The sequence below is a fragment of the Manis pentadactyla genome, chromosome 6, assembly GCF_030020395.1.
Source record: "Manis pentadactyla isolate mManPen7 chromosome 6, mManPen7.hap1, whole genome shotgun sequence".
NCBI lineage: Eukaryota > Metazoa > Chordata > Mammalia > Pholidota > Manidae > Manis > Manis pentadactyla.
In genome coordinates this window covers 20,706,651-20,850,829 of record NC_080024.1, presented here as the reverse complement: position 1 = coordinate 20,850,829, position 144,179 = coordinate 20,706,651, and the positions used below count along the sequence as shown (strand labels likewise).

Genomic DNA, 144,179 nt, shown 5'->3' with positions numbered 1-144,179 from the left:
CCACTGTTTACTTGACACCATAACCTCATCAAGTTATCTCAATATTGTTTTCCATAGTTTTCACAGCAGCAAACATGCTGCTGATATTCTATAAATGTTAAATAATAACAATGGTCTGCTGTCAGTTTTTTCCTTTATAATTGTTATTACTGTAGAGCTGGATATCAAGGGAGAGGTTTTATTCAGCAAATTCCAGTTACTTGAACCTTTCAGTGCTGCTCAAACCAGAGTTTACCACATACCCTAAGGCAAAGAGGTATAAGGGGAGTGTCAATAGAAGCAGTTCCTGGAGTGTCACCTTTTTCCCACAGCTACATGGTTTCTCTAGCATTCCAGAAAATCTGGGTCTCTATCTCTCCTCCCGCCTCTTGAAGCCATCCTAAATCCTTCCTCATTGCTAAGAGGTGCTTTGACCTGACTCAGAATCCAGCGCACTGTCTCCCAGAGAACTGGTCCTCTGGTGCTTCTTCCTCTTAACAAGACATTTCTATGATCACCTGCTGAATGTTTTGGGTATTCTTATGAAATACTATGCAAATTCTGGAGAACCCTCAGGTGTTGATAAGGGAGAAGCAATAAGGACCAAAGCCTTAATAAAATTACATTTCCAATGTCATATCAAATGACCTTTAATTGTGAGCAGTTAAGAATTATTCCACGTCCAGGCTCTCATGTGTCTGTCTACTGTCTTTACATTACAAAATTTAAGCTTCTGTTTTGTTTTAATAATGTCTTTAGGCTTCCACTGGGAATTTCTTCAATACACAGAGATGTTAATTGGAGAACAAGAAAAGTATTTGGAGGACTTGATGACCTACAACTATTCTTTGGGAGAGTTAGAAATATTTATTTAGCATATGAAAGAATTCTTGTGCCTCATCTTCTCAGGGAAAACCTGTAGCCATAATTCTATCTGCACAAGGCTATTGTGTGTTTCAGAATTGAAAACAAGAGTTTCCTCTATCAGAGGTAGCATTCCAAGACAACTTAATGAGAAAATAAAGCAGGAGAAATGCAATTCTCTTGTGAAGGCAAACAGCTAATTTAATGAATTGCACAGTAGACAAAAAATAAAGAAAAGGCAAACAAGATTGGGGCTCTTCATTTATGTGAGGCACATCTTTCTCTCTCTTTTTCTTTTTTTGTTCTTTGCACACACACACAAAAGGCTCAAAGTTTCAAGTTTTCTTCTTTCTAATCCAGATGCCAAAAAAATGCAAGAATATAGTTTATTTTCTTAGTAAAAATGACTTTTACTATAGTAATATCACATATTATTACGCAAAGCCCTTTGAGAAGAGGCCGGGGTGCATTATAAAGCAGTGTTAATGTTTTGGCATAATTTGTGTGCCTGAAGTCCCTTATTATAATAATTTGAACTGGGGAGGTGCAATTATTATGCAGCAATAAAGGACTATTGTGTTGAAGGCTTACTTGTTCATGACCTGGTTTGGATATGTTTATAGCTGCTCTGTGCAACTGAATGATGGAAACTGTGGCACACGAAAGCACAATGACATATATACAAGGCTTTTGATTATAGCATTCTTTGTAACTGCAAATAACTGGGGAAATACTAAACACCCATCAACAGGAAATATTTTAAATAAATTGTGAAATATCTATTTGATGAAATACTAGGCAGTTGTTAGAACAATGAGGTGATTTATGAAACTCTCCTTAACAGAGTCATTTAAAAGTAGAAAGGTGCAATTTAGCATATATAATATACAATCATTCATATGACAGAGGGGGAATAGACATGTATATATAATGTATAAATGAATAGGCCAAGAATTAAAAAAATTGTTATTACAGAGAAAAAAAATTGAGAGAGTAAGAATTAGGGGCAGGAAGGAGAATTTTTATCTTTTTGCTCTCTGGTGTATGTTCTGTATACTTTTCTTTTTAAAAACTTGAACAAAAATAGTGTGGAATATATGTGCACATTCATCATTTTTAACTTACCTCTGTACCCTTAGAGGTTATTCAATATTTGAAGTTCCTTAATCAAGAATACACACTTTGATAATTATTAGTAATAATTAGCATTTAAAAGTGTTAATCAAAACCCACATCCCACAAAAAGGCTAGTCTAATCACATCGTCAGTTGGTCATGTTAGTGTAAAAAAAAAGATTTTATTGACTTATGCGTGTATTTTTAAATATTTATAGAGAAACTACATGATAACAAGCATTTTTAGCACTTGGTCTATATTAGTGAACAAATCAATGATTCGTATTCTTGTAGTGATCTAATGCACTTCTTTAAAAGATTTTTAAATTGATAAGTGGGTCTTGTGCTTCTAATCATGATTGATTAAGTAGTATCTGACTTTCCCCCAACACAATTATAAAATTAAACATAATATGAAATGAATGTTTATAGACACAGAAAAGACAGTGAACCCTAAGAGAAGGTAAACAAATAAGGTGAACCCTACTTGTTGCCTTGGCTTTCTGTCTAGAGGCACTTTCCAGACAGTAGCAGAGAAATAGGAGCCCCAAACCAACCACAGAGTTCTTGCTCACTTGAAGAGACAAAGATCAGAGCCATGGAGGCCGCTGAAATTGTCAGGGAAGAATACTGGAAAGCAGGGTGCTGCACAAAGGAAGAGAAATATGCATAGGCATACCCCCTGAGTTAGAAAAATACAAGATGACAGTAGACTGAATAATTCTCAGTGTTCACACAGGGCTGGGAGACACCCAGCTGCTAATGAGCCAAAGTGCAGTCTTCACTGAAGTACAGCTCATTCAATAGAGACCCCAGAAGGGCCACAGTAATGGGGCTAAATTAGTCCTACAATAAAGACTTATTACTCTAACAGAGCTTAAGAACAAGCCTCTAAGTTATCATACTATCTCAATTGCCTGACAAAATAAAATGAAACATTCTTTCAAAAAAAAGACAACAAAATCTAAATTCTCAATAATGTAATATTACAATGCCTGACATTTGATCAAAAATTACTAGACATGTAAAGAAGCAGAAAAAATCTTTGAAGATAATGATGAAAGAAACCATCCACACTGAGTTGTAGAAAGGAAAAAAGAACTGAACAAAATCAGCAGACAGTTACTTACGGGGCTTATCAAGAGTTCTAGTACATGTGGAATTAAAGTATTGAAATTCAAGAATGCAGGGGGTAGAGGAAAATAAGTTAAAGAATTAATGACCAAAATCTTTAAAAATTTGTTGAAAACTATAAGCCAATCAAGAGCCAATACACTCAACAAATTCCAAGCAGACCCACTGTAATCAAATTGCTGAAAACTAGTGATACAAAGACAGCCTTAAGAGCAAGCAGAGAAAAAAGACACATTATGTAATGGGAAACAAAAGGGGAATGTCATTCATTTCTCATCAGAAATAATTCAAGTCAAAAGATATTAGAATGACATCTTTAGAGTGATGGGTAAGAAAAAAATTATCAACCTCAACTTCAATATCCAGTGAAATTATACTTTAGAAATTAAGGGAAAATAAAGGCTTTATTAAACAACAACAACAATAAAAATACAGAGAGAAAAAAATTGTTACTACTGGACCTGTATAAAGAAATATTAAAGGAAGTTCTTCAGATTGAAATAAAAGGATACTTCATAAAAATTAAGATCTGCAAAATGGATTCAGGATGTGGTTAATATGTAGACAATTTATGACTTGTATTTTCTAGTTTCTTAGCTTACAGAAAATAATGTATTGTGGGGTTAACATATGAATATAAGGATAACAATGATGACAAAAGGGACAGAAGGGAGAGATGGAAGTACACTGTAAAGTGCTCATATACGAAGTGGCATAACATTATTTTAAAGTAGACCCTGATAAGTTAAAAATAGGTATCATATCAAAACCAAAAGCTTCTGTGATATGACTGCCCTTGCACTGTTCACCATGTAAGAACTTATTCACTATGTAAGAACTTGTTCACCATGTAAGAACTTGTTCGTTATGCTTCAGAAGATCGGAGACTGTTAACAACCATTTGATCAATAAATATGAGAGATGCTCTCTCAAAAAAAAAAAAAATAGGTATCATAAACTTTGCAACAGCCCATAAAAAATTCAACAAAAAGGTAAATCTAAGGAGCTAAATACTGGTGGCAAAATGAAATAGCAAACGAAGTATAATTTATATATTTATATAGCATATGAATTTATATAAATCTGAAGAAAAGTCCAAAGAGTTAGGCAGAATATTATACTATTTCTCTGAAATTTCTGTTGTTTGTGGTATCTGCCAGCTCCACAAAAATGTGTGATTTTTTGTGTGTGATTTCTTTTCTTTTTCTAAATACTCATTTTTATCTTTAGTTTTATATTTGGAATTCTGTTTTGGGGGGTCTTTTTCTTAAAGAGAGCTCTCAGAATTATTTAAGCTTTAGGCCACACAAGACCTTCAGGCAATGTTCTGTCAGAGAGCCTGTAAGAACAAAAAGATAGTTCTTCATCAAGTTTTCATAATAGGCTGTATAACTGTTTTTGCGCCTGCTTGCTAATTAAAGTTTTTACATGTGACAAAATTGGGTCTAAGACTTTATCCAAATGTAATGTACTACTGGGTAAGGAAGTTGTCAGTTAAGACACAAAGCAAGGTAACCATATAATTTATCATCCAACTGGGGTACTTTTAAGAGTGCTAAACTAGTAAACTGAATGGGACACAAGAATAACAGGCACTAATGGAGTCTGGTCCACAAACTGAACGATACCTTCACCTCCCTCTCACTACTAGATGCTACAGTTAGCTTCCAAAAAAGAAATTTTGACAGACCAAAAGGGCTTAGGTCAGTCTGCAACAGTTTGAATTTATATGTGTACATATTATACATAAATGCATATATACACATATTTCTATATATATATAAGCATACATATGCACATATATGTGTATATTTGTACATGCACATATACATGTGTATATACATGTTCAAATACACATGTACAAAACATGTATATGTCTGCATGTATGTATATTGTGTATACATGCACACGCATATACATGTATATGTGTTTTAATTTTTCAAAAATAAGAACGAGATCTGCTTTCAGGTTATGTTTATAGTTTCATCATTATTTTAGATACACAGTCTCTTTGGTAACAGTTTAAGATGTGTTTTTTTAATGTTTCTTTCTTTTAAGAGGCAGATACCCAAGAAAAAAATGAGAGACTTTTTCAGGTAGAATAATTCTACTACTTGCATTATTTGTATTTTTAGGGAATCAAGTTCTCCATTATTAAGCACAGTAAGAAAACTACAGATGTCACTGCTTTCTCAGAAATGAGAGTGGGCATATTATGAATCTATCAATGTCTCCTCACATCTATGAAGTGAGGAAACATCATTGAAAGGGCTCTGAAAGCAGGAGCTACATTAAGTGTTTCTGGGTATTTGCTGTTTACATGTCCAGTCCCCGAACCTCCCTCCGTATATGTAACTATCCCCAAAAGGAAAATGCTTCAGGAGCAGTATCAAGTTCCCTTCATTATACTCTCATGAAATAAGTAAATAGGACTAGAATCCTCACAATCTGCTATTTTGGGATGATTTCCTTTGACTGTAGAATTTGAAGCCAAGCAAGGCCATAAAAATATCATCAGAATTTTGTCATGTCGTTTTAAAGTTTTTGAAAATCTCAAATATTACTGACTGATGCTGTGTGTCTATTTTTTATTTGGAAATAAATCTATCATCTCACATTTCCCAAAACAAAGCCAAAGGGCTTTCATAAGAAAAGGTCCGGGCACACATGCCAGTCTACACCCAAATTACAAAATGCAAGGTGGCGGCAGAGTCATTAGGAGAAAATATACACAGTGTGGCTTCGCATTTGAGTGGCTTTTCAGTTTTCCATTTGACAATATGTTAAAGGCAGTGAAAAGTGAAGATGTGCAACACAGAGAAAATAAATCTGCTCAATCCTTAGTGTCTGTGATTAAATCACATTTAGATCAAGAATAATTTTAGACTATGGGCTCTTCTGCCTATGACGGTAATGAAAAAAATGTTATCAAATGGAATTGTATGATTTTTTTCTGGAAGCTTTAGTAAAAGGGGTATTGGGTTTATTTCCTCTTCTATCAATATTTCTAAAATTATTTGTACCAGGTGTACCTGTAATTGTCCCCATTATCATCATCAACCACCACCACCCAGAAGGGATATTTCCTATGGAATGAATGAATAAAGGACTATAGACATTTAGGGAATTATAAACTGGTTATTTGCTCTGCTGGTCAGTGCTGGGCCTGGATTTTGACTCAGGCTCCATTCCCTCCACAAGGTCCCTTCATGATGCTTCGTTCTTCTGCTCCACTTGTTCTTCTTACTTTCCTCTTTTTTTTTTTTTTTGTCTCTATTTCCTTAATCTTAGGTAGGCAGAAGAAGAAGAAATGATACTCTCACCATATCACACACGATCATCACTAGTTTATTCACTTTGGTTTAGTTATTTCATTATTTATCCTCTTTGACTCTCTGTCCTCATTGTATTCCCTTTCTCCACGTCTAACACCTATTTTAGCATATTTAAACCATGTCCTCTAACATACCATCTGTTTGTGTATTAGATAAGTTAGCATCCTTAAAATATTTTTACTTTATAATATTTTGTGATATTTGATTTAAATCTTATTACTTATTAACTTCTCTTTTTTTACTTACACTGTTCTTGAGTTTTAGCCATACTGTTTTTGTTACTCTAGTTGATTAATTCTAATAGCAGTAGAGGATTACACCATGTGGTTATATCGCAATTTTAGTCTGATTCCCCTGGAGACCATCATCCATGAAGAAGCAAATTTTGCCCAATAAAAATGCTACTGTGAACTTCCTCAAACATGTCTTTTCATGGGTCTGTGCCAGAGTTTCTCTGAGCTATATACACTGGGATGGGGTTGTGAGGCCCATGGGTACATCCATATTGAATGCCATTAGGCATTGTCTGGTTATTCCCCATGTGACCATATATGAGGATTCCTGCCTCCATGGCCTCCCCATCCTCACCATGACTTTCTCATTTTTGATGTTTGACAAAATTAATGGTATTGATAAGTGTAACTCCAGGGGAAAATCTGTCTCCCAGCCCAGGGCAAATCACCTTTGAAACGAAAATCAGTCAAAGGGAGAAATAAAGTGGGAGAAACCCATTTACTGCTTACAAGCAGCCATCCCCTTCTGCTCACCCATGTCTCTTACAACCCAGGCAATAAGGGACCCCACTCAACCTCTCTGGTCCAGATATGCCCTCCTCCCCTTGTTACTATTTATTGATATGGAGATGGACTCCTCTCCACCCCTTGGAAACACCTACTGATATGGAGATGCACTAAGGCCAGGTGAGAGATTCTGGAAATATTGCATTGTACCCACAAGTAAGTATAATTTGCATTTCTCTTTTTAATAAAAACATGAACATTTCTTCATATACTTCTTAGCCATTTGGTTTCCTTTCCTCTGAATTACCTATTCACTGTTTTTGTCCATTTTCCTACTGAGTTTTCTTCCTTTTTCTTGTTAATTTGAAGACATTCCTCTAAGATCTAGGTACTTTAGAAATTGCAAGTATCTTCTCTCTACCTATCATCACATTTTGACTTTGTTATGGTGAACTTTGTTAAACAAAGAAAGTTGTAATAAAAGTCAAATACATGAAGCCTCTACCTGATGCTTTGGGGAATCTGATTTAAAAAATCCTTCCACAATCCAATGTCATAAAGATTTCTCATGTGTTTTATTTTATTGAGTTTTATAATTTTGTCTTTACCAGTTTAAATTGTTAATTAATCTGGAGTCTATATGGTATTAAGTAGTAATTCCATTTTATTTTTCCTCTCCTAGAGGAGCAGTTTCTCCAATATCATTTATTAATAATCCATCCTATAACTACTGATTTATAATTCCATGACTATCATATAACAAATTCCCATATATGCAGATTTATTTTATGGGTTCTTTATACTCTTCCATTAGCCAATTCTCTTTTTTATGTCAGTACCATCTTGTTTTTATTTCTTTGTAATAGATCCCAAGGGTTGATAAGACATCCTTCAATTGTAGCCTTAAAAAGAATTTGTTTATTTATGGACTTTTTTTTTTCCATATAAATTTTAGAAATCCATTTCAAAAATTCCATAATAGAATCTTCCAGGAATTCTAACTGGAATTACACTAAATTTAATTAAGATTCATCTGGGGGAGAAATTAAGCCTGTACTATGTTACATGATATCATATTTGAATATGCTATATTGAAGTCTACTTTTACTGACTGAAATAATATTTAAAAATTTTTTCTACTTAAAGATCTTGCACACTCTGTTAGGTTTATTACTAAACATTTTAGAGTTTCTGTTATTATTATGAAAGCTATCTTATTTTCTTATATTTTCTAAATAGTTCTTATCAAGTTTTGCAGAAGAATGCTATTGAGTTTTGTATGTGAAACATGTATCATCATTATTTACTTAGATATTTTCTCCTCCCATGAACTCCTTTTTCTCTTTCTGGGATTAATATTAAAGAGTCATTGACATTTCTACCTCTAGCTTAATATTTCTTAATTTTTCTTTTGTTCTCTCTTTTTCCATACCCTTTTCTGATGCCTTTGCAGAGAGACCCTCAATCTAATTCTAGTTGGCTAGTCTTATCAGTTGCATTCATTTTTCATGTCAATCCCCCCATTTATTTCAATAGCCCAAATGTTAACTGAACCACTGAGTCATCCCAATTAACACCACATGATGTAAAAGAATCATCCCAATGGGCTTTGCCCAAATTTCTGATGCACAAAATTGTGAGATGTAGTAATTTTTTTTTCTTAAACATATCACTAAGTTTGGAACAGTTTGTTACACAACTGATAACCAGATAATCATGAAATATGGTACATGAAGTTGCTACTTTGGGAGACAGATGAATCAATCCCAGTATAGATTTTGAAAAGAAAATAAGATTTAACCCAAGCCTGGTTTAATCTAGACTTTGAAAAGAAAATAAGACCAGCCCAGATTATCCAAATGCAGATGATCTTTTCCATGCTCTTCCCTCTCAGTGGTGTCATAGGAGTCAGAACATTATAGAAAAGTTGAGCTCCCAGGGGCCTTCCACGTCACTATACTCATCCGTGTGGACCATTTGGGGGGCATTTCTGTTCATAGTGCTATGGCCTGTTTATTAACTGAAGTAGCTAGCTTCATTATGAATACATCAAAATGTGCTTGTGTTTGCTCTTTAGATTCTCAAAGTGCTTTTTAAAACACCTTTTTGATATGCTAAGAGCCTCTAATGAGGACAGAAACCATCAATTCAAAAAAACATTAGGCTGCAACAAGAACAGCTAACCATCATTTTTGCTGTTAGTTGACAGTCCACATATGGGGTCAAAAAATAGATTGTCATTCATCGGCACGCCTCACTAAACAAGACAATGTACAACTGACCTTGAAAAAAATAAACACATATTTGCCCCTAATTTGCCTCAGTTATGTAAACTTCAAAAACCAGTTGCCCAGGAGAGAGCACTGAGTAGCAATGTGAGGAGAGAAGGGGCTCGGAGGTGGTAGACAGGCCGAGTCCAGGGCACCATGAGGAAAGACTAGTGGTCCTTGGGAAAGCTGCTTTATTTCCCTACTTAATCTGTTTCCTCATCCACAAAGGTTAGACAATAACACCCATTCTAAGAACCAAGGAGAGGATTTAGTGAGAATTTATGTCTGAATTGCCTGAGAAGCATTCAGTAAATGGTCGCACAGAAGTACTCCGTGGGAGCTGTCACTCTCATTACTACCACCACCATTATTCTTACTTAGTAGGGAGGATGAATCTCAGTAGTTCATAACAGGGTTAAAACCTAGAGAGAGCATGGAAAAAAAACCATTTTGTCAGAATGCCACTCCAAACCCAGGGAAACTATCACTAAACTAGAAAAGCACCAGCAATACCACAACTAAGTCACTTGGAGGCACCAGACCAGAATCCAAGAAGTCAGTTTTAGCTAAGTATTCGAATTTCCATTATAATATTCAAGAGCAGGAAAACCTTTTTGGTGAAGGGGCATTAAAAATAAGATGGGAGGGAGAGATGCTGTCAGTAAGAATTCCTTTGGGGAGGGCACAATTTAGAAAGAAAACTTTGACAAGGGCAGTAGATACTGTTACTATTCAGCAACCACTTCTTAGATCCCTCTTCCTGTTTCTTCCTGTTGCTTCTCTGCAGCTTCAATGTGCATTTGCCTTTCAGGTCCCACAGCAGTACCTTTCCTTTGAGGGGTGGCCCTCAGGCAACTGGAGTCCTTTGCCTGAACGAAGAGCCTCAAGTACGAGTGTCGATTGCCCTTCGTTGGCTCTGGGCCAGTGATTGACAGGTGTCAGAGCATGGAAGTCCAGCCTTCTGTAACAAGTTGTGAGGTGAATTTATACTCAGGATCAGGTCAAGTCTAGGACCGGACCTCCCCAGAGGCTATACCTTTGCTTGGCTTCTTCCCCTTCTGTAATCTACTTCCCTCACCCATTTATAATTCCTCTATTTCTAGATTTATTTAAGGGAATACCTTAAATAAGTCATTTGCACTAGAATTCTCATCTCAGGGTTTGCTTATGGGAACCTGGTCTAAGACAATGAGCCGCTTAGGTATCAGCCACAACAACCCCATTAGGATGCACAAGTAACAAAAGGTGATTCCTATCTGCCTTCTAAAATTGGTGGGTCCTATAAATTGGAGGACCTTAGTTTCACTGGGGTGGGAATATAATCTTGGTCACAGATGCTGAGACAGAACTGGTGATATGTGTGATAAAAGCACTTCCCCACCACCACTATCATACACACACACAGAGAAATCATCTCTTCTGTGAAATAGCAAGTCATGTCCATATTACACTCTAAGATTATGATTCACAACCTTTGAATCCACAATTACAAGTGAATTCTTTAGAAGAATTAGACCAAGTGCTGACTTCTTCACTGGGATGGGCAAGAAGCAAAAAATAGAAATTGCTCTTGCGCACCTAGGTAGGGCCAGAGAATCAGGGCACATTTTATTCTGGTGACACACATAAAAGATAAGATTTTAAGTTGGGATCAGCCAGATGGAATGGAAAAACAACAGTAATACTATTAGCCTAATCCTCATCTACTTGTTCTCTTTCATTAGCCCTTTAGTTATATATAAAATGCTTAACCCATTTGTGCCAAGTTTCACACATTCTGCTACCAAAAGTCTAATATAATTAAAACATTTATGTCCCCCCTTCCTTCCATGATCAAACACTATCCTCTACCCTCCCAAGTCCTCAGCAGCTCTTTTCCCATCTTTCCCTATCTCCTTCCTCTGAGTGTACTCCTTCCTTCCTATAATTGAAAGATGATGTCATCTTGAAAGAACACACACTATTTTCAGAGGCTCTGTCATCAATGCAGCTGCCTGCCATCCTGTCATTGCCCATCACTGTCAGTTAATATAGGAATACAAACCTTCGGGGACATTATGCAAATGTGTAACCTTCCCTGGAGACTTTCTGCCTGGATGCCAATGTCTAGGTTGAACTGAAATAACACATTGCCCATTTAGACAGCTGTAACCTACTCTAATGTGTGTCAGAAAAGCAAAGGAAAATTATTTCGACTTACCTGTAAAGGGAATCTATAATTTCTCAAGTAGAGTAGCATTCTAGACCAAAAGTCCCACAAGGAAAACTGCCTTTAGAACACCATAACCCATGTCAAATAGCAGGAGCCCTGAATAGAAGTAGAATTTAAAAATCACTGAGCAAAATTGCCTCTCCTGGTACTCCAACAGGCAATGGAGGCTTTTCATAATCTATACTATATGGAAACTAAAGGGGACATAGGAAATCCACTCTTCCCATTTTAATCAATTCCCCTCTGCTTCCTTCTCTATTGTCCTCTCCTTCAAGTAGTCTGGATGCACTAACATTTCAAGGTCTACACACTATTGTTCTCCCCTACAATTGTGCCTCATGGTCATTTTAGCCACCCATATCCCTAGTCTTCCCTCTCATTGATTTTTTTCCTTTCACTCAACTAATATTTCTGCATTATTCATTGTTTTCAAGCACTTAATAAATCCTAGGAAAAACATAACATTGATTTGCCAAAGGCCTGTTCTCAACTAGCAACCTAGCAGGGGAATTAAGACACATAAAATCAGTGAGAAATGGTGCATTGTTTTGATGACCATAAGCGTTTCAAGGAGAAGGTAACATTTATGAGCAAAGATAGAGAAGGAAGGTGATAATAATTTTCTTGTTGCAGCTGTAACAAACTGCCACAAACTTAGTGGCTTAAAACAACACAGATATACTTTCTTACAGTTCTGGAGGTCAGAAGTCTAAGATACAGCTTTAGAAGCTAAAATCAAGGTGTCGGTAGGGCCAGTACCTTCTGGAGGCTCCAGAGGAGAATCCAGTTCTTGCCTCTCCCAGCTTCTAACATCCACCTTGGCATTCCTCGACTTGTAACCACGTCACTCCGACCTCTGCTTCTGCCTTCATTTCACCTTCTCCCAGTCTGATCTCCTGTGTTTCTTTTAAGGATCTTTGTGATTACATTGGACCCAGCTGGGCAATACAAAATAATTTCCCCGACTCATGATCCTTTAGTAAATAATATCTGTGAAGTCCCTTTTCACCACGTAAAGTAACATATTCAGAGGATCCAGGAATTAGGACATAGACATCTGTGGGAGAGAAGGGACATTATTCAGCCTACCACAAAGATGTTCTGGGCCATCTGTTTTCTGACGAAAGGCATGAAAGTGAGTGGGATTCCCCATTTGAGGAAAGGCAAGGTGAAGGGTTTACGCAGCAAAATAGGAAGCTCCATGTAAGTGGTAGGACAAAACACTATTGAGGAGACTGAAAACTTCACTTAAAGACAATGAAAAGTAATCAAAAGTGCGCAGTAGAAGAGTGTTTTTAAAATTAACATGTCAGCAGTGTACAGAATGATTTAGAATAGAAATCTCAAATGTAAATGCTACAGGGGCCAACCAGGTACCTTAATGAATGAAATGCCTATAGTGTAAAGAGAACATGGTCCTGGGAGAACCATGAAGGACAGGAGAACACAGGCTCCATACTAAAGAGGCCAGCACTGGGCAGCCCAAGCCCATTGCTGCCCCCAGGGAATGGACATCATAGCATCACAATATGATATAACAGCTGCCAATTTTTAAATATTAATAACTATTCATAAAGTATTTTGTAAAATTGTAACATTGAAAGAATGCATGTCTATGGACTCAACATAGCCTCTGAATTAAGGGAAGGCAAGACCAGCCAGCGGGCTACAACTAGTCCTCAGGGCCAGTCTCTTCTCTTTACGTGTCACTTTGACTACATTTTGTTTTGTTGTCTTTCATATTTTTACAATTTTAATTATAACAATACCTGTGTTATTTAGTTGTAAAGGAATTCAGCTTGACTACATTTTTACACAATTCTCAGTAAAAATATACAGTAATTCTCTGTTCCTGTTTATTGATAAATGGATATATAAATTATTTGTATTAGCAATGTATAATTTCTGAGTAATTATATTTTCTGAGGGTACTGATATTGTTTAAAAGTCCAATATAGTTTTAAGAAACTATACATATTTAGGAGGAAGCACAGCAAACTAACTGCTGAAAACTTTTACAAATTCCCAGATAAACTTAACGTTATGAATACTTCATAGGTTTTCACAGGTTAAAATGCAATCTATTTAATGACTACTTTGCAGAAGTTCTACCCTAGCAGGAGTTAATGAATTACACCCTTAGGGAATTTGACCAGTAGAAGGTAGTTGTACTTTCCTAAATACCAGTTCTTCCAATGTCTTATAAAATGCAGTCATATATGTTTTTTATAATGTAAAAATTATATTATACAGTTGACCCTTGAACAATGCTGGGATTTAGGGGTGTTAACCCCATGCCATTGAAAATCGGCCTATAACTTTTGACTCCCTAAAACCTTAACTACAAATAGCCTATGGTTGGCTATTTGTAAGCCTATGGTCTTACAGATAACAGTCAATTAAAACATATTTTGTATGTTATATGTGTTATACACTGTATTCTTACAACGAAGTATGTTAGAGGAAGGAAATTTTATTAATAAAATCATGAAAGAAAATACATTTACAGTACTGTCCTGTATTTATTGGAAAAAAATCTGCATCCAGGTGAACTCACAATCCCATGCTGTTCAAGAGTCAACTGTATTTGTATTCCCAGATATGTATTATCCTAATTGCCTACACTAGTGGTTCTCAATGTTTTTTTTTTCACCTTTAACATAGGTAATGAATGATGTTCACATGTCCACATTCTCATGGTCATGCAGATTTTGCTGAAACAAACACAGAAATAGCTGGGACCCAAAGCATTTTTTTAAAATCCCATAGATGTAATATAGAGTTAAGATTCACATTCTTATTCACACCTTATTCTTAATTTTCTTCCTTATTATAAATATAGCCATTTGGTAAAATTGAAAAAAAAAATTAAGTTGTAACTTACAAGTATTTAAATGATTCATAATCCCTCATGTATTATCAGTATATTAATAACAGGTACATTCCAAGGACAAGGCTGTGAATTATGTACAATTTCGATTTCTATGCAGCTAATGAATTACAGCACAACACTTTGTCCCTCATACCAGAAAGCATGTGAGAGAGACAGGCTTGGCCCACCTTAATTTTTAACAGAAAGTAACTCATTTATAAACTTTGGTACCCTTGTTAGTAACAAATGACCTACACAGCAGGGTTCACAACCAATTTTGTCACAAATATATACATATGGCTTGACATTTTTGAGAACTGCTAGCCTGTTAAATGCAAACTAATGTTGTGTTTGCAAAGAAAAAAATTCAACTTCATATGTTTGTGCTTTAGGAGAAAAACAAAACCAAAAAGGCACGCTCAGCATAGTAATTCTAAATGATTATAGAACATGCATTTGGAGGGCAAGGTCAGTGGATATAAATAATTTGTATTATTTTCTATCTCCCAAAGTCCTTGCATTCATTCTACCTATGGACCAGAGTTTAATGAAAATATGAAATGTTATAATAGAAGAAATTGCATAAGAAAATTCATCCATCATGTAGATCATGTGCAGATTTTTAAAATCTCATTATGACCTTAATATGCAATTTCTAATGCTCCTTGTGCCTGATGATACACAATGCGGGGAGGTGGAGGAAGGGCAAGAGGAAGAAGTGGCTTAAAAGATTTAGAGTTTGGGTTGATAGTAAAGCTCACTATGAGTCAACAGCGGCAGGAGACAATAAAAAATGTCACATATTCTTTATCAGAAATGTAATATTCAGAATGAATTCTGTTCCCTGACTGTCAGACTACGTGTGGATTAATAAGTGCTATCAGGACCTCACCTTCTTGAATGGGATATTTAGGAGGGAATTCAGAGAAGTGACTGGGAATCCTGTTATGTAAGAACTGCTTGAGGACAATATGCTAGCTGAGATAAACCAGCCCAAAAGACAAACATTGTAGGACTCTATTTATACGAGGTATGTAGAGCAGTCAAATTCATTGATACAGAAAGTAGAAAGGTTGCCAGGGGCTTGGGGGAGAGGGCAACAGGAGTGGTTGCTTAACACGCCTAGAGTTTCAGTTTTGCAAGCTGAAAAGAATTCTGGAGGTTGGTTACACAACAATGTGAATGTACTTATCACTACACTGTTCACTTAAAATTGTTTAAGGTAGTAAATTTTATGTTATATGTATTTTATCATAATTAAAAATTCAAAAGGACTGCTGAAAGAACTAAGATTGTTTCATCAGGGAGACTCATGGAGCATAAGATAGAAGAAAGAGGGCAAATCTGTTAATGAAGAGTCACTACATGGAAAAGAAATAACTTACACTTGTGGCCCCAAGAAAAATCCAGAAAAAAAATAGTATTCATTACTGAGCTACAAATTTTAGCTTAACATAAATATCAATAATTCACAGTTGGAATTTAAGACACAAGGATACAGTAAGTGATTGATACCTGTGGTCCACAGTATTAAACCCAAGGTATTAGTTACCTTGGAATAACTGATGCCCCAAGAATCTGTTAGTAGCAAGGAGCCAGTTGGCAGCAGTGATGAGTAAAAAGAGCATTGAGGAAGGTGCTGGAGGATCTAAGTGTAAGTCCCCTTTCTTTACTTATTAGCTATGCTACTATCTTAACATACTTTGATATACTTTAACACCCTTATCTGTAAATCAAGAGCTTGGAAAGGATTTACAGGTTAAATAGCAACCGAGGTGGGCATTCAACTCCATTCCACACAGATTTCTACTTAGATAATGCAAAGGGGAAAAAATAATGTAGCAAATCAGAAACTAGGAAATTTGGGGGCAGATAATAGCAAACATGGGTCAGAGCAAAGGAAGACATTGCAATGCTCCCTGTAGCCATTATGCCAGTGAGATCTTCTCAAGAGTAGAAGGATCTTGGAGCATCGCATTATCAAGTTAATTATCTATATAATTTAGAGGAGTCAGACCTGAATTTACAGCTGAACCTGGAGAGAGATAGAAAATGACACTTGGAACATCTTTGAGCAACAAAGGAAAAACAGATCAACTACCCAAGACTGTGGTGTGACTGGGAATGTGCTTTGTCTCTTTTCTTTATCAAATCCCACCCAAAATAAATAAAGGATAAAAGGCCTCTAAGACTTGATGAGGCCTTCTGCAGAGGAGCTGTTTCAACATATTTCTAGAAGAGAAACGCACAGAGATGAGTGCTGACAAATGAGAAAAAATTGTGGAAGCTGCAGTCTAGAAATTAAATAAAGTGGGGTGCAGGGCAGTAGAAAGCTAATCAAGTCTCTGGACTTAAGAGAAAGAGAAGGGGAGAAAGTGTTAAGCAGAAAGACAGAAATGAGGGGGATGAAAAGGAGAAAGGGTCCCCCAAATGCAGAGTGTGTTAAAACTGACTTTGCTTTCTTGACTTTGGTCTCTCATCTCACTGTATCTTACTGCCCTGCGACACTGAGCCAAGTCCTTTCCTTCCCAACAAAAGGACAGGAGGGGTAAGGGAGGCAGCAACCAGTGACTGTAAGGCTATGTGCACTATTGGGAAGACCATTCCCTTACCACTCTTTCCCACAGCCCCGCACTGGCATGTAGAGTATAGATAACTGTGATTTGTCTCCAAGGGAAAAAGGAAAAAGTAAAGAGATCATTTCCAAACTCTCTTTTAAGATGGTGGAATAACTAGGAGAACTAGTGGGTATGTTAGTGCCCTTGAGTATAGGCCTTCCGATTCTGACACAGAAATAATAGCTTACTCTCTCAGTCTAGTACTTGAACTCATTTTTTTCACTCTGGAAAAAAAAAAAGCCTAGAGTTATTAACCTTGCCTGTATCCATAGAGCTCCCACTATCAGTCCTTCTTTCAAGAATTTGGCTCAGTATTCAAGGTTAATATCCAGAAGCTGAGAAAAACCTGTAACATTAAAGATGAAAACCAAAACCAGATAAACAGAAGCTATTCTATATCTTTAAAGATATTCAAGAGGCTATTGCATGCAGAAAACAAGAACAAAATTAGAATGATGCTTTTTAAAAGTCTTGGCATTTTTAGTAATAAAACTGCAAGGAAATTTTTCACTATAATTTTTAAGTCAGCAATAATCTCTGGGATTCCAAATAAATGAATGTTTTCCTCATTATTGTTTTAAATATCCTATAGCTTCTAGGAAATATTCCTAGATCTAAATAAATCTGTCACCCTGTTAATTCTAAATAAGTCTATTGTTCTTCTGCCTGAGGAGACATCAATAAAAAGACAAAACCAAACCAAGAACATAAATTTGTAATTAAGAAAACAAGAGCATCTAAAAATTATATTCTTTAAGGAATATTTTCAATAGATATGTTGGAAAAAAGGCAAGAAAATCTCCCAGAAAGTTGGCTAAAACACAAAGGCATGAAAATTTACAGAAAACAAAAAGTAAAGAATAAATCCAGAAGTTCAAAGTTGGACAGATAGGCAAATCAAGAAGAAAAAATAGAATACAGAAAATGTATATATTCCAGCAGCTATTTAAAAACATTTTTTGTACAACCATATACTCACAGGATTTGATTCAGGAGCTTGAAAGTCAGACCCTCACAATTATAATTCTTAAAGTGCCTCAGATGATTTTGACTGTAGTGTAACTGATGAAGAAAGCTATTACTATTTGGAATTATCCTCATCTGGAAGGTTGGATAGAAGTAAATGTAGAGCACAGAAGGAATAAACCAGAAAAGCTAATGAGTACCCTTCCCAAAAGCAGTTCTCCTACCCTCCATTCTTAAATGCTAAAATGTTGTATCCATAGCGAAACATAAAGGCTTATGTTAAAGAGGCCTATTAGAGAAGATGCAGCATTACAAAAAAGGGTTCCAATATAATAATGAGAAGATCAACATTTTGTGAAAAAATTGGTCTATGGAAAGACAGAAGAACTGGTCCCTCCTAGAACTATACCAGGATGCATCCCTTCCATTAAACATGATCCAGAATCTTCTACAAAACCATTGATTGCCCTGTACTGGACAGACAAGGAGAAATTGACCCTATTAAGTTTATAAATTTCTTTTCAAGACCAAAAGACTACCTACTTCTGTTATGGCATGTGGCCACCTGGAAGAAACCCAGATTAAGTTTTTTTTTAAGTTTCTTCAAAAAAAGCTATTAATACAATAGTGAAAAAGTGAAGTAATTACAGGAAGTTAATGGCTAATCATGTGACTTTATGCAAAATTACCTTATTTTCCTGAGTCTCATATGAAAAATGGGAACAATTTTCCTTACCACATGGTATTGCAATAATTAATCAAAATAACATAAAAAAGTAACAGGCAGAGGATTAAAGATGGCAGTGTGAGAGACAGGCTTCCTCCTAAAACTGGATACAAATAGAAAATTTAACTGGTGCAGCTAATCCTGAGAGAGCAACAGGAAAGAGGGCAGTGTCAGACTGCACACACCTGGAGAAAAGAGCAGACTTCAGCAAACGGGGTAAGGTACCGGAGCTGTGGCTCCGCGGGACCCGAGCCCCTCCCCCACCCCAGCTCACCGGCGGGAGGAAGACAAACGGAGCAGGGAGGGAGTGGAAGGCTTGGGACTGCTGAATACCTAGCTCCAGAGATCTGCGCTGGGAGCACAAACCTACATTTCATGATGCTTTTATGAGACTCGCATGACTACTGGGTTGGAAAGTTAATACAGGCAGAGTTCCTGGGGAGACTGGGATTCCGGCTGCTTGTGGAAAGCAGGGATCCATATCTGGCTGCTCTGGGACAAAAACTTATACCTGTGTGACCGGCCCACTGGCTCAGGCAGTGGAGACAGGCACAGCAGCCAGGAGGCAGGGAACAGCTCTTTCCTACCCCCAGAAACCAGTACCGCTCCCCTGCGACCCCTGACATTGTTTCAGGGCCTCAGCAGTCCCAAAATAGAGCTTCTGGACACTAGAGGGCGCCATACACAAACATGAAACACCAAAGGAACCTCATCCACAGTAAAATTGTTAATACAACTCCCAAGAAAGATTTAAATGATATGGACCTCGTGACTCTTCCTGAAAGGGAGTTCAAAATAAAAATCATCAACATCCTAATGGAGGTATGGAAAGACATCCAAGAACTCAGGAATGAATTCAGGTCAGAGAGCCAATCGTTAAAGAACAGGATGGAGGGTATTAAAAGCAGGTGGGATATGGTGGAGGAGACAATAAATGAAATAGAAACTAGAGAAGAGGAATACAAAGAAGCTGAGGCACAGAGAGAAAAAAGGATCTCTAAAAATGAAAGAATATTGAGATAACTGTGTGACCAATCCAAGCAGAACAATATTCGCGTTATAGGGATACCAGAAGAAGAAGAGAGAGAGAAAGGCATAGAAAGTGTCTTTGAGGAGGTAATTGCTGAAAACTTCCCCAAGCTGGGGAAGGACATAGTCTCTCAGGCCATGGAGGTGCACAGATCTCCCAACACAAGGGACCCAAGGAAGACAACACCAAGACACATAGTAATTAAAATGGGAAAGATCAAGGATAAGGACAGACTGTTAACAGCAGCCAGAGGCAGAAATAAGATCACATACAAAGGAAAACCCATCAGACTAACAACAGACTTCTCAGCAGAAACCTTAAAGGCCAGAAGGGAATGGCATGATGTATTTAATGCCATGAAGCAGAAGGGCCTGGAACCAAGATTACTTTATCCAGCGAGATTATCATTTAAATTTGAAGGAGGGATTAAACAATTTCCAGATAAGCAAAAGCTGAGAGAGTTTACCTCCCACAAAACATCTCTGCAGTCTATTTTTGAGGGACTGCTGTAGATGGAAGTGTTCCTAGGGTTGGATAGCTGTCACCAGAGGCAGTAAAATCATTGTAGGGAGAGTGGAGCAGCTGATTGCAAGGTAAATGCAAAATAAAATTGACTACCCCCAAAGTCAGTCAAGGGATAGAGAAAAAGTACAGATTTGGTACCTAATATATAAAGAATGAAAGAGGAGGAAAAAGGAGGAGAAATAGAAAAGAACCTGTAGATTGTGTTTGTAACAGCATACTAAGTAAGTTAACTTAGACTCTTAGATAGTAAGGAAAGTAACCTGGAACCTTTGGTAACCACGAATCTGAAGCTTGATATGGCAATAAGTACATACTTATCGATAATCACCCTAAATGTAAATGGACTGAATGCACCAATCAAAAGACATAGAGTCACTGAAAGGATAAAAAACAAGACCCATCTATATGCTGCTTATAAAGAGACTCACCTCAAACCCAAAGACATACACAGATTAAAAGTCAAGGGATGGGAAAAGATATTTCATGCAAAAAACAGGGAGAAAAAAGCAGGTGTAGCAGTACTAGTATCAGACAAAATAGACTTCAAAACAAAGAAAGTAACAAGAGATAAAGAAGGATATTACATAATGATAAAAGCCTCAGTCCAACAAGAGGATATAACCATTATAAATATATATGCACCCAACACAGGAGCACCAGCATATGTGAAACAAATACTAACAGAACTAAAGGAGGAAATAGAGTGCAATGCATTCATTTTAGGAGACTTCAACACACCATTCACTCCAAAGGACAGATCCACCAGACAGAAAATAAGTAAGGACACAGAGGCACTGAACAACACACCAGAGCAGATAAACCTAATAGACATCTATAGAACTCTACACCCAAAAGCAACAGGATACACATTCTTCTCAAGTGCACATGGAACATTCTCCAGAATAGACCACATACTAGGCCACAAAAAGAGCCTCAGTAAATTCAAAAAGATTGAAATTCTACCAACCAACTTTTCAGACCACAAAGGTACAAAACTAGAAATAAATTGTACAAAGAAAGCAAAAAAGCTCACAAACACATGGAGGCTTAACAACACGCTTCTAAATAGTCAATGGATCAAAGAACAAATTAAAATGGAGATCCAGGAATATATGGAAATAAATGACAACAACACAAGGTCCCAACTTCTGTGGGATGCAGCGAAAGCAGTCTTAAGAGGAAAGTATTTAGCAATCCAGGCATTTTTAAAGAAGGAAGAACAAACCCAAATGAATAGTCTAATGTCACAATTATCAAAATTGGAAAAAGAAGAACAAATGAGGCCTAAAGTCAGCAGAAGGAGGGACATAATAAAGATCAGAGAAGAAATAAACAAAATTGAGAAGAATAAAACAATAGAAAAAATCAATGAAACCAAGAGCTCGTGCTTTGAGAAAATAAACAAAATAGATAAGCCTCTCTAGCCAGACTTATTAAGAGAAAAAGAGAATCAACACACATCAACAGAATCAGACATGAGAAACGAAACATCACGATGGACCCAACAGAAATACAAAGAATTATTAGAGACTACTATGAAAACCTATATGCTAAGAAGCTGGAAAACCTAGAAGAAATGAACAACTTCCTAGAAAAATACAACCTTCCAAGACTGACCAAGGAAGAAACACAAAATCTAAACAAACCACTTACCAGCAAAGAAATGAAGCAGTAATCAAAAAACTACCCAAGAAAAAACCCCCGGGCCAGATGGATTCACCTCGGAATTTTCTCAGACATACAGAGAAGATATAATACCCATTCTCCTTAAAGTTTTCCAAAAAATAGAAGAGGAGGGAATACTCCCAAACTCATTCTATGAAGCCAACATCACCCTAATACCAAAACCAGGCAAAGACCCCACCAAAAAAGAAAATTACAGACCAATATCCCTGAAGAACATAGATGTAAAAATACTCACCAAAATATTAGCAAACTGAATTCAAAAACATATCAAAAGGATCATACACAACCAAGTGGGATTCATCCCAGGGATGCAAGGATGGTACAACATTCGAAAATCCATCAACATCATCCACCACATCAACAAAAAGAAAGACAAAAACCACATGATCATCTCCATAGATGCTGAAAAAGCATTCAACAAAATTCAACATCCATTCATGATAAAAACTCTCAGCAGATGGGTAAGATTCCTTAAGGGAGGAACAACCTAAGACAGGCACAGTCACAGGGGGGCCATCAGGTGATAAATTGGGGATCAACAGAGGTGAGGCTTAGAACCTCACCCCCCCTGTTTTGAGAGAAATCTACTACTGCATCCGTGGATGTTTTGTTGCCCTTGTCTAGCTTGGATTAATACTTAGTCTATAGGCACACACCTGATCACCTACATTTGTCCTCTTACAGCACTAAACTATGTTTTCTACCTTTATCTCACATCTACCTAACACTTCAGCATTTTATTAAAAATAATAATAATAATAAGGGAGAAATGTGGGATTCACATATAAATCCAGTATAAAAATCAAACGAATATTCATATTTGACCTGATTGTTTATAGTTCATAATGCATGATCAAAACTGAAAGTTTCTGTGATGACTGCCCTGGCACTATTCAGCATGTAAGAACTTATTCACTATGTAAGAGTTTGTTCACCATGTAAGAACTTGTTCGTTATGCTTCAGAAGATTGGAGACTGTTGAGAATTAGGCTTGGGGTTGATTAATGATTGTGCATTGAGTGCCCTATACAGAATTTTATTGTTGTTAACAACCATTTGATCAATAAATGAGAGATGCCCTCTCAAAAAAAAAAAAAACTCTCAGCAAAATGGGTATAGAGGGCAAGTACCTCAACATAATAAAGGCCATATACGATAAACCCACAGCCAACATCATACTGAACAGCGAGAAGCTGAAAGATTTTCCTCTGAGATTAGGAACAAGACAGGGATGCCCACTCTCCCCACTGTTATTTAACATAGTACTGGAGGTCCTAGCCATGGCAATTAGACAAAACAAAGAAATACAAGGAATCCAGATTGGTAAAGAAGTTGTTAAACCATCAATATTTGCAGATGACATGATATTGTACATAAAAAACCCTAAAGACTCCACTCCAAAACTATTAGAACTAATATCAGAATTCAGCAAAGTTGCAGGATACAAAATTAACACACAGAAATCTGTGGCTTTCCTATACACTAACAATGAACCAACAGAAAGAGAAATCAGGAAAACAACTCCATTCACAATTGCATCAAAAAGAATAAAATACCTAGGAATAAACCTAACCAAAGAAGTGAAAGACCTGTACCCTGAAAACTATAAGACACTCTTAAGAGAAATTAAAGAAGACACTAACAAATGGAAACTCACCCTATGCTCTTGCCTAGGAAGAATTAATATCATCAAAATGGCCATCCTGCCCAAAGCAATATACAGATTTGATGCAATCCCTATCAAATTACCAACAACTTCCTTCAACAAACTGGAACAAATAGTTCAAAAATTCATATAGAAACACCAAAGACCCCGAAGAGCCAAAGCAATCCTGAGAAAGAAGAATAAAGTGGCGGGGATCTCACTCCCCAACTTCAAGCTCTACTACAAAGCCATAGTAATCAAGACAATTTGGTACTGGCACAAGAACAGAGCCACAAACCAGTGGAACAGATTAGAGACTCCAGATATTAACCCAAACATATATGGTCAATTAATATTTGATAAAGGAGCCATGGACATAAAATGGGGAGATGACAGTATCTTCAACAGATGGTGCTGGCAAAACTGGACAGCTACATGTAGGAGAATGAAACTGGATCACTGTCTAACCCCATACACAAAAGTAAATTCAAAATGGATCAAAGACCTGAATGTAAGTCATGAAACCATAAAACTCTTAGAAAAAAATATAGGCAAAAATCTCTTGGACATAAACATTAGCAACTTCTTCATGAATATATCTCCCCAGGTTAGGAAAACAAAAGCAAAAATGAACAAGTGGGACTATATCAAGCTGAAAAGCTTCTGTACAGCAAAGGACACCATCAATACAACAAAAAGGTACCCTGCAGTATGGGAGAATATATTCGTAAATGACAGATCCAATAAAGGCTTGACATCCAAAATATATAAAGAGCTCTCACACCTCAACAAACAAAAAGCAAATAATCCAATTTAAAAATGGGCAGAGGAGCTGAACAGACAGTTCTCCAAAGAAATTCAGATGGCCAACAGACAAATGAAAAGATGCTCCACATCGTTAGTTATCAGAGAAATGCAAATTAAAACTACAATGAGATATCACCTCACACCAGTAAGGATGGCTACCATCCAAAAGACAAACAACAACAAATGTTGGCAAAGTTGTGGAGAAAGGGGAACCCTCCTACACTGCTGGTGGGAATGTAAATTAGTTCAACCATTGTGGAAAGCAATATGGAGGTTCCTCAAAATGCTCAAAATAGACTTACCATTTGACCCAGGAATTCCACTTCTAGGAATTTACCCTAAGGATGCAGCACTCCAGTTTGAAAAAGACAGATGCACCCCTATGTTTACCACAGCACTATTTACAATAGCCAAGAAATGAAAGCAACCTAAGTGCCCATCAGTAAATGAATGGGTAAAGAAGATGTGGTACATATACACAATGGAATATTATTCAGCCATAAGAAGAAAACAAATCCTACAATTTGCAACAACATGGATGGAGCTAGAGGGTATTATGATCAGTGAAATAAGCCAAGAGGAGAAAGACAAATACCAAATGATTTCACTCATCTGTGGAGTAGAAGAACAACAGAAAAACTGAAGGAACAAAACAGCAGCAGAATCACAGAACCCAAGAATGGACTAATAGTTACCAAAGGGAAAGAGGCTGGGGAGAATGGGAGGGTAGGGAGGGATAAGGGTGGGGAAGAAGAAAGGGGGTATTATGATTAGCATGTATAATGTGGGGGGTGGGGGAAAGGGGAGGGCTTTGCAACACAGAGAAGACAAGTAGTGATTCTACAACATCTTACTATGCTGATGGACAGTGACTGTAATGGGGTTTGTGGGGGGGACTTGGGGTAGGGGAGAGCCTAGTAAACATAATGTTCTTCATGTAATTGTAGATTAATGATAACAAAAAAAAGGAAAGATGTTACGAGAATAAATTCTAAGAGTTCTCATCAAAAAAACAAAACAAAACAAAACAAAAAACAGCAACACCAAAGAGATCAATAAGGAGATTATTTCTTTTAATAGGTCATATGCCAATAGATCAAAATGACTGGTAGAAGACTCTGCAGAACCTCTATTTCATTCAATAAACATAAATAAACTGGAAAAACAAAGTAACAGGCACATTAAATTTCAGTTTTCTGCTAGAACTCATTATGCTGAAATTAAAATGTACAATAAATATTTGCTGTCCCCATAACTCCCTCAAGATGAAGAAGGAGAAAAATAGCTCTTTTCACTGATTTTTGAACAATCAGGATAATTAAGATCAAATTTGGAGAAATTTAGAGTAGAGTATTATAGGTGGTGAAAACATGATAAAACCTTGGGAATACCTATCCATACCATGTTTGGATATGTAATAATAAAGGAACACAGATAAGATGAAATGAGCAATGGCATGTTCTATTAAATGCAAATAATGTGTTTTTAGAATAGGATCCACTTCATATTATAAATTATAAGAATTTTTATTCTGTATTGCTTTTCTCCTGATCCCATAATTTTGACATCAAGAATAAATATTCTCCCTAAAACAATAGGTCAATGAGGAAATCACAAGGGAAATTAGAAAATGCTTTGATATTAATGAAAATGAATATACAATATACTAAATGTATGGGATGCAACTACAGCAGTGCTTAGAGGGAAATTTATGACTGTAAATTTCTATATTTAAAAATGAAAGATTTTGAATTAATAACCTAGCCTTACCCCACAAGGAATTAGAAAAAGAAGGGCAAACTAAACAAAAATCAATCATAAGGAAAGAAATAATAAAAACTAGAGTGGGTGTATGTAAAAGAGAAAATAGAAAAATAAAAGCAAATCAATGATATCAAAAGTTGCTTCTTTGAAAAAGATAAACAAAAGGCAAATCTTTGCTGAGACTGACCAAGAAAAGACTGAAATTATTAAAATCAAGAATGAGAGAGGACACATTACTCCTGTGTTTACAGAAATAAAAAGAATTTTAAGACAATATTAGGTACAAATAATTATATACCCCAAAATTGATAACTCAAATGAAATGTGTAAATTTCTAGAAAAATACAATGACTGAAACTAACTCAATAAGACATTTTTTAAAATGTAAACAGACCCATAAAGAGAAGAGACTGAATTAATAATCAGAAAGTATTCCACAAAGAAAAATCCTGGACCAGATGGCTTAACTGGTGAATTCTACCAAATATTTAAAGAAGAATTAACACAAATCTTTAACCAATCCTTTCCAAAAGATATAGAAGAGGGGGGAAATTTTTCCAACTCATTCTATTAGGTCAGAATTACCCTGATACCAAAACCATACAAAGATATCACAAGATAAGGAAATTATAGACAAATATCCCTTGTGAATATAATTGGAAAATTTATCAATACAATACTCACAACCAGAATGCAGCAATATATAAAAAGGATTATTTACCATGACTAAGTGGATTTATTGAAAGGCTCTTGCAATATATTAAATTCTACCAATGTAATACATACTATTAATGGAATAAAGGATAAAAATCACACAACCTTCTCTATAGATGGAAAAAAACATTTGACAAAATCCAAAACATTTCATTACAAAAACACTCAGAAAATAGGAATAGATGAGAATTTCTTCAACTTAATTTTTTAAATATCTTTAAAAATCCTACAACTAATATCACAATTAATGGTGAAAGACTGAATGCTTTTCCTCCAAGATCAGACAAGGATGTCCACTCTTGCCACTTCAATTCAACACTGCACCGGAGGTTCTAGTCTGGGTAATTAGGCAAGAAAAGAAAAAAGAAAGAAAAAAAGAAATTAAAAGCATCCACATGGAAAGGAATCAGTAAAACTGTCCCTAGTCACAGATTCACAGATGAATCAAGTGGGATTATGCTTGGCTCTTTAAAACAACAACAAATACCCAAAATAGAAGTAGCTTAAACAAGACAGTTTATCATCCTCAGATAAAAGAAATCCTGAGGTTGGCAGTCCCAGGCTGGTACTGGCTCTCCACAATATCATCAGAAAACTGACTCTTCTGCTTCCCACTCCATGATATCTGGGTGTGATCCTTGTCCAGTGTTTCTATCTACTTTGAACAATAAAATGAAAGAACACAAGAAGGGTTCATCCAACACATTTTGTGACTGCTCATTGGCACTTAATCTCACAACTAGCTTCAGTGGACACTTGGAAATGTAGTCTTGTAGTTAGACTCCAAGATTATAAATCTGTATCAATTTATAGACCTAAATCAGGTAAAAATAAGGAGGGGAGAGGAGCAATAGGAGCCAACAACTAGAAATCTCTACTATGAAGAGTATGTGTAACAATGGCCAAACAATGAGCACAAACAATTTAAGTTTTTTCTTCTATTTTTATGTGCTGACAGTAATTATTTTGCAGCCATTTACAAACATATTTTTCCATAGTTGTGCACTAGATCAAAAATGTTCTATATACACAGTGAACTCTGTTTTGAATCATTAAGCAATGAGGAAGGATGTTTAGAAGAAGCAGGTAATCATTTAAGCAATGGCAGAATCTGAAACAATTTTTAAGATGCCAATTCTTCACTAAACACAGACACCTTTCCCCTGCTTTGGATTGAATATGGCTGCAAACTCTTCATTCTCTCCTTCCATCGAGATGTGGGTGGGCCCTCTTTCCCCTGCCCTGGACCTGGCTGCCCCTGTGATACACTTCAGCCAATGGAATGCGGCAGGGTGGTGCTGTGTAAACCTGAGGCCAGCCTCAAAAGATTTGCAGTTTCTTCCTTCTCTCCTTGAAATACTACTCACTTTTGGCATATTGTTAGATATCTAAGCCAAATCTAAGTTGAGATCATATGGAGAAAAACCAGAACACAAGGGGGCCGTGTAAGCAACACCAAATGCCAGTCTTGTGAGTGACACGTATCGAAAGACCCAACCCAGTGAGATGTACAGATGTGTGAGGTCCCAGCCGCTACCATGCAGAGCAGAACCAACCAGGTGAATCCAACCCACCACATTTTCAGGAAATACGATATATTTTTGAAGTCCCTAAATTTTGTTTTATGGTAATATGTGACTGACAAACACATGGTGATAAAATACAATTTATTTTCACCTGATTTAGGTCTAACATAGCTGTTGTGTCTTTAAAATGGTTCTTAAACTTGTTAAATTATTTGAAAAACGCCAATTTATCCTCATGAATCAAAAACTATGTTTTCTGTTCAAATCTACACTGCCTTGATTAGTAGTAGTCATGGTCATCGTAAATATTTATTTAAGAAATTATGCTTTTCAAGAGTATACATACAATAATGTTAAAAGCAAATAGGGTGTAAAGAGCAAAGACTTTTTCATAAGCAGCATAAAACTCTCTATAAAAGAACTAGTGTTTTGGAAGTGATTTTGAGCATTTTAAGGAGAATGACATTTACAGATGGAATGCTTTCCTTCAATAAAAAACAACCAAAAAAAAAAGGAGGAAAGAAAAAAAAAATCACTTTGGTAATCTCTCATTTTGTTAGTCATATTGAATTGACCTTTGATTTCTGACTACTTTTCAGAACATTTTTCCTGTACTATAATGTAGAGTTTTGCAAGTTTATAAATTCAAAGACAAATTTCAATTTCATGTATTTTTCCTACACTGTAAAGAACAAAACTTTGGACTACAGACATTTTTAGATCCTTCTTCTGGGATTACCTTGTGAATTTAATAGTCTATGCCATTTAAAGTCCCCCTTTCTAATTCTTGAAGGTGATACTGAATCTATGCATGACTGAGAATCTAATGTAAAGATAAATCTTGATTGAAATGTATGATTCTTCTATACCACTAAGAGTATGTAATTATGAAGAATAGCTCAAGAAAATATTCTTTTTATTCTATGAGGTTAGAAAATTATGAGATTTAGGAGTAAAACATTTGTATCAAAGGGTACCTTCTTAGTTAAGAAGGTAAATAACCTCTTTCAAGAAATAATGCACTTAAAATCAGATGAAGGGAAAATAACAAATAATCTAAAGATTCTAATAGTTGAATCATGGTGTACAACAAAAATATTCCATGATTTTAAAAGAGTGTAAGGCCTTTATCAAAGATACTTTTCTTTTATTTACCTTTGATTACATGACATCTATAAAATATTTCAAATTTAGATAGGTTGCTAATAATCAGACATTACAATTATTGTAGTTGTGTACCTTGAAGCTGGATAGCTTCTGGAGGTGCTATCCATCTCTAGAATATCAGACCTATTTGATGTCAAAAATTCTGCCTATTTCTCCTGACAGCCAATAATTTTGTCTGCCTTGGTTAAATACATCTACCAGCTATTGTTTTTCCCCTTGACAGAATAAACCCTGAATTTGGAAAGGCTAGTATGGTGTCAAAAGCATCATAAATTATAATCCCTCATATCTATGAAGGGCCTAACGATTTATACCTGCATGATTACTTGATATTCAAAGCAACTCCATGGTATAGTCAAAGATGATTATTTTTTTGTTACAGGTCAGGAAAACAAGACCCTGAAAGGCCTTGCCCTGGTTGACAGTAAATAGCCCAGTGAGAACTCAATCCAGAACTTCTAACTCCTGGTCTAATGTCCTTGTTGCTATATCATTTTACTTCAGACCACACAATACACTTTCTCTTGAGGGATTGATAGTAGAACCAACAACTGATGACTTAAAAAGGAAAGTATAAATTTACTTTATGCTGTATTAGGAATTACAGAATATGGTAAAGGACAGGGCCATAAAGTGTGGTTATTGGCAAAAGGAGCCTTTGCAAAAACAGTGCCTCAGAAGAACATATATTTCCTTCCTGTGTGCCTTCAGATTCACATCTGCTTAGTTTACTCAGAATAAAATAAATTTTTTACTACCACCTCCTCTGCAGAACCAATATTGCTACAGAAGAGCAAAATGCATGCTATTCTGCCTCATGAATCAAAAATATTGCCGACTGGATTCTGATTTCAGAGCAAGTATTGTTGGCGATGATATACAAGGCAGAAGGAATACCTCCTTGTTAAGAAAAAGAATGTTTTCAATGCCATGTCCTTAATATATAAAATAAACATAAATATTTGGCGAAATGTTATGTGTGAACCCTATATCAGAAACACTTCAATTTGTTCTGGCAGAGACAGAGATACTTGACATCTTAGGTCATGGATGTGAAAGTGTGCTCTGATGGAAGGGTGGCAGTCACAGATCTTATTATCAGGAGACGGTGATTTAATTTAATAAATCCTTGACTTTTATCTGGCAGAAATAAGTAGCAAAGCTCCAAGAAATTGAGAAACATTGTACTGGCCCAATCATGCCTAGCAGTGATTTGAAATTAAGTAAAGCAGAATCCTTCAAGCCCTAGAGTACATCTACATAAATATCAGGACCTTCTGTATGATTGCATCAGCTCTTATCTTTATAATGGTAAAAACCCAACAGCTGAAGCCAGTAAACTCCATCACTGCCACAATGGAACAGGCTCAACTCGTACCTGCAGTTCACATATAAGCCTGTCTTCCTGCACAGGCAATGACAACTCAAAGCTGTAACATTAAAGGCTCAGTTCTGGATTTCTGGGAAACCCTAAAGAAAGCCCAGCACTTACATATTTCTCCAAACTTTTTAATGTTTCTTTTTCACTAGATAGGACAAATTTTGCCTCTTTTATGCATTCTTTTGTTACTAGTACATTTACCTGATAGGCAAGTCTTTTCTAAAATGGTCTATCTTATTAAGGGTAAATATGAATTTTATCAGATTAGAGCCAAAAGAAATGTATACAGGCCACCGTTCTCTCTCAAGCATGGGCATATAAAAATTATATTACCTCAACATTTTCAAGTATATAGGGGAAAAACCAGTTATCTTTTTTCAGCCATGCCATTTCCCAGCATTATAGGAAATGTACCATTAGCAGTGAATCTGGACATTGTTTTTCATGTGTTGTATTTCTGTTTCGACTATCTTGCATTGTAACTCTTGAAAATTCTTTTATTTTATTAAACTCCCAGAGCCTGTTTTCTCATCCTTAAAGTGGGACAAAAACAATACTGAGGAAAGGAGGCTGTTATAAGATTTATGGAATACACATAAAATAATGAACACGGTATCTGACTGCAGGAGGGCATGTAACAAGAAAGCATTCACTGCTCTGACTACTGGGCAGTCCTAGGTTTAAGGAGCTTATAAAAATTGTCAGTTTCTTTAATAAGAGTCAAACGACTGTTGACTTTCACCATAGTAACTGGAAATAAAGTTTTAGTAATTTTTTTTATAGTTACACTGAGTAAATTTTGAAGTAAAAGCCAAATTCTGGTATGTGGTAGGAGTGTGGGGGTAAGGCGGGCAATAGGAAAGAAGGAAAACTAATCCTTTTAGGGCAAATGAGAAAAAAAAAAAAAGACAGTGTTCCACTCACTGAAGTGGGTGAATTTCTAATAAAAGAAGACAATTCCAAGAATCCTGTGGAACATTTTTCCTCTTGGATGACAAAGCTAGAAAATTCCTGGGGAGTATCAAAGCTCAGAATTTTTGAGACAGAATGCCACTGAACAGACAACAAAAGGTAAAAATACAGAGCAAAGCAGGAGAATGGTGGTATCAAGGTGAACAGAAGTCTATCAGAAGCAAAAAACGGTAAGCAGAACACAACGCAATCTGTCTTCTGTTCAACACATATGGTGGAGATGGAGGCAGAGAACTTCCTATTCAGGAAGAACCTATAAAAATACTGGTGACAAAATTGGCAAGAAGAAAACAGCCAAGTACAAAATGGAGAAGAAAGGAAAATCTAATCATCAGAGGGAAAAAGCTCAGAGCTCCAGTTCAAGCCTTTTTGCCTCCCTGTGATACAACAGTTTAAATAAGAAGACAACTGAAGCGGTATGCTATTGTTAGTGGTCCCGATGATCGCCCCAAACGGGAGTGATTTACAAAGGAACAAAACTACGGAAAAGGTTCAAAACAAGAGAAGGAAATGGCTCAGGATTAAGATGCTAAGTCATAATTTCCTGACTCCGCATACACTGATGATTTTTAGTACAGATGATCCCATCAAGGACATGTTTGACTCTCAAGTTCCTCTTTTTTGTTTTATGGATTCATTTCTTTCATAAATTGCTATTTAATATTTAAGGTATTCCCCAGAGATAACCACCTAAATATATTTCTGTGTATTACTTACTACACAAAGCAGGCTCAGTGGTTTATTGCCCCTAACTCCAACAATGTACAGATATATTGAAAACTGAATGACTATATTTCCTTACAGATGAAAAGCCACAAAACCAAAAGCTGATCTTGTAGTGAAGAGGCTTAGCTTACCTGCCAATTCTCTGGGGTTTTTTTAGGTACAATTGACATACAACATTCTATTAGTTTTGTATATATACTGCAATCAATCAATATTTGAATACACTGAGAAATGATCACCACAATAAGTCTAGCTACCATCCATCTCTTGACAAAGTTCCATGTTTTTTCTTATGATGACAACTTTTAAGATTTACTCTCTTGGCAACTTTCAAATATGCACAACAATATTATTGACTATAGTCACCATGCTGCACATTATGTCCCCATGACTAATTTATTTTATAGCTGTAAGTTTGTACCTCTTGACCCTTTTCACTCATTTCACCCACCTCCCATTCTTCCTCCCTTCTGGATATCACCACTGTGTTCAGTGTTCTCTGTATCTCAGAGTTGTATTTGTCATTTATTTTGTAGTTTTCACATACCAGTGAAATCATAGTGTCTCTCCCTGGCTTACTTCACTTAGCACAATACTTTCAAAGTCCATTCACGTTGTTGCAAATGGCAAGATTTCATTATTTTGTATGGCTAAGAAGTATGCCACTGTGTATGTGTGTGTTAACACTACATCTTCTTTAACCATTCATACATCAACAAACACTTAGGTTGTTTTCCTATCTTGGCTATCATAAATAATTATGTGATGAACAGAGGGATGCATATGTCTTTTTGAACTAGTGTTTTTATTTCTTTCAGACAATACCCGGAAGTGGAATTCTTGGATTGTATAGTAATTCTATTTTTAATTTTTTAAGGAAACTCCACATTATTTTCCATAGTGGCTACACCAATTCACATTCTTAACAACAGTGCCCAAAAGCTGTCTTTTCTCCACATATTCACCAATACTTGTTATTATCTTTTTGAGAGGTGTGAGAAGATATTTCATTGTGGTTTTGATTTGCATTTCTCTGATGACGAGTGATGTTGAAAACCTTTCCATGTTCCTGTATGTCTACTTTGGAAAAATATCTATTCAGATCCTCTGCCCATTTTTTAACCAGGTTGTTTGGGTTTTTTTACTATTGAGTTGTGTGAGTTCTTTATATATTTTGGATATTTACCACTTAAAAAGTATATGATTTGCAAGTATTTTCTCCAATTCAGTAGGTTGCCTTTTCATTTGTTGATGGTTTCCTTTGTTGTGCAGCAACTTTTTAGTTTATGTAGCTCCACTTGATCATATTTTCTTTTGTTGCCTTGCTTTTTGAGTCAGATCCAAAAACTTATTGCAAAATTTATGTAAAGGAACTTAGTACCTATGTTTTCTTCTAAGATTATTATGATTTTAGGTCTTATATTCAAATACTTAATCCATTTAAAAAAAACGTTTGTACAGGACACAATCAGCAGAACAAAAAGCATCCTGCAGTATGGGAGAATATATTTGTAAACAACATATCTGACAAGGGATTAACATCCAAAATATATAAAGAATTCATGCCTCAACACCCAAAAAGCAAATAACCCAATTAAAAAATGGGTGGAGGTATGAACAGACAATTCTCCAAAGAAGAAATTCAGATGGCCAACAGGCATATGAAAAGATGCTCCACATCGCTAATTATCAAGGAAACACAAATTAAAACCACAATGAGATATCACCTCACACCAGTTAGGATGGCCAACATCGAAAAGACTAGGAACAACAAATGCTGGCAGAGAAAGGTGAACCCTCCTACACTGCTGGTGGGAATGTAAACTAGTTTAACCATTGTGGAAAGCAATATGGTGGTTCCTCAAAAAGTTAAAAATAGAAATACCACTTGACCCAGTAATTGCACTCCTAGGAATTTACCCAAAGAAAACAAGTTCTCAGATTCAAAAAGACATATGCACCCCTATGTTTATTGCAGCATTATTGATAATAGCCAAGATGCAGAAGTGTCCATCAGTAGATGAATGGATAAAGAAGAGGTGGTACATATACATAATGGAATACTATTCAGCCATAAGAAAGAAACAAATCCAATCATTTGCAACAGCATGGATGGAGTTAGAGGATATTATGCTCAGTGAAATAAGTCAGGCAAAGAAAGACAAATACCAAATGATTTCCCTCATTTGTGGAGTATAACAACGAAGCAAAACTGAAGGAATAAAACAGCAGCAGTCTCACAAATTCCAAGAAGGGACTGCGGTTACCAAAGGGGAGGGGTGGGAGAGGGTAGGTGGGGAGGGAGGGAGAAGGGGATTGAAGGGTATTATGATTAGTACACATGGTGTGGGGGGGATCATGGGGAGGACAGTGTAGCACAGAGAAGACAAGTAGTGACTCTGTGGCATCTTACTACACTGATGGACAGTGACTGCAATGGGGTATAAGGGGGGACTCAATAATATGGGTGAATGTAGTAACCACATTGTTTTTCATGTGAAACCTTCATAAGAGTGTATATCAATGAGACCTTGAAAAGAAAAAAAGTTTGTATATGGTGTAAGATAATACTCTATTTTTATTCTTTTCATGTGGCTGTCCAGTTTTCTCATGACCATTTATTGAAGAGACTGCCTTTTCCCCATTAAGTATTCTTACCCTCTTTGTTGTAAATTGACCATAAATGTGTGAGTTTATTTCTGGTCTTCCCATTCTATTCCATTGATCTTTGTATCTGTTTTTTTTTTTTCTTTTTTGTTTTTTTTTTTGTAGATAATTATTTTTTATTGAAGGGTAGTCGACACACAGTAATACATTACATTAGTTTCAGGTGTTCTTTGTATCTGTTTTTACGCCACAATCATACTGTTTTGATTATTACAGCTTTGCAATATAGTTTAAAATTAGGGACTGTAATGTCTTTGACTTTGTTCTTCTTAAGATTGTTTTGGTTGTTCTGGGTCTTCTATGGTTCAGTTGCTTAGGGTAATATGGACATTTTAACAATATTAATTATTCCAATTCATGAGCACAAAATATTTTTCTATTTATTTGTGTTTTCTTCAATTTCTTTCATCATTGTCTTATAGTTTTCAATGTACAGGTCTTTTACCTATTTGGTTAAATTTATTTTTAGGTGTGTTATTCTTTTTGATGGAATTGTAAGTGGGATTATTTTCTTAATTTCTCTAATAGTTCATTTTCAGTGTGTAGAAATGCAGCAGATATTTGTGTATTGATTTTGTAGCCTGTAACTTTACTGAATTCATTAGTTCTTACAGTTTCTGGGTAGACTCTTTAGGGTTTCCTGTATTTTAAAAAATCATGTTGTCCACAAACAGTGAGTTACTTCTTTCCAATTTGATGCTTTTTTTCTTTTCCTTGCCTAATTGTTCTGGCTAAGATTTCCATCATTATGTTGAATACAGATGGTGAGAGTGGACATCCTTGCCTTATTGCTAATCTTAGAGAAAAAAAAAGGTTTCAGCTTTTTCCTCCATTGAATATGATGTTAAGCTGTGGGCTTATCATACATGTCTTTTATTATGCTAAAATTTACCCACTTTGTTGAAAGTATTTTTTTCTAATCATAAATGTATGTTAAATTTTGTCAAAATCTTCTTCTGCATCTATTGATCATATGACTTTCAGCCTTTATTTCGTTAATGTGATGTATCACAGTTGATTTGCCCATATTGAACCATCCTTGCATCCCTAGAATAAATCCCTCTTGATCATGGTGTATGGCCTTTTTTAATGTATTGTTGAAATCACTTTGCTAATATTTTGTTAAGGATATTTACATCTATGTTCATCAGTGATATTAGCCTGTAATTTGTGTGTGTGTGTGTGTGTGGTACTCTTTTCTGGTTTGGGTATCAGGGTAACGTTGGCCTTGTAAAATGAGTTTGGAAACTTCTCCAATTTTTTGGAAGAGGTAAGGACAGGTATTAAACCTTCTTTGAATGTTTGGTAGGATTCACTAGTGAAACCATCTGGGTCTGGAATTTTGTTTGTTGGGTGGTTTATTATTACTGATTCAATTTCTTCACATGTATCAGTCTATTCAGATTTTCTATTTCTTCATGAGTCAGTCTTGAAAGATTGTATGTTTCTAGAAATGTATTCATTTATTATAGGTTGTCCAATTTGTTGGCATATGATTGTTCATAGTAGGTTTTTCTGGTATATTTATAGTATCAGTTGTAATGTCTCTTTCATTTGTTTTACTTATTTGAGCCTTCTCTTTTTCTCTTGGTAAGTCTAGCTAAAGGTTTGTCAATTTTGTTTATCTTTTCAAACAACTAGCTCTTAGTTCTATCAATCTATTCTATTGTCTTATTAGTCTCCATTTCATTTATTTCTGCTCTCATCTTTGTTATTTCCTTTCTTCTACTAACTTTGGGGTTTTTTTTTTTTAATTCTTTTAGGTGTACAGTTAGATTGTTTATTTGAAATTGTCCTTGTTTCTTGAGTTAGATCTGAATCACTATGAAAATACCTCCTAGACCTGCTTTTGTTGCATCCCATAGATTTTAGTATGTTGTATTTCCATTTCATTTGCCTCAAGGAATATATTTTTAATTTCTTCTTTGATTTCTTCATTGATCCATTGGTCATTTAATAGCACAATATTTAATCTGTACATATTTGTGATTTTTCCAGTTTTCTTCTTGTAAGTTATTTCTAGTTTTACACCATTGTGGTGGGAAAAGATGTTTGATATGTTTTCAACCTTCTTAAATGTATTGAGACTTGTCTTGTGGCCTGACATATGAATGCCTTGGAGGATGTTTCAGTGCACTTGAGAAGAATTTGCTGCCTTTGAATGAAATGTTCTATATATATCAATTAAGTCCATCTGGTCCAATGTTTCCTTATTGATTTTCTGTCTGGATGATCTAGCCATTAATGTAAGTGGACTATTAAAGTCCCCAGGACTATTGTATTGCTGTCAATTTCTTCCTTGAGTCTGTTAGAATTTGTTTTATGTGTTTAGGTATTCCTCTGTTGGATATATAAACATTTACAAATGTTATAACCTCTTGTTGACTGACCCCCTTATTATTATGTAATGTCCTTGTCTTTTATTGCACTCTTTGTTTTAAAGTCTATTTTATCTGATGTAAGTATAGCTACTCCAGCTTTCTTTGATTTTCATTTGCATGGGACATATTTTTCCATCCCTTCACTTTCAGCCAGTGTGTGTCCTTACATCTGATGTGCGTCTCTTATAGGCAAAAAATCCATTTAGCCACTTTATGCCTTTGGATTGCATAATTTAGTTAATTTGCATTTAAGGTAATTATTAATAGGCATGTTCTTATTATCATTTTGCTAACTTTTCTGCCTGTTTTATAGTTCTCTTCTGTTCCTCTCTTATTCTCCTTCCTTGTGGTTTGATGACTATAGTGTTCTGCTTAGATTTCTTTCTCATCTTGTGTGTACCCACTTTAGGTTATTGCTTTGTGGTTACCATGAGGCTTACATATAACAGATTATACATGTATTAGTCTATTTTAAGGTGATAGCAAGTTAGTTTTTGTGAAGGAGCTGTTCATCCAGTTTTCAGGTTTTTTTCACAGGGAATTTTTCCGTATGTACTATATATTCAGTATGTCCACAGAAAAAGGTGAGTTCCAGATCTTCCTGTACTGCCATCTGAGACTGCCTCCTCCACATTCTGGATACTTGCCAATTCTTAAGAAATTACAGTGTAACATAAAAAGACCAAAGCAATTATTATATACTTTAATTTGTTCTTTCTTCTTTCCTCAACCATAGTTATAGGAGATTGATAAGCTTTCTATGTGACATTCCACCATCAAAATATCCAACTGGTTATCAACAATAAGCCTTATCTTTTTGTGTTAACATTAACTGATAGCTCTTTCTCATATGCCTTTTTTTTAAAACCCCATCGCCTCTCTTATACCTTGATTACTTTCATTTACCTTTTAGCGGATCTCCTATGAATATTGCTTTTACTTCTAGGATACAAGATTTATAAATCTCTGCAGTACTACCTAAAGAAAAAAGTGCTTGTCCAGGACACATTAGATAGGAAGGCTTACTGCTAAAAAGATTAACCATGAATGAATCAATATTTTGTATACAGAATACTACAGATAGAATCAGTGGGCTTTTCTGGGCAGGGAATGAATCAGTTATTTAAAATCATCATTCAAGGGCCCAGATCTCATTCAGAAAAGAAATTGTTGACTTAGTTCTATTAGGAAGTTGCCCCAAGTCCCAAATGACTGACTTGCCTTACTTTGTCAAACACTATGGCCAAAGGGCCAGATTATACCATTTGAAGCAAGAATATGCTCAAATATTTCCAAATGGCAGAAGTAATCCAAAGCATGATTTTTTCAACTATATAGAAAAGACAGGAATTCCTGGTTTTCAGAAGAATGAGTAGATGTTAAAAACAGTGGGTCCACTGCCTACAACCTTGTGCACCTGAAAGCCACTATGAATAAATAAGTCAGTGTAAACCTCCACACAGGGTACGTGGGTGCAGATGACTTTGCAGGTGGGAGGAAGGTCAAAGTGAAATGCATGCAAAGGTGACAAAGACGAGAAGGAAGAAGCTGACTCACCCCTCAAAACCCCATTCTGAGGGAAAACGACTGCCACCTAAGAATTATTTACCAAGCCAAAGTCAGGGATGACAGCAGAGTGAGAGTATTTTTCAAACAACATATTTACATATTGTATTCTTTTCCATGAAGCGACTGGGGAATATATTCTATCAAAATTAAGGTGTCAGGCAGAAAATGTAGACCCCAATAAGGAAGAGAAGCAAAGGGGTTTCCCAGGATCTGGGAGAGAAAGGAAGTCAAAGGATGAAACTTCTGCCGCAGATCTCACTGGCAAGCAGTCCACCATGTATTGGAAGACAGAGGGCATCAGAAGGTTTGTTTCCAGGAAAAGCTGAAGTTAATCTATTACCCAAACAGGTTTGTCTTGGAGAGAAATTATATTGTCAGACCTTTTCAAAGATGCCAGAAAGTAGTGGATGATGTAGACATAGGTTCAAACATTTAGACATAGGTTTTAAAAACTAATAAAAATTCAAGCAAAACAAAAAGGCTTACAAAAAAGAAATGCAATTGCTGCAAATTACCTGGAAGAGCAGAAAATATTCCTATTATAAGGAATAGGAAATATTCCAAGTCATCTTCATGAAGACCCTGAAAGGATGTTTAAGTTATCTTTTGGGAAAATTTGGAGAAGGAAACTTCCAGTGCAAAAATGACCATGTACTGGAATAGGAAATCCATAGATATCTAAAATGGACAACTCAAAAGAATACAGTAAACACATATGTATGTCGAAGGCAATTGCCAAAGTACACTAAAAGAGTACAAGGTGGTGACTGTTTCTCAGTAGAGGTTGGGAGAGAGGTACAGGAGGCCGATGTTCTACAGTCTAAATCTTTTAGCACTATTTGGCTTTTTTTCTTTTTTTTTTTTTAGGAGAGCAAGGTACAGGCTCCTATCCACAGATAAAGTGAAAGGACAGAGCCCCTGGCTCAGGCCAGGAGGGGACAAGAGAGTCCCCTATTTGGCTTTTTAAACTGTGTACACAAATTACTATCAAATGGAAATTTTTTAATTGCCAATAATACATTTAAAAAAAACTTTTCTACATTTAAGAAACTCCCTCCTTCCTAATGACTACATCTGAATTCATAGAAAACCACCATGAATATTAAAGAGATGTATTTCTTTTTAAAAAAAAAAGGTAGATGAAATAAATCTGGATAGCTTTAACTACTGTTTAAATTATCTTGAGATTAAATTTGCTAACTCAGCAAATTAAACACAGATAGCAAAAAACTAATTTCCTATTCATGGCTTCAGAAAGTTGCATTTCCTATTTCTAACTTGTCTTCCTAATTAAAGAAAAAATCTTCTCTAATAAAATATTGATAAAGTATCATCTTTTCTGCAAGACTAGAAGTATCACTCAAGGGGAATCAAAAAATGTTTAGTTAGCATCATGGCAAATAGTATTTCATCTGGTCCCAAAAATGATTTTTCAAGAAATAACCTGATAATGCCCACAGCAAACACTGGTCGGTTCTTCTGCCAATTGAGTCAAGCATGGTGAAGTAGACTTCCAGAAGTATGTCCCGACATAGAAATGCTCACTAGTGTGCAGGTCTCCACCAAGGCATTCCTCCAGCCCAGGCCACAGGGGTCTTGTCAAAAACAAGGCCTATGAGATCTCCCATTGAATTGTTTGGTCTCCCGCGTATCTGGAGGGTAGGACCCTCCAGGGCTAGAGCCATGCCTCATTCATCTTAGTTGCTTTGAGCAACAAAGCCTGACATCCAGTAGTTTCCCAATAAAAATTCAATGAATCAATGTACAAATTAGTGAGTGAATCATTATCAGACTCTTGTTCAACCTTTGAAAACATAAAACCAGATCTACATTTTTAAAAAGGAAAAGGATAAAATGCATGTGTATAATTACTAGTGAATCTCTGCATGGAACTTTAAATAAGAGAATACTTACTGCAAAAGTCAATTGCCTACACTTTGTGCTTCTGTCACTTATCTGCAAAAGAAAGGTCAATGGAAAAAATCTTCAGGCTTCATTTACTTTCCAGAATGTATTAATTTCCTTTCAAAATAAGCATCATACTTGTTAATCTTTACTTTCACAGTTGAGAAAAATAATTGAATTTACTACCAGGCAACAGAACCACAGAACTCATAGAAAAAGAAAATGATTATTACAAGAATAGTAATTTGAAGGCACATGCACCACCATATTCTATAGCAAATCCCATATAACTTAGCTTTAGAAATGTGTGTCTTGAGGTATCAGATATACTACATATATAATATATGGTTACATTTGGTCAAATGCACATACACAAACACACACACATGCTTTTGCACTATAATAGTTGCTGGAATAAAAAATACAATTTCTAAATGGTGTGACTAGGTCACAATAAATGGAGCCAAAGCAGTAACTTGCAACTGTGAGAAGTGCAGGCATAAAAATCACCTAGAGAGCTTTTTCCAACTGTATTACTCCTTCTCACGCTCTATTCCTGTCTTTAAGCTTTTTGTTTTGGGTAATTTTTGTAACTCCTTCAATCCCTAGGGGGATTGAAGTAGGGGGACATGGCCTCCCAGGAGAGAATCACATCTGTAGGCAGCCACAGTCATTGGCTGGAATATGTTTGTACTTCTGCTATGCGGTGGGAAAACAACATATACACAAAGATTATTTATTTTTAAAGTATGGCTCAGTTTAGTGATGGTAAATAGATCCTAACTGATAAACCAACTTCAACAATTGGTTGTGGCTGCCTGAAACAAGAGTTGGGAGATATTCTTAAATGTTTTTTGGTCTCAAAAACAGATGCAATGATTAGTACCATCTGCTGAGGTAGAGGTGGGGAGTGACGTTCATTCAAGATAGATGCCATCTTTCCTTCTTCCTGGACAGCCCAGTAATATCATTCAAAGGGAGATCAGATCACAGGCTCCTATAATAGTAAGTGCTTTGATTTATTTAAAGCAGTGTACTCTGGGAGGTGGTGTTGTGGAAGCACACATGAACTTCATCTGAGCCCTGCTGATAAGGAGACTTGTAGCTACAGGGGAGGGAAGGGGTTCTCCTCCCAGGACAAGTTCCTTGTGACTCTGGTGAAACCAAAGTAAGACAAGAGGAGGAATAGATTGGGTTAAAGTGGTTTCTTTCTCACAGCGTGCTTGGGTTTGTGAGTCAGGCCCTGAACTATCTGTCCCCTGTGGCTGCAGCACATGCTGTCCTTGCCAGCCCACCCCTTCTGGAAGGAACTCCATGAGCAGGTCCTTGGCAACTGGCAAACACCAGGCCAATCAGGTACCAGGAATGGAGGGGAGGACAGCATGTGCTGCAGCCAGAGGGGACAGAGAGTGCAGGGCCTGACTCACACTCGCCCCAGATGGACTGGAGGCTCTGCTGTGGTAAACATCCATTGGTGTGTAAATGGACTAAGGCCAGAGAGAAAATCCCGGAAATTCTGGGTGGAAGCTTCCCTTTACCGCACAACCCACCCCTCCAGAATTCTTGCCTCACAATCTACCTGCCCCCAATCTTGCACAATGGCCCCTGTGCAAGAAAGCTAAAGCACTGTAACCAGATTAATAACACACAATAACAACAGAAATTATAATACAGGTAGCAATAAAATCATGACAATCCTCAAGCCTGAGTTCAAAGTCTGACTCAAATTAAATCCATAGCTCACACATTCCACAGGAGGCCAACAGTAGAACTGGCAGGGGCATCTGGGCATACTCAGCAAGCAGCAGCTGTGGCTTAGGGGGCAGGTCCAATCTGCAAAGACTGTAGAAGAAAATAATGTTAAGGGCAATAAGATATATGTTTTAATGTCACCAACATACACAAATCCTGTCCATCAGGTAGGATGCATGCAAGAGTGGTCCTGTGATAGGACAGTGGCAGGAATGGGGGTCCCGTCCTGGTCTAGTATACCAGACCTTCACCTACCTCCCTGTGAGAGTTACAGATGGGTCAATATATAGGGGTATGGGAGGCACATGCACCCACCGCAAACATAAAACAAAACTTCCCTGTAAGACGCTCTTACCTCCTGGCTTTTTTGGGTACACTACCATGATCTTTGGGAGCCACTCTGCTGTTACCACAGGAATGCACAGGAAGCCAGCTTCCAGGCCTTTTCCCCAAGGTGCCAGAAGGGCCAGCCATCGCTGGTCCACGTGTCAAAATGTGCAGGGCCACGTCCACTGAACAGAGTTGCCAGGGTTTAGCACAGTTGGGGCTGGCCGCAGAATGTTCCTCTGCTGGCCATATCCTGGCTCCTTTAATTCTTACAGGGAAGTTTTGTCACTATGGCCAGTGCATGTGGCTCCCAAAGCCCTACATATCGACCCATCCATAACTCCCACGGAGGGGGAGGGGGGTCCCATATTTTAGATGGTATTTTTCAAGCCCAACTCCCATAAAACCTGTTGGAGTTCTGCATGTTTGCCAGTATGGTATATCACCTTGATTAGGCCAGACTGCTCAGAGGGCCACTGTCAGCCAATCCAAAAGCACATGATTCCCTGGGATCTGATGGGTATTTTGTATCCTCTGCTGGAGAGAGGGGTAAGTCATCAGGAAAGCCAGTTTACCCATTTCTGACCCAGACAGAAAAATACCATCTGCGCCTAAATCCCAAAGATGCAAAAGTCATGTGGGCAGAGGATCCGGGGGCTTCTGCCAACACCAGGATCTCACATCCACCAGCCCAGCCTGGGTGCAGGGGCAGCGCATGGAGTGCTCCGCAACCTGGGGAGAAGGATGGTTCTCTCCCTGAGGAACCCGCAGTTGCTGTGTCTTTATTTTCTTAACTACAATCAGGTGGGTTTTCAATTGGGATGGGCTGGTGCCTCAGGTGGTTGCCTTGGCAACAGCTCCGCCCTCGGCCCCACCCCTCATCCTTCCCCAGCTCTTCCTTCCCAAATGTCTTGTCTACCATTTCGAGTTAAGGCACCACCCTGTCCTTCACCTCCCCCGTGGACTCGTGCAGCCCGCATTTTTCTTCCGCCCCCTCCCACATCACTAGTATGTCTCTCAGCAGCGCGATCTGTTTTCAACAGCTTTCATTCCTCTTTCAGGGCATCCCACAACTCGTTTCTCTGTTCTGCCACTTGTTGTCAAAGCGCATCTCTCTCCTTGGTTAACTTTTTCCGATGCTGCTAGAAACAACCACCCCACCCCCACATTTCCTACCACCCCATGGCCACTCAGCTTCTCTAAGGGGTCCCCCTATTTTGCATAGGGCCAACTCCACTGTCCCCTGCATCCCCACCCTTCCCCCATTCTGGGGAGGGGCCCACTCCTCTGGGAGGTATCTTACCCCAGATCAAAGACCAAATCCCCCACTGAGGAATCTCCACGTGAACCTCCACCATCCAGAGGGCCCTGGGTGAATCCTCATTATGCATGGGGGGTCCCTGGGTGTCTCCCCACCACGGATAGTGGGAGCCAAGGGTATTTCCTCTAAGGTATTTATCGAGAGGCTTGATTCCTTTTTCTTTTCTTCTCTGGCTATTTTCTAACCCGTAAGAGCAGGAGTGTTTTGAACCTTACATACAAAACCTCATCAGCTCATGAAAACCATTGCAAGAAATTAAAGTTATCAAATTTTTATATTTTAAGCATAACTACAGGTCTTAATTTAAATGTATAGGGTATGCACTGTATTTCCAGGGATGGTAACAACAGATGGTTACTTAGCTTGACATTTAAAAAAAACCTCTCCCTTCCCCTAGGACCAAAATTTATTATAACAATAGACAGCTTTATCTACAGTGGAAATAATCCAAATATTCAATAGCAGGGGTTTGGTTAAATAAATTGCAACACACCTTGTTGATAGGTTACCATACAACTATTGGGAATTACATATAAGAATATCTAATTACATGGGAATGTGAGTAGCATATTCAGGGTTTAATTCATTAGTTATAAAAGCTGTAGGTGTATGTTCTTGAATAGAAAAAAAAAAAGACAAGCATGGTAACAGTTGTTATTCTCTATTGTAGATAAACTCAGTATTTCCAAGGTCCAAGTAAATGAATAAAATAGAAGTGGGTAAAACAGTAAGGCATGGTGAGGACTGAAGAACTGACACATGTCCTTTCAATGGCATTTGATGTTTTTTAACACTCTGAAGGCCAAAAAAAATGTGTCAGTTTATGGTCCCTGAATTTAAGCATTACTTTCTTCCTGTTTTTATACCTTGCACATTTTCTAAAATTGTGTAAATTTTTACAAGCAGTTATTTGAAAACTCAAAGATAGCTTGCATTGATAACATTCAGAAAAAGACCTGTATGTTTCATTGATGGAAGAATATCTTGGTAATATTATTTTAGCCATCAGAGAAATGGGGAGTGATTTCAACAAATTTGTAGTTATTGATAAAATAGAAGAACTTCACAAATGATGAACTGAAGGTAGGAAAGATCAACCTCCTTGTCTTCATAAATGTGCAAAGTAAGGTTATGCCAAGGTCATACAGAGGGGCTGAGATGACTGACAGGGCTTGTTGACAAAGCTGACAGAAGTTTGGCCAGTGCTTTCTAAGGTGCATGTTCTAAGTGTGGAGGCCTAAGTGGTCTTGGCATCTAAAGTAAATGCATTCAGGGAATGAAAGCAAACAAAATCTTAGCTGAATGAGCAGGAGAGGCTACAGAGATTGTGAAACTTCATTCATAGAGAAGTCAGAGGTGAGAAATTAGCCAGACAGGCCAGGTCCTGATTGTTAAAACTAATATAGTAAAGGGAAGCCAACAGCTGAGCTAGGGTTGGGGACAACCACCAGGACTATTCAGGACTGAGATGAGCCGTGCTACCAGAAGCTACCTTTGAATGAGCTCTTTGAGAGACGTCTCTGATCCATCCTGCTCAGAGGTTGTGATCCTGTGAGGCTATCAAGGCGCTGAATGCTTTTGCCCATCTTCACGTCCACGTGAAATGGGTGGTATGTTCCCCACTTTATAAGTGTAGACGCAGGTTAGTTAAAATAGTAAAGTGATGGTAAACAAACCCAGGTCCCACTGACTTTAAAGCCCATGCAGGACTCATGCCCTCGCATCTTTCATCAGTCTCCTTGCCTGCCTGTAGGCTCACTGACCTTCTCAGAGCTGCCCAGACAGGCACACCGGAGAACTGGGCCAAAGGAATCCTCCTCAGGGCGGTGGTGTTAGTAACTAGTCCATTCAGCCAGGCTGGAGTCAGAACAGTCTAGTGCTTTCCCCACTTCCCCACATCACCATTCTAATGGAACATCCAGGCATGAAAAGGCACATTGTGCCTTAGAAAGCTATACAAATAATCAACAGTCCTTAATTCATAAGAGAAATTAGGTATGCAGCCAAGCAGCCAAACATATTAGATATTAGTTGACAGAAAAAAGTGAGAACTATATAGTTTTCTTTTTTAGGTGCTTATGTACTTACCTTTGAAAAGGGTTGACTTATAAAGACATATGTTCAGTTCATAACTTGTAGTTTGGTCCATCTTCAAATAGAGGATTATAGTTATTAAATAAAAAAGCACTATTTCCTGCCGTTCTAGTATGTTCTGACTAGAGAATAGTAAAGACACATGCGACTGTGATGAGGTCCACAGATCTTTAGAACACTCCTTTATTTCTACCCCAACCCATAGAGGGAGTAACAACTTATGTGTAATGTAATGTGACACACACCCCCACAGGCTTCTTATTCACACAGGAACCATCAAACCTTCCAAAACATAATCTCCGTCTATGCAGACGTCACTTAATTCCCAATTTCACAAAGAAGGCTCAAAAGAAATCAAGACACATAAAATAAATGGTGAATCTTACCTATGAAAAAGTATCTAACTCTTAGGTGAATCACTCAAACCCCCACAAATTATTTATCCTTATTTCAGTCATAATTCTATTAGTACTTCCTTTCTAGTTTCCATTCCTTAGCAAGTCAAAATAAAAAACAGAACAAATTAGGGTAAAGTACCAATGGAAATAGATAAGCAGCTACACAATAGTTACACAGTAGCAGCTGTCAAGGGGGAATAAACTATAAACTGAAGTAGAACTAGAATACAGCCATATGTAATTACTATAGTGGAAAAGCACCCATCCTGTGACTCTACTAGAACCAGGAAGGAATCACTGTGTAACAATTAATGCTCTTAATGATGAACCCAAACTACCAAGGTTACATTGTATTCAAAAAAATTTATTTAAGGTAATAAAGTATCCAATATACTTTAGAAATATTTCTATCCAAAATTAATTAAAAAGCATTGGTGTTCCAAAAGTTTAGCTTTTGTTAGCTGTAAGATTTTCTCACAAGCCTTGCTGAATTTCAGTCTTCACAGTGCAGAATAAGCCACTTCCTTAAAAGACACAGAGATATGAAACACAAATAACTTTAATGACTTATGGTAAAAAAAAAAAAGGTTGAATCTGATTGAAAAATGAAAGTAATTACAAGTATACCTAAACAGAAAACATAAGTTTCAAGGGCTTAAAATCAGTCAACCACTGTCAAATAAAGAAATAAATAAAAAATAGAATTGCTTTACAGAGGGGACAATACAACAAAAGGGAGGGAGATAAACCAAGAAAATGAATGAAGGAGAGAAAGCAGCAACCCCCAAAGGTGTTTTTACAAACAGATTCAGATCAGAGAAACAGACACAAAACTGTCTAGGAATGTAACTGATGAGGCAATAGAAAGTGACTAAAAGTCAGTTATAAATCAAAAATGACAACTAAAATCCCAGAGAGCCTTAAATTATTTAATCCAGACATTATCTAACCCTTCAGATTTGTTTGGTGCTATGGTGCTCATCAATCTCTATTAGAATGAAATGTGGGACAAGCACACACTGGCTGGAGAGTGTTTTTAGAACTAATTCACCCTTGAAGTTCAGGGTCAGCAGTGTTATCATTGTGTTCACATAGTTCTTGTTATGGAAAATAACCTGTCAAGTAAGTTTATTTTGAAAAACTCAGCAGAATCTCAAACTTTCAAATAAACGGATCTTAGAATGTTCATCAACTTTGGCTTCTTAATATTCTAGTCCAGTGGTTATCACACTGTCCTCTTGGTCCATAAGGAACCAATCTGGCAGGTCTCACCGGGTCTCTCTTCCCATGTCTTTAACACTATAAGGACATTCAATTTGTAGGAAGATTTATTAAAAAACTGTGCTTCTTAAAAAAATCTTTTTACGTGATCTAATCTACCTTGTTGATTTACAACAAGAACACTCAGAACTGAGTTGTCTCCCAGGTGTCCCCACACTCAGGTGGTCCCTCTATTTGCAGCCTGGCCTGTCTTGATATTATAAATAAGCCCTTCCCCCTCCTACCTTTAGACATATTGTTATGGCCTTTTCTATCATCTGAACAAAATCTGTTCTAAATCACATAATCCCCAACTTCTGCCTCCACAGCAGTCTAAGAATGACAGAAACTTTATGAAGTAAGAAATTAAAACTAAAAAAAATCCTATTTTAGCAAAACATAGCAAGGTCTACCAGAGAAAAGACTACTTCCTAATTTATTAACATTTGATCGACAATTTGTTAGTCTGGTAAAGCCTTCTAAGAAATACTGATATAAAATGTGTTAGAGAAAATGCTATATGTAATATGTACATGTATTGTAGATAAAGTTACAAATTTACAGCTAACAATAAGCAAGCACATACAATAAAAATATGTGCATTGGCCCCATGATGATTTTCATCGCCAAAGAACAAAATGTTAGGGTTTGAATCATGATTTCCTGATGAACAGATAAGATAAAAATCAGGGGTAAAAATGTAAGAATACACATCTAAGTAAATTCTAAGAAACTAAATAAACACTTGTAAGATGAAGATAATTACAGACAGGAGAACTTATTTGAGAAATTAAAGAATTATGGCAGCAGATTTAAACCAGGTACTCTGTTTTCATTATAATTAAGGAATTAAATTTGTTAAAGAATTATTAGAGAAATTAAAGAATGTATAGTGGCAGATTTAGGTCAAGTACTCAATAAAGCCAGAAAAAATTACTTGACAAGGTTCTTAACTAAAGGATGTGAAATATTTTGCTGTTAGCAGGTGGGGATTTTTTTCATCAAAAATATTAGAAGGCTGAGACAGTAATGCTACTACTTATATACTTAATCAACAGTTCTGATACTCTCTCATTAATCTTTGATAGCTAAAAATCTGAAGAAAAGACATGATAAATCAAAATATATGCCAGTTTTAAAAAGATATGTCCTTTAAGAAATCTCAGCATCTAACTGGTAAACACAGAATGAATTCATAATCTGGCATATTTTTTTTTAATTCAAGGAAAAATATGAGTCTACCTATTTATAAAAATGTGAATGGTCAAAATGGTACAATGGCGAAGTTCTCACACTATGTACGTTCAATTTGAAATGTTCATCTCGTGTAGTAATCAGATCTCAAGAGGAAGCAATTCGAAGGACATCACACAATCTATAAACCAGCTGGAAGGAGCCATCCAGACTTTCCCCTGCCGAGCCCTCTCTGGGCGATGATTAGACAAATCCTCATAGATGATATACTGTGTGCAGAAGCGCTGATCAGAGTCGGGTTTCGCATGGTACGCGACCGTGTTGATGGTTTGAGTAACATCACTGTCTGGCTTGGGCTTCCTACTGAGGATCTGCCCCCCAGCTGCAGCTACAAGTTTAGTAAGGTTGTCCTTTGGATGGTGTTTGAAGGTTCCCCCAAAGTAGAAGTAGCATCCGTCAAACAGCTTTGGCAACTGAAATTAAGAAAAGCTTGTTAAAAGCAGAACAAAGTATTTTAAAACACTGTATATGAATGAGGGAAATAAAAATAATAGTCACAAGCAGTTAAGAAGCTACTTAAATGAGGTGCTGGGACAAGCTGTATTTCAAGTAAACTATTTGGGTCAAGAAAAATACTTAGGCACTTATAGGTTCCCTATTTACAATTATTTTCCTAAGACTGAATCACCATCTGAGGTAGTTTTCACTCTCTTCAGATTTTAGGTGTGCATTGTAAAAGCTAAATAAAGAAAATAAAAGGCAAAGAAGAATTGTCATCAAGCTTCTTTATCAGAATGTTTATTCGTATTTGGTGGGACTTAAAGCCCTGAGAATTCCTAGGGTATTAGGGATACCACAATTAAACCCTAAGAGTAACATGTTTTCAATGGACCTTTATTTCATCCAGTTCTGCCTACCATACTCAGGTCCCTATAAATTACCCACCTAAGGTCTCCAGCAAAGCCCGGGAGGAATGTGGCCGTCAGAGTCCCAGCACAGTACTCCTGGAGGCATGATGCCTTGTAAAGCCGTGGATCCAATTAACTATGAGACACACTACTGTGTGCTTTATGAAACAAAAAGTTTCACAATTGCCTTATATGAAAATTTGTCATAATTTCTAATACACTTATATATCAACAGGATAATGGAAGATTACCCATTAAAACTGCAGTATGTGGCAATAAAGACAGATGGTAACTAAATCCAAGCAGCAGCCGTACATCTTCTTTCAAGTTACTTCCTGTATGTGAGACTTACTTCAGATTCTGAGAGGTTTATGGGAACGTTCAAGATGCCAAAAATCCATTAACAGTATGAAATTATTACCTTCTGGATTTTACTGCTCATCACAATCATCTCTCAGAATCAAGTGCATGAAATAAGCACAATTAAAATTTTAATCAGTCACCTGTACTTGTTGAAAGGGCAGGAGAAGTTTTTCCTGATGGTGATGATATTAAGTTACAATAAGAATAACAGAAGTAGTATCAAAAGAAAAATACCAGCTGTTCTCTGTTGAGCCTGCTTTTCTGTGGTCCTTTAGGAATTTCATACTTTTCTTCCTGTTCACATTCTTTGCTTTGTAGACATGCCTTCACCCCTGACAAAAAGGATAAAAACAAAAATAAATATCCTATAAACATTATTTACCTAAGTGGTTTTTCCTCATTGTGGTTGTTTTAAATATTGCTCTGGAATAGAAATAGAAACATTACTTAAGCCAAAATAAAATGGAATAAAACTGGTTTTCCATATAAAGGCAACATCAGAAATCTCTCCTTCAGAGGACTGAGCAATGAAGCAGTACTGGACACTAACAATACGTTCCTTTCTGAAAAACCTACATCAATACATTATTTCATATGGAAGACTACAAACCTTAATTTTTAATTATAGCAATTACAATAATTCAGGTGAATAAAGTCTTTCATTTATAGTAACGATGGCCTGGGACATGTTGGAACTTAACAGGTACACAATGAAGGCTCCAGTCTAGTTATGACTTTGGTGAATATTTCAAATACTTTAGAGATGCTTTTGAAGACATGTTACAAGATGCTGCTAAATATACAAGTGTCAGAAGATGTTAACAACTGATTACTCCATCGCTCCAAAAACAGAGGTTTTGTCAAGAGACTGAATTTTGCTTGACTTCGGATGGTTAATGAATATTCGAATTGAACACTCAACTTTGGGAGAGCTATCACTCCCTCTCCTGTGATTCTTCATTTGTCATTCTTGCCTGTGCTTTGGTGTTCCCTTCCAATTTTTTTAAGTGCAAAAATCACAGCCAAATTTGCTATGTTGACTTTCTGAATCCTATTCTAAATTATAAATAAAACAGTTCAATAAAACTTGGTGGGTTTCTGCATGTAATAAAAATGTTTTTAAAAATATTAAAATTCATCCAGTTACTGGACTTGCCATGGGAATGAGGAAGGAGATATCTAAGCTGGCCTGTGCATACAGTAAAACAACAAATTTGACTGGATCTATACTGTTGGAACTCAATCAAGAATTAGGAGAAGTGCAAATTGTAGCGCTCCAAAATCTTACAACTACAGACTATTTACTGTTAAAAGAACATATGGGATGTGAACAGTCCCCAGGAATGGGTTGTTTTAATTTGTCTGATTTCTCTCAGACTGTTCAAGTTCAGTTGGACAATATCCACCATATCATAGATAAGTTTTCACAAATGCCTAAGGTGCCTAACTGGTTTTCTTGGTTTCACTGCAGATGGCTAGTAATTACAGATATGCTTTGGTTATGCAACTATACTCCTATTATGTTAATGTGTGTGTGCAATTTAAGTAGTAGCTTAAAACCTATACATGCTGAAGTTACTCTACAAGAAGATATATCAAAGAAATAATCAATCTCCCCATGTTTTCTTCCGCCTGCTACTTCTATAGCTTTTCTTCTTCCTTCCTAATTACAACCCTTAAATAGAATTCGTGCCTCATATCAAATTTACCGAGTATCATAATTCTTCCAAGTGGTAAAGATACCTCAAGACAAATGATGGGCATAGAAGCCACAGGGCATAAATATGCAAAGAAGTAAAAAGCTAACCTTTTCAAACAATAAGGCTTCCCTCTCACTTACCAACTTCACATTTCCCTGTATGGCCCCGGAAGATGACTGGTTAGCCAGAGACGGGTAAGATTCCTCAAGGGAGGAACAACCTAAGACAGGCACAGTCGCAGGGGGGCCATCAGGTGAGAAATTGGGGATCAACAGAGGTGAGGCTTAGAACCTCACCCCCCGTTCTGAGAGAAATCTTCTGCATACGTGGATGTTTTATTGCCCTTGTCTAGCTTGGATTAACACATAGTCTACAGGCACACACCTGATCATCTACATGTGCTCTCTTACAACACTAAACTATATTTTCTACCTTTATCTTGTATCTACCTACCACTTCAGCATTTTATTAAAAATAATAATAATAAAGAGAGAAATGTGGTATCCACATATAAATCAAGTATAAAAACCAAATGAGTATTCATATTTGAACTGACTGTTTATAGTTCATAATGCATGAGCAAAACCGAAAGTTTCTGTGATGACTGCCCTTGTACTGTTCACTATGTAACTTATTCATTATGTAAGAATTTGTTCTCCATGTAAGAACTTGTTTGTTATGCCTCAGAAGATTGGAGACTGACAAAAATTAGGCTTGGGGTGGAATAATGATTGTGCATTGAGCATTGACTCCCCTATACAGAATTTTATTGTCGTTAACAACCATTTGATCAATAAATATGAGAGATGCCCTCACAAAAAAAAAAAAAAAAAAAAAAAAGGACAGACTTCCAATGGTAAAATAAATTAGTAACCGGGATGTAAGGTATAGCATAAGGAATATAGTCAAGATATTGTAACAGCCTGGTAGGGTGATAGCTGGAACCTAGAATTATGTATATAAATGTTCTACCACTGTGTTGTACACTTGAAACTCATGTAATGTAATACTGTGTGTCAACTACCCTTCAATAAAAAATAATTATTAAAAAAAAAAAGAACATATGGGATGTGAACAGTCCCCAGGAATGGGTTGTTTTAATTTGTCTGATTTCTCTCAGACTGTTCAAGTTCAGTTGGACAATATCCACCATATCATAGATAAGTTTTCACAAATGCCTAAGGTGCCGAACTGGTTTTCTTGGTTTCACTGGAGATGGCTGGTAATTACAGGTATGCTTTGGTTATGTAACTATACTCCTATTATGTTAATGTGTGTGCACAATTTAAGTAGTAGCTTAAAACCTATACATGCTGAAGTTACTCTACAAGAAGATATGTCAAAGAAATAATCAATCTCCCCATGTTTTCTTCCGCCTGCTACTTCTATAGCTTTTCTTCTTCCTTCCTAATTACAACCCTTAAACAGAATTCGTGCCTCATATCAAATTTACCGAGTATCATAATTCTTCCAAGTGGTAAAGATACCTCAAGACAAATGCTGGGCATAGAAGCCACAGGGCATAAATATGCAAAGTAAAAAGCTAACCTTTTCAAACAATAAGGCTTCCCTCTCACTTACCAACTTTACATTTCCCTGTATGGCTCTGGAAGATGACTGGTTAGCCAGAGACGGGTAAGATTCCTCAAGGGAGGAACAACCTAAGACAGGCACAGTCGCAGGGGGGCCATCAGGTGAGAAATTGGGGATCAACAGAGGTGAGGCTTAGAACCTCACCCCCCCTGTTCTGAGAGAAATCTTCTGCATACGTGGATGTTTTATTGCCCTGGTCTAGCTTGGATTAACACATAGTCTACAGGCACACACCTGATCATCTACATTTGCTCTCTTACAACACTAAACTATGTTTTCTACCTTTATCTTGTATCTACCTACCACTTCAGCATTTTATTAAAAATATTAATAATAAAGAGAGAAATGTGGTATCCACATATAAATCAAGTATAAAAATCAAATGAGTATTCATATTTGAACTGACTGTTTATAGTTCATAATGCATGAGCAAAACGGAAGGTTTCTGTGATGGCTGCCCTTGTACTGTTCACCATGTAACTTATTCACTATGTAAGAATTTGTTCTCCATGTAAGAACTTGTTTGTTATGCTTCAGAAGATTGGAGACTGACAAAAATTAGGCTTGGGGTGGATTAATGATTGTCCATTGAGCATTGACTCCCCTATACAGAATTTTACTGTTGTTAACAACCATTTGATCAATAAATATGAGAGACGCCCTCACAAAAAAAAAAAAAAAAATACACACTTCCAATGGTAAAATAATAAGTAACCGGGATGTAATGAATATAGTCAAGATATTTTAACAGCTTGGTATGGTGATAGCTGGTACCTAGAATTGTCATGTATATAAATGTTGAATCACTATGTTGTACACCTGAAACTAATGTAATGTAATACTGTGTGTCAACTACCCTTCAATAAAAAATAATTATCTACAAAAAAAAATAAAAATAAAAATAAAAATAAAAAAAATTAAAATTCTTAATAATCACTCACTGAGTAAAAAAATCTATGTTTCCACTGGAGCTAATATTAAAATATTTACTGTATACTAAAAATGAGTCTTAAAATAAAATTCTGACTCAGTCAAACATCACCAGTGTGCTTACATTACATCATATACTGTTTTTATATTAAATACCAGCCTAAAAAAATGAGCAATCTAGCTAAATCATTCACTTACCTCAAGATTATTTTACATATAAATTATTACCTTCACTTTTTATCACTTAAGCATGTGGTCCCCTTCCTAAATCTCCTTTCCTAATGTATTTGCAGAACATTCACACCAGTATCTTTAGATGAATGAATATGCCAGCATATAAAGCCAAGGTCTGAATAATGAATATTCCTATGATATCTACTAACAAATGAATGGCTAATGTCTAATTTTACAGAAATAAATAAATGACCTGTGCCTATGCTGGCTGCTTATCCATTTTATGGATTTGTTGATTAAACTGTCAAAAAAAACGTATTAAAATGGTTATCCATTGATCCTGGCAATCTGCTAGCATTAGTCAATCAACAAAATGCAGCCCTAACATATACTAGAAGGAGCATGACATCAAGAAAATGAAACAGCAGACACTAAGAGGGCAGTGTGGCACTTCCATGGGAAAATGCCAGTGTTCTTATAGTATAAACATTGTCCCGAGTCATAAACCTTTCAGCTTTATAACAGTTGTTCAGTAAATTTCTGCAAAGTAAGGCAGAAAACTCCAATGCTCTAACTGCAGTGACTGAGCTGAATTAAGAATACATTCCTCTGTTACTTTTATTCCAAGTAACAATTTGCTACCCTTATCTGCCACCTAACGTCAACAAAAGAAGAAAGAAAAATCACTTTTCCCCCACTGAAAACTAAGAAACAGTTTCCAGGTCAAAACAACATATTTGAATGGTGTCAAAGAGTTGCTGTCACAACATAGAAAAACATCAAGTATTTGCTGAAAGCTAGGAGTGACATCTAGTCCAAGGGTTGCAACTCAAATACAAGGCCCGATGACATAAACCTATGAGGAACCTGGTGTTAAATGGTAGAAGTTGTGGAGACTGTAACAAAGAGGAAAATGGACATTATACTTTATGACACAAAAATTAACTGGTTATGCTGGACTTAACCACATAAAGTGTATCTGCTCTGGCCCTCATGCAGGCCAATCTGAAACTCCTGACGCTTGTTTAATCAACCTCTCCACTGCCGAGATAAGAAAATGTGAGTCTTGGAAGATTTAATTTAAGCAGCTTTCCCAGTGATATAAAAGAGATGAAAACTCAGATATCCTCCAATTTCTACAACAGTTTTTTTAAATCTTTATTCTTTACTCTTTATTTTATTGAAAAATAAACCATCTAAAAAAATTCCAGGCATTCTCTATATATTGTACTTCTCTTAACAATAAATCACGTAAACGTTTACTAGATGACTAAATAGGACAATCCTTATTTTTAAGAGATTAGCCAAAAAAGTATTCCAAATGACAAAAACTGCTTATGCTACACTGCAGGTGTGGGAAGAACAATGCATGTGGTTTTATCTTTAGTGAACCAGTGAGTTTATTTAATCTGTCTGATGCCAGTTTCCATCCTTTAATGGTAACCTACGGGTTTCAGAATGAAGACCTACTTCTCAGAAGACATTTATGATAATTACAAATCATATCAACTTCCTAGTGAACCTCTTGAGATAGACCAACTGATTAACTAAACATGCAAAAAAAAAGAATGAACTATAAAATGAACTTCCAGCAACTTAAATGGTGATACGGTAACATCAATGAAATGAAGAATCTACCAGCCATAACTTTACCTAATTAACAAGCCTAAATAATGGATGATATCTTAAGGTGTTATTTACGCAATAAAAGTTAAGCAAACTGCAGCATGAATTCTTAAAACCTATTTTACATGTTAAACAAAACTTCAAACTTTCACAATACTCCTAGGAATAAATTCATCTTAAGTATAATATATACTGTAATCTTTAGTCACTATACATATGTCAAGATTGAAAAATAGGCCATTTCCTACCAATTAAGAAACTTAAAATTTAACCAAAATGTATTTTGTATTTGTAATACGCACTTGATAAAGTCTGTAATATTCCATCACCGGCCACCATAATAGTTTAGGAGAAAGATGGACTCTTATTTTCTCTTTTGAAGGAAAAGGCATATGCAAGACTTGTTAGCTTTCACAGCTATTAATTCCCAAACTGAAAAGACTTTACATGAATAAGTTACATTGTATAAACATAGATTTCTGCATATGCCAGAAAATATAACTTGAAATATGTCAAGCCGCTATCCTTACAAAGGAATGCTTTATATCCTTTCTTATCATGTGTTCCATTATATTGTAAGATTTGACTGAAGCTATCATTTTGCAGAAATACAGGAATGAACTACCTATCTTATTAAAACTAAGATACTCTTTTAGCCCAGATGTATTCCTGATCATGTCTACCATTTCAGGTAAGCTTTCCTGTGGCCCTGATCTTATTACCTTCTCATATATAGGGAAGCAGCCCAATTCCCAAAGTTCTGTTTAACTCAAAGTTATTAACTCCAAGTCAATAAGTAGCACTGGCTACTTTAGTAGTCTGGAATCTTTGCATACTAATGTAGCTTACAAATTCTGGGCTACAGTTGTTTTTTTTTCCAAACAGCAGCTTGTACTATACAGAAAGGTATTATTTTATTCTAAATCTCTGATAAGCAATCTTTACTTCGACCCCATAGCAGCATATAGATATGTGTGTGTGTATTTTCATTTAAGCTGCATGAATTACTAATGATGTTCATGAAGCTATATTAAGTAGTCAGTTTTTTTTAGTTTCAGAAGAAAAAAAAAGTATCGAACAAGGAGAGGGAGTAGAAAAAACAGGTTCCTAAATCCAGTTACACACAATTGATTATAGAATACAATGAAGACAGAATAAAGCTTTAGGATGGAGTTCTGTTAAAAGTCCAAAAGGGGAAATGACCCCTCCATGGAATTTGCTTGCTTTCTTCAAAAGCTAGAGCAGTAAATAAACCCATACTTTAAAGAATGTTATTCTTCTGGAGCTAATGGCTATTTATAACTAAAAGAACACTGAAAAATCAGAATTAAATATCACTCTCAGTTAACACCAAATATCCTAAAAAAAAAAAATTAAAATACAAAATCAAATGCCAGTCTGTCAAAATCAAAATTCCTCATGAAATACGCCGTTAGATCCAAAATAGGCAGTTAACATAATTCATGATAACAGTCTATTAGTAAAATAAATACTTAAGAATTCCCTTTTTGATTCTATTAAGAACGAATACCCAGGTTGTAAAAACAAAAAAAGTTTTTAAAAATGCTCTTCTACTAGGCTGTTTAGTCAATAAGCTATGATATCTGGGTAAAACTGCAATATTTGCAGAATCTCTCACCTGGCTTTAGTGCATCTCCATACAATGAATATTTCCAGGGGATGGAGAGGAGCAGTCCATCTCCGTATCGATAGGTAATTACAAGGACTAGCAGGGCTTATCTGGTTGGGTGGGGGCTTCTGCAGCCTGGTCAGGAGAGAGATGGGACAACTGCTTGTCAGAAATAAACAGGTTTCTTAAATTTTATTTCTCCATTTGACTGATTTCGTTTTCAAATGTATTTTGCCTGGGAATTTTCCCCCAGAGTTACAATATCACTATACATTAGAGAAAAGGAATTCACAGGAGGAAACCCATTACAATGACATCAAAGTGGAAGTCAACTACTCTCACTGCAATTTTTGGAACACTGGGTAGCAAGTAAAAGAAATAAGCCCAGTATTATGAAATGTCACAGGAAAGGGTAAAAGCATTGAAAGGGATAGAGGGCATAGATGAAAGGGACAGAGGGGATAGTGAAAGAAAAAGAGGGGATATATGAAAGAGAGGGGATGAGAACTCAACAGTCCAAGCAGGTTTACCGCTGAACTTGAGAGGACCCCCTCTGTCCTGGCCAGCAGAACAAAGGAAAAGGGTCTCCCGCAGGCCAAGAGGCTTTTTATGGCCAGGGTTTCTGGCGGGCTCTTTGAGGGGAGGAGTCAGGGGAAAGGTGGGCTTGTGGCTTGCTGCTGCGTTCTCTGGAGGAGGATGCTTGTAGCCTAGGTAAGATAACACCTAGGTTTCTCTGTGATGGTGGGTGGGGCTTATTCAAAAGGTGGTACTCAAGTCCAGATTCTATCAAGGATAATGAAATGAAGGCTGAAAATGTAAAATAAAAAGCTAAATTAGGTCCATTCATGCCATCATAAACATTTAGACTTGGGATATCACAGAAAATACTGCCACAGGTCATTAGATTTGTGATTCCATATAAATAACATTTATCAATTCATTATGTCTGACTACTTTTTAAGCCAGTATTCTTATTACAAACATATTTGATATATAAACATACATTTCCTCATAGGATAGTATGCTGAAATTTATTTATCTTACTTAATGCCTATTGAGAAGCAGGTCAAATTCTATGACAAAAATGTATTACTGATCCATAAAATTTTCTTTGGCAAAATTTCATTATCAATTTTCAAGCCTTGTACCATTTGACCCTTGAACAACACTGGCCTGAACTGGGAGGCTCTACTTTTAAACAGATTTTTTTTTTAATATATTGGAAACTTTTTAAAGATTTGTGACAATTTGAAAAAATAAAATCTCTCTAGTTTACTTTATTGAAAGAATACAGCATATAATAAACATAACATACAAAACATATGTTAATGGATTGTTTATCAGTAAAGGCCTCCAGTCAACAGTTAAATAGTTAGTAGGCTATTAGTAGTTAAGCTTTGGGGGAGTCAAAAGTCATCCACAGTCATCCACTGTGTGGGGGACTGGCACCACTAAGCCCCACAGTGTTCAAGGGTCAACTGCATTATGAACAATAAATAATCCTCTTTATAGATGTTGTTAAAGACCAAAGTCAGTCTAGTGTCCAAAATTTTTCTTAACAATTTAAAAACTCACACCTGGTGATTTTTAATTTAGTTATATATTTAAAGTTAAAATACTTATGTAAGAATTTCTGTTTTGATTAGGACAATCACCACATTAAAATGGATTTGCTAGATCCAAGGTATACAAGATCTGGTATATCAGACTGGAGAAATTTACACCACAGGTTCTAATTTACCTGACTAAGACCGAAGTCCTTACCTATCCTATTAGTCTTTGGAAAAGTTAAAAAGAAAATATAGTTTCTAAGTGTTATCAGAACTTGAGAAGTTTAATTTCTTTCAACTTGAGTTCCATTCAACAGACACACATTTTAAAAACTGTTTTAAACAAACAGGCCTCTGCCTACAAATCTGCCACTATTTCCTTTTGATTCTTTGCCTAAATGCATTCACACATTTATACACTGTGAAAAGTGAAGATATAATTGCTTTATGATTTCTAAAATATTAAATAACCCTGTTATTTCATAAGATGTCAGTCTAAATATCATAAAAAATGAATTTTTTAGAGAATACCTTTAAGCATTCCAGAATTTTCTTAATTTTCTCATATTTAGGTTATTCCTCCTATTTCTTTCTATTAAAAATAATAAAAGTAGTTTTTTTCTCTCATCTGTATTATTTGCTTAGGATAAATTCTCCGAAGTGGGACTATTAGATCAAAGGATGTTATGTCACTTTTTTTTAATTCTTAAGGAATCTTTTTAAGTAAAGGATTTCAGTAAGCATGAAGTTGCCCAATCAATCTTAGTTGATAGAAATGTCTTGGCATATTAACTGTTTAATAACTGGCCAAGTTTGAATAGAATAAAAATTAAATTTATTTTTAAAATTCCATAGCACTCGCAATATCCATTTGAAGAAACAAATTTTAATAGAAAAGTATAACCTTGTAAATCTGATTCTGAGGTTATTTATAATAGGATGATGTAATGATTGTCTTTTAGGTTCCAACCTTCTCAAGAAAACAAATATAAAAATGTGCCCTAATTTGGTGCTTCCCCAAATCTTCAGCTGAGTCCAGGGTATCATGGCACATTCACACAGCAGCTCCCCCAAGTGCTAAGGACTGTCAAAACTACAGCCGCTACTGTATTTAAACTGATGAGAGAAGGGTAGTAGGAGAGACTGTTAAAGGCATCTGCCCTGCCTGAGCAATGAGATGAGAAACGAAGAGGCAGAATTAACATTTTTAAAAGGTTAGGCTACAGAAATTTGGAAAGCAGTGTACTGAAAGGACAGGTTAGTAGAAATTTTCTTTTGAAGGCTAGTTTCGATCCACCTTATTCCCAAGAGATGAATAACGTGTCTTACTTTTAGGTACCTTCTCTTCTTTCATTCTAATCGCCTCTTTCATTACCAAAATCCATCTGTGTATGGGTATTGTAAGAAATACAGATATTTCTGTAAAATATCTGTAAAATAAATATGACAATGGATGGCCCAATGATATAATTACGGACTGTTCTCAGAATCTTCACAGTAACTCCATTATTATGTAAGCAACATTGTAATATACTCAACATATGTAATGTAGGAAAATAAGAGATACTAACCAGCTAAGAGAAAACATGGTTGAACAAAAAAAACCTATAATAAAGTTAGATAGTTCTCTTTCTTTTTGTTCATTTGTTTAATTTGTTAAATGACTCAATTAGAAAAAGTTTAGATAAAATTTCCTTTTGAATTTACATAGTTTATAGAAAATCCCATAAAAAGATATTAAAGTTTCTATATAGTTAAACCAGTAAAAATCTATCTTCCAGTAAGCTAATGGATACCCTCAAACACAGATCTATTTTTAACAACTCATAAATCTTTACAATTATTTCGAAAGCTTTGCTCCATCTCATCTTTCTTTAGTATCGATCATTTTCAAATAGTTCTGAATAGCTCAGAACATTCTTTTAAATCAAACTGAGACACCTGACACTAAGAACAATGCTAAACATATGTATTAGGAAAGAAGGTATTTGAGGGTTCTTCCCTTCTTTTTATAAACCCAATGACTATTTTAAGTGTAACTGTCTCAAACTGAACCTATTTCTCTTTGACATTGTGTTAGAAAACATGGGGATATAAATTTCAATACGGGATTCCATCCTTCCTTTCTCCTAGAAGAAATATTGATATTAGAGTATGTTATTCACTACTGTGAGAATCAACAAACAGCATACTATTAAGTCAGATCGAGTCCATCCATGTTCCTGTAAAAAGAACATGGCCAAGCCACTAAGTTGACAAAACTCCCATCTCTTAAGAGAAGGCAGATTTTATGGAAATGAATCATGTAGCCTGTATCTGTAACCAGATGCAAGTTCAGCATATTCACAAGAACTAGACTTAAAGTGGCAAATGCCTAACATTCAGATTTTCACACGGCTTCCTTATTACTGAGACCTTATTACTACGAAAACTGATTCCTTCCTATAACCACTAGCAAGGTTTCTGGCACAGGTTCAGTACAAAAGCCACCTATAATCATGGAACTATTTTAAATCAATTTTTTTTTAAACACTGAAGTCCAGTAAGACTTGCTACATATTTGAAACGGGAATCAAGTTTCAAAAATAACATTGAGATATAAAGGAAACCTTTTTTTCCCTATGTAAATGGTCAATTTACGATTTTTAATTACTTATCCTACTTCTTAGACTGGTCATGAGTGGGAGAGAGCAATTACAGAGAGTGAGAGAACAGAATGGCACTGCCAGCCACAGCCCCTAGCTGATCAGATTGCATCGGAGGACACCAGCACCACAGGAAAGGTGGAAGGTGCATTTAAAAAGGACATGAATACCAACTGCCAAAAGGAAACTGTTTTACAAACCAAATTAACTTCAAACTATGAATGAAACTCGTAACATAATTAAGATCTGATAAATCAAGCATTTCTACCATAAAACCTTCAAAGCACAAAGCCATAAAACAAAGTTTTTAAAACTAATTCTAATCCATTACTTCTTAAAAAGAAGCTGCATTAAAAATACTTGCTATTCTTTTTCCTTAAATTCTTTAATTTGAAGTAATTATAGATTCATAGGAGGTTTCAAAGAAATGTTTAGGGGAATCCCATGCAGCACCCTTCCTCCAGTGTCCCGTCTATAGCACAAGATTAAAATTAAGAATTTGACACTAATACAATCCATAAAGCTTATTCAGATTTCATCACTTATACACGCACTTGTGTGTGTACATGACTGCACATGTGTGCATGTGTAGACGTACAAGATTTAATCATGTGTAGCCTTGTGTAATGTCACCACCACTAGGATCAAGACACTCAGCTGTATCACAGGACTCCCTGTGTAACCCCTTTACAGCCACTACCCTTTTCTAAACACTTACTTAACAACAATAAAAAAATCAATCCACTATCAAAATTTTAACTATTGTATTCAAAGTAGATACCTTTGCTATTGAGGAACAGAAAATAACCCTGTATGAGCTTTCTTTCTGTTCTAAGTCCTAAGAGAATCCAAGGTTAAGAAAAGCGCACCAGTGAGAGTAGGGGAGGAGCGCAGCAGCTCTGAGGTGGCTGTGGTTGACTACCAACAAGAAATGGGTAATAGGGATATATTTTCAGCAAAAGTTTAGACAATAGCTGGTGCAATCGTCCCAAATACAAGGTCTACATTTCCCAGCAGCTTCCTAATATATACTGGATTAGCTAAGAAAGCAAAAGGGGTTATACATGTAAGTTTTTAAAGCTCCTATAGCAAAGGCAATAAAGTATCCTCATTCCATAGTAGTGTATTTTAAAACATGCATTAAGTTAAATATATCATTTAATAATAATGTGGATCACTTAGGCTTAAAAGTCTACTATATAGTCCATTTACTCTTTATTAAAATAGTTGGTACTGTAGAAAGACTTTAAAGCCAGAATATATTTGTGGACATTCACCAAGGACATCCAAATGATATCATTACTATGAGATCTAAATGATATTATTATTTTTTCAAAATGCAGTAACTAACCATAGGTAGGAAATTAACCTAAGTTCCTTAAATAATTTTGGCAGTAATGCACTATAAAAAATGAAATCAGTCTACTTACTTCATTCTGTAATTCCCCAAATCCAATACTTACACTCAAATTTTAAGATCCAGCATCCACTGAGAATCCCAAGCATACATTTCAGAGTACTCTGAACTGTATCACCAGGAACAATGACATGAGTTACTAGAATACAAAAAAAAAGCAGTAAGAGAAAGAGATATAAACCAAAGTAATTCTTTACTATAACTGTTAGTCTACATTTTATAAACTTATATATGAATTTTCCTCAAAACCAACAATTTTTACACTTAGGTATAAAATTTCTTTTATTTAGTATTATTTTCTATCTTGGCCAATAACATGAAAAATCAGATCATAAACTATCTTAAAGCCACAGTAGCAAGCACAATTTTTTTTTCTAATTATAACTTATATTGGAACTAAAGTATTAAGGAATTAAGGCACTACACTACACAATTAGTCATTAACAAACTCATAAATTTGCTCTTCTAACATATTGTTCTGCCCTAAAATATAAGTATATGGGGATAGCCCAATGGTTAAAATGTAATAAAGTATCAATGGGAGTTCAGTAAAGGGATTACTTATTTAACAATTTTCTACCAAAAATAAGCAAATAAATAAGAATCCTCACCTGTACTGTCAAACTCAGCACATTTTTTAACCTTAAGAATTGCTGCAAGCTCACTGAGCATTTTCTGTTGTTCTGAAGAAAGCCCACTGCCTATAAGAACAAGAGGTCCATCCCTACGCTGACCAGTGGTCATCTGTTAATGACAAAGGAGATGCCACAGTGTTAAAAACATTCAGACTAGAGAAGATATTAAACTGACTTTTAATGGATGTAAGCTTGAATTTCATTACTTGAATTTGGCTTACTCTATTTAGTAATTCACAGTAAATTTTCTTCCACTGAACTGTCACTCTGAACCTTAACAGTCAATGAATTTGAATCATTATTTTTTTATTTGTTTATTATCCCCCCAATAAAATGCTACTTGAGATAGCTATCCATACCCATCTTGTTTTCTAGATTTGTTTACTTGGAATATAGTTGATATACAGTATTAGACTGGTTTCAGATGTACAACACAGTGACAATAATTACATACATTACTAAATGCTCACCGCAGTAAAGTGTAGTTACCCCATCCTTGATTCCAAATTGGGTCTCTCTAGAGTTTTACAACTTTATTCTGTCACCAGTAAGCCTTTTTTTTTTAAGTAACCAAAAGTACAATAATAATAATAATACCCAGTTAAAATTATCAATTCCCTCTCTCTCCTCCACTAATTTATTGCAATAAAGTTAAACTCAACCTGGTCTTTTTAGCTTAAACTGAGATTATGTGAAAAGAACACTAACAAGGTTTTGAGGACAGCGCTGGTCTCAAAGACAGAAAACAAATTTTCAACCTTGAAAAGAGTTACCTCTTAAAAACAAGAGAACTAAAACACACGTGAGAACATAAAAGTTTTATCAAATCCACCAACAGTAATAAGCAAATGCAGCTCATGAAGAGGAAAGAAGTGCTCTAACAAAAACTAATATTTTCACTTTTTAATAACAAGACTTACAAGAACTTACAGGAGACAAAAAACAACAAAAGTAGAGAGAAAACACCAATGGAGCATTAGAGATTAAAAGTAAAAGTAAAAGAAATAATGGGCTAGTGTCTTCACTAGCAGCCAACGATGGGAATGGAATGAGTAGCCAAAAGCCACCCAACAAGAGATAAACACTGACCCAGCAAAGAGAAAGAAAAGGCAAGTCAGCACCACTGTATTAAAGGAGAGAAAGCCAAGCGCACAATAACGTGGTTTTCAAATATAAAGCACAGGGCCCTCCTACGTGTGGAAATGCTCATGCGTACTGAACAGCTGGGCTCTCAGAGGCTCTAAATAACAAGGGCGAAACACTAACAGACGCAAACACCCATACGGTTCAGCAACTAGAGAAAGCTGGTACTTACATACTCAGGTCACATGGCAGAGTCTGATAATGTAATTAGTCTGATGCCCTATGGAATTACACCTACTTTGTTGGCTACATCTATAAACAGATCAAGTTAAATGATTCTTTTGCTCAAAACATATTAAATGAGATTCTACCTTGTATTAAGCAAATATGTACATAAGACATTTTTTTTTAAGATTGCTATGAAAAGCTTTTTCAAATGGCAACATTCAGCACTAGAAAAGCTGTTTCCTGAATTATTTATTCCTCTAAGGTTCAAGTTGCAAAGGTTTTGCTGGACATGCTATACATATCACACACATATTCACATCACACTTTTGTGTATCTTTTCTGGTCACTGAGTTAGAAGGTGACATAGCCATGTCTAACTTAAAAACTGTGACCATTCCATAACATGAAAATGGGTCAGTGTACTTTACGAATTGTTCAATTACTATATGATGATAATATTAAAAAAGAGTAAATTCTTGTCAGTTATACAATAAGTGCCATAAACACAGCTCTAAATGGAACACATTACTTTTCAATTTATGTAACTCCACTTGAGCTGAATTAGTTCTCTGCACAAATTTCAAGAGTGAAAGATATCAGTTCTAAATACAGCACACAATACTATTTCCACCAACACATGAATAGCACCAAAGTGGGTCAAGCATTTTCCTATTACAGATTTTTAAGTAGAATTAAAAAAAACCCAGTAACTAACACTAGTTTCTCATAGTTAAGGAATGCTACTTAAAGAAAATAAATAAATAAGTAAAGCAAACAGCTGCCAAAGCACATGTCTGATTTGGGGCAGTGGGTGGAGGTGAGAGGCATTTGGTCTGATTAAGCAGAGGTCTCAGAACCATGAGGTTCAAAAGATGTTCAAAAAACATCCCAAGGGTTCAACATCCTAGAGATTAGATACCATAAAAGAAACTCAGAGAACAACTGAACATGGAACTATTTCTTAGATAAATTAAGTATTCTTAATTAATTAATCAAAAATAGCAATTAAAAAATTATGAAAAAAGGATAAACATGCTTGCTCAAAGCCATTATGGGCAGAGAAAGCACAAAGAGGCAAGCAGCTTCTCAAGTCTTTAAGCTTAGACTGCTTCTCAAAGTTAAAGTAGAATTTTCCAACAACCATTAATCTTTACTTGAAACAAAAACTCTAGGGAAGTAGAGAAATTAAAACCAACCCATTTATCACCCTTTTCCTTTCTGCATGATGCTCTCCCTGAAGCAGCTCCCAGGATAGCTCGGAAATCACTGATTTGAAGGACTTCAGGCTCAGCTAGCAGGCACTCTGTTTCAGAAGCAACCATGTACCAGGAAGGTCTCTCCAATACTCACTCATGTATTGAACAAGCACTTCTGGAGCATCCACTATTTGCCAGACTCTGTTCTCAGTGTTAGGGCTGTTATAATAAACAAAAGCGACAAGTCCCTGCCCTCTGGTTGGGAGGCGAAAAACAAACCACAATAAAATAAAATGTGCTTTGTCAGATGATCCTGATATGGTCTAATAAAATAGTGTCAAGGGGATAAGACACACTGGGAGGTTGCTATTTAATATACAGTAGAGCACAGAACCAGACTAGAGTCGGATTTGAAGGGAGCAAGGAAGTATGCCACGTCTACAGCCGGCTACCACATTTGTTCCTGGCAGAGGAAACAGCTACTGCTAAGGACTTGAAATGGGAGCGTGTTCGGTGATTCAAGGAAGGATGTGGCAGCAGTGTGGCTGAGAAAGGGGTAGCAGCTGGCGGAAGGCAGATCCCAGAAAGAAACAACCCTTTCAGTTTAGGACTGGTTATCATTCATTATCTTTTCCTTAGCTAAGTATCCACCATTAACCTAGTAAATAATACTCACAGGCCATGTCCACATGACGCGCAGAAAGTATAGGTTCCTTACATTTAATGAGGACACACAGCAACTGACAGTAGAATTGAGATAATCACTTTCCTCTCCTCTGAAGGGCACTGCCATCCTCAGACTTGAAGAATACCATAAAGATATCTTTATTTTTGACACATTTAAAATAATCTTTCTCCAGCTTTCACATAAAAGGAACACTGGAAAATGGCAACTTAGTTATGCTATGTTTTGCCAGGAGAGTTCAAGTCCAAATGAATAAGCGCCAGTTTACAGTTATTAAATATGGTGGGACTGAATGAGTACTGACCTGAGATTTATGAAATTTGAGTTGTAACTGAGCCATTCAAAAAATTTTTAAAGATTATTTATGGCTGATTAACACTGAGCAAATCACACCATGCCTCAGCTTTTTTTACTGCAAAATGAGAAAATTACACTGATTTCTAGTTCTCTTCCAGTTCATGACAAAACCTACAGCTTGGGGCACACTTAAAAAAGGCCAAAGTCAAGAGCAGGAGATACGCATTTTCAAAAGAAAAAGGTAACTCCCTTGTGATAGCACCTATAACCACATCAAGTCCCAAATACCTTCATTACCTCCTCACCTTAAGCAATGGCATCAATCCCACTCTTCTGCCCTTACTAGAGAAAAAGTCTTCTCTGAATGGTCCTAGACCTCCACTCATCCCTTTCTCTCATATTCCCTGATCCAAGCAGTTGTTAAGGTACAGTGAGTCCACCGTCCCTCCTCTCTAAATCCCCCCTCTCTCCATGCCCACATAACTACTACCCACTGCAGATCCAGTCCCCACTGTTCCATACCTGGGCTCTACTCCTACAGCCTAACCAGTCTTCAGCCTCAGTCCACTACTACCTATCTCCTACTCGATCCTATTCCATTTAAAAACACACTGAGGGTGCCCCATTAATTCCTCCTCAGGGAAGTCAAGGCCTTTCACAATCCAATCCCAACCTAGCTCTTCACCTCTAATTCCTCTTAGTGCATCCTATACTCATCTTACACTGGTTGTTCACATTTCTAAGGTCCTTTAGGCCTCCTTGTCTCCGAACAGTGGTTCCTTAGATTTGGACTGCTATCCCCACTGTGTATACTTGATTGCGACGGCTAATGTTCACTGTCCACTCAAAATGCATTCCTCCCTTCCTCCACACTAACAGAATCCTAATTTTGTTCAAAGACTAAACACTACCTTTAACTACAAGGTATGTCAAAATCAACTGTGTGACCAGTTCTGACCAACAACATAGGGGGAAGCCCCACAGAATGCTTCAGGGAAAGGTTTTAGTCCTTCTTTTAATGCTGGACACGGTCACATCTGGAACTGTGGTGGTTCTTCCTAAAGCCACTCAGAGGAGGTTAGGGAGGGCAAAGCCACCAAGCTGAGGACAGCAAAGCAGAAAAACAGAATCTGGGTCTTTGGTGCAGCCACTGAATTGATCAACTAACCAGAAAGAAAGTATCGTATGTTAGGATTATCTTTACATAAGATAATACACTGTCTTTTAAGTATTTGAGGAAAAGTTTTCTGTTATTTGTAGCCAGTAACATTCTATTAGATACTTAGCTAAAACTTTTTCTTTTAAAAACTTAGGACACCTTCCCTGTCATCTTCTCTGTGAAGCTCTAATCCTCCTGAAGACAGCTCATTCCTTCTCTGATTCTACTGCACACTTTTATGGCTTCTATTATAAATTTATTACAATGTATAATGAATGTTTTACATCTATATTCCCCACTAAACTACAGGTTCCTAAGGAATCAGCATTCTTTCCACCCCATCTCTGGTTTATAACTGTCTCCTAAGCTACAGACTCGTTCATCCAGCTGTCTGTCCAACATCTCCATTTGCTGCCTTACAGACATAAAATTGGCAAAAAGACCTGTAGATTTCTTTCCCCAAGACAAGAAATGGTGCCACAATCTACTCACTCCATTGCTAAAGTCATACTAATTCTACTCTTTCTTCACACTTGATATATATTCCATCAGAAAGTTCTGTTGGCATTAATTCAAAAAATATATCCCTAACCTCATTACTTCTCATTTCCACAGCTATTTACCTTAATCCAGGTCATCACAGAACCTCTACCCTGTCACAGTGAAACAGTCCTACGTGATCTCCCTGCTTCCACTCTTGCCCACATCCCATAGTCTCTTCATCACCTAGCAGCCAGAGTAAATTTCCTAAAGCATAAATCAGATCATGTCATTCCCTTGCCTTAAACCATTCTGATGGTCTCCCATTATTCTTAGATACTAGCTGGTTGCCAGTAATAAGGACCTTCTCTATAGCCTTCATACACGCCAACCTCATCCACTGAGGTGCCTATGTTTGCTGTTCTCTGCTTGGAACCCTTGTCTCTCAGACAATCACCTGGATGCCTCCTTGTCACCAAAAGGTTTGAAATCAAGTATCAGTTCTTTAAAGGCTCTCCTCAATGACCCCAACGCAGAGCCTTTCCTGGAGCCCTCAACCTCCAATTATAGTCTACAAAATCTTCATCAAAACACTCATTTGTAAGTCTCTGGAATTATTAATATTATATAAATTTATTATATATATTTACAGTCCATCTCTTTCCTGTTTCTCACTAGAATGTAAGCTCCTGGAGAGTAAGAGTTCTATCTTTCATTCTCACTGCTGTATGAATGCTGCCTAAAGTGCAGCCTAACAGTAACTAATACACAGGAAGTGCCCAATAACTGTTTGGTAACTGAACGCAATTTGCTAACTGGAAATTTTTCCATTATGTTCCTTTCACAAGCAATTTCAATAAAAGATATAAATTTCCCAAAGCTAAATCCATACTTACTACTGGGCAGTGGCTAGTTGATGATGATTCATTCTCTGGTAGCAGCAATAGCGATTTCATATTTTCATTGTTTGCATAATCCACAGGCCGCAAACCAAATATGTTACTGGTAAAATAAGTACAGATGGGTTTAAGTAAATGAAATGTGTGACTTGATTCTTAACTAAACGGATGCATGATTTTTTCAACTTCCTTAATAATACACAATTTACACTCAAATAAATGACTCAGAATTCACACACCGCATAAGGATCAAATGTCACAAGCTGCTGAATTCAAAGGAAAAAAGATGTGAAATTTCAGTTTGAGACCAGACCATTACAGGGAGCATTTTTAATTGAACATATAGTTACTTACATGTGAATTTTTTTCAAAACTCTACATTGTTCTGTATTCTCATTTGAAAATACAGCTTCATAATCATTAATCACTATGGTGAGCTGCTTCCAAATTCAAATGAAAATCATCTACTGTAGCTATTATAGGTTCTGCAGTCTATATAAACAAATAGTGAAATTAGGTAAATTCACAGGATAGGCATTTAGATCCACCAGAAAGAAAACTATGCTATATGACAATTTTATGAAGTAGTGAACACAGCCCTTCTAGAATTAATTTTAATGTCTGTGCACCATTATTACAGCAATCACAGCACAGGCAGGTGTGGTTCAGAAAACAAGCTGATGCAGTCTTCCCAACATGCACACTGAAGAGATTCAGAGACACAGAACATACAACTCTTATTTCACAGATGAGAAAGTGAAGACAGGAAGCTTCTAATGACTTGACTGAAGTTGTGTTTTCCTCATTCACACCAATAATATTCGATATTGTCCATCATCAGACTTTCAATTATAAGTGAATTATAAAAACTATATGGCCTTTGCCTACTATTTCACTTTCTTACACACGGTTTCAAAATGATTACATATATTTTACAATGGCAGAAAGTTTTCTAAAATAAGTGTTTCTTTTATGATCTTTAATGGATTTTAAGATTATGGTATATCCATATACTGGCCATTAAGTGAAAATGCAATGTGTTGAACAGGATATAAAATGTTAAACATGGTACAAAATCAGGTTTTAAAGTTGTAGTAAATGTACAGAAAAAGATCTAAAAGGCAATGGAGTGAACCAATAGGGAAGGACAAAGGAGGAAGGTATCAACTCTGTATGATGCTACATGGAAGGCATATAGATGAGGGATATATAAGCATCAACTGGGGTTAAAGGCACGGTCATTAATGATGGAGAAGAAAGCTGTTTTGGTGACGTAGCTGGAAAAGCTAGCAAGTGTATTAAGAAGTGAACTACAGCAAATGTTTCTCTAAGCACTGTCATTTATGACTGTCAGGTTCAGTCACTCTTTTTTCCTGGGATGACGCCAGGTAAACAGTGATAAATTCTCATATTCCCCTTTAGGCTCAAGTCCAATACTGTGTGCCCTTCCTCAGGCAAGTCTTTCTCCAGTCAAGGTATAATACAGTCAATTGTGTTTCAACTTTCTGATTTACAACAAAGTGACAAGTCACTGTGCTCGAATTTGGTTCTTCCCAATTCCCATACATTCAGAGCAGGCAATCTCAGCTTACTTCAAAAGGCAGCGGATTTCATCCACTATACTTGATACTTCTCAACTGATTTGATTCTCTAAATCAGTATGCCCACCATGTACCAAATACACAATCTCCTCACACACATATTCTGTAGCATGACAAACAGAAAGTAGAAATCTGAGTTGAAGAATCAATATTCTAACTCTTAAACCACAAACTGCACAATGAACAATAAAAAAATACGTCACATTATATGCCATCGAAACATCACTGCACACATAAGGACTTTTTGAAAAACACAAACATAGGCTTTTCACTTCAAAGAAAATAAAATTCAACAACCCAAACAAGTGCACTGTAATGCACAGGAACTGTAGCATAGTTATTTTACACAAATACAAACAGAAGTTCACTGTGACATGGAAAACTGTTAATGAAAGTACTTCCCGCTCTCAGCTAGTGGGGACTTTAAACAAAAAATTGCCAAAAAAAAAAAAATTGGTCTGAACAAGTCAGATGGTTTTACTAAAGAACTGCTTCATAAAAGGACTAGAAGGATTCTAATTTACATTTAGAATCCTTACTACACAAAGCTTACTATCTCATAAGGTCTTTAAACATTCAGTCTCTCCACTTGGATTATGGACAACTTCTGCTTATACACAATTCACTAATCTCTTAGCCCTCCTGTATTGTTAATACACTGGAGAATGGCACATTACAAACACTACAGATTGAAAAGATAATCGGTTAAACCTCAGTTCAGCACCATGGGAGATGGAGCCTGTGAAATCCTGTCATGTTTCTGCTTTATTGTGGACCATCGGAATTTGCAATTAGATACAAATTTCTATGTGGCACCTTCAAAAAATCACAGCAAGAGAAAATGGGGTGTATGTAATATTCTGCCTTTATTATGTGGCCACGAAAAAGTCAGATAACTTTTTTTCCCTAAAATGATATATTTGAATGGACTAATATTTTGCTTTCAGACTTATGTAAAAAATGAGTTTAAAATTTACATAATTAAATTTATTCTCTTTTTAAAAAATAGATATTACATGGAGAAACAGTGACATGTCACATGCATAAGGGACTATCAATGTGACTTACTATTAGTTGAAGAACGTAATTTTTCCTCATTAGGAATCTTTTTTGATTTACTAAGACTGATGAAAAGGAAGTTCTTATTAAAGTGTTAAGCTATGGTGCTTAACATTTCAGCTTCACTGCAAAGGTAGAGTTCAGAAGAGAGAAAAACCCTTTAATGACCTTTTCTCCTAAAGAATATGGTAGAATTGCCTACAACTATATCCAAGATGAGTTTCAACACCAGTAAAAGGGGAGAAGAGACGGGCAAATTTTAACTTGCACTTGCACACAGAGATCATCAATCCCAAACATACACGCAAAAAGACATTTTTACTAATGCTAAACCTATCACGTATGACAGGATACCAAGATAGTCCATGAATGAAATCCTTTACGAACAATGATTAAACTGCAAACACACAGATTTTAATTTTTCGAGTCACTTGGCTTGCTGTGAAACAGGAAAATGCGAAGAAATTTAAAAAGCAACATTTTTTAAAGTTATAAAACTTAATTTATCTGTTATAGGGAATTAATTTTTTTTAATTAACTAGGACAGTGGGGCAATTAATGGGTCCAATGGTTCATAAGATATTTTCTAATTAAGAATTCTACATCCCTGCAAGGAAAACTGTTATTGGTGGACAAGTACCAAATCCTAAACTCTATATATCTATTTAAGAAAAAAAGTGTATGCTATTCTCCACACACTTAAAATGGTTCTGCTGTAACTGGAAAAGCTTTTGTTTTAGGTTCACAGTGGGATGCAAAGGCAGCAGTGGGGAGGAAGGATAGCCAATGAGGTTTTGGACAGTTACTAACATATTCTCAGGCAACAAAGTATAGAAGATATGAAACTTTTTTCTCATTATCTGAGGTTAAAATAGAACTAATTTTCCTTATTGGGTAATGGATGCTTATTTTAGCTCATAAGAGGTAAGTTTTTCATGCAAAACACAAGTAAATTCAGAATTAAATGAATTAATAATGTATGTTAATGCAATATGCATTTTAAAAATGCCAGTTTCCAGAGTAAAAACTCAAAGCATATTAAGTATTCTAAGTAAAATGTGACTTTAAAAAAAGCAAGATGTTAGGATATTAAAATTAAATCAAAACAGATAAATCTCAAGTAGAAATATGCCCTACTATACACATAACTCCCTCCATAATCATAAATCTTTAGGCCCAAAAATCTTACAGTAGTAAAATCCATACTTTAAGATCATAGCCTCTATGAAAATCTGTTTTTTCAATTAAATAATGAAGATAGCAAATAAAGATTATAGTGATATTTTAAATTAGTATTGTATGTGGTTAATTCCTAGTTATGATGCCTTGTCTTACAAGGTTTCAAATTTTCCCTCTACTGGTATTCAATGAGATGCTTTCAAATTCACTTGGCTTTGCAGTAAATAATATTCCATTCTTTCTTTTCCTATGTCTGGTCTACCATAAACATTCCATGCCTAGTTATAGTTCTGAGCTGTTAACTCTCCCAACCTCCAGGGCTATAAAAAGGCTGTTATCTTTACATTTTATAAATACTGCTGAAAAGATAGTTTTTGAGACTTCTCTCTAATATTTAAAGTCATTGGTGTTAGTACCATTCATGACAGCTTAATACCAGAATAAGAACTTTCTAACCTGGACCTCACAGCCTTTGTATATACAAGCTTTCCTCTCTTCTAAAGACATCAATGAACAACACTAGGGCAGGATAATCTGTCTCAAGTTTTCCTCTTTCCCAGAGCTAAGTTATAAAAATTTTTACTGCTCTCTATAAGATTACTTCATTCCCAATTGAAATAATTCAAATTATAATTTTTACAGTAGCAAAAAGAGTACAAAGTCAACCAAAACTTAACATGTTGAGTAAAAACAAGGTACATTTGAGGTGAGGACATAGGTCTTTTATAAAACACACTTTCAACAGGAGCTCCATTAACATCACTTCCTTATGCCTATAGTTCATGACAAGCAGATTGATAATTACTAGTTAACAGAACTAAAGAGATCTCCAAATATTATACAATACACAAATTATCAAAATAGTGTTGTGCCAGGTGTGGTGGGGGGAGTTTATTTCTGAAAGATAACACCATAACACCATTCTTGTTCCAGAGACTAGAGAAGATGGAAAGCATCCTTGATTACCTTTAAGAAGCCATGAGTATAATTTTAATATCAAAATCTGAGGGCAAAAAATTAAAGATAAAACCAAAAATCATTCCAACTTATAGTTATAAGTGCAAAATCCTAAATAAAACCCTAGCAAACTGATATAACGTATTTGTTTAAAGAATAATGCAGTAAGTTTTTCCCAGTAATGTAACATGGCTTAATATTTAAAAATTTACTAATGACATCAACAGGCAAGAAGATTACCTCAGTATAAGCTGAAAACCATTTAATAAAATAAAATACAGTCTAGTTAAAAAATCATAAAATAACTAGAAATGATTACTTTAATACTGATTTTAATATTGACTATAAATCTATAGTCAATATTTTTTTAAAATGAGACTAAAACAAGCACGCCAACTATCACTATTATTTTATAACACTGTTCTGGAAACTGACAAATGCAGTAAGAAATGGAAGTTAATAAATGATAATTAGATCCTTAGAATTAGGTGTTGGCTAGATATAAAAGAAATGTACTAAAATCAACAGCTTTCCTATATTTCAGGAATATCAAATTATATTTATTAATAGAACACCCAATTCACCAGGGAAATAAATCAAATACCTAGAATAATCTCAGTAAACAGGTGCATGTACATATACACACACACAGATAAAAACTTTACTAACATGTATAACAGAAGGCTTAAATAAATGGAGAAATATCATGTTCCTCAGTGAGAAATCAACTTTATTAAATCTAATATAACCTATATACTTCAATTTATGTATTTCCTTCAAAATCCTAATAGGATATTTTTAAAACTTAGCACAGTACATCAGATTCAATGTGAAGGAATAAATTGATAAAAATAGCTACTTTCCCACTCTGTCTCCCACAGCCACTGTCGCGGCTTTGGTGTAGACTCTTGTCCCTCCTCCCCTGAAGCACTGGACACGCCTCCCCGAGCTCCCTGCCCCGCGTACAGGAGGAAGTTTTCATTCACTTCAAATTTGAACTCAGCACATAAGGCCTTTCACTGCTTCTGCCCATTCTCTTTGGCCACTTATCTCCTCCTTTTCATTTCAGTCTTATATCATTAATAGAAGTTCCTAGAACTGAATGGATGCCTGGCCTTAGTGCTTTAGTGTATCCATTATCCTTTCTGAAAAGCCCATCCTTCTATTCTTTTTCTTCAAAATTCAGTTACAGTGTTTCTTCCTCTAGAAAGCCTTTCATGACTTCCTCTAGTTGTATTTACAGCCTCTAGTCTAGATGTTCACAGAGCCCTGGGCACTGATCTATGAAAGCATGAATCACACTGTCCTTTAATCAGTGATGTAACTGCTTACTCCTACAAGAATACGTGCAGCAGATAAAACTGGGGAGAGGAGGAAGGGAAGGGAGCAGTGACAGAGCATGAGAAAATAGGATTTCATTGGAGATGCAGGAAAGGAAGGCATCTAAGCAAAAAGACTTCAACCTTGAGGTAATGAAGAGTGCCAAAAGTCTGTTCTAGAGCCAAAAGAGGCCATTTAGAAATTCATAACAAACAGAAGGACCCTACTTATCTACAATTTCAATTAGTCAAAGTACCAAACCCTAAAGAAGGTGGGACAGAAGAATAGCTTTTGCCCTTTCTGGTTCCTACCCTCCTTCGTTTTTCCAGGGATGGAAAGAGTCCAGTCCTGGTTATTGAGAGAAGAGTTCCATTAATTGTAAGATAAAATAAGCAAAGGAAAAAAGAAACCAAGCTTGCCAACTCAGATCCAGTCTGAAATATTAACAGCTTAAAAAGAACAAGAGCTTCAGGCCAAAAAAAAAAAGAAGAAAAAGAGCAGTGAGAACCCCACTACTGTTCCCCTTTCCCTGCTCCCCTTAATGAATAGAAGACACAGGAATGAATTTCATCTCTTCTCAACTGTCAGTTTTTAACTCTTAAGACAATACACAGAATATTGGCAGGAATAAAAAGAGTTCTTAACACTTGAAGGCTATATGAGTTAATTTGGGTAGACATGATCCCACAAAAGGTAACATACTATGGATTCCCAATGGGCAAGAGACTAAGAATTCTGCCCAGGGAGCACACGTCGCTCACTAACACCTACTAGGAACTAGTTTACACTAGAAAAGACGCGACATTCTCTTCATACTCATAGCAAAGTTGGAAGCAAAGAGAGGCAATCTCTCTTTTCAACTCATCTGATCCTTTATGAAAAGAGAAGAAAAATATATCATCATTTCATGCATTCGACTGGTCACTAGTTCATCCTACAAGTAAGTGTGGGAACAGACTATGGTAGGCACTTGGCTGACCCTGGGAGACCTGGCACAACTCCGGTGCCCAGAGTGTACCACTGAACAAGGGGTGAGTAAGCAGCAGCCAGCTCACTACGACCTAAGATCCATGACTGGCAGAACCCCCCCCATTCAGACAAAGGAATCAGGAAAAGCAGCCAAAAGGAAAAGATGCCTGAGATGAAACCCAAAGAGTGAGAATACTGCAGACAAAGGGAAAGCAAGCTTAAAGGGTAGGAGGCAAAACAGCCTGGCACATTTTAAGAAATAAATATTTAGAAAGACTGTGCAAAAAATACTGGAGGGAAAGGGAAACAGGCAAAAGTGTGGGAAGACAAGTAGCACTGGACCCTCCAGCACCCAACAAGCCATGTGTGAAGTTTGACTTATTTTAAAAACATTAAGATAAGGTGCCAGTGAAGGGTTTTCAGCCAGTAAGTAATTTAACCAGGCTTGTTATTTTTTAAAAACTCTTGGACTGCAATATGGGGAGCGAATTACAGAAAAGCTATCTGAAAAGAAGGAGAACAGCTATGTAACTGGTAAGGCCAATCAGGTGAAAGACAACTACTACAAAATAAAACAGAAAGCAAAAAACAGAGCAAATACTTGAGTGTGATGACCAACAGTTTGGAAAAGAAGGAATAACTGTTTGGAAACAGCTACCACACTATTACACCCCAGAGTAGACCTACCCCTGCATTTGTCCTTTAGTTGCATTACTATCCTCTCCCCAGCACTATTTCCAAACTCATTCACCATAAACCCTCCTTCCCCACTGTTGTTAGCAATCAGCTGTTCAATGCGGCAGCCACTTGGTATATGTGGTTATTTAAATTCATCAAAGTAAAATACATTTTAAAATTTAGTGCCTCACTAGCAATAGCCACATTTCAAGTGTTCAATAGGAAGAGGTGGCTGGTGGCTACTGAGTGCCCAGCACAGATAAAGGGCATTTCCGTCACTGCAGAAAGATCTATTGGGCACTGCTGGCCTATGCACATGCCCAAATCTGCCACGTCACTAGGTAAGACTATTTAAAACAACACATCTATCTGAGAAGGAACCCACAGAGGCAGACTTGCTCACTGTCTCATGCCCACACTTTGTATATTAGTAAGTTCACAGTGTAGTGAAGAATCATGGTGTACAAACCACAAGACAGGCCCTGTATTTTGGCTCATTAATCCTCACTGTGCTCTGAAGAAATAGAGAAGCCGCAGGCTTCACCCATGTTTTACAGGTGAGGACAGCAAGGCACAGAAATTAACCTGCCTGAGGCTATAAAGTCAATAATGGAGTCACAAATAAAAGCTAGATTCCCCAACGCCCTGACCAGCGCTCCATTCATTAGAGGAGTCACGGCTGATTTAAGGTAACTATTCAGTTTCACCTGACCCAAGCAACCATTTGCTTTATCAAGTGGCTTGCTATACCCACAGAGGGTCATATCTGTTAGTTATAGACCTAACATAGTGTGTGTTTTGAGAGTGTGAATGTGTGTGTGTATATAAAAAACCAGAAAACTAAAAAACAGAAGAAAATGTGTCCCTTGAGCTTATTGCAACTATCTCATCACATGTGATAGGAAATAAAGGATATTAGACACACTTTCTGAAACTAACAGCACCAAGGTATGGTACATTCCTACATTATTAATTTGTTTTTCAATTACATTATATGGTTATCTATAAAAAATTACAACCTAGAAGCTCTGCCTTTTGTAATTCCTATTTGCCTCTGTAACCAGAGTAGCCTGACTTTTGTATGTTCCTTCCAAACCTATAGAGGCAATGGGGGTACAGAGGCAATTCTTGCCTTTTCTACCTCATTAACTGAAAAGAGTAAAATTATATATAGGGAGACATGAACCAAGTTATAGATTAAAGATACAAAATCCACGTAGAGCATTTGCTTGTGACACTCTTGACAACAGCAATTTTCAAAGGCAGCCGCCAGCATTCACTAATGCATCTCTGTGCTGACATTGCTAAACAATTTACATAGAGCTTCATTTGGTTGATGTGAAATATAAGAAATAATTCTACTTCACTTGCCCAACATTTGAATTCATACGTATTTTAACTGTTGTTATACTAAATACAGAGAAAACCATACAAGGAACAGAACATTTGAAACAATGCTGAAAAATCGGGAAGCATACAGAATAGTTATTTCTATGCTTCTACTTCTTACTATTAAGTACAAATCATCTAAAAACTAGAGTGCATTTATCCAGCTATTCCAAGCTTCCAAAATTAATTTGACAATTCTTTTTAAATTAAAACAGCAAATCCTCCTCAACTACATAAGTGCCATTAAGGAAAATGGAACAAATGACAGACTCTAAATCCAGAATATAATGGTCACGTCCCATGGCAATTGTGAAAGACAAGAAAAAAGGCCATCGACTTGGGTATAAAAGTTTTTGCTCCAGCACAGACCTGGACTCAGGAATACAAATCCTAAAAAAACAGTTTTTAAGTTGCACTACTTACACTGCGTTCCTGGAGGCTCTATAGGAAAGTAACAGCTTGACAATATCCACGTGCCCATTCTTGGCCGCATCATGAAGTGGTGAGTCATTCTGGTACCCAGGGGTGTTCACCAATGCCTTGTGCTTGAGCAGCAATTCCACTACCTCCAGGTGCCCGTGATTGCAGGCTTCATGCTAATAAGACAAAAAGGAAAGGAGTCAGAATAGTGATGAGGAAGAACGATGGAAAATATCATATCATAAGAAAATGACACTTTAGAAAAATACATGTGAGCCCCAGTCAGTTAGGTTCTTATCTAAATACTCATACAAACTATAAGTTGTTGACAGAATAGAAGCCACAGCTAGTAATCTTTGTGATAAAAAACATGGTTAACCAAGATCTACTCAATTCATGGAAAAAGATTTTACTCATTTGAGCCTTGGGTCAAGAAATCTTTTACTGTTAAGAAAATGCACTTAAACCAACTGTAGGTCCTAAACTGTTCTATACTATAAGAAATTTAAAAAAAACAAAGGAAAAAAAACCTTTGAAACTATTTAACAACCAAATCACACACAAAAACTGAAATTCAGGTGCTTAGTCCATAAGCTAAGTGGTACACCTGCTCATATAAATAGCCACCCAACAAAATGAATATTGTAGAGACAGTATTTAAAAAAGACAAGCCTCTCTCGGTTGCTGAAACTACAGATTACTGTACAACTGCTATCAACGATAACAGAAATAATATGAAGTAGGTGCTCCAAAGGAGCTTACTAAATGAATGACCTAATTGGTAACAATGGAATGTTCAAAGATGCCTCACATGCAAATCTTTCTATTAGACTGTTGTTAACATACTGTGCTTTATAAGTACATCAATTCATAATAGGCAATACAACATTAAGTATCTGTAGATCTATTTCTAGGAGAAAGGAATTGAAAACAGGAACCAGATCTTTTAATCAATCACTCACTAACCTTTACTACAATTAGCCTTAGTACCTTAAAAAAAAAAATTATATCTCTTAGACATAAACATGAGTGACCTCTTCTTGAACATATCTCCCCGGGCAAGGGAAACAAACACAAAAATGAACAAATGGGACTATATTAAGCTGAAAAGATTCTGTACAGCAAAGGACACCATCAATACAACAAAAAGGTATCCTACAGTATGGGAGAATATATTCGAAAATGACAGATCCGATAAAGGGTTGACATCCAAAATATATAAAGAGCTCACACACCTCAACAAACAAAAAGCAAATAATCCAATTAAAAAATGGGCAGAGGAGCTGAATAGACAATTCTCTAAAGAAGAAATTCAGATAGCCAACAGACACATGAAAAGATGCTCCACATCGCTTGTCATCAGAGAAATGCAAATTAAAACCACAATGAGATATCATCTCACACCAGTAAGGATGGCTACCATCCAAAAGACAAACAACTACAAATGTTGGCGAGGTTGTGGAGAAAGGGGAACCCTCCTACACTGCTGGTGGGAATGTAAATTAGTTCAACCATTATGGAAAGCAGTATGGAGGTTCCTCAAAATGCTCAAAATAGAAATACCATTTGACCCAGGAATTCCACTTCTAGGAATTTACCCTAAGGATGCAGCACTCCAGTTTGAAAAAGACAGATGCACCCCTATGTTTATTGCTGGACTATTTACAATAGCCAAGATATGGAAGCAACCTAAATGTCCATCAGTAGATGAATGGATAAAGATGAATGGATAAAGAAGATGTGGTACATATACACAATGGAATATTACTCAGCCATAAGAAAAAAACAAATCCTACCATTCGCAACAACATGGATGAAGCCAGAGGGTATTATGCTCAGTGAAATAAGCCAGGCAGAGAAAGACAAGCACCAAATGATTTCACTCATATGTGGAGTATAAGAACAAAAGAAAACTGAGGGAACAAAACAGCAGCAGAAGCACAGAACCCAAGAATGGACTAATAGTTACCAAAGGGAAAGGGACTGGGGACGATGGGAGGGGAGGGAGGGATAAGGGCGGGAAGAAAAGAAAGGGGGCATTACGATTAGCAGGTATAGTGTGGGGGGGGGGCACGGGGAGGGCTGTGCAACACAGAGAAGACAAGTAGAGATTTTACAGCATCTTACTATGTTGAAGGACAGTGACTATGAACGGGGATGTGGGGGGGACTTGGTGAAGGGGGGAGCCTAGTAAACATAATGTCCTTCATGTAATTGTAGATTAATGATAAAAAAGTTTAAAAAAGAAAAAAGAAACTAACTTTCTTTTAAAAAGGTTAGCTAGCCTGTGGAGTCAAAACAACACGAACACAATCCAGGCTAAGTCATCCCAGCTTAACAATTTGGCAAGAAGTCAATTCATGTACAGCTTTAAACCATTTCTGCACCTGGCCTGAAGAGAATTTCCCAACTTGGAATTTCCAGTCCACGTACCTCATTTGTTGACACTTCAGCTGCATTCACATTGCACACTTACTGTCCTAATGTAATTAGCCCATATAGCATTTGTGCCCGTTTGTTTGTGCCATTCTTTTTCCTTACTATACTTTAAGCTGCATTTATTAATAATAAGGACTTTAAAAAATGTTTAATGTAAGCCAAGATTTCTACTGCTTCCATATATTTGCAGCTGGGCAGGGTACAAGTGAAGCTACAGTCAATCCAGAATCACTGCCATACGATATATTCCTATACCCAGTTCCTCTGACCTTTCTTTGTTCCAAGAAATTATTCCAATGACATGCAATGCTGCAGGATGGAGTCTGGTATCAGTTGTAGTAGTTACCTCAACACACTAGCTACACCCAGTAATATAGTGTAACTGGATTCCTAAATCGAAAGGTAGTCAGTCAAAAGGTAGCCAGTTTCTTGCCTGCCACAACTGAAAAGCGAGATGAAAAGTAATCATTTATCTTACCTGGTGAAACTGTAAGTTCTTCAGATTAAAAAAAGAAAGTATATATGGCAGAAGATGATAATACAGGCAGCCACATAACTATAAACTATGATAGCTATAAAATATAAACAGAATGAGAAAGAAAATAAATAGAGAACTACCAGTGGTGTCCATCCAGCATGGTCTTTAACATTTGGATCGCTTCCATTCTGTAAGAGGTATTCCACAGAAGGTATGTCGCCCTAGTAGGACAATGAAAAAATAAAAAGAAATAAAAAATAATCAATAGAAGAAGATATTGAGATTTTTGGATTTTTCAATAAGATCCTATCTTCATCAAGGCAAAACAAAACAAATCTTCTCTCTTATGCCTGTTGCTCATGAATTAAGAAACAATAAGCTATGTAATGTATGAATGGTACTAAGGAACCTAGTCATAAAGTCCCTGAATATTCAGTACAAAATCTCTATTAGCTACCCATATCAAATTTATTTCAAATCACTAAACAAAGGACACGAGCCAAAGATCACCTGATCATGATGAAGTTTCTTAAAGTGATCATTTTACTTGTGAAAAACATCCTTGTTGAGCACACATAAAAATGGTTTAAGTATTATCTAAAACAAAATTAAAGCTAAGAAAGCTGCTCAGAGAAACCAGTTACAACTGCCAAAAACTGTTGTCGGATGACTGGCAGTTATTCTATTTATACTTAATATACTAATTTAGTTTATATTCACCTTATTTGCTCAAAGAAGTTTCTCTAGTCAGAAGCAAGGTTTATTTTCTCCAAAAATAACTGACAGTGTTATGCTGAAAAAGGCTGAATAAATACAAGTTATATATGGCTGAAGTTACATATGACAGACAATGTTGTTTTAATTGTTTTGTGAAGCGCTTCGTTAGAGAGAAGGTAATCTCTCCCCTCCCATTCCCAGCCCCAATAGTCTTCTGAAATGGGATTTTTTTCCCTCTATTGGTTTAATAATGTAAATGTTACTAAGTCCACTTAAAAAGGTAACATTTTCTTTTATATGATTGTTTTGGATTACCTCTCAAATACATCAAATCTTAAGATGATAGCTTACTTTGTTTTCTAAAGTGAATGATTGAATAAATAAGTAAATCTATATACAACATAATGTTCCTAAATGAACAAAAAGACCTAAGATATTTAATGGATCTAAAAAATAAGTATTACTAATATTTCAAAATTGGAACATTTCCCCATAGTTCCTTAGGGGTACAATTCTCTACTTCTAGTACAAGTTAACATGTATTTAACAAATTTTGCTCTTTATTCAAGCCAGTTCCAAATGAGCTTTGGAACATCTGTCAAGATACAAATTTCAATTTCTTAAAACAATTCCATGAATACTGGGGCAGATGAAATGCCAGAATCACATGAATTCCTTTCAACATGAAAATATCCACAAAAAGTACACAAAGCATTAAACATGTCTCCATTCTAATTATATAAGGTAATCACAAAAACAGGTTAACCTAAAGAGGCTCACAGAATTACATAAACACAATTGTGGACTGGAAGAGCCACATGGAAGTCACACAGGAATAGAGTCACATAGGTATAGAAGTGATCATTTAGAGACTAAAAAAGCAGAAGCTCTTGTAAGGTTGCTAGACAGTGTGATATTTTTGTTTCATGTCACCGCTTATTATCAAAGATGTCTTCTGTTAACATTCCACTCCTAGACTTCCCCGAAATGTATGGCTGATTTGCAAACTGCTTTCTCATCCCTAGAACTTAAAAGTTTGTCATATTTTCGTCATTCTACTTATGTAAATTTAATGTCATGCACATAAATAAAATTATGATAATTAAATAGGGTCCACAATTACTGGGTAAACCTGAAGCAATATGACGTTTCCAGGAAATAAATTAACTTCTGCTTCTGATTTCTTTAAATTACTTTCTTCTCAGAATATTTTCTGAGCAATAAGCACTCACTTTTAGGCTCCTCACAACTAAAAAGAGTAACAGATTTTCTTAATCCACAGCAAGGAAAAAAAAAAATCATCTAAGGAAAAGTATTTACTAAGGCTTATAAGAAATATTAAATGGATTTGGCATTTTCTAATAATATCTTAAAGGCTGAAAATAAGGGAGCATGTGTGTCTCACTGAATTTACTATTGCTAACCTTTCATTCAAAGGAAAGATTCTTCACATATTTGTGCATGCTACAGCCATATAAATTAACTTTCCAAAAACACATGCACACAAAGCTTTTTCCTTATTATAAAGGTTACCTCTTCTAAAATACAATTAATAAGAATAAATATCTTTATAGAAATAATACAGGATATTTTAATTAAGTACAACATTGACAGTTTACCCCAAGTGATTAAGCTTTTCCATGTAAATGAACTGACCAGTATCTTAAACTTCTTCTTTTAGCAAATAGATGTCATTTAGGAAAAAATTTAGTCACCTGGACTGCAGCTCTAAAATACATTAAACACTCCTTGACTGCTTAGTCAGAGTTTAATGAAATAAAGTAAATTCATAGATGATTTTGACAATCTAGTCATCATGACTGTAAGTTTCTATTACTACAAAGGTGGTGGGTGACAGAGGGAAAATGGATACTGACTCCAAAAGGTGTTCTAGAAATTAAAATCCTGAAAATATCATAGATGCCAGTTTGCTTTTGAGTCTTCTGCTACTTTTTCAGGAAGCGAAGTATGAAGGATCTGTAATAGCATGACTTTACACACAATATAACATGACTGCCTTAATGTATAATGAATTACAAAGTCAACCCTGAAAGAGACTCCTCACAGGGGATTTCTCTCTACCCAGGAGATGCTCATCACATTTATTAAGTACATGCCTTGTGAGTTGCCTTCAAAATATTGTCTGTACCACAAATATATCACGGAATGCCAACTTCAAGTGATCTGTCCATTTCATAAAACATTTATGCTGTGGCATAAATTATGAGTAATTTTTACCACTTAAAGAATCTGTGCTAGAGAACTTTGGAAAGGTTTATTTTAGCACCTACAAATTCTCAGGCCAAGGTGACATAAGAGAATAACAAAAATTTTCTGCATGTCTAGAGAATGTTAAATACTAAGTTTATTATTATTATTAAATCAGAAGAAGAATGTGTTTATCTTAGTTCCCATTTAGGCATAACCCTTTCTCATAAAATCTTGAATTTATAACATGATGGCCTCAGTAACCTTTTAACTAGAGGTGACAAACATTTTTAAACAGAAACACAGTGAATAAAGAGAACCTAATGGATCTCAACTTTTTTTCTGGTTAAATGAGAATGTTCACAATCTCCCAGACACCATATTAATGAATATTCTGCTTGAAATTCCATAGGTGGTAATAAAATAAAAATATAAGTGAAGAGCTCAAGAATAATCCTGTGTACAGCTTGCATTCAAATGGTGTTGAATGTCCAGATCCTTGGTTGGCCTAGGAGCCCATGATTCTGAGGGGAAAAAAGAAATCTGACAATTGATAACACAGATAGTATCTACTGATAATACAATAGCTGTCTATGTTCAAGCAGCCTGAATATTTAGGCAGTCTGGGTATTTAATAAGAGTCTTCTATTGCCAAATGAGGTTATCAAGATAAAGAAGGTAACAGATGCCTTAAATTAACCAAAAAGTTCCATTTCTAGGTTTTTTCCTAAAGATATACCAGCCCGTATATGAAAGTTAGATTGTTTATAAAAGCAAAAGAATGTAAACAAACAGGCATCCATCAGTAAGAGACTAGTCAAGTAATGAAAATCCATAGAAAGGGATGCTGCTATAAAAATGTAGAGAAAGCTGGGTACTAATATGGAAAGCATTTGCTTTTATTTATAGAAAGAAATTCACAAAGGATATATAACTAAGTCAGAAAGGCAGTTAGCAGAAGGGCTTGTCAGCAATGGGATGGCTGGGGGAGAAAGGGAGTGAGGCTTTCCTCTATAAAATTCTTACTTTTTTAAAAACTGTTTTGTTTTTTCTTTTCTTTTTAATTTTTCTATTCTTTTTGAAATGTGAAGTTATTACTCATATTTTGAAATGAAATTTTCAATGAGGAATGTACTCCAGATAACCACAAAATCTGACTGAGGAGTCAGGTAACAAACAGAAAGCTAAATGCATATGAATGCCAAGACTGTCACTATAGAGAAGAAACCAACTCTGGGAATTGTGAAAAATACTTAATAAGGTAGGATGGGAAATGGATTTTGAAGTTTAGGTACAAAGGACCAGAAGGGAAAAGGGGAAGAATGCAGAGAAAAAGGTAGAGAAAAAGAACACGTGCCAAGTATTGGCAGCACTAAAAAGTGTACCTGAATAATTCATAAGGCTGTAGTTCAGTGTGACAAAAGAATGGGGTTCAGACCATAACTAATTGGAAAAATCTCATTTATTCAACAAAGACCAATCTGTTACATGCCAGGCAATGTTCTAGATACTGAAGATAACAAAATTCTTGCTCTCTTCTAAAGAGAGAGATAAGAAACAAAGAGATAATAACGTCAAGAAATACTAACAGGGAAAAAAACGGAACAAGCTAAAGGTACGGCAAAGCCTGCTACTGCAGTAAGTCAGGAAGAGTCTCGGAAGAGGGGCATTCGGGTAGAAGCCTGAAGAGGGGGGTCACATCAGGCCTGCAGGCCATGAGGAGGTCATGTGGATTTTTTTTGAAGTGGGCCAGGGAGTTACTGATATGACAAATTCTGACTTAGGTCAGATCACTCTGGCTGTCATACAGATGAGAACAGAGGAAATACGAAGAAGAGGCAGAGCAAGAAACTAGGAAGCTGCTTCAGTGGTGTGGTAGGAATACAACTCCCAAAAATGTCTGTGTCCTAAACCCCAGAATTTGTGAATGTTACTTTAACGTGACAAAAGGGACTTTGCAATGTGATTAAGGGAACTTAGATGGTCTCAATCTAATCACCTGAGTCTTTAAGAGCAGTAAGCCCTCCCGGGCTAGGTCAGAAAGATGGGATGAAGGATTCCACCTGTGGTTGCTGGCTTTTAAGACAGAGAGGCCTTCAGATGAAAGCTGATAAGAAACAGCATCTCAGTCCTACAACTACAAGGAGCTATGCAGTTTCTTCCAACAACCCAAATAAAAAGTTCTCCCTTAGAGCCTCCTGACGGTAACACGGCTGACACACTTGACTAGTCTGCTGGAACCCAAACCAGCCTTCTGACCCACAGAAGTATAAGAAAATTAATTTACATTGTTTTAGGTCACTAAATTTGTGGCTACTAAGCTACTGATTTATTATGACAGCAACTGGCAACACAAGCGGTAAGGGCAAGCAAAGACAAGGAGCCTCCACTAGGGTGGTAACTGCAAAGAAAGGTTATGACTAACAAAGATGCCCACGGGTAGGTTTGGGGCAAGATGTTAAAGAATTTCATTACTAATGTTATCAAGTTCAGACGTAATTCTGTAATGCCATAACCGCAGCAAGGGAGGCTAACTAGTCCCAGAGGACAGTCAAACTCCTATGGGGTTCTCTGCTCTCAGCACATAGCCCAGAATGCACACTGCAACCATGCACTCTTCAATCCAAAGGGACCATGGGCGTGGAAAACTGCACATCTACCAAAACACTTATGGGAAAAACAGCTACAACAACAAAAATCTAACTTAGACAACCAAAAAAACCCTACTTCCCTTATTTGGTTTGACTGCCTGAAAAGGTATAGAATCTACCCTCACTATTCAGCTGCAGTCACTCTTTCCGCTTTCCCTGCTCCTCGTTACACTTTTAGTAGTTTTAACTTTAGAGCCACCTTAAATCCTTTTCTGAAGTAGGTGGGTACAAAACATAAGTTAAGACGGCAGAATTATAGTATTTGGTTGTCTAATACACACAGGTTATTCATTCCAGCTGCAAGTGAAAAAATCAGGGTAGAAAACGAAATGAATACTATTTATAAAAAGACAAACATACTGACAAATCCATTCATTTTTTTTCCCAAATATTTGTTCTATTACAATCAAACTGGGTGGGGGGGTATACATTCAACTCATAACCAATTTTTAAAAGAGAACAATATTCTTAAATAGTGATTTTAAACACAATAGCAATCACTTAGCTCTTCTTAAATGTACTGTATCAGAATCTGCCAACAGGTAACAATAATAGTGTTTGATAAGTTCAAGAGAATCAAAATGAATACTCTAAGACACTTTGCAGGTAAACTGACAACTAACAAGATTTGTATAAAGCAATATTCAATGGAGAAAATTCACAAGACAGCATTATGCCACCATTTTTTTTTCTCTTAAAATACTACTGTGGCTTTTTTCCTTGCCCTTAGCCAAGAGTAGGCAAACTGCGGCCTGTGGGCCAGACACCTGTTTTTGTATGCAAAGTTTTATTGGTGTATGTATTCTCTATGGCTGCTTTTGCACTAGACAGCAGAGTTAAATAGTTGTAGAAAACAAATGACCTGCAAAGCTGAAAATATTTAATTGCCCCTTTAAGAGTTTGCCAAACCATGGCCTAGACTCTAGGTCCTAGACATCCTCACAATAAAGATAAATTATTCTTAAAATTCTCTACCAATGTAAGCAGATGCTTGCCTGGTGATCTGAAAATAATTATCAGAAAGCAAAATGTAGAAACTTAAGCAGCCTACATTCTTATGTATAAGTTCTTATGTATGCAGTCAGAAAAATGAACAAAAAATAATTATTGTGTCTATGAAGTATAATTAACACTGTTACTGTAACAGCTTATGTGCATATATATTATGCATATATACATACATACATAAAATACAAAGAGGACAAAAAATATACTTTGATTTTTTAAGTCGTTTTGCAAAAATCAAACTAAAATGTAACCAGAGCAAACCTGAAAATTCAAATTGTTCAAAAGATACATAATACCTAGCATGTAGTTAGTCACGTTCCAGCTTCTCCCCTCACTGGCATCAGAGAGTATTCTATATTCATCATTTACTGGAAGATAAAGTTAAAGAATAAAATAAAACACTAACTGTTGGGAAACTCATTTTTGTTTCCCTTTCTCCACACAAAAATATAGGAATCTCTGGACTCAATTTCTACACCATGCTCTTCCCAGATGTTTCATGTTGCTCGCCAGCCTTATGTTTGCAAGCCTCCAAAGGGTTCCTTCCAGACCTCCCAGAGTTCTCTATCCATACAAAGGAACCAAGGATTTTCCAGTGAATTTTACAGAAAGATCATAAAAGCCATCCTAATTTAGCACTAAGCCCTCTGATGTTGTATCTTCCTAACACATGTATGAAATCACAGATCAAAGTCTGTGAGTTCCAAATCATAGGAGGGTTTCCAAAAAACTAACACTGTCATACCCCAGGCGTTGAGGAAATAAAGAGAATCAGCTTCAATGAACAGGCCAGTAAAAAGAATGGCTGGCTGTGGAGCACAGAGAAGCTCCTTTGTGGTGAACCAGAAGGGCCACCTGACCATCAAATTTCCAGGTCATTGGAAAAATGTACATACCACATATTTCAACCTTTCTAATTCTAACAGTGTCCACTAGGAGTATCAAACATAGCTTGTTTCCTCTCACATTGTCCCTGGCTTTTTTGCTAGGTAAAGCATGTTGCCAGCAGTAACTTGATAATTGTCTGTGTTCAAAAAGCATGATAAGAATAGGTAAACAAAACAGCAAAAATCTGGACAAAACCATTATGGAATAGATGAGTGAAAGCACTTGGCAAAGTAGAGGCTGAAATATTGAACTACTGGTTTTCTCCTTTAAGATGATGCCCCTCAGGCCCAGGGGTCACTGCTCTGAGGTGAGAATGTAGGACCCATGAATTTTGCTTCTCTGGTTCAAAGGAAGTATCACATCTGGTGGGTTAATTATCCTAGTAATCTCATGCCATTGTTCACAAACCCCAAAGAAAATGTTTTATAGTCTCATCCAAAACCATAGTTCAGAATAAGCACCCTACCTTAATGGAAGCAATATGCAGCAGAGTCTCTCCTCTATGATTTCTTTTCACACCCCTGAGGCTACTGGGGAAAAGCTTCACTGCTGAAGGACTAGACATCATTCGTCTGTAACTTGGACTATTCAGTGTAGAAGGTGGTATACCTGGTGAAAGGCTAATGGATTCATCTGATATATTACTGTTTCTCCTCCTTAATGTGTCACCAACTTTAAGTTTGCTTGAAAGTGATGAAGAACAGCCAGGCAGTGCTATGTTTTCTGAGAGCACTGTTTGCTTAACAAAATTTCCACTGGTGCTGGGAGAGACGCTTCTACGTCTCTTAGAAATGGGACTGGAAAGTCTGATGTGACGTCCACATTTTCCATTATGACCTAGTGGCAAGGATTTCTTAGATGTAAGATCATTTTCACAGATATTCTTCTTAGGAGTCACTACTTCATTCCTGCTTTCAATCTCTGGAGACTGTATTTCCTCGGCCAATGGTAAAGAAACCTCAGTTAAGTGTCCAAAACATTCAGATTCTGTTACAGAGCCACTTGCTAGTAAGTCTATTTCACCATTTATCTGAGAAGTAGCAATAACAGACGGTTGGCTACAGAAAGATACTAACTTTTCTTTAAGTTCCTCTTTGGAGTCAAGTTCACCATCTTTTCTTTCTGCCTCTACATTCCATTTCTGGTTAATTTCAGCTAAAGTTTTCTTTTTTTGCTTTTTTCTAGATCTGGTAGACTTTTTAGCCCTCTTAGAAACATCTGCTGGAGGACTTGTAGAAATAAATTCATAGACTGAGGCCTGCTGAGCATTTTCATCATTTGTCATTTGAGGCTGGGTTTTCACTGTGACTTTACTCACAACATATCTGATCTTCTTACTTTGAGGACTAAACCACATTTTTATTGAATTCTTCTTATCTGCATCACTAAATAAACTTTTCCTAGTTGTATCTTCTTTCAAATCTGATAGAAAAAAAGAAAATAAATCTGTTATATGAACTTAATCTCTCCCATCTTTCAGCTCTCAAAGAATTTTTATAGTTTCCCTAAGGTGTACCACCTTTTTATTTGTGTACCTTATGCTCCCCTCCTAGACTATGAACTCCCTGAGTGCAGATACTCACGCAACAAATATTTACAGAATCCTACTTTATTCTAGACCATTCTATGGGCTAGAGATATAGCAGAAAACAAAACCTGCAATTTACATATTCCACCACGGATAGACAGAATATAAAAATAAATAAGTAAAGCATACAGTATGCTAGTGGTGGAAGAGCCATGGAGAAAAGATATACTAAATACGTCGGCAGATACACAGGCAGGCAGATACAGAATTTAATAGGCAGTGATCAATAAAACTTGAAACTTATTGACTGATGCTTAATTTTAAAAAAAAGACTTCTGAAAACCAATCACAACAATTCACTATATTAACAAACTAAAGAGAAAACAATGTGATTTTCTCAACAGAGATGGAAAAAAATTTTGACAAAATCCAACATCCATTCATTATTTTAAAGATTAAGCGAATTAGGAATAGAAGGGAACTTCTTCAACATGATAAAGGGCATCTATAAAAATTTATCCAGCCAGTGTCATGCTTAATGGTGAAAGACTGGAGCTACTATCTTATTTCTATTATCAAAACCAAGGCAATGATGTCTGCTCTCACCATTCTTATTCAATATTCAACATCATACTGAAAGTCCTAGACAGCATACCAAGGTAAGAAAAAGATACAAAGGCACACAGACTGTAAGGGAAGTTATTAAACCATTATCTATTCACAGTTGACTTAATTGATTATATAGAATATCCCAAAGACACTTTTTAAAAAATTAATAAAAGAGGTGACTTTAGCAAGGTCATAGAATATAAGACTGACATATGAAGTTCAGCTTCACCTATATTTCTACATACTAATAATGAACAAATGTGAAATGAAATTCTTTTAAAATTTGGTACCATTTATAACAGTACTGACCCAAAATAAAATACTTAATCACATATCTAACAAAATGTGTACAAGTTCTGTTTGCTGAAAATTACAAAATATTTATGAAAGAAATCATGGAAAGGCATACCATATTCATGAACTGGAAGACTTGATATTCTTAAATTGTCCATATTCTCCCCAATAGATCTACACACTATAACATAATCCCAGTGAAAACTCCAGGAGGCTTTTTTGTTAAAAATAGACAAGCTAATACTAAAATGTACATGGAAACAGAAGGAACTACAATATGAAAAAAGCAAAAAAGACCTAGAATAGCCAACATGGTACTGAAGAACAAAGCTGAGGATTCACACTACCTGATTTCAACTTACTTCAAGTAAAATGAATCTAGGTTAATTAAATAGTTACAACTCTGTGAGTACCATCTAATACAACCTCAAACTATGTAAACCAAAAGCTCATGAGAATAAATGAACTTTAACTATACACTCAAATATACACCTGAGCATAAGAAGCCAAACACAAAAGAGTACATAAAAATAGCTAAAACTAATCTAATATATAAGTTCAGAACAGTGATTATCCCTATGGAGAAAGGAGGCAGTGACTGGAAAGGGGCTACAAGAGGGGTTTCCAGACTGTTTCTTCTTCTACTGGGTGAGTTCAGTTTATGAAAATTCACTAAGCTATACACTTATTATGATGTGCACATTATACTTCTAAAGGAAGTTTTTCAAAAAATATGTATTTATCATCAAGAATTAAAACACAAAGATTCAGAAGGGTTTAAAAAACTAAAGAATCACTGTCCCTAAGTAGACAAGGTGTCCCATTTTATGAGTGAGTACTCTTTTGTACAAACAACGTGGTCCTTTAGCTAAGGTCACAAGGCCTTTCTGAGGAGCTCATCTTTGAGTTGAGAGCTAAATGACAAAGGGAAGCAGCCATGTAAATATCTAAGAAAGTGGTTCCCAAGTAGAAGAGAAAGCATAAAGGTCCCAAATGGGAACGAGTTTGGCATATTCAAGGGATAGAAAGCCAGTGTGTTGGGAGCTTGGCCAAGGAGCAGAGTATGGAGGGCAGTGAAGTCAGACAGGTAAGCAGAAGCATTCTGTAAAGAGCTCAGTCTAAGGATTTGTTGAAAGTACTCCTCATTCCACCAACCTCTTAAGTGGAAGGGCTTGGGAGTTCTATCTGCAGTCACTCCCTTGGCAATTATATATATATAAAATACATATATATATATATCCAATATCCAACTGCTTCCTTAACAATTCTTACCTTCCATGTCTACTCCAACAAGTATCTCACAATGAATGTGACTAAAACTGAGCTCCTGATCCACATCCTCCCAAACCGGCTCCTCCTTCAGTTTTTTCCCATCTCAGTAAATGGCACATTCATCAGTCCAGATGCTTAAGACAAAAACTTGAGTCAAACTTGCCTCTGCTCTCCCTCTCATAGCCCATATGGAAAATACACCCCAAATCTGTCTACTTCTTCCTATCTCTACTCCTGCCACCAGGGTGTAAGACACTAACATCTCTCACTAGATTATCACAGCAATCCCCTAAATGTCTTCCTGCTTACAATCCTTTGCATTTCTCCATAAGCCTACTCTCAATACAGCAACCAGGAATCCTTTTAAAATTAGTCAGATTATGCCACTAAAAACCTTCCAGACTTCTAATATGACTCCAGACAAAAACCACAATCATAGCAGTTGTCTGCAAGCCAGAAACAACCTTGCTGATCTCATCTCCTGTTCTCCCTCACCCACCATTCCAGCCACCGGGCCTCCTTATTCCTCACATACACCGAGCCAGCTCTGCCTCAGAGACTTCACATTCGCTCATCCTTTGCCTGGAGAACTTTTCCCCAAATACCTGCATGGCTCACACTCTCACCAACTTTAGGTTCCTGCTCAAATGTCACCTTTTTGCAACTCCATTCCTGACACTCCATTTGAAACTTACAAACCATCATCTCCTACTTGTTTTTACTTATTTTTTTTCCTCATCTGTCTCTGCCCATCAAGATAAAAGCTCTATGAAGACAGTTTTATGTCTCTACCCTGCCATATCCCCAGTGCTTACTAAGTGGCCGGCACATAGTAGAGGCTCAATTAATATTTGCTGAATGAATGGGTTCTTATAGTTCAGGTAAAGCAAGCTAGATCTCACACAGACTCAATTCAGGAAATGGAAATGTTTTATGCTTTAGAATGGTCATTCTGGCTGCAATGTGGAAATGGAAGTGGAACTTCTAGATTCTAAAGAAAAGAGGGGACATAGTGACCAACTGTGTAGCTATCATCAAAGAGAAAGATCATAGTGGCTTTAACAAGCATTGTAGCAGCAGAAATGGTAAAAAGTACTAGACACAAAATCTAAAGGACTACAAATTAACTAAACCAAGAGGCAGGGGAGAGACTGAAATGTTTCAAGGCCCACTAGTAGGAGGGCATATCATGTATTTAAGGAACTAAAAGACAGCCAGTATACCACCTTGCAGAGACCAAGAAGGAAAGTGGTGTAAAGGTGAGACTATAAAAATAGGCACTAGACAGACTATGCAAATTCTTGCTGAGAATGTTAAAGACTTCAATGCCTATGCTAAGAACAATGGAAAACCAATAAAATGTTTTATTATATAAGGTAAGTGGCATGACTACATCTGTTTTTAGATTACTCTAGGCTAGAATATGAGAGAAAAGATTGGAAAAAGGCAAGAGTGGATGTAAGAATAATGTTAAGAAGGCAAAATAGGTGTGTAGGTACAAGATAAAAGACTGGGGAGGTGGTAGCAGAAAAAGAAAGTAGCAGAATTATTTGAAAAATATTTAGGAGATAAAATTTATAGGTTTTGGTGATGAGATGAATATAAGAAGGAGGTAATGAAACTGATTCACATCTTTCTGGCTTAAATCACTGACTGCACCTAGAAGAGAACAGTGATGTAAGAGACAATCTGCCAGGCATCCTCAGCATCCCTGACATTCTTGAAGGGTATACCAAGAAGGCAAAGCCCTGGCTGCTCTTCACCCAGGCCACTGCTCAGGACTATGTTTACAAGGAACTCTGAGGGATGTGGCAGTGTCTCTCCATCGGAAAAAAAAAGGCCTATTTCTACTTACTACAAAAAGTCAATTCCCCAAGCTCAGAGTTTGTTTCCTATATCAACCCACTGTGTGTGCAGGAATCCATGATGGGTCCTTTGTCAATTATAATCAAAGACACAAAACAGTTAAATAAAACTTAGCAAATGAAATTCAGGAATTTCAAAGGTGATATAAAATGTTTGCAAATTTTAAATGAAAATAACTTTTTCACAAAGCAATTTACCTCTACTAATCTATCTTAAAAATACAGTTGACCCCTGAACAACAATGGGTTTAAACAGTGCGGGTCCTCTTATAGGCAGGCTTTTTTCCATAACCATACTGGAAAATATTCTGGAGATCTCCGACAATTTGAAGAAAACTTGTCAACTGTGTAGCCTAGAAATACTGAAAAAAATTAAGAAGTTATATATGTCAAGAATGCAAGAACATACATGTAGGTTGTAGTGTAATCATTTACTACCATAAAATCAACAGTAGGTTACTGGTAGTTAAGTTATTGGGGAATCAAAAGTTAAACTGATGTTGTCAACCGCATGTGATGGGGTGGAAGGGGTGACCCCTGTGTTGTTCAAGGGTCAACTGTACAAAAAATATTCATGCATGTGCCTACAAAAATGGAGGTATAAGAATGTTAATCACTTCAATATTTGTAATACCATAAGTTAGGGAAAAGTGTTCATCAATTGGGGATCAGTTAATTACAGAACATTTATCTCACAAAATGTTAAGTAGTTATTATATATATCAACTAACACGCAAAGATCTTCAAGACACTTTTACAATTAGCACAATCTCATTTATGTTTTAAAAATTATCTTGTGTTTATGTACAAATATTTTCATAAATTCATAAAAAAATGGTAAATGACAGAAACAGTACCTCTGAGAAAGGATTTTGTGTTTTTCAGTTGAGGTAAAGGGGTAAAGGGAGACTGCTACATTTTACTCTACATACTTTTATACTGCTTCATCAGTTGATAAAGAACATTCTTTCTTTATTTCCTATTCCAATGTGTGTACATGTATGGGAGGGGGTCTTCACACACATTAACACCAATCAATTCTCAAACACTAGCAGGGTGTCAGTGTACTCAATTCTGATGCTATCTGCCCAGAGACAGCACCAGACTCTCCAGATTAAGGGCCCCAGTCCTACAACACTGCCCTCCACCCCCGACTCCAGATGCCAGCAGCAAGCCCCAGGCAGTCACCTGTGCTTCTGACCTACCAGCTACAGATTGGAGGTTCCCATGACCTCTCCCTTAGGTTCAATTAATTTGCTAGAGCAGCTCACAGAACTTAGGAAAACACTTATGTTTACCAGTTTAATAAAGATACAGAAAAGCATACAAATTAACAGCCAGATGAAGAGATACATAGGGGAAGGTCCCAAATAAAGGAGTGTGTATCCTCAAGAAGCTTGGGGCCTGGCTCAGTGGCCCTTGAACGCGTCCCGTTTCCCCAAGCCTAGAAGCTCTTCCCACCGGAGAAGCAGGAACCAGAGCCCTATAAACTCTTTGCAGGTGTTTTTAGCATAGTGGATTTGAGGGCTTCACTGCATAGTCACAATTGAGTAAATTATTGGCCATTGGCTGATTCAGCCTCCAGCCCCTGCCCGTGGGTGGGGGCCAAAAGTCTCATTAACATGACAAGACACCCGTTTCACCTTCAAGACTGCAGTGTTTTGAGGAACTGTGGATGAAGACCAAATATACCTTGGAAACCAAATAATGTACTTCTTATGACTCACTATGTTGCAAACCCATTCATTTTTCTTTAAAAAATATCCTCTTAAAATTCTCTCCTCCCACCTCATACAGATGTGGTTGGCCCAGCAGAGTGGTAAGCATATAAACAGTGCTTAGAAAATACTGATAAATTAAACTATTTGATACCCTCTCTTAAGTCTCGGCAAGTATTTACACAAGGGAGGTTAGAATTCATTTTAAGAGCTGGAAGAAAACTTGAGTATCACGCATCCAATTCTCTCATTTTCAAGGTGAGGAATTACAGTTAAAAAGAAAGGAGGAGGAGGGAATCTAAACTCCCAATCCAGTGCTTTTCTCTCCACACAAACTGGATTATCAAGAAGACCATTTCAGGTACAAAGAAGAACACGGGAAAGGCAAGGAGACTGGAAAAACCACCAAACCATTTGACAGGCTTAACAATGACTAACAATTTTATACTGTCTGATACTCATTCTACAAATAAACAAAGATTTAATAATCTCCTGTGACCAGCTAGGACAGTGCATATGTGTTTCATTTACCTCTTTTAAAAAAAGAAAGAAAAAGGTAACTACCTGAATTCTGTTTTTCTGCTGAAAGGTCATCCTTATTCAAGCTGAAGAGAGCTCTGTATAAAAGTTTTCTTACAGAATTCCAAAGAAAAATTTTAATGAACTGAATGCTAAATCTAGGTTACTTTTAAGAAGAAAACCAATGGCATCTTACTCCTAAGGACTGGTAACACCCACTGTGTAGGAAATAAACGAATCTGATGTTACTAAGGTGTTATATAAAACTGTCAAGTGCATTTATCCCTGAGAAGTTTTAATACTTAGGAGATACAACATAACTTTAATTTCACTTTCCTTATTGTTTCTGGGAATAAATTTCTTTTCAACATTCTCAGGTCTTAAAATATTAGAAAGAGAAAAGGAAGTTATGAAATACTATTTTTTAATTCCTTTTAGATACTATTCTTACAGACACTTAATTATTTTTCATTTTAAAATTAATATGCCAGAGGAAAAGTAAACTGACATCTCAAATTTTCTCTAAAGTTCAAGAGCAATTCTTCTGTCTATTCTTCTTTCTCTTCATACTGCTTGAGTATAAAGTCCTATCTTTATAAACAGCTCCACCAAGTAAAAGCATTTAAACAGCTAGGAAAAACTTTTTAAATAGTGGATTTTGAAAAACAAACAATTAGAATTTAACTTTAGGAATTTCAGAGATATGATCTCCGCCAAGCAAAGCGGTCAAACTCCAGTCCAGTCCAAAAGAAGCCATGCCTTCCTCCTGGCGGAAATGGAAGCGTCACACTGGGAAGACAGTAACATGATGAACCCTGCTGAACGCAGGACGTGTGTCTGCTTAAGAGCAGACCTTCTGACACCCTTCTCATGTCCCAGCTGAATAGCATGGTTCAGTGTTACTAGGACGGAATCTTGGGTATCAGTCAGAATGAGGTATCCATTCATCCAGAGACTTTATGTCTAAATTCAAAAGGGCCTTTTCTCTGCAGTGATAAATAGATTTCAAAATCAAGTCATTTCTGGTATAATCTCAAGTGTAGAAGAAAGATCAAGATGAAATGTTACCAGGATTACATTTAAGAAAGACTCAGGATTATGAAGACTTAAAGGTTAATTCTCTGAGTCTCTAAAAACTTGCATTTGCTTTTTAAATTCATTTTAAACACAGATTATTACATTTTCAATTAAAAGCAAGTCAAATTCTAAAGTTCTCAATGCTAATAAAACTTAAAAAATTCATACAAAAACTTATACAAAAGCCTTAAAGGAAAATTAACGCTTGCAGTTAGTATTAACATGCAGTTAGTATTAACATATTTGACAAAAAAAACAAAAATCTAAAATTTAAGGCAACAAATTTCCCACTCTGGTGTATATGTACAATTTCTTAACTTACAAAAGAGTAAGTGAAGAGATCATAAATCCATGTGATTTACAAGTACACAGTAATTTCACTAACAATCCAGTAATAATAAATTTACTCAAAAAGATTTGAATTACATATCTTGTCTTAACTAAGCAAGGACCACAACAGCAAAATAATAAATTTACCCAAAAAGATTTGAATTACATATCTTGTCTTAACGAAGCAAGGACCACAACAGCAGACATGATTATAAATTCTGGATTTTATGCAGCGTATCTAAGTTACGACTGTAAAAAGCAAAAACACCACCACTGATGGGACATAAATCACACTATTAACAGCTGCAACAGTTTTAAGAGTAACTGCTTCTAAGCATGATAAATTACCATATTCATTTCACAAAGAAAAATATTGGTCCTTCCACCCAGTAAAATTTCTTAAGGATGACATTTAAAAGAATCCTACTCTCTGAATTTGGGTATTTCTGTGTACACCACAAAATATCGAGGAACAGAGATGCACATCTTGCTAAGGAGCTGCCTAGCCAAGTTTTTTCTTAAAGTTTAATAATAAACTATGGAAAAGGAAGGCAATTAGAAAATGTGATTTAGCCGTCATTAATCTACATCAAAGGATTATAATGATGTACATTGTGTGCCTTTCAAATTATTCTCTAAGTTTCACAGAAGTTGAAAAATCTCTTTGACAAACTAGTCACTTATTAAAAATCAAAGGAAAGTACTTTGCTACCATCTGTGCAACATTAACGCCTGCACTGAAGAATGATTATTTTGTAAGTTAAGAAGTATTCAGTTCTATTAAAAAAAAAAACAGCAACACAGCTATTCAAATGTTCATCTATTATAAAAAAAGTCATAACATACATGAAACACTATGTAATTCACTAGAACATCACGAGCATCTCCCCGCAAATCAGAAAGCAGAAAAGGAAATTGTGATCCAATGAAAGCATAATCAGAGTATATTTTAATGTCACCAACACCAACAAATGCTTCACAGAACCTGACCAGCACCTGCAAGGTCTGATTTAATATTGTAGGGGCAAAAGAAAATAAAAACTTTTAAATTTAACTACATTAGTAGAAAGTAGATTATGTTATAAAGAATAAGGCAAAATTATCCATAAATGGTTGTCAGAAAAATTTGTGATAGCCAATCTCTTCTCTTTAAAGTACACTGAAACAGAAAAATCTAGTCAAGCATTTAGAAGCTCATTTTTTAAAATGTTACTAAAAATCAGGCTTCTTTATCTCCGGTATACTGTATACTATGTCCCATGATTTGACAAATTCTTCCTAATTACCCACCTAAACTACAGTAATTATATGTTTTATAGTAAATGCATGCAGCAAGGTTCATTTGGAAGATAAATTGTTAATACAGGGTTCTTTAAAAAAGAGAGAGAGAAAATGTGGGAGATGTCCAATCATTCCACTTAATTCATCATCTTGAACACTTGACCATTTAAGAGAATCATATGATTTTGAAGCTTGATCTTAGGGAGCACTTAATCTAATACCCTTATTGTTTTTCAATTTCCTCATTATAAAGAGGATCAACCATTAACTATTATTAACTAATAATCCCCAATTATTAGTTCCCTTTACCCATAAGTTTACCTTATACCACTTCAGTTTTCTGAGTACTTGGTAGATAATAAAGTCATATAAAAGTACTGCATAAAATATACTCAATAGATTAACTTTAAAGAAACAAAGGGAAATAATCTCCAAAAAAGTCAAATGCCCTTTAAGACTGGTTTGTTTTAGGGGCCTTGGGAAGAAGAGTTGATGAAAATACAACTTACAACAAACAGAAAAATCTTTGCATCATCAAAAACTGAGGACCCTAGATACCTTGGGTCCTCAATTTCCTCACATGCAGAATAAAGGGACTAAAAATGACCTCACAGCTCCGAAAATTCTGATTATATGTTATCCAAACTGAAATTTCAATTCATGTGACAAGTACTTTTGAAGCCAGCACTGCTAAAATCTAGTAAGGACTAAAGTAATTATTACTCATTATGATAAGGCCATGTTTATAAAATGGCCCTCAGAAAATAAATCACCATAATTCTCTCCCCAAACTCCACATCTACTCTTATGAGAAAATGGCACTGTAAAAGGCTTCAGGTCCCACCCAAAAATTTGTTTTAAACTCAGTAATTTTCCTAAATATAATGATGAAATATCAAGGTCTCCATAGTCACAGTTCACAAAATATGAAAAACATACTGGTAATTCAAATATCACTAACCACAGTAAAATTTCTTGAGTGTTAATCTATCTTATTCTTCCTTGCACCCCATGAGACCCAGTAACCAAGTACACCATAACTGACTACCTATCAAGGGTTACCCTACCCACTTTCATCACCATTAAAAATATCACATTACTCATGTACTGAAGCCCTTCCCTCCCAACAATACTTTGGAACGTGCCCTTATTTGGAAACAGGATCATTACAGATATAACGAGATTCTAATGCAGTATGACTGGTTATCTTTAAAAAAGGTGAAATCTGACACAAACATGCATACAGGGAGGAAACCATGTGGAAATGAAGACCACCAATACAAGCCAAGGAGAGAGGCCTGGAACACATCTTTCCCTCACAGACCTGGAAGGACCTTACCAACACCTTAATCTTGGCCTTCCAGCCTCCAAAATTGTGAGACACTAAGTTTCTGTTGCTTAAGTCAGGTAGTTTATGATACCTCATTACAGGAGTCCTAGCAAGCTAGTATATTACTTACTATACAGCAACTAGAGAAGAAACAATCAAACAAAAACATCATGACAGACACAAATTTCAGAGTAGCATCCCAAATTCCCTATGTGGGCAACAATCCTAACAGACCACATATCTTTAAAAATCTGATGAAATCTACTTTCACACAGACATGAACATTTTTTACACTGTATATTTAACCTAAGAGGATCTCTTATCCTCCCTCTGCACCCACAACACTCCCAAAGATGTGTGGACTCTCACTTAAGGACTCTTGCTTTCATCAGTGATATCTATATCTGCATGTGTGTGGGAGGGACAAGATCATACACTAATCTTTACATAGCACTGTCTCTGAATAATAAGAAAAATAGTACAGAAGAATTAATAATAAAACTTTTCCTCACAGTGCCCTTGACAAGCATACAACATATTATTTTTTCAAAAAGGCACCTACTTTTAAAATGTGTATGTTTGTGTAATTATATCTGTAAATAAGTAAAACTTTATCACCATAGCATATTTTATCATACAAGAAAGGAGTCTAATACAATAATCAGATAACTAGATAGAAAACTTTTCCTAGGTAGACTATGATTAAAATTATTTTTCTTAAAAATATGGACCTGCTCAATAAGACTCTAGGTATTTGCCTTGTTTCCTTATTATGGCCCATCCACTTTACCTTCAGTACTTGACAGTAACACATCATGTCAGATATCTAAAATCAAAAGGTTTAAAAACAAAAATCCACCCATTTACTCTGAGTGTTACCCATCATTCAGAGCATCCTGAAAGTCAAGAGAAGTTTCTCCTATAAACACAACCTAATATGGCATGATCTGGTCAATAAAAAGACAATCCAATACCTAATTATGAAGATTCAAACACTTAACTTTCTTTCCATAGCTAATAAGTTCTCAACAGAAAGCACATAGGGAAAATATAAAGTTAACAGAGTCAAAGAATTTAAAAACATTAACCCACATTTAAATAGAAAATATTAGATTTTTACTTTTTAAATATGTGTTCATCTAATTAATTAAATCTAGAATGATCCATGGAAGGTTATATTCTATTTTGCAAGTGTATTTATGTGAGTTAAAGAACAAAACCACTATTGCATACATATTATACAAAAATTATCATGACTGTACAAAGCAGGAAGTAAGGGTGATAAACAAGCCTCTGGATTGACAATCTGAAGAAACTGAATCTATTTCTCCCGCTTCTGGTACTAGTTACATGTGTGACTTTAGGCAACCACGTAAGCTCTCTGAAGCTTGGTTTCTCATTTATTTAAAAAAAGGGAGTCAGACTTCATTATCTCTAGGCATCTGTCACTTCTCAAACTGATTCCAGACACTATGACTCATAAAATCTGAAATATGTCATTCAGAATCCCTGATAGATGTTTTATATATTTTATGTAATCAATATGAATTCATTAGTTATTTAACTAGAAAGACTGATTATTTCTCACCTGAAAGCCTGTCGCCATACAGCAAATTTCGAAGTTTACTACAAAACTGGATCATGCTGTCCAATTGTCTATTTATCTTCACATCTTGTACCCAGGCTGGAGTAAAACACACTGGACATCCAGTTCCAATGCAGTCACTTACACAATTACTTAAAAAGGATTAAAAAACATTTATCAACACATTCAGTGGACTCTAAATTCCAAAAACATAAACATGAACAGTTTGAACAGAACTAAATGAAGCAAAGGTGGTTCTAACAAATAATGGTCAACTAGAAAATATTTGTTAAAATAGTGTTTTTGAAAGAGTGTAACACACACACACACACACACAGACAAAATCTACATTGAAAGTCACTTAAGAAATTTACTATGAAGAGACCTTAGTTAGCCAGACATTAGTCTGCATAATTTTTCCCTGTAAAATCCATAGCTTCTAATAGGTAAAACTACAGAGGAAGACAAACTTACCGAGTACCTAATGCAGCCATGCACCCCAACCTTTCCTACCTTAAACCTTAACACTGTGTTTCACAGAAATACCTAAAATTACTACAAAGAAATAGAGAAAAGTACCTTTTGTTTTGAGACAATCATCCAAAGTCTTAAAATTTTTTCTGATAAAAGATACTTGGTTTTTTCAGATACTTTTAGAACCTGTAAACTCAATTAAATTACCTCAGGTTATCTGTCCAAGAGCCACAGTCTAACAGTTAGAAGGATTTCCTAAATTTGGGTTTTACAAACCCTTAGGAAATCTGAAGAAGATATACACAAGCGTTTTTTTAAAAGGGACTTCACAGTCTCTGAAGTCTATTTGTGGATTCTGAAATAAAAATCTTCTAAAATCCACTCCTAAGACTCACCAGATGGGCTCTAGAGGACCGGGTAATGCAATAATCATAAAGGCCACATCTCCCCCAAAATGCTACCTTCCTTTTCAACATGACCCACTTATAGACACAGAGGACAATAGGCAGCTCTTCAGGAAAAGGCTGTGACATTTGTAATCTTTGTATCCTTAGACCCTAACATGATTCCAGACACAAAGTAACTGAATAATATTGTAAAATGAACTATAAATCATACCAGGGCTGGGAAAGACCTAGATCAATTCAATAAATGTTAAATTTCTTTAGCAAGTAAAGGAACTTCAAATTTGCTTGTAGTGAGGAACTCTTAACTTGGGACCCCAACATATACAATAAGTTAACTGATTCTTCAGGGCATTTAAATCATCAATTGTTATGTAATACTTAATTATTTGAGGAACACTAGTGAAATAGTCAAAATGCACTTTCAAGAACCACTACCTCATTATCAGATGAAGACAATGAGATCTAGTTAGTTAAGACATTTACCCAGTACACACTAGTACTCAGATCACTCTATTTTATATATTCTATGTTTATCTTATAACTGTTCTCAAGTTATTTTCTATACATTAATCCAGACTTTTAGAGAAATATGTCTTTCCTCAATAGACCTGCATAACTCAGTGAGCCAATACTTGTAAAATGAACAATGCATGATGACATAAAATCATGGTGGGGAAAAGATCCATTCAAAGTACAGGACAAATCAATGGAATTGAATATAACAGAGCAGCCCAAGTTCACTGATACCATTTTAGATTCCCACAATGTAACAAATCTATAGAAGCTAGCACTTCACAAGTAGTGGTATAGTATCAAAGAATATCTATAATTATCTTAAAAGGCAATTAAAAAATTCCTTTTTCCAAATATTAATGTGTAAGACCAGATCTTCTTCACATACTTCAATCAAAACAACAGATTGAAGATATATAAAGTGGATTTATGAATCTAGCTGTCTTTTATTCAGCAAGACAATAGAGAGATCTGCAAAATGTAAAACAGTGCTGCTCTTTTTGCTAGTTTTTTTTTTTTGGCTTATGAAACAGTTATTTTTCCTTTAAAAAAAAGTGTTATTTATGTTAGTATGTAATGGGTGTATTATTATCATTTTTGAATGAATTAGTATTTTTAAGTATCTCACACACACAAACGCTCTCTGGTGTTGTCAATTTTTAAGAGCGTAAATAGTCTGAGACCAAAGAGTGAGTCCCCCTGCCACTGTCTTAAATGACTTACGTCTTAAGAAAATACTTGGACTACTTTTATCAGGGATTGGCATGTAAGTACCTTAAAACTACCACAACACTGTCAATGATATAAAAATCTATGCCCCTCTAACCTCCTCCTACTTCTCTGCTTCAGCTGGATTGGGATATAACAAAAACATCTTTTAAAATGACTTGGCATTTATAGCATTGCTCAGCTGAAACTTCATACTGCAGTTTGCTTGTGCCAAACAGTCACATAGTCAGAACTTGTAGTAATTATGAAAGTGAATCAAAGGCAATATATTAACCCTGTCTCACAGGCAATTAAACCAAGACATTTAATTGATTTCTCCTGAATGAGAAATAAGCTGAGATGAAAATCTAATATTCTTACCTACAAGCCATGGCATATTATAAAATGGATATAATTTCAGAGTAACCGTGATGACTAGAATTTTCCACCGAAAGATGAAGTCTTAACCCCCAGTATCTGTGAATGTGATCTTATTTGGAAATAGGGTCTTTGCAGATGATCAAGGTAAAAGTGAGATCAGCAGGGTGAGCCCTAGTCCAAATTAACTGGTATTCTTATGAAGAAAAAAAAAGGTGGATGGAGGATTTGGACACAAACACGCAAACAAAAGGCAGAGGGAGCATTTGGACACAGAAACAAACATGTACACAAGGGAGAAGACCATGTGAACTTGATGATAAGATCAGTTTCAACAAGCCAGGGAATGCAGATTGCCAAAAACCAAGATCCTCCACCAGAAGCTAGGAAAGAAGCATAGCACAGACTCTCCCACACAGCCCTCGGAACCAACCTTGCTGATAACTTGCTTTTTGACTTCTGGCCACAATACATTTCTGTTGTTCTAAACCACCTGGTTTTTAGTACTTTGTTATGGCAACCCTAGGAAACTAATATAATAACTAAAGTCTTACGTAACTTGGAAAGTCTAGATTCAAAACTAAATGGAAGAAAGAAAACATATCTGAATTATATAATACATATTGTTTCCCCAAGCTTAGCAAAGCTGTAAGCTCTGTAATTTGGACAAGTCATACACTTTGGGCTTTGATTTTGTTTATAAATTAAGACAGCTATAAGGATCAAAATGAGATAATGGATACTGTAAGTTACTTTACAAACTATAAGAGTTACACAAACATTAGGTGATATTATCAATATGATTACAGGACTGTTACCTAGTAAAGAATAGTTAAACTATTACTTACCTACAGAAGATGTGCTCACATCCTCCTAAACACACAGGCTCCCTCAGAATATTAGCACTGTTGAAGAAAGGAAAGCAGTCAAGACTTAAGTCATTGTTATAAACATTGTATACCTAACATTTCATAAATTTAAGGTCCAGCATTACCATATTTCTCTTTTCCAAGTAGAAGACATTAAGGCTGTACTTATTTGAAGGGTTGTTATGCACTGGTTAAATATTGTATCATCACACACCTGGTAAATTCAAACAGCAACCTCCCAACTCAGTATAAATGTAATACTTCTTATAGTCATATACTGGGAAGACATAGAAATAAAACTTTGTTCAAGTATCTTTAAACCTCTTACTGGCAAAACCAACCACTGGCTGCTTCTTCCAATTACTCAGATACATCTTCACCTCATGATTCAAAATGAAGACCATAAATCTCAAAATGAGACCCTAAAGTAGAATGACCATACAATGTGTTGTCCAAAAGAGAACATTTCTGAATGAAAGGGAATGATATCAGGATAGAATGCTGGGACAGCAGGTATAGGGATTGCCCCAGGAAAATCAGGACATCTGGTTTCCTTGACTATAAGAATTAATGATTTCCTATTCGAAAACATAGGTCTCTGGCTGTGTTAGGTAGCCATCTATTTTTCATAGCTGCTTTGTCAAAAAAACAGCCATTCTTTCAATTCACAGTTAATTGGTTGTTTTGTTCTTTGAGCAACTACAAATAAGAATTATCAGATTGGTATTCTGTGGACTGAATGAGATTAAAGGCACTGGAGGAAAAGAGAAACACAATTATTCCCAACGTTGTCCATCAGAATACCTGCTGCATTTGATGATCCTAAGAAGGTAGTGGTGCTTACTAATAAACACACATACAGTTAAATTCAGAGGGCATAATATAGCAAGAGCAAACAAAAGAAACAAAGTTTTTAAAGAAGGAACATTTTTTGTGCTTGGTTTATTAACACTAACCTTAGGACCTTTAGGTGCTTACACCATTATTATCCAATTACCTCTGTGTGCATACCATGTATCAATAAAAATAGTTTTCCACATTTCTTGAAAGATCAGAAGTATCATACTGCACATTTTAATAGATATAAACATTAAAGTTAAATTGAGTTTTCAGAAAGAGTGCTACAAACAGAGAATACACCCACAGTGTTATTCTCAAGATACTGAAAATGGTGCTAAATGGTGCTCAATGACATTACAAAACCCACTACTTTTTAAAAACTCATAATATGATTCTTTTCTATCACACTCTGTAGAATAGAGGGATAAAAATGTGACTTGTGATGTGCCAGCCAGTTTTGTGATTCTGGCATTAAGAAGATCTGCTATAATGTTCATGCACCTCCTATAATTTTTTGACCTACCACATCTATGCTCTTACCTCCCAATCAAATGTTTTGACTTTTACTTCTTTACAAGCTCTGCCTCTAAGATTTCAAAAGTGGTTATTATCTTACCTCCTCTTATCATGGTATCCTCCCTATGTCTCTTTCATTTCATAACCCTGACCAAACTTCCACCTTCAGGTTGCTCTCTACTTGAGAGAACTCCACTAGCACCATTAGAAAGAACTCCATTACAGAGTTCATTAGCTCCTTGGGTTCCCTTTGCAGCCTAGGCCAGAGTTAATGACCTCAGAGCCAGCTGCACCACCACCGTAATCCATTGACCTCTCGGACACTCACAGATGTCAATCATAATGCTAGATAAGCCCCACAGTCCATTCCTTCCCTGCCTACTCTCAGGGTGTGAATAACTTTTACAAAACTACAGAAAGAAATACAAACATGACTTTACAAATTATTCCTTTGTACTTCTATCAAAGTGATGTATTAGATGTCCTGTAAGAAAACAAAAACAAATGGCTATTTGATAGCTGTTCAAAACAATCTCCATTACCTTACTAGAACCAAATACAGCTGATCTTTGAACAGCACGTTTGAAATGCATGGGTTCACTTATACACAGATTTTCTGTAACAAATACATTGGAAAAATCTGGGAGGGATTTGGAACAACCTGAAAAGATGTAATTCTTTTCTCCAGTTTCCTTTATTGTAAGAATACAGTATATGACACATATATATAAATATAAAATATGCATTAATTAACTATTGATGTTATCAGTAAGACTATCAGTCAACAGGCTATTAGCAGTTAAGTTTTTGGTGAGTCAAGTTATACACAGATTTTCAACTGCACAAGGGGCATGGGAGTCAGCACCACAAGCTCCCACATTGTTGAAGGGTCAACTGTACTATAAGCCTACACTCATTTCTACCTCTTTACCATAATTCTACCCCTCCCTTCAGGCTCAAAGGAAAAGATCTCTTGCATGCCCCTACATTCCATATCTTCTCTGTATCCTAAAGTAGTATACTCTCATCATTCTAGTCACCTTTCTTCTTCCGTCTGCACCTAAACATACACAGGTCATCATCTCTCCTTAAACCTAAAAAAAAAACCAACCCTTTCTTTAAATCCTGCCTTCCACTCTACCTTCTGCCCCAGAAGTGTATTGGGGAGGAGGTATACCAGGGGAAGGAGCAGAGAGAGGACTGTTACAGCCAAACCTGGGAGAAGGTAATGCCAAGTTCAAAAAGAATTGTAATGAAAAGCTCAAAGAGTAGATACACTACACAAAGGGTGGTATTGATCTATGTCAAACCAGATTTTGTGACAATGCCCAGAGCTTAGCTGAGAAGATACTCTGAAATAAAAGAATTTTTATTACAACCAGACAACATCTATTAAAATTTTAAATACACCCAATTTTAACTCAGCTATTCTACTGTCAGGAATTTATACTTTAGATATACTCAAAGGCTTGCAAAACTGAAACTTCAAAACACCAAAGATATCTCCTAGACATGATACCACAAGCTTCCAAAGATTAAAAAATAACAAAACTGTCATATATATATTTTTTAAAGGATTCATATACATATTTTTTGAATAGCATTAAGATATCTCAAGGGTAACAAGGGATGCTTGGCCTTCAAAATAATGACTGAAAATTATTTTATGCTTCAAATTCTATATACAGTCATCTCCCATATCAGAAAGTTAGCAGATAAAAGGTAATAAGAAAATGCATCTTTCAGAATAAGAAATCAGAAAGTTAATAAATAATACTTAAAAATGGGGGGGAAAATCAAGAAATAGCAATGGAAACATATTTGGAAATGTGGAAGTAAATACTTGAGCTAAAAGAGACGAGAGACAAAGGCTGTATCTGGAGTGTAGAACTTGAGGGTGACTAAGAGACGAGGCATAAGAATGTTTTCATTATAGTCTTAGTCCTACTGACTTTGTCAAGTATATTGATGTATAATTTTAAAATCTCAACATTACAGAGTTCTTCACAATCTGTAACTCCAAAGCCAGGCAAGCTTTTCTTTCACTGTTGCTCAGTAAAAACTCTGCTCTTATCAGGCAGTGTCTAATTCCTCAAATACATCCTCAAAAACATTCCTCAAATACCCTAGGTCCAACTCCAAACTCATGATGACTCAGAATGTTCTCCCCAGCCTAGAATACACTTTCTCCTCCCCAAAAACTATTTAAGCCCAACACACTATCCAAACATAGTCCAGGATGATATAATAAAATGACACTAAACAAAAAAGCACAGAAATTCTTGGATTTTAGTTTCCATGTCATCACTTATGCAAAATCTATACCTGACATATAAAGGACACAAAGTTGATTGTATTATACTTTCCTAAGGGGCTTATAATCTGAGTAGTTTTGTAAGCAGGTTAGTATATGACTTAAGAGAAACACAAGATGCTCTGAAGTGCCACAGAGATGGCATCTACCTGAGGCTCTGGAAATCAATGTTGAAAACTAAGCAGCTTGTATTTTATCTGCCTGATTTCCTTTTTTTTTTTTCTCATCTCCAAATAGATTATAGCCCTACAGACTATATGAACAGCAGGATCTCAACAAATCCTCGGTGAGTGAACCAAATGGAAGACTACATACAAAAATGAATTGATATTAACAAATCTATTTATCCTTACCTAGTTTTTGTTTCATATTCATATATATTAGAAAGAAAAAGTCCAGTAGAATAAGAAGACATGTGCATGGTAACAGGAAATCTGTACCCTGAAAATTCAGCTACTCTATTTTTTCTCATGTGCAGTCATACTTCTGTTACTTTACATGTGGTTGATTTGGAAAGAGCAGTGCAATCGGAGGATGGCAACTTAGAGAATTAAGTAGTTAAAGAGAAACACAAGATGCTTTGAAGTTCCACAGAACAAACTTTAAAAAAAAAGAAAAGGTCCAATTGGTATAAAATTTTCTTTGCAAAGAAGAAAAGTAAATTCAGTTGAGATTACAACAGTGAGGCAGACCTACTTTAGCCAAATGGCTCCCTAAGCTTCCATGAGATACCAACTGTTATTTAACAGGCAAGATAGCTGCACAGGGCTGTATATTTTAGAAAATCCCCAAACTGTTTTTAAGTCTGGACCGAACTTATTTCACACCAAAATGCACAGACTCTCCAAGTTAATTAAATAATTTGTTGTACATTTCTTTAGGATAATAAATTTGTTAATGAGAGACGTGTATTATGACATGGAAGCATCTTATTTTGTAAAGTTAATTTATATGCCAGATTCAACTAAAGCACATGGGAAAAATAAGGAACCATGTCTAACTGTTTAGTGTCAATATTGAATAAATCAATGAGTCAATATCCCAGAAGTTAAATGGGCAATAGAATTCTGTCCATTAATGGCTCATTATAATATAATCTACTATTATGAGATAGATTAGAATATCATGCACATCCATTCAAAGTTCTGCTTATTCTGTCTGCTATTCCCTTTCTTCCAAAGTAAAACAGTAACTGCTGATATTCCTCTGTCCTTAAAGCTTCACCTGTTCAACCTGATATTGAAATGTTGTTTCAAGGCTCAGACATGAGCATTCATCTTCACACTCTTCCCTTCTCACTTTCAGAAGTATGCCTTCAATTACTTACCATCTATATAGGCAGATGATGCTCACATTTGCACTCCCAGCCTAAAATCTCTCCTGTGAGCCCCAAACCTGTATCACAATAACTTCACTTGTAATTCCATCCCCTATGCTATGAGCTAAAGGGTGCTCAATGTGTCTGGTATGTTTCTCAGTCAGTCACAAGCCCTGTATCTCATCAGGTATGTGCAGACCTGCTGGGGATGCATATGGAGTTCCAGCTCTAAATCCCAGGCGGAAAGACCTGTGCCTTCTACACCTGCCCTGAGACCTTAGTCACTATTAATTCTGGGTAAATAACCCCAGGAACCTATTGAGGATTCTTGAGAGTTTCAAGTGAATTGGCCAGGTCCTTCTGATATTTCCACTTGCGAAGGACATTTAAATGTGATCCTAACTTAACCTAAATTATTTCATGAGTTAATCAACAAACACTAAAAATCTATGCATCCAGCACTGTGGCTATAAATGTGAACCTCTCCTTATGAAATATGTAGTATAACTGAAGGAGACAGATATCAAAAGAATCAAAATACCACATAATGAATCACAATTTGAAGGGTATGATACATGTTGAACACTAATGATTTGTGCCTTTTTCTGTAGTATGTTAAACTTTAATAAAAAGTTTTAAACATTTTGTATCCAACAAACACTAATAATTACAGAATCTGCAAAGCTGAGGGAACCTTAAAAACCAATTATCCACTCTCCTCATTTTATAGATGAGGACACCGAGTCCAGGAAAGTTACAAGAACTGCTCTCTGAATAGTCTTTAGGCTACTAAGCACTGATCTGACCAGTCTTAACTTTTAGCCCACCTGGCTCACTCCCTTTTATTCTACAATATGTTTCGGTATATTGTTATTTGCTAATTACTCACCACCTCGCTCCATCTAGAAAAATCTATCCAAGGCCAACTCAAAAACCCTTGAAGCTTTCCTCTACTGACCCCACCAACCACTCTTTTCTGCATCCCCTTGGCCTTCATAATCTACTCCTGAAGAGTGTGTATATTTTATCCCTTACAGTTAAGCATATGCTCCTGAAGGGTAGAAAATGTCTCACCTTATCACCCTAACGTAGTACCTTAGTGACTACTTGTCCTAATGACTAAGCAGCACCAGAGCAAATCGAAGGGAACAATCATCCCACTTAAGGATCACTGGCCTAGAAGAATGCCTCTGAACATTCAAAACTAATGAAAAAAGGCAAAAGCTGAATGCTGGGGTCAGGAAACCTATCCTTTATCTTATAAAACATTCACTCAGCATTTAGAACGTAACAGGCACTACTCTAGTACCTGTTCATGAATATGAATGAACTCATTTCATTCCTGTAACAACCTTGTAAGGTACAAACTACTATTAACTAATTTTGTTGATGAAGAAAAAAACAGAAGCATACAAAGATGAAATAATTTGCCCCAAATCAACAAACCAGGATTTGAGGCCAAAGTCCAAATCCATGCCCTTAACCACTAACCTCCACTGCCTCAAAATATGAAACAATCTTGATTACATTTAAAATGCCATGAGAGAATTTACAAAAAATCACCTATCCTAAAAAATCACAAGACTACTTTTTGACTTTTTAAACTAGATTACAAAAGGACCAGTACAACTTATATAGTTGTTAGCATATGCCAACCCTCCCCCTCAAAAAAGTATGTCAAGAGAAACCTAATTATTTTAATTTACAAAATAAGTGTCTTATGACCCCTGGACTTTTACAGCACAGCTCCTATTATCATTTCCTGTTTCCTTTAGGAACACATTGCTACTGTACTTTTTGCTGTCCTCTCAAATGATAGTCTTCTTGTCTCATTTTTAAATCTCTCCAAATCTTTAAATAGCTATTATCTGGTTATGAGGATTGGCCCTAACATAAATGTCACATCTGGCCTCTTTAGCAATTTCATCAACTTCACATTGGAGCCATACTGATGTTAAAGGTCAAGAAAGGATGCCCTGTAATGTAGCCAATCCACTCTCAGCTGCAAGTAATGCTTGCTGCAAAATAGACCCAATATGCTACACAAGACAGGTAACATCTAGCAACACAAGACAGATGACAGATGCAAACCGACCGTGAGGGTAATTGGGGTATTCACTAGCCCACTGGATAGAACTTTGAAACTCTGTAAAAGGACACACTGACACCCAATTTCAAATACTATGACATTGCTTTGAATGGTGGGTAACAAAAGCAAGAAGCAGACCATCCTGAGTTGGTCCTGTGAAGCAATGATGCCACGCAGCTACTAGGAAAAGGCAGAGGAGAAAGAATGGGATTTTTTCCCCCATGGTTAAGGAGCAACTGTACACGCTTTATTCACTACAAACAGTACCAAACACACAGAGACACCAAGAGACGAACACAAGCCATTTCTAAATACTAAACCTCATGTGATGTAAAATTTTTTGACACTGAGGATTTTTAAACTTTCTCAAAAACAGTTTGGCAAACTATCACCTAGATGTGTCAAATCAAGCCCGTTCCATTTTTGTATAACCGTTGAGCTAAGAATTTTCTACCGTTCCTAAGGGTTATAAAATGAAAAATAGTAAGAACAGAGTTGTTGGCCAGCAAAGCCTAAAATACTTACTATATGACCCTGTATAGAAAAAAGTGTGCCAAGTCCTATGTTAAAATATACATTCAAAGAAACAGTAGAGATTTAATCCATCAGTGGTTCATATATATATATATATATATATTTTTTAAACCCTTGAGTGCAGTTATCATTCTCCAGACAAGAAGATGACCTGTGAAAGGGCAAGCTCCCAGATTCTATTTCAGCCAATCGGAGCTTAGTCTCTCTCCAGTCAGCAAGAAGTACACCCACCACCCCTAGACCCTGCCAACTGACCAAAGCCACGACTCATCACGCCCCCAACTACCCCCAGGCCCAGCCAATCAGCCAGAGCCACGGCCATCACCCCCCCCCCAAACCGCCCTGGAAACCCATAAAACCTTTGTTCTGGGGAAAACACGCTCTCTTTCTCTGGCATCTTGCCACTGCGTTGGTGTAGATGAGAGACTGAGCTCGAGCTAGCTTGAATAAAGGCTCTTTGCTTTTGCCTCGGTGTTGGCTCCTTGGTGGTCTTCTGGGATTCGCGACTTTGGGCACAACATTTGGGGGCTCGTCCGGGATCCCAGAGACCCCCAGGACCCCCGAACTGGAGAGCCCTGTGCCGGCTGGTGAGTGCACTCAGTTATCTGTCTGTCTTTGTCTCACTGTTTTTGTTCGCGAACAAGCCTGTATAAGCCTGTAGGAGCTCCAATCTGTATCAGGGTCGGCATTGACTTAGGCGGACGTGCTGGCAGGTCGTCAACCGGAGGTCTTGGGAGACGTCCCTTGCCCCCGTCTGGAGGGTGAAGTCCTCATCTGTGAGGAAAGTAGGCTGCCGCTGCAGTCCAACAGGCCCTCAACTTACTTTCAGTTTTGCCTCTGCGGCCGTGGCAGATTCTTCTCTGTAGGCACCTGTCTGTTGTTTGTCTTAGTCTTGTTGACTCAGTCTGTATGTTTGTGTGTCTAAGTGTGTAAATGAAAATATCTTTCTACCTCCGGATGTTATTAATGAAATTGATTTAAAGACAAGCACTTGTGAAAATTGGGCATTCTAAAACTTCCAGAAAATCTGATAAAAAATGTTAAGCATTAATGCTAATTTGGGTTTGGCTGAGGCGTGCATGTCCTTATAGTTATCAGCTGCCAAAGTTTACTTAAAGTCATTTAAGTTGATGTTACCTGTTATAAACATTTCAAGAAGATACTTAAAGAAAAGCTTGACTTTGTCTAATGTTTAGTAAAAGTTTTCTAAGTAATCTAGCATGGTGGCTAAAAATAAGTAAACAAGTGTAGCAAATAAGCATCTTAATAATACTGTCTTAATGTATAACAGTGTGTATATACGCAAACAGCCTGCGAATTTTTGTGGTAATCAAAATTTTTAAAGTTTGCTAAGTTATATAGACATATTTTGTGCCTAATGAGAAATTGTGTTGTAAAGTACGTTTCCAAAAATGATAAACTGTTACTGAATGTTTTGTGTTACAGAAATATCCAAATTTTCTTATATCAACTCTTACAGTAAGTTCTCATCAAGTCTTTAACCATTGTCATTTGTAAGTCTTTTCTCATTTATAGTCACTGTTTTATTATTCCTAAACTAGTAAAGAACTAGATTTCAGCAGAACAGGTATTAGTTACGTAAGATTACATAAACTAAAGAAAATGATTGTGCCTTTTTGTTTCAAATGTTGATAAAGTGTTTTAAGCTTTTTCTCTTAAGCTGACAACAGTTTAGTAAATGACTATCTTTATAAGCAGAACTGAAACATTTATCTTTCTCTCTACCTGATCCCTCCAGAATTTAAAAACTTTCAGTGACTATTTTTATATTCCATGGCAGTATGTTTATTTGCACAAGTTCAATAAGAATCTGCTTTCCTTGTAAGAAGACTAATTAAAAACACTGGTTATACTACCAAGGCTTTGACTGGAATGTCATACCTGAGAGACATGTGCATAAACTCAGATATGAACAACTTTAAGGAACTAAAATTGACTTTATAAAGCCAACAAAGCCCCTTAGAAGAACTGGCCTGGTACCTTGCTTACAGAGTTCCCAGCAGCCTTACCAGGTGAGTAAGGAAGGTCACTTCCTGGCAGGTGCAGGAACCTCAAGAAGAGAAGAATTCACCCAAATCTACAGGTACTGAAGGCACAAGCTCATGGCAAGTCTGGCTTGGCTTTCTGGCCTCAAGAAGCCTTAAAAATTCAATCTGAAATTCCTTACAAAAAGTTCCAGCAAAGCATATTTAAAAGAGCCTGTGTAATCAATTGCTCTTCTTGCTGCACTTATGCAAATAATCAAGCCAGCTGTTAATTATTTTCTTAACCTGGTTACTTCTAATAAAAATGAGGGTGATTTTAGAGAAAAGTATTGTTTCAACAATGCAGCCTTACCCATACTAAATCCTAATACTAGTCATTGGGACATAAACTAGATCCAGAATTCCAGCTTCTTCAAAATATCTGGCTATGTTTTAGTTTTCTCCTGTCATTGCAATTAAAATTTTACTATTTCTAGTTCTCATATTCAGTCATGCATTCTTAATCTCATCAAGTTTGTCCTTCCAGAATGGAAAATTCAACTCCAGACGTTGCTACATAACCTAATAACACAATTTGTTTTATGTTGCCTAGAAGCCACAAAACTGCAAATAGTAATAGAAATGAAACCCAGAATAGAAGCGCCAACCTTCTGAGGCCCTCTCAACTGACCAGTGATGGAGACCTAGCTGCTGCACCCTTTACTGCGCCCCCTTCTCAGCACGAAGCAGCCAGAGCGGTCATCGCCCCTTTTCCCTAGCAGCAGCTAGAATCTCTATCTGTAGAGGGGAGAATGAGACAGGGACCATAGGCTTAGACAGAATAAAGTGAGAGCCTCTGAAGAAAGCAAGGCAGGATATTTGCAATCAGCAACGTAACTACATGCTGGAAACCCCCCTCCTACTAAAACTATGTTCAACATTAAGCTCTAGAATCATTCTTCAGTGAGATCAGTTAATGTTCCCCAGATAAAGAAGAGTAGCACATGTTTTATTATGCTAATCATTTGTAATCGTGTATAAGATTCAGTTTAGCATACTAAAAACCCCAGGCCTATGTGCTGTCTTTCCTCCTTCTGATCTAAGTAATTTTGCAAGCTGAGCAACTGACTTAGCATGCAGACCCAGCTGTAGATGGCATAGTAAAAGGCAGGATTCTTTAGCAAATATACAATTATCTCAGCCCACCTTAGAGGCTGGGCATGCAGTCCTTTAATGTGCGCCTGGACCAAGGTGCCAGTGTCCCAGAGAGAAATCAAGGCAGGAGATTATCTTTAATCAAGGACCCCTTGCCATCCTACTCCTTTTACTAACCCTTAGGCCCTGTATCATCAACAGGCTGGTCCAGATTGTCAGAGACCACATGGGGGCCGTCCAACTGATAGTCCTCCTTGCTCAATACAAGCCCCTAGTAATCTTGTTACTCCTGCTTACCTGATAACTTACTAAAGATAAAATTAATACAGTCAAGCTAATAGTGCTAAGACAACAGTATCAGCTTTTATCTCCTTACAACTGCAAAATCTTATTAGACCCATGATTGGGTCCCTTAGGATCCAGAGAAAGGGGGAAATGAAAGGGCAAGCTCCCAGATCCTATTTCAGCCAATCGGAGCTTAGTCTCTCTTCAGTCAGCAAGAAGTACACCCACCACCCCTAGACCCTGCCAATTGGCCAAAGCCACGACCCATCAACCCCCCCAACTACCCCCAGGCCCAGCCAATCAGCCAGAGCCACGGCCATCACCCACCCCAAACTGCCCTGGAAATCCATAAAACCTTTGTTCTGGGGAAAACACGCTCTCTTTCTCTGGCATCTTGCCACTGCGTTGGTGTAGATGAGAGATTGAGCTCGAGCTAGCTTGAATAAAGGCTCTTTGCTTTTGCCTCGGTGTTGGCTCCTTGGTGGTCTTCTGGGATTCGCGACTTTGGGCACAACACCTGTATTAAAAGTTCGGACCTAGTTACTGGTACCTACTTTCATTCCTCTGGCTCTTATTGTCTGCTTCCTTTGGTTATTTGGTAGGGGATAAAAAGTGAAACTGGCGTTGTTAAATTTCAGGACCACCTTTAGGTTATTCATATTTTACCTATTCTGATTATTCATATTCTACCTATTTTTTCTCTCCCCAAACCATTCAGCAAGCAGACTATGTTATTATAAAACACCTATGATTTATCACATACTCTATGACAACCATCACACACTCAACACTTCACATGTACAATTTCATTCAGTTTCTTTCGTCCTATAGCATGTTAGCTTCCTAAGGGTTGGGGTTTTATCTGCTTTGTTTACTCATGAATTCCCAATGCCTAGAATAGTGTCTGGCACTTTGTAGGTTCGTTCTCTCTCTTTCTTTCTCGTTCTCTCTTTCTTTCTCTCTCTCTCTCTCTCTAATATATATATACATATATATATATTATTTACATAAATAATGAATCCTCACAGAATAAGCTGAGAACTATTATTCATAAGGGGAGACTGAGGCACAGAGAGGTTGAATGACTAGTGTCCATTCAACAGTGTCAAAGTTTGAAACCTGAACTCAAGCAGTCTGACTCTACAGTCTAAATAAAGTGCTATGCTGCTGAGTGCCTTCCATACAGAAACGTCCCATTGAAATGTCTAACATTTGTTGAACCAGTAAGGTCTAACTACAATTGCTTCTATTATAGCAACTAGCAGTCAGTTTTAAATTTCTTCTGAGATGGATGACCCCGGGGTGTAGAAAAACACAATGCAGAATGTCTTCATGTACTCATCCTATCAAAAGGGCCACTGTTCTAAGGAGTGCAATAACATCATTTTGTCATAGGTTTTAAAGTTCTTTGTAAAACAAAATAAAAGTGCAAGACTGAAACAGGTCTTCATTTTTAAAGAAAAAGCGACTGTTACTTATATTTTATGGATAACTGAAGTTCTGCAAGTTGGAAATCAGAGGAGGGGGAAAAAAAATCAAAACAATGTCCAAAAGAGAAATATGGAGAGGGACAACCTGCCAGAGTGACACTGATGTAGAAACACTGCGCTGTACACAAAGCAGACACCCAAGAAATGCTTTTGGAAGAAATGAAAAGTGAGACAAGCCCTTCTTGGGCTTTATAAACTTTCTTGATTTCTATACCAGGAAAAGCTACAGGGAAAGGAGAAGCAAGGAGTGTCAGTCATGAAAACGTCTTCAGATAGAATGAAACCCTTAACTGAAGGGACTCCCATGGTGTGACAACATGCAGGGAAATAAGAATCAAAAACTCAGATAGAGCATCTCTAAGACCTAGAACCCTAAGCCATACAAGCTATACAAGGTTTGCTCCTTTGAGCAAACCAAGGAAATGAGAAATTGAGACACAGAATGGCGGTGTCTCCCATCACCCAGTCATTTTCAATACACCCCCAACAAGGGTCTCCAAAATTCTCCCTCCTCCCTGCAAAAAGCTGCTAGAGATAAAAGATCAAAGGCTCTGGCTCAGCAGAGCGACAGCTGCTTCCAACTTGGTTGGGCCTCTTCAAACTCGGTCTGTTAACTACTTCCATCACCGGGACCTGAGGCCCTGTAACAAGCACAGAAGCCTTAGTCCCACCCCAACAGATTCAAACTCCGGAGGCGGGACCTGATTTCGCGTTTTTAACCACACCTCCAAGCGACCAGAAGCCCGCTGAAGTTGAAGCACTACGCCTTAAGTGGATTAGTGCCAGAAAAAGACTAGGAAGTTGCCCAGAAAGGACGTGAATGCAGGCCAGCGAGGAAATAACTACACCAGATCCCTAGGCAGATAATAACTCTGCCCTCCCGCCCGACAGCGGGGCGGGAATGGAGGAGGTAGCCGGAGGTCTGAGAAGACGTCCCGCCCCCGAGACTCGGGTACCCCAGCCCCCGTTGCCGCTCTCGCGGCAACCCCTCGAGCTCCGTCTTTACCAGCGGGAGCAGCGCAGCAGCTTCTCCAGCCGGTCGAGCGCTGCGCGGCTGTGGGCCCAGGGCCCGCGATCGGCAGGCTCCATGGCGGGCGCGGGACGAGGCTCGTTCCCGGAGCGGACCCTCGGCTGCCGGTTCCGCAGCATCGCCCCGTCTTCGCGGGAAAGGAGAGCGGCAGGTCCGCAACCCGGGCCCCGGCCGCACCGGTTCCCGCGCTTCGGTCCGCAGGACGCCTAGGGGCCGGGCAGCGCCGCTGTAACGCCCCTGAAGTCCCCGCGCGCCGGGCCGATGGGCGGGGCTGGAGGACACGCCCGCTTCGGGGCGGGGCCCGGCCGCCGCAGGAGGCTTGCGGTGCGCGGGCAAAGACCGCCAGAGGGAATCAAGGCGGGAACTGAACGAGACCCTGATTTCCGGGAGCAAGGGTTCTGGGGCCCCGCAGCGGAACTTTCCCCACTGGAAAATCACAAACTGTAAACTTTTAGTTGAACGTTTTCTATAAGGAGCGTTGTTTTGGCTATTGTTGAGCTTGGAGAAGCTTTGCCCATAACGCTGAATGTGCCACTGTCTTTATTCCTAAGAAAGTAACTCACTCCCTCCACTGCCCCGTAAGGGTGTTTTGCTCGTTAAAGGGTGTGTCTACCCTCATGAGGGTCTTTTCACTGTCTCACTATTAGTATCCTCTTTCCTTCCTCTGCTTTTTCCCCATTACCTCTCTCCAAGGCTCACAAAATTCTTAGCAGCTTTGGATGGTGGCCACAGTAAATGCATCAAGAAAATAAGCAAGGTTACTCTCCCATCTGCCACTTCCCCTCCATTTCCTTCCTTCTTCCAGCCCAGCTCTGTTCCAGTGCAGGTGGTGGATGCTTTGCTTCAAGTGTTTTTGAACCAGCTCTTCCTCTCAGGCCTGGATCCTGCATTTCAAGAGCCATTTCTTTCTCTCATGTCTATTTTTGTGTGTAGGTAAAAGACAGGCAACCTATCCAAGATGAGATATGCTAACAATGCCTAGAATCCTGGAGCACTGCTCTCCAACGAGGAGAACTTCCCCAGGGAAATCCAATTCATTTATAGGATCTTGGCAAAGACTTATCTTAGGGCTTTAGCAATATCCTCTCCCTACTTTTAAGAGCTAAATGATGTGTTATTGAGACAGGGACCATGGGTGTAGTCAGAGTAGGGTGAGGGCCTCAGGGGGAAAAGCAGGGTGGAATATTTACAGTCAGAGCAATGTAACAATGGACAAAGAAGTCCCCATCGAAACTCTGTTAAGCATTATGCAAAGTCAAGGTCACACTAATTCTCTAGGGAAAGATACTAAGAATTTGGACATCTTCAGTGAGATCAGTTAAAGGTCAAAAGGCCAGGAGCAACTTGGCCTGGAATGTTTAAGTGTTCTGCAAGGGTATCAGTATACCCCAAGAGTCCGCTGTCAGCCCTCGCAATCAGACTATGACCCAGCCCACCTTGAGGACAGGGCAGGTGATGCAAGTCCACACCCCTAAGTTTTTTCATGTTCTCGAAAAATCCTCAGTTGCCTATAAAACCCCCTAGACAACACACCACTACGGACTCTCTTGTCCCCTCCTGGCGTGAGCCGGGAGCTCTGTCCTTTCACTTTATCTCTAAATAAAAGCCTGTACCTTGCTCTCCTACCTTGAGTGTTTGTGAAGCTCATTCTTTTGCTTCGTGAACAAGAACCCCAGCATCATTATTTCCATTTCCCTGCTAGGCCCTCCTGAGCACATCAAAATTCAGGTGTGTTGCTTCCTTTCACTCCTATTCTCCTCCTCGTCCAATTAAGCCGTATTCCCTATTGCTTTAGACTCTTTCAAAATTTATCCTCCTACCCCACTGTAACACTCTGGTCCTTGGGAGATTCTTGTAAGAATGAGAATAAGTTAGCATAAGAGTAGCCATCTTAAGGGCCTAGAAGCAGTTTTCTGAAGTTGTGACTTAAAAGAAAAAAAACTGGAACTGGGTAAGGCCTTGGAAAACAAGTTAATCATGAACACCGGGATGGGGGCAGCTGTGGCCTTCGGTCAGCTAACCTTGGTCAGTTAATCCTACATACCAAGCTTATCGTGCAGAACCTCCCTAACAATTGAGGAGTGGTCTTATCTTGCTCTCACTTAACCCCAGGATGTATGTCTTGCAAAGATAATGTGCAGCTGTGGAAAATTACTAAGAGTTAAGTGTTTTGAAAATGCTATATAAACCCTTGGTTTTGAGTGCTCGGGGTCCTTGTTGAAACCCGCTGTGTAGGGCAGACACTTGGACCCCAGCTAGCTGGAATAACAATAAACCTCTTGCTTGTTGCATCGATCTGCCGTGGCCTTCGTCTCCTCACTCGGGGGGAAGCGCAGACCGGAATAAGGCCGTTGGGTCTTACAATTCTGAGACATATGGATTGGCTTCCTTTAGCCTATTTACCCATCTTTCTCTCTCCATGCCCTCCTACCATTGCTTTGATTACCATTTCTAGGGCTACTATACTCCAAAGGCATCTCCACCTGGATCTCCTTCCTGATCTTCAGGTTTAATATAATGGATTGTTGAAAACAATCTAAATGCTAATTTTTTTCTTCTGTTGTGTTGTGAAGTATTTTACAAAGTAATAAATCATTCTCATATTCACTTGGATAAATATATATAACAAGCAAAATGGAACAAACATAATACCCATGGAATGTGAAGCTATCTTTCAAATTCGGCATACACAGTAATTCATTTCTGGCTTTTAATTATGGTGTCATGCAGTGGAATAAACCATTCTGACTTGAGTGCATTTTTTTGGTCATTCATTTATAAATTCTGTTTGCAGGACCTCTATGAAACCTAGAGATTTCCCCAAGCCCCCCAGAAAAGCAGTTTGAAAATACTTTGATAAAGAGTGTTTGAATATGGTAACTGATGGGGTAGAACAAACCTTCACAGTATCTAGGAGTGTGGTATTTGTTCTCTACATCTGATGAGGATAGCCTTCCTATGTGAAAATGCTGTTGAACTAATTTAAATGCATAAGCTCTGTGCTATTTTTTCTGCAATCCAATGTAGTATAATGATTAAGTGGATAGAGTTCTGAGGTCAAGCAGAACTGGGTTATAAACCAAGCCCTGCAGTTTCCTAGGATTGCACCCATGAGCCCATTGCTTAACCTATTTTGGAACTTAGCTTCATCTTTTGTAAATTTAGGATTAATATATACCAACCTCACACTCTCTTCTGAACCATTAGTCCTGTACAACCAATGGAAATCCCTTCACAATGGGCTGTACTGAACTTCAATACATGTATTAAAACTTAACTCAAAAGAAGCACTCAATACATTTTCCCATTTTTAGGACTGGCTTTAGCACTGGTGAATTTCACTAAGCCAGTTATACTTGCTTTAAAAGGCTCTTGTGAAAGTGTGTATATTCTGAGCAAGAAGGAGCTACTCATTCTGTGACTATTGGAACAAAGATAGTTGCTGTAACAATTCCTTTGCAAATATGAGACAATAACTCTGAATGGAAGCTTAAATTCTGTTCAATGATCATAATCTTTTTTTAGTATCATCTCAAATGAAGTATCCACTGGATTCCTAACACCATTCCTGGCATGATCATGTAATCATGAACATCTCTATAGTTTTTCTTCAATTTCTTCAATTATTTACAACACTTTGTTTCTCCTATAAGAACAAAAGAATTTCAGTGATCAAAAACATTTTGTCTTATGCAGTGTAGAGTACTTAAAGCAACAAAGTAGTATGGCCACAACTAATTAGTGCTCACCACTCATGGATGCCATAATGATTAATGTGGATCCCCTCTTAATTGATATAGTTGTGTATATATGTATTGATCAAGTTATTGGCTGCAATACTCTGTACTGAACTGTTTTGACATGCTGCAGTCTCTTTGATTTGCACATATAAACATAATCTCAATGTCACATAGAGCTTGGCATATCCTGAAAAATTACCAAAGCCTCTAGAACCTTCTATATATTTTAAGATGATATTTGAAAAGATGTTCACTCTATTTTTGTGGGCACTGGCCAAATTTCTGTCACAGGATCAAAAGTACCTAGTCTAAGAACATAGTTACACTATTATCTCCCTACAGCAGTGGTTTAAAGGTTTTTATGTCTTCTGTATTTCCAGATCATTTATCAAACTCAGGGTGACACAGATATTTCACTGGTCATTGTTTTTGTTCAATGGAATTCAGGGTTCAGCCCATTCCACTGTCTTTTATTGCTTGCTATTTTTAAGGAAACTCTTCAGTAGAAACCCCCTTTTTCTGCACAGTGTAATTACTGAAGCACATAAAGTGGTTATAGCAGGAATTTATCACTTTCAGGTGGAAATACTCCCAGCCAAATAAAAGATAGAGTAGGAATGCCAGAAGCAATTTATAACAGGCTCACTGACATTTTGTGTTCAGAAGCTCTACCACTGAATAAGCATCAAGTCATAAATCTCTGTAAACGTGATTAAAGCAAGCAAGTTATACTTTGAGGGGACACTGTAAGAAAAGAATGCTGCCATACAAAGCAGAAAAATTCTGTTGACAAAAATCACCAAAAACAGCTGTCAGTAAAATTTACAAACAGCTTGTTTTAAATTCTGTTGAATTCTAGCAGCTGTTTGTTTGCACATAAAATGTTCATTTAGGAAATGAGTATTGGCCCTAGTTTGGGTTCCACTGTGTTTCAAATTTTGTAATCAGTTTAATCAAAATTCATACAATAATTCAAAGTTCTTCCAATGGACAAGTGAGAGGTAACAAGTATATTTAAGTATGCCTCATGCACAGTATTTGTTCAGTAAATAGGGGAATCGATGAGTAACTGACTTACACCATTATCACTGTCAGCACTGATCAGTTATGAAGAGCATTTCAACTTTTTTTTTCCTTCCCTATATACTGTTTTTGAGATGATGCCTTGTTCATGTTGGATTCATTTTACTAGCACTGGTAATAACACTTAATAACCCTCCAGCAATACATTTTAGAGTTTAGAAAACTGAATTAAAATTTAGTTACTGCTGTAAAGTCACTCCCTGTGAGAGATAGTTTACTAAATCTCTTCTCAGTATGTTGTATATGCCTTCATTTAGGTACTTTTCTCACTATCTCAAAAGACTGCTTGTATTTTTTTTTCATCTGTGAAGTAAGGGTAATAAATACCTCATTGCTGTTGTATGGATAAAATAAGCTAGTACACTTAACAAAGTCCTTGGAACACAGGAAGTTCTTAATAAATGTTAGCATTTATTACTGTATAAAAAAACTGTAGTCTCAAGAATAATAAAATAAGAAATATATTCTTAGGTAATAAGAATAACAGTATCCTCCTGCATACTCAACTAGACAGGAATCCAGTGTGTTTCAACTTTAAAAAAATATCTGTGCCTCCCTACCATGTATGTATATATATATATATATATATGTGCCATTTTTAGGTGTTAGTTAGGGATATTGGGAAGATGAGTCAAATCAAAAGTCATTAACTTTATCTTAGCAAAAATAATTATAACAACACTTTTCATTCTTAAATTAGACATACACAATGACAATCTTTCCTTTCTCTGAATTACTCAAAGCATTAACAAAAATATATTCCATTGGCTTTAAATTTCTAGAAAAGAGCTTATAGAATCCATACTTATCATTATATGCTAACAATCACCCAGTGGTCTCGACTTCATTGTCTCTCCATTTGACAGAAGAGGAGAAGGGTCTTCTGGTTGTTTAGCAAGTATCCCAAGGAGACACAGCTTGTAAGTGTGGAGCAAGGAAATAGATCCAGGTCCACCTGATTCAAAGCTCAAGTTTTAGCACCTACAGGACCTAGTTTTAATTAAGTTCAACTTTGAAGGACATTGAGTCTCAATCAGTTGAAATACAAGAGTGCGCAATGATTTTTCAACTCAATAATGCATTGTTAAGTTATAGGAGAAGTTTAACTTAGAATCCACTCAGAAAATTTACTATCTATTACAGATAAGACTAATGCAAGAAACAGTACAAATATTATGAGACATTATAATTAAGTGTTCAATTATGTGGTGAACATGTAAGTATCTCAAAAGGTCAGAGGAGAGAATGCTTACAGTTGCTTAATGAGGATTGAGTCACCATGGTGTCTTTGTGGGAGAGGTGGAAGTAGGAGTTAAGTCTTGGAAGATAGGAAGGTTTGAAATGGAAGGGAGGATAAAAACTATTTCAGATGGGCAAAATCATAAGAACACAGAGACACAAATAATAGGGAACATAGGCACAAGTTTGTCAAGAGCAAAAAATATTAGATTGAAGCAGATGAAATTGCTGTTTTTGTAGGTGAAAAATGGTTGGATAACAGCAATGTCTTCTGGCTCAACCTAATACATATTAGATAATAGTGATTATAGCTAAATGCAGTAAGAAACTCCTGGAATTTGGGAAGGAACAACAAAAAGTCCCCTTCTTAAGAGGGAAGCTAGAATCAGCAAATAATGAATGAAATTATTATGAACTGTAAGAAAGTTGGAAATCTGTTGCTGAGATATTCAAAGAAAAGCCCCAATCCAGTCAAAACAAATAGAATAAAATTAAAGGGCTGAAATATTTAAAACAAAAATAAACTTGCATTTTCAGAGTATCTTGAGCCTGAGACTAAAATTAAGTGACATTATTAATAATAACAACCCACGTTTATGTAGTTTTGGCTTTCACCGGTGGTGTGTGGTAGCTGGCTTGTACTTCTATCAGCTCACAAGAGCCAATATTAAATTTCCAGGATTTTACTAGCTGTCTGTTAAACATAGCCACTATTAAAAACCATATTCTGTAAACTTAGAATTAAATAAATTATTTCTTAACAGCAAAGGTAATATTCAAAGCTTGTCACTTCCTATATATTTTACCACATTGTCTTATTATCTATCCTCTTGACACGATTTACATTTTTTTTTAACTCCCTGGTAAAATGCTAGCATGTAATAGTGTGATCTTGCACATTTCTTGCCAACTCCATGTGCAGTAATGTCACCTTGGTGTCTTAAAATCAGCCATGGTGAGAATATTTACACTATGGATATTGGTCCGTGCTACAGGTTAGGGCTTAATATATTGCTTTGCTATTAGTTTATTCTAGACTTAGATGAAGATTAGTTAATACAGATTAGTATGTCATATCTATAGTTCTTGTATTGTGAATAGGCACAAAAATTTATTTATTCTTCCAGTATTCAAAACTGATTCAGCAAACAATTCACCCACATCATTCATGAGCAAGTTTCACTTTTGCCTTACTCATTAATTTAACACGAATATCAACATGTGTCAGAATTACCCTCAGAAAGACAGTTGTTCAACGTTTACCAGCACATCAGTGCATCTACCCATTGTGTCCCGGCTGGAGTCTCTCCTGTCTGCCCACTGTGGAAATCTTCAGGCTGTGTTTCACATTTACTCATAAACGCAGTACTTCCAGCTACAATGTGGCACCTAGATTTTCCCTCTGTCCAGGCTGTAATTCTGAGCCCGCAGTGATTCCTGCTGTGGGGCGGAGAAACCTGGCCTGCTCTGAAGGCTTGAGATCGGCACTACTGTGGGCCCTACAACCCCTCCAGTCCAAAACTGTCTCTAGCTGCTGCCTTTGGGAAATACTCTGTGCCAACACTGCCCTATTCAAACAGGGAGAACTCTCTTCCCCAATTTTGTGCCTGTTCTGAACCGATGAGTGTTGCCTTGTGTCTTTAGCATCTCTCAGAAATGTTGTATGACATTGGCTCTTTTGGTTTTGCGTGTTTCTTTTACATTCACCTCACAAACCGGTGAGGGGCTGGCTGGTTTGGAGGAATACTTCCTACACTATTTAGCCTTCTTGACGTTATTCCTGCCCACATCACTAGCTAACACATCGTATATTAACTTATTTATCCAATTTATCATCTGTGTTTCCTTTACAGAACACATGCTCCAAGAGAGCAGGGGTGTTTGGCTTTCATTGCTATGTCCCCAGCACCCAGAACAGCACCAGGGGTGGAGTACTTATTCACAAGAGTGAATGAAGGAAGAGAAAGTGACAGGCATTGTGCTGTAGTCAGAATCAGCTTGACCCTTTGATGTTGGAAGCATTTCTGGACCAAATTTGCTCTTGCTCTACTTTCTCTGTACTTAAGGTAAGTTTCTTCTTCTTCTTTTTTTTTTCCTGGAAATTCCTTAATCATTTGTGCCCTAAGAGTTCTCTAACTAAGACTAAATTCTTCTCCTTGGTGGGTGCTGCTTAAATTCCCCTCCCCACACCATCCCTCAACCATACATAAAGCTGTAGCTAGAACAATATAACCTGTCTGAAAAAAAATGAAACCTATGAGTCTGTAAAATCAGAGTGTAAAAAATGCATTTTCTTAATAGTTCAGAACAAATTTCTTTTGTGGGATGGTTTGGGAAAATTCTTGATGAGATGTCTGGCTAAGAGGGATATTGGCAAAAGCCAAAGTAGCGACTGGCAATGCTTAAAGTACTTTCCATGGGACAAGGATTGAGAAATAAAGTTTGGGTCTTGGGAAGGAGGAAGGGAGGAAAAAACAACAGAAAGAAGAGCAGAAAACATTGCCAGCAGATTGGATTTGTCACAGGTCAAGGTAGTCCAGGAGTTGGGTGGCTGAGAACTTCAAGAACATGTCCTTAAGAGTGGAATTGCTTTTAGCTGGATATAGGAGTATTATGGACACAAACCTAAAACCTATGGCTTTATAGGGCCCCAGCTCCCTGGAAAATGCCATGTAGACTACCCCACTGATAGTAAAGGTGGAGATGTGTCATGTCTGAACCTGCCTGGTATCTTTTGTGCAAGTGAAGCAGAGGCACACATTATGGTTTGTGGATCAGGGTCAGGGCAAATCTCATATGGTCAGAAAAGGTTGGGGGACAGAGTAGGGTCGGGGCTGGCAATCTGGAACCTTAAAATGATCTCCCAAGTATGAAATTGTTAGCAAAGACAGTAAGAGCTCAGCTTCAGGAGTGCCTAGTTTGAAATCTAATCTGTTTTACTCCAATAGGGCTGCATAAGAAAGGCTTCTGGGTTGTTTGTTTGCTTGCTTGTTTCAAAACATCAGATACTTCCTGCCCCCAAAGGGAAACATCTTGCTGCCAAGACAAGGTAGACAAAGGCTGTGTTGCTAGAAAGGGTTTCAGATTTCTATTGGTTCCCTCTCAAAACTGTCCAAGCAGCCCATGAAACACTGGCTTACATGTAAGAAACAGCAATCCTTGTAGGTAAAATGTATTCCCTGAAATTTTTTTCTGATTGTATTATCTTCTCAATAGAGTTCTATTTTCACAGTCATGATTTGATGCCAAAGATTTTCGCATCTTCTGGCTTATGGCTTTAGGTGAATGTGGATGCTGTGACAGCAGTAATTATCAAAATTGAGAAAGAACAGGAAAAGGAAAAATATCCTTTGTTTTCCAACTATTTTTAATGGTTAAGGGGATTTAAAACTAAAAGGAGAAATGTACTTTAAAGGAATACATATTTTAAAAGAATTAGTGAGCATCAGTTTGGAATGTGGGGAGCAAGAAGAAAACAGGGAGGTGGGATCACTACTAACAGATAGACCCCCCAAAAAAAACAAAACAAAAACAAAACCAGGTAGGTGCTCTTGGAACTGTAAGATATGTTCAAGCCCTGGCCCTCCCATTTGCTAATTTTTTTACCTTAGCTAGGATGTTTAATGCATCCTTCTGATGCCGGGGTTCTTGTTTGCAGAGCCGAAGAATGAGCTTCACAGTCAAGGTAGGAGAGCGAGGTACAGGCTTTTATTTAGAGATACGGTGAAAGGACAGAGTTCTCAGCTCACGCCGGGAGGGGACAAGAGAGTCCATGGTGGTGCGTTGTCTAGGGGGTTTTATAGACAGTTGAGGATTTTTCGAGAACAGGACAAAAACTTAGGGGTGTGGACTTGTTAAGTGGTCTCTGAATATTTAGAATTAACTTAACACAAGCAACTTCCTCTGATGATTTCTCCCTGAGATACCAGCAACTTGGTCTGGGGGCACAGGAAACAGGCCACCTGCTCAGCCCCCCAAGGTGGGCTGAGGTATTGTTTGCTAAAGAGTAAGTTAAGAATTTCTAACGTTTTAACTTCTTGGGTATTAAAATGCCATCTTATCTTTAAGGTGGAATTCTTCCTGCCTTTTACTGTGTTGTTTATGCCTGGGCTTACTTGCTAAATTAGTTGCCCAGTTTACAAAATCACTTCATCAGATCTGAAGGAGAAAGACAGCACATAGGCCTGGGCCTTTTAGTATGCTAAAGAGAACTTTACACATGATTATAAATGGTTAGCATAATAAAACATGTGCTACTCTTCTTTATCTGGGGAACATTAACTGATTTTACTGAAGAATGATTCTAGAGCTCAATGTTTAACAGAGTTTTAGCAGGGGGGTTTCCTTGCATGTAGTTACATTGCTCTGACTGCAAATATCCTGCCCTGCCCCCTCCAGAGGCCCTCACCCTACTCTGTCTACATCTATGGTTCCTGTCTCACTTCCAATTAATCTCATCAAATGGTTCTTGAGAGTTTATCATACGTCAGTGACTATCTCAGGTGCTGGAAATACAGTGGTAGAGAAGACCAACTGGCCCTGGCCCCATAGGGTTGACAATCGACCCTTCCCTTTTGTTAACTCTAAAGTGGGAAAAATACTACTTGCCTTTTGGAGTATTGATATGAGAATCAAATGAGAATACATTATGTAAAAGTACTTTGTAAACCATCCACGTGAGAGATTATAATTAAATTTCTCTTTGTCCAAACTCAAAATAAGAGGTGCTCAGCCAACCCCACATCAGTTAAAATTAAAACGTATCAACTGCAATTGTCAGTGCACAATTGTCTCTACAGAAGAAAATGCCTTTTTAAAAAAACTTATCAAGGTTTTGTGCAACTCGCATTATGATCAATAGATAATTCACCTTGCTTGAAATTTCTTATCTGCATGTCATTTCCAAGTAGGAGCTAACTTTTTTTTTTTTTTTGAATTACAGAATGCTGAAAAAAATGGTTGAAGCGTTGGATAGGAATCACAAAATCTACCTCATTCCATTCTGGTACCTGAATAACAGACAAAAAAATATCCATAATGTGAATAGAGATATCCCCAGACTTAAGGTAATTTTTTATTAAACAAAGTAAGTATAACACAGTAAAAATAAAATCCATACCTAAAGATAATTTTTTAAATTGAATTAAAATGTCTATTTAATCGGTTTACTCAAAGATTACATGTAATATAAATCGAACAGAACCATAGCCCTGTAGCCCTCATTTATACAATGTATCTCTTTAAATAAAACTACAGCACTAACATGTTCACAGATCAAGCAATCTTGACAGGTTCAGCTGTGCTAAGTCTCTTATAATTATTCAAAAATTGTTAAGTATTACTTGAAATGAGTATTTCTTGTATTTCAAGTATTGCTTGTTGACAGCACACCAGTTTTGAAATAATGGTAACAAGAATTTTAAACAGTATTTGATCCATTGGTCTTCTAAATAGAGTTGCCATTAACTGTTAAAAAAGAAAGGATACCAATATATACTTCACAAAACAATGAAATGGAAAAACACTTCATAAAACAATAAAACAGAAAAACATATCTGTTTTATGTTTAAACTGAAATGTTTGCAGTCTGCCAATAAATCAGTATGTGTATCATTTTTCTATTGCACTTTGCTTAAATTTACAACCAAGAAAACATAGAACAAACCACTACACATTAAAGCTAAGATCAAATGAATAGGAATATAATAGTACATACATACAAATATACTATTATGGAAGGAAGGGAGATTAAACTGACTCATTCTTAAGTCAGTTACAATTATAGAAACACAGGATAGGTTTTTCTGCGGTAATTTATTGCAGACACTTGAACATTGTGAAGGCCAAACAACTTGGTCCATGCAGGCACAAAGAATAAACAGATCACTAAATTTGGTGTATGCCGTGTTGAAGCATAGAATGTAGTTTTTGCCTTTATATGGCAAATGTATTTTAAAACCAATTTGTAATGTCACAGAAAGCTAGAAAAACAGTCTTAATAGTGGTATGACATGCTGTGATAGTTTAGCTCTAAGCAAACATGAGTCAAGAGCTCCATGTCCTGTCAAGGCAACAAAGAACCTAACCTTGCTAAGAGAGTTAATATGAGTTCCAAACAATGCACTTCTTCGGGTGAAAAATGGCACCAAGCTTTTTGAAGAAGAGAGGTACAATCATATTCCAAGTAGATTGTATGGCAGCTTCTATATTTTAAAGTAGCTACACATGTTATCGCTTTTTCACATAGCTTACCAGCAATGGTTTATTTATTAAGATGCCAAGAAATTTTAAATAAAAATACAGTACTTATTATTTTACAAGGTTTGGTCTGTTTTTTAATATGGTAAAAGTTAAAAGTGTTCATGTTTGTGAAAATCAGTATTTCAACTCACTGAAATGAAGTACAGGAAAAACAATGTTAAAATTCTGAATTTGTTTTTTTAAAGTAATAAACCTTTTTTTTATTGCTTTCCTATGTGACTTCAGAGGGGATAATAGCTCTTTTTTACACTATATTACTCATATTCTGTTGAATGGAAGCCTTACCCATAATATAAGTAACTGATTAGCAAATATCTTGTATGTTATATGTATTATATAAAACAATTTGGAAACTTCTACATTGCCATCATGTATATTAATTTTCTCTTCTCCAGTGGTTGGATGGTTTAATTTTCATTTGCTTATGATTCTATCAGCTCTCTGTTATCACTTTCAGTGACTTCAAGAAAACTTTTATCTTTGCATTTTCCATTTGAATTTGCTTGGCATTATATTTTATATCATATCATCCAGATACTGATGCTTTAAGCAATGAGAATAAAAGAGGTTTGTGTTAGGCATGGAGAATTCTGTGATATTTGAGTGAGGATTAATTTTATAAATGTCTAGTTTTTAAATATTTTGTATACTGTACTCTTATACAATCTTAAATAAATCCAGAGATTTGATTATACAAATCTTATACAATCTTATATAAATCCTACAATCTTATATAAATATAATACAATCTTATATAAATCCAGGAATACAATCTTCTATAAATCCAAGAATTTGATTATGAAAACACAGAACAAAGACCTCCCTGCTCTCTGAATAATAAAGAATGACCTGTCTTTCCAAAGATCCTTTTAATGACTAAATTTTTACATAAAGGAAATACAATAGTTGAGAAGTATGTTTTTTTATTCCACCCTCAGAAATCGTTATGCTATTCTGAAGTGAAAACAATACCCTTTGAGAATATATGCCTAGACTTCAGCAAGTCAGTTGTTCATCTCAAAATTTAACTAAGAAAATAAAAGCAGAAAAAAATTCTTGCTTACCCTTGTCCAAGTATGACTGGTGAGCTATAAACAAACAAACAAAAGATTATCTGTTTAAATTGCTTTTCTCTATGGTATGGCAGTTTAAATTGGTAAAAATCATTAGCCAGTTGCTTTAACTTCAACTTTGTTGCTTTTATATGTAGGAAAAAACTATAAATTATGACAATTTGAAATGCAATTATAATCTTATGATACATTGCATGTTCACAGTCAGAAAAATGTCACATTGGTGTAAGACTTGTTGCTAGGAATTGAAGCTTTCTCTACCAACTAGTATTTCTGGAAATTTCCTATTAAAGGGATGTATTGATTCATTTTTGCAAGGTTCTCTGGATTAATTTGAATTTTCAAATTAGGTTTACAGAATGAATTAAGATGATAAAAAAATGTAAATCAAACTTAAGTCTATTCAGTGCTTTTCAAAAAATAATTAAATAATTAAGAATGGGCAATCTGGCAAACTCCCACTTACAGTTTTAAATACCCACATTCCATTTTTACTATTGTTATAGGAAAAATTATTATAAGGCATCATAAAATTCATTTGTTTAGCTTTGCAAAAAGAAAAATTTGTTTTTGGAAAAAGCATCTTCATTGCCCAAATAACTTTGCATTTGGTTGAATTAGAAGTCAAGCCATTGTTGGCCAAAAGGTAATCAGTAAATGAAAAGATACAGATAGAGATGCACTTCCTTTTTTGCTATCTTTCCTATTTTTCTATTCTAATAATTTGGTATATATGGTTCCCTTTTTGGAACATCCATTTTTTTGGTCATTTATATAGAATTCTATGGACCTTCTCATTGCTTTGAACAGTGGGGATACTCCTGACAATAAACTTATTGATTCTACTTTTCCCCTACTGTTGGCCACAAATATGCTCTAGCAGTTATTAGAAGTAGCCAACCAGTTTTCCCTAAGACAGTGGCCGTAAGATTTTTTTTTAGATCTTGGTCCATAGAGGGGTAAAATGTCTGTATCTCATATACACTATTCATCTCACTTTCCAATGAATGAGTTAGAAAGAAGTGACTTTGTATAAGGATGTGTCAGAGAAATGGTATAAACAACTTTGCCTTAAGACAATTCTCAATTTTTGTTAGTCTTGTTTGAATTATATTCCTGAATAAACTCAATTACACAATAACTTTTGTTCATGCATATCAAAATTTGGTAAGTTCATAGAAACTTAGCAGTACATAAAAATTACCAAATGACTTAAAATTCCCAAGGAAGTTTAAAAAATTATGTATTACCATGAGAAGTGCATTAAAAAAAGAGATTATGAAAATGCTGGCACTGCTGTGTCTTCCTTCTAAACAATCTCTATGGAAACTGCAAACATCATCTGTCATTTCATTCTATCTCTCTGAAGCTTTCAGACTCCTGACAATATAAATTTCAGACATCAAATTATGGAAGAAAGATCCTGATTTACGGGTCTGGATACTGGGGTTTTAAACTGGGCTCCTACCTACTAGACAAATCACAAAACTCATAAATTTAAGTTTCTATTGCCTCCACTGATCTGTTTTGCTTCAGATTAATTTGCTTAAGTCAGACAAATTGTAGCTTTATCGTTCATACATGATTCTCTCATTTTTACTTGCTTCTGCATTTATTCCTACCCCCAAAGTACTTTTCTCTTCCTTTCTTTCAAAGAGAAGAACCTTTCCTTATGCAAGACATCAATAAAGATAAAACAATTCAAGAGGGGAGCCAAGATGGCGGCATGAGGAGAGCAGTGGAAATCTCCTCCCAAAACCACATATATCTATGAAAATATAACAAAGACAACTCTTCCTAGAATAAAGACCAGAGGACACAGGACAATATCCAGACCACATCCGCACCTGAGAGAACCCAGCGCCTCGCGAAGGGGGTAAGATACAAGCCCCGACCCCGCGGGACCCGAGCGCCCCTCCCCCCAGCTCCCGGCGGGAGAAGAGCAGGCAGAGCGGGAGGGAGATGGAGGCCAGGACTGCCGAACACCCAGCCCCAGCCATTCGGGACAGAGTGCAGACACAGTGCGTGCGCGGGGGGCCTTGGATACTAGGGAAACAGGGCAGCAAGAACAGTGAGCGGGTACCAGAGGCCTGGCGCTGGAGGACATAAGAAAGGCGAATGGCCATTTTTTGTATTTTTCTATTTTGTTTTGGCAAGCGCTTTCTGGAAGTCTTAAAGGGATAGGGATCCCAATACTAGGGAAACAGGGCAACAAGACCAGTGAGCAGATGCCTGAGGCTGGTGCCGGAGAACAAAGAAAAACAAGCGGCCATTTTTTATTTTTATTTTTTTAATTAAAAAAAAATTTTTTTTTTCTTGTGGTCATTGTTTTGTTTTGGCAGGTGTTTTTTGGAAGTCTTAAAGGGGGAGGACGGGACACTTAATCCAGAGATAGAGAATCCAGGGATCTCTGGGAACCCTAATCCCCTGGGCTGCAGGGAGTTCGGAGGCCCCTTACGGAGATAAATAGCCTCCAGGCCGCACCCCCTCCAATGTGACTCCATCATTTTGGAGCTGCAGCCCGAGCCAGGCCACGCCCACAGCAACAGCGGAGATTAACTCCATAGCAGCCGGGCAGGAAGCAGAAACCCTGTCTGCGTGCAGCTGCGCAGCACAAGCCACTAGAGGTCGCTGTTCTCCCAGGAGAGGAGGGCCACAAACCAACAGGAAGGGAAGTTCTTCCAGCCGTCACTCGTCCCAGTTCTGCAGACTATTCCTATCACCATGAAAAGGCAAAACTACAGGCAGACAAAGATCACAGAGACAACACCAGAGAAGGAGACAGACCTAACCAGTCTCCCTGAAAAAGAATTCAAAACAAGAATCATAAACATGTGGACAGACATGCAGAGAAATACACAAGAGAAATGGGATGAAGTCCGGAGGGAGATCACAGATGCCAGAAAGGAGATTACAGAAATGAAACAAACTCTGGAAGGGTTTATAAGCAGAATGGATAGGATGCAAGAGGCCATTGATGGAATTGAAACCAGAGAACAGGAACTAATAGAAGCTGACATAGAGAGAGATAAAAGGATTTGCAGGAATGAAACAATGTTAAGAGAACTGTGTGACCAATCCAAAAGGAACAATATCCGTATTATAGGGGTTCCAGAAGAAGAAGAAGAGAGAGGAAAAGAGATGGAAAGTATCTTAGAAGAAATAATTGCTGAAAACTTCCCCAAACTGGGGGAGGAAATAATCGAACAGACCACGGAAATACACAGAACCCCCAACAGAAAGGATCCAAGGAGGACAACACCAAGACACATAATAATTAAAATGGCAAAGATCAAGGACAAGGAAAGAGTTTTAAAGGCAGCTAGAGAGAAAAAGGTCACCTATAAAGGAAAATCCATCAGGCTAACATCAGACTTCTCGACAGAAACCCTACAGGCCAGAAGAGAATGGCATGATGTATTAAATGCAATGAAACAGAAGGGCCTTGAGCCAAGAATACTGTATCCAGCACGACTATCATTCAAATATGATGGTGGGATTAAATAATTCCCAGACAAACAAAAGCTGAAGGAATTTGCTTCCCACAAACCACCCCTACAGGACATCTTACAGGGACAGCTCTAGATGGGAGCACTCATAGAAAGAGCACAGCACAAAACACCGAACATATGAAGAATTGAGGAGGAGGAATAAGAAGGGAGAGAAAAAAAGAATCTCCAGACAGTGTATATAAAAGCTCAATAAGTGAGATAAGTTAGGCAGTAAGATACTAAAGAGGCTAACCTTAAACCTTTGGTAACCACGAATTTAAAGCCTGCAATGGCAATAAGTACATATCTTTCAATAGTCACCCTAAATGTTAATGGACTGAATGCAACAATCAAAAGACACAGAGTAATAGAATGGATAAAAAAGCAAGACCCATCTATATGCTGCTTACAAGAAACTCACCTCAAACCCAAAGACATGTGCAGACTAAAAGTCAAGGGATGGAAAAACATATTTCAAGCAAACAACAGCGAGAAGAAAGCAGGGGTTGCAGTACTAATATCAGACAAAATAGACTTCAAAACAAAGAAAGTAACAAGAGATAAAGAAGGACACTACATAATGATAAAGGGCTCAGTCCAACAAGAGGATATAACCATTCTAAATATATATGCACCCAACACAGGAGCACCAGCATATGTGAAACAAATACTAACAGAACTAAAGGGGGAAATACACTGCAATGCATTCATTCTAAGAGACTTCAACACACCACTCACCCCAAAGGATAGATCCACCGGGCAGAAAATAAGTAAGGACACGGAAGCACTGAACAACACAGTAGAGCAGATGGACCTAATAGACATCTATAGAACTCTACATCCAAAAGCAACAGGATATACATTCTTCTCAAGTGCACATGGAACATTCTCCAGAATAGATCACATACTAGGCCACAAAAAGAGCCTCAGAAAATTCCAAAAGATTGACATCCTACCAACCAACTTTTCAGACTACAAAGGTATAAAACTAGAAATAAACTGCACAAAGAAATCAAAAAGGCTCACAAACACATGGAGGCTTAAAAACACGCTCCTAAATAATCAATGGATCAATGACCAAATCAAAATGGAGATCCAGCAATATATGGAATCAAATGACAACAACAACACTAAGCCCCAACTTCTGTGGGACACAGCAAAAGCAGTCTTAAGAGGAAAGTATATAGCAATCCAAGCATATTGAAAAAAAGAAGAACAATCCCAAATGAATGGCCTAATGTCACAATTATCGAAATTGGAAAAAGAAGAACAAATGAGGCCTAAGGTCAGCAGAATGAGGGACATAATAAAGATCAGAGAAGAAATAAATAAAATTGAGAAGAATAAAACAATAGCAAAAATCAATGAAACCAAGAGCTGTTTCTTCGAGAAAATAAACAAAATAGATAAGCCTCTAGCCAGACTTATTAAGAGGAAAAGAGAGTCAACACAAATCAACAGTATCAAAAACGAGAAAGGAAAAATCACGACGGACCCCACGGAAATGCAAAGAATTATTGGAGACTACTATGAAAACCTATATGCTAACAAGCTGGGAAACCTAGGAGAAATGGACAACTTCCTAGAAAAATACAACCTTCCAAGACTGACCCAGAAAGAAACAGAAAATCTAAACAGACCAATTACCAGCAACAAAATTGAAGCGGTAATCAAAAAACTACCAAAGAACAAAACCCCTGGGCCAGATGGATTTACCTCGGAACTTTATCAGACATACAGGAAAGACATAATACCCATTCTCCTTAAAGTTTTCCAAAAAATAGAGGAGGAGGGGATACTCCCAAACTCATTCTATGAAGCTAACATCACCCTAATACCAAAACCAGGCAAAGACCCCACCAAAAAAGAAAACTACAGACCAATATCCCTGATGAACGTACATGCAAAAATACTCAACAAAATATTAGCAAACCGAATTCAAAAATACATCAAAAGGATCATACACCATGACCAAGTGGGATTCATCCCAGGGATGCAAGGATGGTACAACATTCGAAAGTCCATCAACATCATCCACCACATCAACAAAAAGAAAGACAAAAACCACATGATCATCTCCATAGATGCTGAAAAAGCATTTGACAAAGTTCAACATCCATTCATGATAAAAACTCTCAGCAAAATGCGAACAGAGGGCAAGTACCTCAACATAATAAAGGCCAACTATGATAAACCCACAGCCAACATTATATTGAACAGTGAGATGGTGAAAGCATTTCCTCTGAGATCGGGTACTAGACAGGGATGCCCACTCTCCCCACTGTTATTTAACATAGTACTGGAGGTCCTAGCCACAGCAATCAGACAATACAAAAAAATACAAGGAATCCAGATTGGTAAAGAAGAAGTTAAACTGTCACTATTTGCAGATGACATGACACTGTACATTAAAAACCCTAAAGACTCCACCCCAAAACTACTGGAACTGATATCAGAGTACAGCAAAGTTGCAGGATACAAAATCAACACACAGAAATCTGTGGCTTTCCTATACACTAGCAATGAACCAACAGAAAGAGAAATCAGGAAAACAACTCCATTCACAATTGCATCAAAAAGAATAAAATACCTAGGAATAAACCTAACCAAAGAAGTGAAAGACTTATACTCTGAAAACTATAAGTCACTCTTAAGAGAAATTAAAGGGGACACTAACAGATGGAAACTCATCCCATGCTCGTGGCTAGGAAGAATTAATATCATCAAAATGGCCATCCTGCCCAAAGCAATATACAGATTTGATGCAATCCCTATGAAACTACCAGCAACATTCTTCAATGAACTGGAACAAATATTTCAAAAATTCATATGGAAACACCAAAAACCATGAATCACCAAACCAATCCTGAGAAAGAAGAATAAAGTGGGGGGATCTCACTCCCCAACTTCAAGCTCTACTATAAAGCTATAGTAATCAAGACAATTTGGTACTGGCACAAGAAGAGAGCCACAGACCAATGGAACAGACTAGAGGATCCAGACATTAACCCAGACATATATGGTCAATTAATATTTGATCAAGGAGCCATGGACATACAATGGCGAAATGACAGTCTCTTCAACAGGTGGTGCTGGCAAAACTGGACAGCTACATGTAGGAGAATGAAACTGGACCATTGTCTAACCCCATACACAAAAGTAAAGTCAAAATGGATCAAAGACCTGAATGTAAGGCATGAAACCATTAAACTCTTGGAAGAAAACATAGGCAAAAACCTCTTAGACATAAACACGAGTGAACTCTTCTTGAACATATCTCCCCGGGCAAGGAAAACAACAGCAAAAATGAACAAGTGGGACTATATTAAGCTGAAAAGCTTCTGTACAGCAAAAGACACCATCAATAGAACAAAAAGGAACCCTACAGTATGGGAGAATATATTTGAAAATGACAGATCTGATAAAGGCTTGACATCCAGAATATATAAAGAGCTCACACGCCTCAACAAACAAAAGCAAATAACCCAATTAAAAAATGGGCAGAGGAACTGAACAAGCAGTTCTCCAAAACAGAAATACAGATGGCCAACAGACACATGAAAAGATGCTCCACATCACTAATTATCAGAGAAATGCAAATTAAAACTACAATGAGGTATCACCTCTCACCAGTAAGGATGGCTGCCATCCAAAAGATAAACAACAACAAATGTTGGCGAGGCTGTGGAGAAAGGGGAACCCTCCTACACTGCTGGTGGGAATGTAAATTAGTTCAAACATTGTGGAAAGCAGTATGGAGGTACATCAAAAATCTCAAAATAGACTTACCATTTGACCCAGGAATTGCACTCCTAGGAATTTACCCTAAGAATGCAGTAATCAAGTATGAGAAAGACCAATGCACCCCTATGTTTTTCGCAGCACTATTTACAATAGCCAAGAATTGGAAGCAACCTAAATGTCCATCGATAGATGAATGGATAAAGAAGAAGTGGTACATATACACAATGGAATACTACTCAGCCATAAGAAAAGGGCAAATCCTACCATTTGCAGCAACATGGATGGAGCTGGAGGGTATTATGCTCAGTGAAACAAGCCAAGCGGAGAAAGAGAAATACCAAATGATTTCACTCATCTGTGGAATATAAGAACAAAGGAAAAACTGAAGGAACAAAACAGCAGCAGAATCACAGAACTCAAGAATGGACTAACAGGTACCAAAGGGAAAGGGACTGGGGAGGATGGGTGGGTGGGTAGGGAGGGATAAGGGGGGGGAGAAGAAGGGGGTATTAAGATTAGCATGCATGGGGGGGTGGGAGAAAGGGGAGGGCTGTACAACACAGAGAAGGCAAGTAGTGATTCTACAACATTTGCTATGCTGATGGACAGTGACTGTAAAGGGGTTTATAGGGGGGACCTGGTATAGGGGAGAGCCTAGTAAACATAATATTTGTCATGTAAGTGTAGATTAATAATACCAAAAAAAAAAAAAAAGCAGTTCCTGTGTGGAGACCTCCAATGAGTCCTACACAAGGGTATAAAGGGCGTATAAAAGTGTAGGCAAAGGGTCTGTTTGTGTTTATACAGAGGATCAAAACCTAATTGGGCTACCCCGAAAATGAACTAAGATACGATATGAAAATGAACTTCCAACATCAGCACTCTCTGGAAGACTCATGCCAGAAGATGATCATCAAAAAACCCCAACAAAGATCCACGCACTGCTACAGCTGTAGATGCACTCATCCCACCAGTTCCTGGACTTGCCATTGAAATGAAGAAGGAGATATCTAAGCTGGCCTGTGCATTCAGTAAAACAACAAATTTGACTGGATCTATACTGTTGTAACTCAAACAAGAATTAGGAGAAGTGCAAATTGTAGCGCTCCAAAATCTTACAACTACAGACTATTTCTGTTAAAAGAATATATGGGATGTGAACAGTCCCCAGGAATGGGTTGTTTTAATTTGTCTGATTTCTCTCAGACTGTTCAAGCTCAGTTGGACAATATCCACCATATCATAAATAAGTTTTCACAAATGCCTAAGGTGCCCAACTTGTTTTCTTGGTTTCACTGAAGATGGCTGGTAATTACAGGTATGCTTTGGTTATGTAACTATACTCCTATTATGTTAATGTGTGTGCTCAATTTAATTAGTAGTTTAAAACCTATACATGCTGAAATTACTCTACAAGAAGATATGTCAAAGAAATAATCAATCTTCCCATGTTTTCTGCCGCCTGCTACTTCTATAACTTTTCTTCTTCCTTCCTAATCACAACCCTTAAATAGAATTCGTGCCTCATATCAAATTTACCAAGTATCATAATTCTTCCAAGTGGTAAAGATACCTCAAGACAAATGCTGAGCATAGAAGCCACAGGGCATAAATATGCAAAGAAGTAAAAAGCTAACCTTTTCAAACAATAAGGCTTCTCTCTCACTTACCAACTTTACATTTCCCTGTATGGCCCCGGAAGATGACTGGTTAACCAGAGACGGGTAAGATTCCTCAAGGGAAGAATAACCTAAGACAGGTACAGTCACAGGGGGGCTATCAGATGAGAAATTGGGGATCAACAGAGGTGAGGCTTAGAACCTCACTCCCCCTGTTCTGAGAGAAATCTTCTGCATACATGGATGTTTTATTGCCCTGGTCTAGCTTGGATTAACACATAGTCTACAGGCACACACCTGATCATCTACATTTGCTCTCTTACAACACTAAACTATGTTTTCTACCTTTATCTTGTATCTACCTACCACTTCAGTATTTTATTAAAAATATTAATAATAAAGAGAGAAATGTGGTATCCACATATAAATCAAGTATAAAAATCAAATGAGTATTCATATTTGAACTGACTCTTTATAGTTCATAATGCATGAGCAAAACCAAAAGTTTCTGTGATGACTGCCCTTGTACTTTTCATCATGTAACTTATTCACTATGTAAGAATTTGTTCTCCATGTAAGAACTTGTTTGTTATGCTTCAGAAGATTGGAGACTGACGAAAATTAGGCTTGGGGTGGATTAATGATTGTGCATTGAGCATTGACTCCCCTATACAGAATTTTATTGTTGTTAACAACCATTTGATCAATAAATATGAGAGATGCCCTCACAACAACAACAACAACAACAAAAAAAGGACAGACTTCCAATGGTAAAATAAATAAGTAACCGGGATGTAATGTATAGCATAAGGAA

The 144,179-nt window shown here is 36.8% G+C and overlaps 1 protein-coding gene across 2 annotated transcripts; it reads right to left on the bottom strand.

Moving 5' to 3' along the window:
• Positions 1 to 46,945: 46,945 nt before the first annotated feature.
• BARD1 (BRCA1 associated RING domain 1) lies at positions 46,946 to 121,370 on the bottom strand. Of its 2 annotated transcripts, none has more exons than XM_036916369.2 (11): positions 121,092 to 121,370; positions 107,539 to 107,595; positions 104,214 to 104,362; positions 91,269 to 92,224; positions 83,471 to 83,551; positions 80,417 to 80,589; positions 70,839 to 70,944; positions 64,791 to 64,923; positions 64,226 to 64,318; positions 51,149 to 51,246; positions 46,946 to 50,116 (listed from the first exon to the last, which is right to left on the bottom strand). In XM_036916369.2, the coding sequence occupies exons 1-11, from the start codon at positions 121,232 to 121,234 to the stop codon at positions 49,784 to 49,786; spliced, it is 2,322 nt and encodes a 773-aa protein (XP_036772264.2). In that variant the 5' UTR covers positions 121,235 to 121,370; the 3' UTR covers positions 46,946 to 49,783. The 2 variants fall into 2 exon arrangements, with proteins under 2 accessions (XP_036772264.2, XP_057359559.1); XM_057503576.1 differs by having other exon boundaries at positions 92,121 to 92,224.
• Positions 121,371 to 144,179: the final 22,809 nt, after the last annotated feature.

What these genes read in the sequence shown, in the direction of transcription:
- BARD1 (XM_036916369.2), bottom strand. Translation starts at nt 121,234, where the DNA reads ATGCTGCGGAACCGGCAGCCGAGGGTCCGCTCCGGGAACGAGCCTCGT. An exon ending in CTGCTGCGCTGCTCCCGCTG is followed by an intron (nt 107,596 to 121,091) that starts GTAAAGACGGAG and finishes TTTCTTCAACAG; the next exon opens with TGCTAATATTCTGAGGGAGC. An exon ending in CAACTAGCCACTGCCCAGTA is followed by an intron (nt 64,924 to 70,838) that starts GTAAGTATGGAT and finishes TGTCATTAACAG; the next exon opens with ATGACCACTGGTCAGCGTAG.